General features: G+C 37.5%; 21 protein-coding genes, 2 non-coding genes and 1 pseudogene across 23 annotated transcripts; 10 read left to right on the forward strand and 14 right to left on the reverse strand.

Annotated features, from left to right (window-relative positions):
- The first annotated feature begins 1,219 nt into the window (after positions 1-1,219).
- On the forward strand, positions 1,220-3,982 carry LOC137739053 (protein LAZY 1-like). The gene is made up of 4 exons (XM_068478529.1): positions 1,220-1,286; positions 1,682-2,457; positions 2,731-3,013; positions 3,963-3,982. The coding sequence occupies exons 1-4, from the start codon at positions 1,220-1,222 to the stop codon at positions 3,980-3,982; spliced, it is 1,146 nt and encodes a 381-aa protein (XP_068334630.1).
- Positions 3,983-5,669: 1,687 nt separating this feature from the next.
- LOC137739201 (uncharacterized) lies at positions 5,670-6,047 on the reverse strand. Its single transcript, XM_068478747.1, has 2 exons — positions 5,953-6,047; positions 5,670-5,829 (listed from the first exon to the last, which is right to left on the reverse strand). Exons 1-2 carry the CDS (start codon positions 6,045-6,047, stop codon positions 5,670-5,672), a joined length of 255 nt encoding a protein of 84 aa, XP_068334848.1.
- An 8,382-nt stretch (positions 6,048-14,429) lies between these two features.
- Positions 14,430-18,283, forward strand: LOC137741136 (probable WRKY transcription factor 75). Its single transcript, XM_068480939.1, has 2 exons — positions 14,430-14,970; positions 17,930-18,283. The coding sequence occupies exons 1-2, from the start codon at positions 14,483-14,485 to the stop codon at positions 18,105-18,107; spliced, it is 666 nt and encodes a 221-aa protein (XP_068337040.1). The 5' UTR covers positions 14,430-14,482; the 3' UTR covers positions 18,108-18,283.
- A 10,301-nt stretch (positions 18,284-28,584) lies between these two features.
- On the forward strand, positions 28,585-31,088 carry LOC137741016 (squamosa promoter-binding-like protein 13A). The gene is made up of 3 exons (XM_068480824.1): positions 28,585-29,187; positions 29,683-29,819; positions 30,431-31,088. The coding sequence occupies exons 1-3, from the start codon at positions 28,868-28,870 to the stop codon at positions 30,913-30,915; spliced, it is 942 nt and encodes a 313-aa protein (XP_068336925.1). The 5' UTR covers positions 28,585-28,867; the 3' UTR covers positions 30,916-31,088.
- Positions 31,089-35,763: 4,675 nt separating this feature from the next.
- Positions 35,764-36,159, forward strand: LOC137739202 (uncharacterized). Its single transcript, XM_068478748.1, has one exon. It carries the CDS (start codon positions 35,764-35,766, stop codon positions 36,157-36,159), a length of 396 nt encoding a protein of 131 aa, XP_068334849.1.
- Positions 36,160-46,753: 10,594 nt separating this feature from the next.
- Positions 46,754-58,709, forward strand: LOC137740818 (protein VERNALIZATION 1-like). The gene is made up of 6 exons (XM_068480623.1): positions 46,754-47,330; positions 54,946-55,027; positions 56,857-56,921; positions 56,991-57,090; positions 58,106-58,147; positions 58,270-58,709. The coding sequence occupies exons 1-6, from the start codon at positions 47,146-47,148 to the stop codon at positions 58,429-58,431; spliced, it is 636 nt and encodes a 211-aa protein (XP_068336724.1). The 5' UTR covers positions 46,754-47,145; the 3' UTR covers positions 58,432-58,709.
- A 1,414-nt stretch (positions 58,710-60,123) lies between these two features.
- Positions 60,124-60,333, reverse strand: LOC137738819 (uncharacterized). Its single transcript, XM_068478292.1, has one exon. It carries the CDS (start codon positions 60,331-60,333, stop codon positions 60,124-60,126), a length of 210 nt encoding a protein of 69 aa, XP_068334393.1.
- Positions 60,334-61,291: 958 nt separating this feature from the next.
- LOC137739485 (uncharacterized) lies at positions 61,292-62,489 on the forward strand. The gene has a single exon (XM_068479069.1). It carries the CDS (start codon positions 61,977-61,979, stop codon positions 62,187-62,189), a length of 213 nt encoding a protein of 70 aa, XP_068335170.1. The 5' UTR covers positions 61,292-61,976; the 3' UTR covers positions 62,190-62,489.
- A 423-nt stretch (positions 62,490-62,912) lies between these two features.
- Positions 62,913-65,823, reverse strand: LOC137739486 (uncharacterized). The gene is made up of 2 exons (XM_068479070.1): positions 65,303-65,823; positions 62,913-63,378 (listed from the first exon to the last, which is right to left on the reverse strand). Exons 1-2 carry the CDS (start codon positions 65,501-65,503, stop codon positions 63,160-63,162), a joined length of 420 nt encoding a protein of 139 aa, XP_068335171.1. The 5' UTR covers positions 65,504-65,823; the 3' UTR covers positions 62,913-63,159.
- LOC137738772 (uncharacterized) lies at positions 64,188-64,635 on the forward strand. The gene has a single exon (XM_068478244.1). The coding sequence runs from the start codon at positions 64,255-64,257 to the stop codon at positions 64,459-64,461; it is 207 nt and encodes a 68-aa protein (XP_068334345.1). The 5' UTR covers positions 64,188-64,254; the 3' UTR covers positions 64,462-64,635.
- Positions 65,824-67,594: 1,771 nt separating the features above from the next.
- On the reverse strand, positions 67,595-67,676 carry TRNAS-UGA (transfer RNA serine (anticodon UGA)). Its single transcript has one exon. It is a non-coding gene; the product is annotated as a tRNA-Ser (tRNA).
- Positions 67,677-69,425: 1,749 nt separating this feature from the next.
- LOC137740071 (protein NUCLEAR FUSION DEFECTIVE 4-like) lies at positions 69,426-72,221 on the forward strand. Its single transcript, XM_068479868.1, has 3 exons — positions 69,426-69,908; positions 70,374-71,305; positions 71,405-72,221. Exons 1-3 carry the CDS (start codon positions 69,573-69,575, stop codon positions 71,922-71,924), a joined length of 1,788 nt encoding a protein of 595 aa, XP_068335969.1. The 5' UTR covers positions 69,426-69,572; the 3' UTR covers positions 71,925-72,221.
- Positions 72,222-75,066: 2,845 nt separating this feature from the next.
- Positions 75,067-76,223, reverse strand: LOC137741035 (peroxidase 55). Its single transcript, XM_068480843.1, has 3 exons — positions 76,011-76,223; positions 75,738-75,923; positions 75,067-75,651 (listed from the first exon to the last, which is right to left on the reverse strand). Exons 1-3 carry the CDS (start codon positions 76,221-76,223, stop codon positions 75,076-75,078), a joined length of 975 nt encoding a protein of 324 aa, XP_068336944.1. The 3' UTR covers positions 75,067-75,075.
- Positions 76,224-80,227: 4,004 nt separating this feature from the next.
- LOC137740286 (uncharacterized) lies at positions 80,228-82,341 on the forward strand. The gene is made up of 4 exons (XM_068480145.1): positions 80,228-80,476; positions 80,692-80,756; positions 80,860-81,058; positions 81,810-82,341. The coding sequence occupies exons 1-4, from the start codon at positions 80,348-80,350 to the stop codon at positions 82,158-82,160; spliced, it is 744 nt and encodes a 247-aa protein (XP_068336246.1). The 5' UTR covers positions 80,228-80,347; the 3' UTR covers positions 82,161-82,341.
- A 169-nt stretch (positions 82,342-82,510) lies between these two features.
- Positions 82,511-83,583, reverse strand: LOC137740288 (large ribosomal subunit protein bL27c-like; annotated as a pseudogene).
- A 591-nt stretch (positions 83,584-84,174) lies between these two features.
- Positions 84,175-88,357, reverse strand: LOC137739203 (desmethyl-deoxy-podophyllotoxin synthase-like). The gene is made up of 3 exons (XM_068478749.1): positions 88,271-88,357; positions 85,005-85,964; positions 84,175-84,807 (listed from the first exon to the last, which is right to left on the reverse strand). Exons 1-3 carry the CDS (start codon positions 88,355-88,357, stop codon positions 84,175-84,177), a joined length of 1,680 nt encoding a protein of 559 aa, XP_068334850.1.
- LOC137740384 (uncharacterized) lies at positions 88,264-90,978 on the reverse strand. The gene is made up of 7 exons (XM_068480260.1): positions 90,814-90,978; positions 90,682-90,722; positions 90,362-90,419; positions 89,683-89,776; positions 89,105-89,189; positions 88,959-89,024; positions 88,264-88,764 (listed from the first exon to the last, which is right to left on the reverse strand). Exons 1-7 carry the CDS (start codon positions 90,875-90,877, stop codon positions 88,651-88,653), a joined length of 522 nt encoding a protein of 173 aa, XP_068336361.1. The 5' UTR covers positions 90,878-90,978; the 3' UTR covers positions 88,264-88,650.
- Positions 88,273-88,344, forward strand: TRNAQ-CUG (transfer RNA glutamine (anticodon CUG)). Its single transcript has one exon. It is a non-coding gene; the product is annotated as a tRNA-Gln (tRNA).
- A 433-nt stretch (positions 90,979-91,411) lies between the features above and the next one.
- On the reverse strand, positions 91,412-92,701 carry LOC137739985 (ribonucleoside-diphosphate reductase small chain). Its single transcript, XM_068479759.1, has one exon. It carries the CDS (start codon positions 92,535-92,537, stop codon positions 91,548-91,550), a length of 990 nt encoding a protein of 329 aa, XP_068335860.1. The 5' UTR covers positions 92,538-92,701; the 3' UTR covers positions 91,412-91,547.
- Positions 92,702-96,252: 3,551 nt separating this feature from the next.
- On the reverse strand, positions 96,253-97,182 carry LOC137739204 (probable FBD-associated F-box protein At1g32375). Its single transcript, XM_068478751.1, has one exon. It carries the CDS (start codon positions 97,180-97,182, stop codon positions 96,253-96,255), a length of 930 nt encoding a protein of 309 aa, XP_068334852.1.
- An 11,685-nt stretch (positions 97,183-108,867) lies between these two features.
- LOC137739206 (F-box/FBD/LRR-repeat protein At5g22660-like) lies at positions 108,868-110,226 on the reverse strand. Its single transcript, XM_068478753.1, has one exon. It carries the CDS (start codon positions 110,224-110,226, stop codon positions 108,868-108,870), a length of 1,359 nt encoding a protein of 452 aa, XP_068334854.1.
- Positions 110,227-115,889: 5,663 nt separating this feature from the next.
- LOC137739208 (DNA replication licensing factor MCM2-like) lies at positions 115,890-117,414 on the reverse strand. Its single transcript, XM_068478755.1, has 5 exons — positions 117,036-117,414; positions 116,699-116,918; positions 116,479-116,557; positions 116,162-116,302; positions 115,890-116,009 (listed from the first exon to the last, which is right to left on the reverse strand). The coding sequence occupies exons 1-5, from the start codon at positions 117,412-117,414 to the stop codon at positions 115,890-115,892; spliced, it is 939 nt and encodes a 312-aa protein (XP_068334856.1).
- A 13,578-nt stretch (positions 117,415-130,992) lies between these two features.
- Positions 130,993-132,351, reverse strand: LOC137739212 (F-box/FBD/LRR-repeat protein At5g22660-like). Its single transcript, XM_068478760.1, has one exon. It carries the CDS (start codon positions 132,349-132,351, stop codon positions 130,993-130,995), a length of 1,359 nt encoding a protein of 452 aa, XP_068334861.1.
- A 5,663-nt stretch (positions 132,352-138,014) lies between these two features.
- On the reverse strand, positions 138,015-139,539 carry LOC137739216 (DNA replication licensing factor MCM2-like). The gene is made up of 5 exons (XM_068478764.1): positions 139,161-139,539; positions 138,824-139,043; positions 138,604-138,682; positions 138,287-138,427; positions 138,015-138,134 (listed from the first exon to the last, which is right to left on the reverse strand). Exons 1-5 carry the CDS (start codon positions 139,537-139,539, stop codon positions 138,015-138,017), a joined length of 939 nt encoding a protein of 312 aa, XP_068334865.1.
- Positions 139,540-141,514: the final 1,975 nt, after the last annotated feature.

The following is a 141,514-nucleotide window of genomic DNA, read 5'->3' on the forward strand; positions in this document are numbered from 1 at the left end:
ATGTGCAGAACGTTTGTTTTTTAACACAATATCGACGACATAACAATAGAATGTCCGGTATATAAACCCACCGGACTAGCACGATACATCTCTTGCATTTGCATAACAAATTCTGCAACTATCAATATACTTTCTGCAAAAGCAGTTATATTCAATGCTTTGAAGCGAATTCTTAGACTCGGTTTACATGCATAAACTATGAATGTACTTTCTGTAAAGGACTCTTCCTTTCTCTTCGATGAGAGATTTTTCCATGCATCCGGAACACAAGATGGTACACCTCATGTCATTGTACGAGAGATTTTTTTTTTCCAAGTGTTCAGGCACTTATATAATAGCATATGACGTATGTGTCCGTGTTTCAGACACAATAAAAAATCTCTCTTCTATGCTTTATCTGCCACGTGTAACTACCGAGCCCACTTGTAAGACAGTAAGAGGTCTAATCGAGGATGTAAGCACGAAGGGCTAATGGCTTTGTCTCTAAGCCTACAGCAGCATTACCCTTTCCATAAATACTTAACTTCCAGAGATGCGTGCGGGCCATGCTAATATTTCTGGGCCAGCAACCTTGACCTGCTGCCTCCCCCATCCATAAGATACTTGGACATGGTAAACAAGACAACCGGTCGAAACCAAACCTCGATCAATAGCTACTGACGTCAAAATTATAACTGCACGAAAGGTTTAGATTACTGGTATTAGTATTGTTATTAGTACCGTATACAGAAAGAAACAAGCAGAATTGCCTATACCCCTTTTCCCCTCGGGTGCATCGTTGTGATACTCCAAACCGCAATTGTTACGACGTTTATGGAGATTTATGTGAAACATTATTACACGTTGATTAAAGCTTACATACGACTTTACTAATATACTAATGCATACTCGAACCACCCTTCAATTTGTTTACATGATTTGGCCTTGACAAGAATAGCCAACTACAGTCTTGTATCTTTCTAAATGTTTCTCTCTACTCAACCATCGTCAGATTCTTCTAGCAATCAGTGACTTCCACCTCGCTTGGAATTCCTAACGAAAAGAAGTTGTTCTGCCCCTCTTCCTAACATCTCTGTTTAAAGCCAATCTTGCATGCAAACTAATATAACATCAAGACCTCAAAGAAACACGAAAATGAAGGTACGTGTACACTCGAACCAAATTTATAACGACAGTTGTTTTCAATATTTTTGACTTTATCTTAGCATTACTTGCATTGATGCAGTTATTACAATGGGTGCACGACAAATTTCGGCACGGTACCATTGAGCCTCGCAAGGATCTCAGTAAGTAATGCTAAGTAATGTACTAAGAATTCACATATAATCAGGTTACAAAATTAGCATAACAATCGACTTTGCTATATTATGCTGCAGTTAAGAACTAAGAGTTCATCGATTCTACATAATTAACGTGAATAACCGATATTTGAATTCTGCTTGTCCAAAAAAATCTCGGAATCTCAAGAAAAAGTTGGAAACCAAGTGGTCTCACGACCACGGACCAACTTATACTAACTAATGAAGTCATTCAGCCATCAGCTGACAGTTTATTTGGCGAGCAGTGCAGCCACTGAGATGACGTGTTTATATGCACAGATCAATCCTTTCTTCCATTGTTATTTTCGGACCTAATTCTTTGTGTAACTAACTTCAGGGTACCCTTTTGTTTGCCTTTTCAGCTCAGCCATCACTTGATGACCAAGATGCCTATATGAAGTCAAACTTTGGCTCCAGATACGGATCTACATCCTTGCAGCCACCTGCAAGAGACCAAGAAAAATCTTTTGCTGAATCTGAAGCCAAGAGAGAAGAAGAAACATCTGCTACCATCTCAGACCTGTTTCATGGTTTTCTCACCATTGGAACTCTTGGCTCAGAATCAAGTATCAATGAGCCTGAAACACCAACTTTTGCGACGACTTTAGAGAACTTAACTCAGCAAAAAGCAGAGGTAACAGAGAACGACTTGAAGCTCATCAGCTATGAGCTAGAGAAGTTTCTTGAGGCTGAGACAAAGGAAGAAGGGGTCTGTGCATCATCAGCAAGGGACAGTAATGCTAGCTCTATTACACTCAGTGGCATGCAAATGGAGGAATCTGAAGATGAAGAATACTGGACTGCAGCATATCCACTCAAAGGATATCTCTTTGGGTCCTCAACTGAATTACCAGAAACAACAATGGAGGCAAAGAAAGAAAAGACATCACTGCAAGAGCTGTTTGACAGGACCAAAATCACAACTGATTATAAGGAGAAAAGTGAGATTGAGGAGATAGAAGTCAAACATAAGCATAGATCTGCAATGGGGTTCATGAAGAAGATGATTAAAAAATTCCATTCTTCTTCAAAGAGATCTTCCCCTTCTACAGGTGGTGATGCAACTGATCCTGTTTCCATCAAGAAGAAACTTGGTGAGGCATCTGATTCTCTTTCAACCAAGAAGAAACCCCGTAAGGTTGGGTTCCTACAGCTAGATCTTCTTAGAACAGTGCATCTGATGGCTCTTCATCACACACACACACACAAATACACACACACGGAGGTACATAAGTACATACACACAGAGAACAGTTAAACAATATATAGTAGTGTTTCCATTAGATGTCTTCATCAGACAACAATCATTCTTTTAATAATTTGTCCCAAACTGCCTGGTGCAGCCTTCACTTATATTGGGAATAAAAAAAGATAAAACTTCACATTCAAATTTATTGTGTCTTACATGCAGGTCTTACGTATGTTCCATAGAAGGATCCATCCTGAAAGCTCTATAGCTGCTAGAGAATCGGTCAAGTCCGAGAAATATAAGAAGAAGAATAATTCCAGTGCAGGTAGTGGTTGTAATGAAAATATGATGCTCATGGGGGGAGACAACGGAAGGTTCCCTGACGGGGCAAGGGCAAAGGAGGGGACTGAAAATTGTAAAAAATTCATGAACTTTCCCCAATACAGGCAGAGTGGCAGCGGTTCTAGGAGAAAGGGAGAGCACTGGATCAAAACAGATGCAGAATGTAAGTATCACTTTTATTCATTGCTGACGTAATTTGATTTAGTCCCCACAGGTTCTGGCAAATCAAGTACAGAACACCAAAAATCCAGGAGAACAAAAAGTGCACAACATCTAAGAAAAAGTTCAAACACTACCATCAGCCTTTTCGAAAAAAGAAACTTTAAGAGAAACCACAATGAACTGAACCTATATCCTACTATTGTACAACAACAACCAAGCCTTATCCCACTAGGCCTAGTTTGGTACTGAGCTGATTCTGAAAAAAGTGGCTATCAAAAAAAGTTGGGAGCTTTTTTATGTTTGGTAAACATTCAACTTCAGCTTTTGTTCATAGTTTTGGGTGAAAAAAAGCCAAAAACACAAAGCTGCAAAACCCAGCTTTGAAAAACCAGTTTTTTTTTCACATTTGTTTTACATAAAAGTTTATCAAACACTATAATACTGTTTTTTTTTCTTTTCAAAAGCACTTTTACAAAAAAGTTTACCAAACACTCTACTGGTTTATTTCATAGCTGCTTATTCTCACAGCACAGTAGAAGCAGTTTTTTTTCAAAGCACAGCAATACCAAACCTAGCTGTATGAATTACTCCGTATTTTTTCTTACAATCTCTTTCAAAGTCTCTATAACCTACTGTTGTACTTCTAGAAAATGATTTTTGAGGAAAGGAGCACACATAAACTTGGAACAAACAAAAGGAAATGAAAAACCCAAGTAAAAATAAAAATTATCTGTAATATGACATTAACGTCCAGAATACATTAACCCAAAAAAACAATGTTTCTGAATACATTGTCATTTCATGAAAGAAAAACTCGCTCGGATCTATCTAAGTCATTTCGTGGCAAGTTTTTCCACATAAGCACCACATTATGTACTCAAGGTTTGGAAAAACTGAATCTACTATGAATACATTTAACAGTTTTGTACTATTTGCATTTGGCATTGCAGACTTGGTATTGGAGCTGTAGCAACCACAGTTGTAAGAAACGGACAGTGGTCGTCCTTTGTGTCGGGATGTCAATAGTGTGCTTTGTAATATTATCTTTCAGTGTGGACGTATTTGTGAGTGAGCGAGTGTTGATGAATCAAGCCAAAAGATAAGAAATATTAGATGGTAATCATCTTTCTTCAGTGTGCAGATGGACTTGTGAGTCTGTTGACAAAGTTTTATCTCAATTTCCCAATCAATCATTGTGCATTTGGATTTATATTTAATTGTCTCTATAATATACGCCTTTCTTCCTTCTTTTATAGTTTAAGTTTCATTCATTTGTAACAGAATATTATTCACACTTTTATCAGTTGCTGTCATTTCTGTCTCGAGGTTTCTCTTTCAAGATTTCTGTGTCTCAATTTCTTCAGATTATTCTTCATTTACGTCAAGACCACCTTTGTCTCACGCTCATGCTGCGAATTTGAAACCATCTTTTATCATGGCATTACTTTGAAATTCTGGTACTCATGATGATATCTGGTAAATTGTTGAAAAGCAAAAATGCTGTATACAATTCTGATGGATCATCCTATATCTATTAAAATGATTGCATACAATTGGAATATATATTTGTTCACATTATCAGATTTTTGCATACAACTAGAGATATATTCTGCTCTTCTTATATGTCTCATCACGTGATCATGTCATGTAATGTAAAGAGATAGGAACAATAGAATATATCCCCGCCGTGTTCCATCACGTGATCACATCATATCCTCGGGGACAGCCGATAATCTCCCCCTTGGCAACCATTATGTAAAAGTTGCTAAAGCTTCCTATTATTCTTCCGCTCACTCGTGTTTTTTTCCCCTTCCCCTTGAAGCCAATAAATATGACAGAAATTCATGCCAAACAAATTAGTTTACAGAATAATCACACTCAATATGCATAATGTAGCTTTCTTAATCCACAATTAAAAAAAAAAAGTTTATGCTACAAACGCTCACGTGCCAACTTCTCCTCAACCTCCATTTCCTTTTTGAACTTGGGTATGAACTCTTCATGCTCTCTCATCATTGCCATGCATCATCGGGGAAGCAAATCCTAATGACTCCCACATATCATCCGCCGCCATAGAGCAACCTCTCTCCGCCCCAACTTCAGCACCGGCAGCAGCAGCAAGCTTGCTTGCACTTCGCCACCTGAGGCTGAGCACTCTCCACCAGCTCAATCCCATTGTCCCAAAAAAAAAAAATTACTGCAACAAGCTTTACATATATGCACAAAACCAAAGAATGTCCGAATGTAAAATAATTTGTTAACACATGTTTTAACACGGGATCAACATATTTCCAAGAAAAAATTTGTTCACTTAATACAATTTTCTAATCCAAGTTTTCCCCCTGTTTTCTTTTATTCATTGTATATACATTTTGAGAATCACGATTAGCATTCTAAAATTATATTCTACACTCCTCCTCACATTTTATTTTTTAAATAGAAATTTTGAAGTGCAAAATGAGATTTTTGAAGTGCCAATTTCTTATTAAAACTTTACAGGAATCGAGTGCCAATTATTACTCCTCACCTCGTTTGGCACACATTATTGATTTGGATTGGATAACCTGCTAAATCGCTAGATTCAATTCAATGCACTTAAAAGTAAAACAATCTTTCAAATCATCTCCGAGCGAAGAAATTAGATTAAATTAGTCAACTTATAGACCTTCGTAACTATAGCAATGCACAAAGGCATCCAAATTACCCAGGATGTTGCATGCCTTCTCCACCGCCTCATCAAAAGCTCCCTCCCTCTCGTCCTCCATGTCCACGTCCACCATCTCCACCGGCGCCACCTCACCCTCCAGTGAGGCCGTTCTTTTCCCATCAACACCAACCTGCTTATTCAAAACCACAAACAAACAAACAAAAATCAAATCTTTAATAGGCAGAACAGAAGGAATCTCACCCATTTGATTCAACCCATTGAGGTTTAATCACCTGCAGCCGCGTTGGGCCAGAGAGAAGGCGATGCTCTGTGAAATCTCGTCGCCATTGGAGGTGATCAGGACTTTCTTCGCAGGAGGACTCCCCATTTGTTGGCTGATATAATCAAGCAAGGATCAAGCTGCTGTGCTGCCACTCCTATATACACAATTAATATTAATTGAAAAAGGATGGTGTCTATGTAATAAGAACACGTGAAAAGCGAGCGAGTTACATTGTTGGAGGCGGGCTCGGTCAGTCTCGTCTTCTCGCTGACATCGATGAAGACGATGGATTAAATATTTAATCTTTGTTTCTGCAATGGCTGTAATACGAGCGCTGCAGTGCTTATTATATGCGAACCAAATCGTAACGCTGGATACTTGAGTAAATGTCGGGTTAAAGTCCGACCCTGTGAGAGACCCGTACAGATGGTGATGGCACTGGCTGCAATTTTGTGCAACGCCAGTTGGTAAGAAACCGTTTACTGGAACAGGAGCTATCATTTTTTATTTTAGCTAGACTAAATTGGTAGATTAAATTTGCAAATTAAATGATGCATCATTAATAAAAAATAAATACGTTAATCAACACTTAAATAATAATCTAATCATTAACCATGTCATTTAGTTTACCAAATTTAATAGTCATCTAACATTACCCTTCCTTCATTATATAGGTGGAAAGAAAGTATAATTTTCAGTTTACATGATATATCAACTTGAGAACTTGTTCCGTGCGGCTGCTGATGTTTGGCTAGTTAACTTCTTGTGGAGTTAAAAGAAAAACCTTTAATGAAAAGCACCTAATAAACTTTTGTTAATAATAAGGACAAAAACAATGGTGCCATAGCATTATCAAGCATACAACGAATTTGGGGTGTGGTGATAGCATTCTAATTAAGTTAAAGTTTGGTGACACTGTCAACTATTTATTCACAAATTATTTAAAACTACTCCAAAAATATATTGTCCATGGTGTATGTTTGTTAAGGATAAATTGTTAAATAAACATTATCAATTGAAGGGATGAAAACCCTAATAGTACTGTACCAATAGATGTAAGGTACATACCTAGTATTCATGGATAAATGAGTCAATATTTAAGAAGTCTGAAGTTTACTTTGAAAATGACAAATCCGTAATCAATTTATTTATCAAATTCTTTCGTATAAATATATCATTGAATGAAGGGAACATTATCTAACCAATAGGTAACAACTTGAACCATTAACTTAATCATTGTTTATAATTTTGGTCGTATTACCTAATGTTTTGTTGGTCGCTACTTCTTTTTCGACATACACCATAAATACAAGTTTCTGATCAAAGATAGACGCGTGGCGAAGTGGGATTTTGTAGTGGTAAGTTCGCGGTGTAGATTGACGGGGGTGGCCGAACTGGGCATCAAGCAGTCGTAGTATGAATGGAAGTTGCACTCAAACTTTTTTCTGAAGGCTTGCTGAAGAGGGCCTTGATCTTTGGACCCAATTGACCAAGAATTAGAAGGGCTTCAGTCAAACAATAGCATTAGTACAAAGCAGCAACAATTCCTGCATAAATTTATCTTGATTGTGACTCAAGCACCATTTGATTTACTGACATCCATACTTATGAACGACAATTGTTATATACACATAATAGAATAAACTATTTTTACAAAAATACGTGAAATTCTTGGTGAAAAGGATAAAATTTTCAATGTTATCATTCACACTAAAAAAATAAGGCGTAGTATGCCTATAATGGTGGAGTATGATAAGGACAAGGATCTAGAGTATAGTATTAATAAATAATCCACGTATTATAACATGAGTGAATAAATAGTAACATATTAAGGTGTGGCGATCGTACTAAAAAAACATAATGCTTAACAACCTCATCGTTCACATCTCTGCTTATGAACGATACTTGGCTTCAAAATAATTGTGAATGAATTTCTCCGCAAAACACTTTGTGGCTAATTTTTGGAACTTCATGTTTATTGTGGAGACAAAAATTAACTACAGCCAGTAAGAGAAGACCATGTGGACAATATGTTTAGTATGACTAGCACAACGTCCTAGTTCCAAAACACTGCTTTGATGTGACCTATGATGGATTTTAGTCATCCAAGGTCATTTAGGCTTCCAAAATTCATTTTAAATTATGTAATAAAAATCTGTCTTTTCTTTTGTCGTCCGATTAATGTTTTGTTTTTAGTTTCCAAAGACTCTTAGCCTTTCCAAGGTTGTGTTTAATTCTATTTAAGTCATTTGTCTCTCCATGTAAGGCATCATTCAAGGTTTAATAAAAAAAACCTTTGAGATTTTATCACTATTCTAGTGGATTCCAGCTTTCCAATTTTTTTGGGTTTGCGTTTGTATTCCTTTTACTATACTTGTAATGCGTCAATTGGTATTAGAGCAGGAATTTGGCTGTTCTAATGACAATCAATCATGGGAGAAGTGAAATCCTCGGCAACATTCATGCGACAGTACTAAATATTGAAGGGGAATGTTATGGGATTCCCCGTGGCCAACCTCATCAATTTAACTTTGAAGATATTGAAGATATTCCTTACTTTGGAGGAAGTTTGTATGTTGAAATTTTCAAGATTGGGTAGATGAAATCGGGCATTACTTTGAGATCAAGAAAGTTCCAAAAAAGAAGATGGTAAAGATGGCTTCATCTAGACTATCATCTACAAGAACCCTGAGAAAGACAAGGCAAGTTGAAGATCAAAACATGGCGAAAGATGAAAAGAGTTCTTGTCGAATGGTATTTTCCTTCATATGGCTTTATGTTTGATGATGTTGATGATCGTACAATTTAACATGATAAATTGGCTTTTGACTCTACTGCTGGATTTTTGAATCAATTGGATTGTGAAAAATTGATAGAGCAAACAAGAAAATTTCAGAAGCTCTTAAGAAAATAATTGATACGCCATGTTGGGCAAATGAAAAAAAAAGGAAGTTGTTGAACCAGTTGACAACCCTATCAAAGTTGAAAAAGATATTCACAAAGGAGAAACTCCACAAGTGATTACGAACGAAAACAAAAAAAAGATGTACCTCAAAAGACCAATGTGGAGGTGTCTTTAATACAAGAGAAGTCGCGGTCAAGTTCTTCTCAAGTTGAGGAGATCATGAGAAAGGAGAACAAGATTGAGGAAGACGAGATCTTGCGAGTTGAAATCCCACAAGAATACATCCATGAAAATCAAGTATTGTTTAATCTGAAAATATTATGATTGACATGGTTGTCGGTGATAAAGTCGATGTGGAATTAAACTGCAAGATTGGGGAAACAAGTAAATTTGGAATGCATGAAGAGGCTAGATTATCAAGTTGGATATTCTAATTTTTGTATGGTATTAGATCTTTTGTGATTCCAACTGAACACCAAGAATATTGGGTTCGTCGGGTTGAAGTATATGTCTACTCATCAAGGTTCATGTCAACCCTAGTTCTTTGCAAGATGAACAGGCAACTTCTTTATGAGTGAAGGTGACTGATTTAGGACAAGATTGGAGTGGATTTTTACGAGGAAAAGTAAAACAAGGAAGCGCTTTATAATTGATAAGACAAACAGACGTATTGGATTTTTGCAGATTTGATGTCCAAGCTCCATTTTGGTGTATAGTACTTTTCTGAAAAGAGCATAATATCCCGATTCAAACTCACTGTTTTGCCATCAACTATGATGGATTTTAGTCATTTGAAGTTGTTTTGGCTTCCAAAACTGTATTTTAAATTCAATAATAAAAATCAGACTTTTAATTTGTGGTCCGATTAATGTCTTTTTTAATTTCCAAAGGCTCTTAGCCCTTCCGAGGCTGTGTTTAATTCTATTTAAGTCATTTGCTCCCTAGATAAGACACCAAGTCAGAAATAATCAAAACAACCATTTGTTTTATCCCAATCTCTGTTGGATTTCAGAAACCTTTGTTCTTCATAATTTACATTTGTAATCCTTATACGCTCGTGCTGCGTCACTGCTCATGCATTCATTCAAGTGAGGTAATTGGAATAAGCACCTTACAACCCACATTCCAGAAACAGTATTGTCAAATTTTGTTCCTTTACGAATCACAAAATTTAAATCGATCGCATTATAAAGAAATGGTGGGCGAAGCTTGCTGAGGCTCAAGATGTCAAATATGACTGCTTTCGCCCTGGTTTCATGATCTGTGATGGAAACGTGTAAACAACGATTTAAAGCTGTGAGCAGAGCTGCCGAGTTAAATGTTCGGATAAGATTCCGTCTCTGGTTATCTCGACGCTTGAAGACACGAAGCAATGAGGTTAAAGTGACCCATTTTCAAAATCGGATGGAAACTGGAAAGTAGATGCCTGCATTTTCCCTTTGTCTATGTTGGAAATGATTAGAGTGCCTACATTTTTGTCCATGGTTGTTGAATATTTTTCAACTGCCTTTCTGGTATATTGCGGTCCGTCATTCGTTAAACCGTTTTCCAATTCGAATAATCAAAGTTCAAATGGCTTCCGTGAAGAATTCATCCAATAATTTATAAATTTATATTTTCAAAAAAGTTCGTACAATACTTTTGTGTTTATGAGCCGAAGTTTTAACACAAGAAAATCGAAGTATATATTTTATTCGATATAAACTCTTTTTTCTTGAAGATCCACTATAATAATGAGAAAGATTTCTGCATATATGCATAAATCGGTCGATAATATAAAAGTCTGGCAAATCAAAGACATTGAATCATCTACTTCTGTTCGTTACGTTGTTAGAGTAGTTCTTGCCGAAAGTTTGAACTGTCAACAAAATATTATCAGATTCATTAGTATTAAATGTTCTCTATTCATTAGAATTACAAACAATAAATCATGTACACTAAATTCATTTAAATTATGGAAAGAAAGAGAGTTTGGATCCTGGATGCAACGAGTTGAAGTGAAAGTTTTTATCTACCAAGGCAATCCACCACTTCAACAAACATGATCTTTCAAACAATGCGGATCCACCTTGGGGCAAGGTGAGTTAGCTGACTCCCCCAAGCTTAGAAATTCTCCATGGAAGAGCTGCTAGCCTCATGCCTTTGTATGTGTTGCTATGAGCATCTTTCGATAAGCTCACTCGCCATATGTCGGCATGGTTTTCAAAAGTTATTCACATGAATTGACATGCTTGCTTGGAAGTTAGTGTCAGCCGATAGGCATGCAATATGACTTGGCAAATGACCTCAGACATATCACGGCTCAATAAAATGTCAATTTAGATGCTATCCGGCCAAAAAAAATTTTACATACTACGGGCACTATTCTTAATGACACCTCCTCTAAATTTTTTAGATCCGCCATTGCTTTCAAATGCCGGAAAATTAATATGTTCAGTAAATATTAAAACAAAAATACGGAAAAAGAGGAAAATATGTGTTCAAATCCGGAAAAAGAAAAATCAAGCACAGGGGCTCGTGTGCATGATTGCAAGTTTGCAACATAACGTGTGGAATTTGACTACTTGAGGGTTCAACATCTTTTGAAAACAATCCAAGTACTTTTAGTTTGCTTTTCAAATTTGTTATTATCGACCCAATCACGTGAACCTCTTTTTCCAAATTCAAACACATGTCTTTGTATCTCGGAATTTGTCTTTAGACCAAACTAATCAGATTTCGATTTCCTGGTGAATGCCTAAACGAGTTTAGTGTTTTTGTTTTGTATTTTTGGTCTATGTGTAAAAGTCTTAACTCTTCAACTTATTGCATCCGGATTCAAATCCTTTTCAATTTAAGATTAATTAATATACTATTATCCCCTGTAATTAAGAAATACAAATTAAAAAAAATTCTATTAAACATCTTAAAAAATGTCCGCATAATTGTCATTTGGTAATATACTTATGCCTCAAATGTTTAATCTTTATACGCACACAAATGCATATATCATCAATTTTTTAGGGACTCACCTTGTACATGTGCGGATATACGTAAGTACAAGTAATGAAAATATTTTTTCAAGAAAAAAAGGTAATGAAAATATCCTTCCAGAAGATCTGGATGCTGGCTACCATTAAAATACAGGTGTTTGTTCTTAAAATGCACATGATAAAAAAAAAAAAAAAAAATTTGAATGTTGCATGATATGAAAGGTTATAGTGAACAACTTTTTACATATTTATGCTAAGCTAGCATTTCGTGGAAACCACGGGTAGGGTGTCTGTTTGTGTTTGCACACAATTTGCAGACATATATATATATATATATATATAATGCACTACAAAACCAAGAATCTAGCCCTAAAATTAATTTCATGATTTGATCAAAGTTAATTAAGTAAAGATACTATTATTATTATTAAACAGAGTCCGTATTGGACGCGCGACATATGGTCCAACTACTGCAAAATTCAACACATGTGCGCTGTCTATTTACACACACACACACACACACTCTGTATATAGCTAGTCTCCAGTCCAAAGGCAACTGCTCTTAGTCTACGTTTTGACTTGTGCCAATTGAGAATTGTGTGAACATATACCTACATATTATTTATATTACCAAGCAAAGGGAACCGAACATGCATCACTACCAACTTTGTCAAACTCTCATTTACTTGTGTGTTTCTACTTTTTTATCAAAGTTCCTGAAATTAATGTGATAATTTATTTTTATGTACGTTACTATATTTTTTTAAATTAAAAATTAAAATTTATAGTTGTTTATATTAATGAGATTTTAAATAAAAAACCATAATTTGTGGGATTAAAAATATTAAAATATAAATATATTATTATGTGTGTGTGTATGTCACATTCCGGCCCGGGCGGGACCACTTCCAGGGCTCGACTCCACTGTAGCACGATATTGTCCGCTTTGGGCCCCCAGCACACCCTCACGGTTTTGTTTCTGGGAACTCACGAGCAACTTCCCAGTGGGTCACCCATCATGGGAATGCTCTAGCCCCATTCTCGCTTAACTTCGGAGTTCCTACGGAACCCGAAACCAGTGAACTCCCAAAAGGCCTCGTGCTAGGTAGAGATGAGAATATACATTTAAGGATCACTCCCCTGAGCGATGTGGGATGTCACAGTGTAAACATGGATACAATCATCAAAATTAACCAAAAAATTATTGTACCAAAACATGGGTATATTCTTCAAAATCACCAAATATGTATATATATATATATATATATATATATATATATATATTAGGCTTAATAATATTAGTAAATTTCTTCGATTAAACTTAACATGGATACATTCTCAAATCAACAAAAAAAAAAAATGTACCCATATAAGTTTAAAAATGGATTAGAAAAAAATTGAATAGATTTTATATAAAAAAAAGGGTACATTTTACCCATAACAAATTGGTATATTTAAGAATGAGTACATTTTAAGATTAAAAATTTGAAAAAAATTACATGAATGGTACATATAATTAGCATGAGTACATTTAGCAAAATTAAAAATGGGTACAAATAAATAAATAAATATGGGTACAAATACAAATAAAACTTTATAAAATATGGGTACAAAAAGAAATTATTATATGGGTACAGATTAAAACTAAAAAGAAAATTGGAACAAATTAAAAAATGGTTGCAAATTAAAAATGGGTACAAACTAAAAATAAAAATATACGATAAAAAATTTAGCCATGCATATAAATATACTAATTGTAACATTTTTAACATTAAATGAATATATTAGAAATAAAAAATATTTTATTATTGAAATAATTAATGATGTTATTAATATCAAAGACCTTGATCAAAAAATGAAAATGAATAAGGTTTTAATCAAAAGAGTGACAAAAGGAAGGATGAAAACCTAATTTCTCTTAAAAAAAATGTACATGTGATGTTATATGATTGGTATATAATTGATTATATACTCGTATCATGACAATTATTCTTTTGTAATCCGATATTATTTCACTCCAAACTCTGCCATTCATTTATCCAATGTACATAACTAATAAAAAGTAAAGAAGTAATGTCGTAGTCGTAAGGGCAATGATGAAGCCGCCACCATTATTCCAACAAGGTATCAACAGTTGCCTCACTCCTCCTTCTAACTACCATGATGACGTCTTTTTCTAATCAGACCCGCTGATGAAGCTCTAATTATCGTTTACTAAGTTGGACAATTTTCGTGCCCTTTACGACATGTCTCAGTTCTCACCCTATATATGCATATCATATCATATCTCTCATGGTTTTTGAATTATTTAGCATTAATTTATTATTTTACATTTGGTGTATATATATGATTTAGAAGAGGAGGAGTTTCGAACTCGGAACGCATGTATAGAAACCCAACACCCTATCCATTAGGATATTGAACCACATATATTCAAATCATATATTTACGACTTTGTGTATATGTGTTAAGGAGAAAGGAAGTTTCGAACCCAAAACGCAAGTATAGAAACCCAACACCTTATCCACTACGATATTAGACCACATACATTCAAATCATATATTTACAACTTACAAAGTTTTTGGCCATTGGCTAGCCGCCTCTAGCTAGCTTTATATACTGCTTCTATTTTGGCTAGCGCCATCAACCCTATATAGCCCATCATGGAGACGTATCAAATGTTCTTTCCTTGCTCCTCATCAGCTAATTATCCAAACCCTAATTCCACAAATACAGATCATCATCATATGGGAAGCTCTAACGTTTACACGAATAACTTTGATGGGCGTGTTGATCAAACTTCAGATGGGTTGTTGCGCTTGAGATCGAAGTCGAAAACGGAAAACCACGTTGGATCATCGTCAGGTGAAGTATTAGTTCATAAAGATGGTCATCCGCACCAACAATATTATCAGCAGTATTATCCGAGTGCAAATGCAAGCATGAATAATATTGTTGTTGGAGCTGATCAGAGCAGGGTCGATCCTCATCGGGCCAATAATAATTATTCAGAGAAAAAGAATCAGGGGGAGAAGAAGATGAAGAAGCCAAAATATGCTTTTCAAACAAGAAGTCAGGTCGATGTACTTGACGATGGCTATCGGTGGAGAAAATACGGTCAAAAAGCTGTGAAAGCCAACAAGTTTCCCAGGTACATACATATAGCTATATACCTTCATTATATTTTTGTTCCATCTTTCTATATGATTGTTGAAAAATCTATTATACTTTGGTGTATGACATGAATCGGGGCAATGAAAAGTTAAAATCCTTTATTTATTTTTTATTCAGTCAAATGGTCCAAAATAATAAGACATCTCGAAAACTCGGTGCATACCATGCTTTGGTGCTTGTGTTTCATTTGATTTTCGTACTGTGATTTTGATGCTTGTGTTTCAGATTTGTTTTGGTTTTTGCGAATACATTAGTGCAAGCTAGTAGATTCCACTAATAAAGCAAGATTAGGGATGACAATTCTAATAATTAAACTCGATAACCATTGATAACCATCCGATTAGATTAGATTTGGGTATGAAAATTTAGGTGTATTTTGAGTATGGGGAAAAATCGTGATTATTATTCGATTATGGTTTTGGATATGATTATAGGGGTCCCAAATCCGTATCCATCTCCAAACCCGAACTGAATAATATATATTATATAATATTAAATTATTAAAAATATATATATATTTATTATTCACTGAATCCATTACCTTGAGAATACAAAAATTGTATTGTGTGAGTTGCATTTTGTGGAAAAGTTAAAAAGTTTTAATATGAATCAAAATTTATGAGAATTCAATGGTACTTATGGGAGATATCAAAGATCAAACCAACATTATCAACATTTAGTTTTAAATTTTATGCTTCACAATATCCATTCATTAAATCATTTTATACATAACATATTTAATGACTAAATTAATTTTTACTAAATTATCATGCGTCAATTGAATGAATATATTTTTTTTATTGATGAAGATGAATATAACCGTTAACCTATGAGGAATCTGTTACTTGGTGGGTATGGTTATGGATAATACTTGATAGTTAATTTGTGGTTATGGATATGGTTAGTTTTCGTGGTTATGGAGATGAATATAGCATTTCCATCCCTAAACCGAACAATTGCCATCCCTAAGCAAGATCCTAACTTGATTTTCCACTAAGAAGTGTATCGGGCATATAGGCGAAGGAAAATTGGGGGATCTCTCCTTTATTTACTTCAGCTTTCACATTCTAATGAATATTGAAAAACTGAAAAACAGTTACTAAACAGTTTTTTGTTTTTTAAATTTCTTTACAATGAAAATTTTGAAATTAAAGTTTGAAATGGTTGGCACATAATTTTACATTGCTACCCAACAAATATGAAGTTTTAACGCAAAAACTGTCGGTATAAATAAGAATGATGTCACCCAATATAGGTATATATATAAAATTTAGGGACACTTAGTTTTCGGTCCCTTTTGATCATATATTATAGACTCACATCTTATTAGTTTAAAATCTTTAATTCAAGTCCTCCATTTATTACATTGTGATCAATTACATTCTACTAGCTCACCTTAACGATGAACATATGTGCACCTTAAATTACTAACCTTTCCACTGAGACCTCTAAATTATCCAATCTAATTAACCTCCAAATTATCCCAAATTTATATCACATATCAGTGATATCAGGCACACCAAATATTAGTTTAATTTGATTTTCAAATTTGAAATAATCTGCACTGCTTACTGGTGGGTACAACCTAGCCAACGAGAACCCACACACAATTTTCTTCTATAAAATCACCCAAGCAATCCAAAAGTTGCAGAGTACAAAATCATAACACTGTTAATTGTAGTATATTTGCGGTACAATTGTTTATGTTTCAATCTTTGTACCCATGAACCAAAATTTTCTTGTCTTTCTACCCACAAAGTGCAAATTAAACCTGCCTTTTGTGTTCATCTTTGTACCCATCTATAATATTATCTCAGATTTATATGTACCCACTGTAATTGTACCCCAACAAAGGAATTGTGAGAAAGAATGTACCAATTGTAATGTGGAACTCAAATATACACGTTATTTGAGACTCATAATTGTGAGAAAGAATGTACCAACAAAGGAATTGTGAGAAAGAATGTACCAATTGTAATGTGGAACTCAAATATACACGTTATAAAAATTGTATATAACAAGTCCAAAAAAACCATAACATGTTTATGGGTGCAAATATCCCAAATACATCAATGGGTACATTTAAATTCACATGTACCCGTTAACTTGAATTCAAACTAAGATATAAAAGAAATAAAAAGCTATGTACTAAAACATATTTTGTTTTGCCTAATATGTAGGAATTGATTAGTTCTCAATAATCTTATGAAATTTTGAAAAGAAATGAATTAATTACATTTATGGGTGGCATAAAGTTTTAAATGTAAATATGCTGATGTGTATAAAGTAGAAGGACTTTGATCAAAAATTTAAAATCAATCGGATTTCAATCAAAGGATATTGGTGGTTCGGGATTGCATCCTAATTTCTCCTAAAATTTATTAAGATTTTCGATGTGGGATAATTATTCAACAAATTGTTTAGTGTTTAATTTGTTTTTCCTTGTTTTGAGTTCTAGCTAGGGTTTTCTCTAGCTAATTAACTGGAAGCAAAAATTTTTGATCCCTGCAAAAGTTTTCCTAACAATTATATAAATGTTAGTTTACCTTTTGATGCGGAACAAACAACTTGTGTGTAAATTGTAATATATTTGAGACGTACATGCCGTGACCCATGACTACATGGTAGAACTACAAGTTACACAAAAGGTTTACATATTCAATCTATTAGTTGATAGATTTGCTCCAGTTCTATCGTCTGGGAACTGCACCAGGTAGCAGTGTAAGATCATCAATAATCAGAACCAGTGCAACGTGATCGATCATTTCAAATTTTCAATGCCCAAAGAATAATGCATGTTCCAACTGATATTTATCTTTTGAATCATATGATTACACATATGCCTGCATGCAGGTATGCTTACTTTTTATTAATTGTATGATATGTCCTGAATATATATGGAATAACAATACTGGATCTTGCTAATTAATCTGCAGAAGCTACTACCGATGCACGTATCAAGGGTGCAACGTTAAAAAACAAGTCCAACGCCTAAACAAGGACGAAGGCATTGTGGTGACCACTTACGAAGGAACGCACACCCATCCCATCGACAAGCCTTCTGATAATTTTGAACATATCTTGAGTCAGATGCAAATTTACACCCCCTACTGAAATTATAATTAAGTATTCATTCATTCAGTTTACATAATTTCCGTATATATATTTATAGAAATATCCAAGTAATGTGCTTGCTTGCTTTTGTAAAAGAAATTGTACTCATCAATATTATTATGGAGTTTTGTACTATATATCTTAATTGACTAGGAGGTGGCCAGTGGATTTATTGACTGGTTTTGCTATGCTAATTTATCAAGTGCATGCGGGTTTATATTGATTATATTATTCTTTTTAGAGCTGTTCTGTTAATTCAATTAGTTAGGGAAGATGACCAATGTCTTCTCTTTAATTAGTTCAGTTTTATCGTTTTTCTTTTCTTCCCAATCACAAATTCAAGAATATTTCAATTAGTTTGGCAAAATTCTGTTCAATCTGATCTCAGTAGGTTTCATTTTCAATTAGGGTCCATGCCTTGATGTTCCTAGAGCATCTGCCTCACTAACTAATTTGTGCTATTGGTTGTGTTAGATTCAAGGCAATTAATTCGGAATGATCTGTAGATGTTGTATGTTAACGGAGTCATATATTTACATCGTATCAAAGCATTTCTAGATTAATTATAAACTATATGATTCTTGGGTTTGTAGTTAAAATAAGGGCCAACTACATTTCACTCTCTCTACGTTTGGGTGATTTTCAAAATGGGCCACCAGATTCCAATTTTCTCATATTGCTTCCCAAGGTTGGGAAATTGTGGCAATTTACACCTTTTGTCTATGGAGTTATTTGAATTTTCGTTAAATTGATAACATGGTGAGCATGAAACTCATAATTGGTTGATATATAAGCCATTTACACCATATTGACAAAAAAATCATCAATTTAATGAATAATTAGACATTCAAATATACAAAAGTTATATAATGATATAATTTTAAAATCTTAGGGGACAAGGTGAGAAAATTAAAACTGCCCATTTTAAAAATCATCTCAAACCTTAAGGGTGTAAATTATGATTAGCCTCGATCTCCTCTTCTCACTCTATTATTGTATCGAAATAAGGAAAGAAAAAACCTACAAGATTCTCTTAAAAAAAAGATTGTTTTATTCACACCCCACATCTACTTTTCAATTAATCTTATAAACTTTTCCATACTACTCTCACACCCCAGATTTTCTACATACACCTCCGTACACCCCACATCAACTTCCTATTCCGTAATTATTTGATCATTATCCTACGTGTTTCAATTCTTAACTGCACATTTTTGTAGCAAATGTTGGCATCTTGTTCATGATCAACCAAACTTGAATACAGATTTCCTGTTGCTCACACATCAGGGCATCAGGTCTAACCATCTAGAAGCTAAATATTTTTGAACACTAAATATCCAAGAGTCAATAATTAATCATCTCTTCTATCAAGGCAATCGCAAATAAACCTTCCCACTCCATCACCTCAATATAAGCTTCCTCAGGATCTCCAGAATGAGAGGTTTCCTCCTAAGTGAGCTTGGTTTTCCAGTTTTCGTCTACTTTGTAGCCGCTGACCCTAGCTATGGTCAAGGTTGGTGGCAGTCATCTTTTCCTTCTCTTTTATGTTTCCTTTGCTTTGTTTTCTTTTCAGCTTGTTTTTTCCACTGTCTATAAGCCTGATCGTTCCTATCATCCACCATATCTTGCCCTTAATTTCACTGGTCTCAACCCTCCTCTCCGATCTCTCTTTCCACTCCCTCTCTCTAATGCCGCTGATTTCCCTTCATCACCACCCCTTTTTCCATTTACTTTTCCCTCCACCTCCTTAATTTCCAACATTACACATCTTACCCTTTCCAATTGGCTCACTCCTCCATGGATCTCGCACTTTGGATTGACTTCCACTAATCAACACCACAAATGCAAATCTTCGAGATTCCCTTTTAGGAGGAAGATGTGTTGTGAAATTTCATCCCCGGATTTCACTATTTAAGATTACGTATTTCGTATCCTTAGTTTTGACGTGTTTGTATTTACGGCGTATAAATTTTTTGATAAGTAAATGGACGAAATCACCCTTAATGAATTAAACGGAATTCTTCGTGGAAGTATTTGATCCTTATTGTAATTTTTCATATTTCTTTACATATTTGGATAGTACTCGTTGATACGAACGTGTGAGCGCAAACGGAATGTAATTTGGAATTATAATGAAAGAGTTATAAACAAACAATATTAGAGACAAAATAGTCATTTAATTATTAATCTAGAATGCTTCAGATTTGTTGGAGCTTTGATCAGGAGCCACGTGTGTGGGTGTGAATGAAGGGAAATGAGAGAAAATGAGGGTAACGGACCAATGAGAGGGGGAAGAAAGGAGAGAAAAGAGATAAGAGAGAATGAGGGGAACTCGGACCCCATTTTGACCCGCGACCCAACCCGGTGATTCCCATTGTTCCGACATCTTTCACGGTGGTTTTCAGGTGAGTTGAAGCTCGCCACCACCTGGAAAACATTTCCCCATAGCTCTGTCTTCCTTTTCCACCCAAATACCAACAGGAATTGACTTTAATTTGGTGAGATTGCACCGAAGGGTACACGGGTGCACAGTGACGGAATCCACCATTTCTGAAAGGTTTTCCATCGAGCACCACAACCAGAATACTCCTCTTGAGATTAGGAACAAAGCCCAAACAAGTTTTGGGGCGTCGGAGTTCATTTTGAGGTCGAATTGAGAGCACTTATTTCAAGGGTTTCCGGCGGATCGAAGCGGTTTTCAGGTGTTTCCCGGTTGAATTGGACTTCGACCCAGGTATGAAAGTTGTTCATCTCATTGAGATATACATTCCTGTAAAATTTGGTAATTTTTAGAGTTAGTCGAAAAATTGGGTTTCCGTTCGCAGGAAACCGCCACTCGCAGCGGCTCGTGGCCAGTGGGCTGACAATGTCTTTGAAAGTTCAATTAGATGTCCTGATTTCATATTTGATATCCATATGATGTGAATTGATTATTTGAACCTAGTTTCATCATGGTACATTACTTGATTATTATATACATCAACGATTCGACCGTTGGATTGTCACCAAAATTTAATGCAATATAGAACGTAATATTTGTGGATATTAGGAACTGACGGATATAGAATTTGACATACGGATCTTCCCGAATTGGATTTCTAAGTTTATAAAACTAATTGTTGACCGCCACTTGAATTGGTGATTGGCGAAGATCCGACCGTTGGATTACGATGAGATTTGAGTATGTTGTTCTATGAGCTTAATGAGACTCTTGGGAAGTTACAAATCTAAAATCTGATGTGCAGATCTTTAGGATCAAATTACATAGGGTTGTGGACCCTATCGTTGACCGATGGTTGATTTTGGTCAACATGTCTCGAAGCGTTCTAAATACTAAAATTAGTACCACGGGAGACTAGTTGAAGTCTAGTGGGCCTAAATTGGTTAGAGAGTGACTTGAATATAAGTGATATGGTTATTACCTTGATTTCTTACATTAATATCATTTGTGAATATGAATTGGTTTTTTAAATGTGATTTTTTTATATATTTAGTCATTGACCTATGTTTATTAAACGTGATTTGACTTGTGTGTTAATGATATTTGTGAAATGTGATTGACATGAATATTTGAAATGTGGTTTGATTTGCATGATTGGTATGATGTGATGAAATGTAAGGGCTAGTAGTGGACCGTTAACCTATTGCCATGGGGTTTGTTGCTTCGGAGCTTGTTTCATATCCCGTTTCCTTGTTTCATTTCTCGCTTCATTGACTCGTTCTCAATTTAGTACTTGTGCTTTTTTTCATTTCGTTGAGCCTTTGTAAATTGAGCATTTGGCTCATGTTTTGTTTCTTCGAGCTGTTGCTATGTTCCTTGGCATTCTGCTCAGTTTCGTTGAGTGAGCCGGAACTGGGTATCCGCTGGGGTTTTGTTGAGTGGTCTAGTTTCCTGCTCTATCTGGATTCCGTTGAGCGGTCTAGAATCCCTTGTGATCTGCAATTCCATTAAGTGGTCCGGAATCGTATCCACTTGGATTCTGTTGAAAAGTCTGGAATCCCTTCTACTCCGCGATTCTGTTGAGTGGTCTGGAATTGTATCCAGGTTTGGATTTCGTTAAGTGGTCCAGAATCCCCTTTGGTGTCTTGGTTCCGTTGAATGGTCTGGAACCCGATGTTGATGGATTTCATTGAGTGGTCTGAATCACATCATTTGACTTGCTGGTTCCTTGGATTTGATTTTAACTTCAGAGATGTAGGCTTCAGCCGAACTGTGTCGCTCTAGCCCTCCATTTCGGTGTTTTGTACATGTTATTGATTGATGTGATTATGGAATGGTGTTGGAAAGCATATGTGTGTAAATGACATACTTGTGTGCATGGAAAAATGAAAATTGTTGTTTGGCTTATGGTTGATGTGTAGTGTGGTACTCTATGTTTTCTGCTAGAAGTATTTTATGAAAAGTTTAAAGTTTGACAAATGATGAACTACAAATGGCTTGATCCCTATTGAGGGTACATAGGCAGTCTAACGAGGAGGTTAGATGCAACCATAAAGTATACGAAAATTATTACGCAATCCGAAATTGGAGTTGTGCTTCAAACGTATCTCGGTGGTGGGATATGTTAGATATATGGATACTTGGCGAGGTCATGTATCGATCATGGACGTATATCGGGATCGGGCCATGACATATGTAGAGTGTCGGGTTTTATCGATGGTTGGGGTTCTTTCCACCTTGCCTCTGCTTGGCCTTGTTGCCTTTATTGCTTGTGGGTTGTTTCCTGCGAGCTTCCTTCAATTCGTGGTGCCGATCTTTATTGTGCTCTTTGGAAATTGTTGAAGTCTTCTTTTCATCCACTTATGGGGCTATGATCGACTTGAATTCTAGTGGCAGTTGGAGGCTTGGTATGCAACTTTCTGGCGGCGGTGGTGGATACAGGCAATTTGGGTTTACTTTGGGTTTCTTCTTTGTTGCGCTCAAAATTTTGTTTTGGGTTTTTTTTTTTTTTTCGTTTTTTTTTTGGGTTCTTTTTGTTGTATTTAACTGGGCCTCATCTTGTGTAATTTTGTTGTGTTGTTAATGATGTTTCTTTGACCAAAAAAAAAAAACAAACTTCCTCAGGAGTTACCATGGCCATGATTTACTGCATTGTTTGTGTAAATTGATGGCTGCATAATAACACTGAAAACGGAATAGCATGAGAACTCATCAACCAAAACCAGGAGGCACATCAGGGTCCTCATCACTACCATCACGTGCCTTTTATATAATTAACCAATAATTCCTTACAAAGTTACAAAGAAATAATAAAGGGACAATAATAAAACTCCAATTCTTCTAATGATACAAGAAAATTTCTCGTCCCCTATCTAATTAATTTGACCTCATCTTGCCTACCCTCTTGGATTTCCTAGTTCATATACCTACTTCAAATGCACATATAAAATGATATGCATGAATGCAATGTTGAACACTTTCTATGTTTCCGTTAATCCGTATAATATGGTAGTGGTGATGTGGTATACTCAATTATACAACTAACTCCCTTCACAAAACATTCAAGGCCCATATTTTGTTAGTCTTTTTGCCTAATTGTTTGTCACCAATTCTGAATTACCCAATAAAGACTATGTGCACTTTAAACTGACTTAAGACTTGATACCTACAAAGAATTGAACTCAACTACACAAAAGATCCTAACACAACTCCCAAAATTTCTTTCCCAACAACTTAACTCATTCTCTCATCATGAGTAGTTCACAAAATCAAGCATAACTGGTTCATTCATCATCCAACTCAATTTATTTCTCCAAATAATTCATAAAATTACATATTAATACTACACATTTGCCTTTGGCCATTAGGGCCAGGTCTGGGGCATAGTCACTTTTATGAACTAAATATAGGCTTTTTAGCCAAAATAGTCTCTGAGATTTGCATAACTCCTCATTTTGGTTTATGAGATTTGTTGGTCCTTGAGTTTGTCCACAATCAATCATTTTGGTCATTTGTGAAAAATCTCCATAAAATAAGAATAAAATGACAAAAATACCCTCAATTTTGGTCAAATTATGGCCTATTATTTATTAAATTGAGTGTAATTTTGTCATTTTGGTCCTAACTTAACATAATTTTTCACCTAAGAACCAAAATGATTGATGGTGGACAATCTCAGGGACCACTTCTATTGATTTCAAGTATCAAGAACCAAAGTGAGGAGTTTTGTAAATCTCCTGATCCATTTTAGCGAAAAAGCCCTAAATATATACGTATATTTACTTGAACTATAGTTTTTAACAAGGGTAAGAAAATTTTATGCATACCAAAAAAAAAAAGTTACACCTAATTAGGGGGGGGGGACATAAACCTTGCCCTTCTTTAAAAAGAGAGGGGACATAAACTTTACCCTTCTTAAAAATGAAAATACAAGAAAAAAAAGGGGAGGGGGACATATGACCAAGAGGGGGACATATGACCAAACCCCTCTAAAATAAAACCTTAGAGGTAAGACCATGCAGGATAAGCTGCAAAAAAAAAAAAAAAAAAAAGGAAATTCCAAAAGGATTAGGTAAAAAGAAAATCATACATCAAGAAGGGGAGAGAAACATTTAGGCCGACATGTTGAAGAAATCTGAATTCGAAAAAGGAAGACCTTTGAAGGAGCGTCATGCCAAACAAGTAAAGGCAAGAAAAGCCCTAAATTAGCTAATTTGTTAGCAACTGCATTCCCTTCTCAAAATGTGTGAGAGCAATGGGAAACCATGTGCTACAACCGGGATATACAGTGTTTCCAATGGGTCTGGAGCTACCAAAGGAGGAGAAAAAGAACCAAAAGCAAAGAAATATATCACACTAAAAGAGTCACTTTCTAGCCATAAAATTTTCCAACCCGTGCATGAGCCAACTCCACAGCAAGGATTAAGCATGAAACTTTGCATAGAAAGAAGTATGATGCCCCAAACTTAGGGAGAAACCACTAAGAAAATAACCTGCTGAATCTCAAAAAACCCACAACAAATCGCAAGGCTTGGGTTAACTTTAGTAAGATCATCTGATTCACTTTGACATGACTAAGGAACTATAGAATGAGCTTCACATAACTCAGTTGAGATTCTAGGAGAGACTATAAGTTGCTTATCTATGTATTGGACCAGGAATGAAAACTCGAACCTACCTAATCCAGGCCAAAGTATAACGAAAAAGGCTTGAAAAGGAATGAGACTTATCATCAAACTTATTTTATTACGTATCTTTCAAATAGCCATTAATAAAAAATAAAAATAAAAAACCTAATGTTGGCCAATATATTGCAAGTTGTGGAGAAAACTACTTTGACACGTAAGCAAGAAAAAAATCCAAAAATCAACCTGTAAATGAAAAAGGGTAATGTTAGGAAGACTAAATTTGGAGATTAAATTTACAAACTAAATAATGTGTCACCAATAAAAATAAGTACGTTTATCAATGTTTAAGTAATAAATTAATTATAAACTTTCATGTCTTTTAGTTTTCAAAATTTAGTCTCTAAATTAAGTGTCCCTAGCATTACCCAATAAAAAAATAATGCTAAACCACGAACAAATGAATTGACCCACCACCAAACCACGAATATGAAATTAGGTATGAGTGAAAGAAGAATGAGTCCTACTCGTACGAATAATCTAACACTACTAGTGGTGCGCCCCATTCATTAAAATTGAATTAAACATATGGGCGTGGGCACAGTGGGCAGTGACTTTCAATTTTTTTTTTTTAAATTTCATTATTTTTATTATTAAGGAAAGAGGGAGCGTTCAAAACTATTATTATTGCTAACTCGACTAAATTTACCTATTCTTCTTTAATGTAAATAATATTGTTTGCTTATAAAAAAATTAAGGGAAAAAAAAAAGTTTCAAACCTGGACGCATGAATTGAAACCCACGACTATATCTACTAAGATATGGCAATGACTTTCATCACTATTAATTATTTTAATTAGTGTAGTGTTATCCATACATCTATTTTTATTTTTCATACATCTCTCTCAATTTTCGATAGTGTTATTCACATATTTATTTTTATTTTTCACATACTCCTTAATTTTTGACCGTCAGACCAAATAAATTGAAAAATATCAATAGCAAAAATTTAACAAGGTTTTTGAATAACACCAAACACTATCCTTTAATTTAGTGTTTAAGTAGTCGTTCTTATCTTGATGAATTGTATAATCTAATTCTTAAGCCGACATTAAGATTTCTTATATACCATTTTTGGGATTCATAGGGATCATAAGTGGAATGAAATGGAGCCTGGTCATACTCATGGTGGATGCTGAATTTTTTATGATTACACTCATGGTAGATGCTGAATTTTTTATGATGATATTAATGGGTTTGCTAGGCCACTACTTATCACCATCGATATCAACCTAGTTTTTCTTTACTAGTATTACATGTATAATATTCTAACACAAAAGATTTCGATTCTAATTTTTAGAGAATCACACATTTATATGTTCAAAAATGTCAATTAGACACAAAACTGGCAACACTATGATTGTCACATCCCAGCCCGGGGTGGATCACTTCTTAGACCCGCTCCACCATCGTAGCACGATATTGTTCGCTTTGGGCCCCGACTACGCCCTCACGGTTTTGTTTCTGGGAACTCAGATGAAAACTTCCCGATGGGTCACCCATCCTAGGAATGCTCTCGCGCGCTACTCGCTTAACTTCGGAGTTCCCATGGAACCCGAAGCCAGTGAGCTCGCAAAAGGCCTCGTGCTAGATAGGGATAAGAATATACATATAAGGATCACTCCATTGGGCGATGTGGGATATCACAATCTACCCTCCTTAGGGGCCTGACGTCCTCGTCGGCACACACGCGACGAGGGTTAGGCTTTGATACCAAATTGTCACAACCCGGCCCGGGGCGGATCACTTCTCGGGCCCCCTCCATCACCGTAGCACGATATTGTACGCTTTGGGCCCCGACTACGCCCTCATGGTTTTGTTTCTAGGAACTCAGACGAAAACTTCCCGATAGGTCACCCATCCTGGGAATGCTCTCGCGCGCTACTTGCTTAACTTCGGAGTTCTCATGGAACCCGAAGCCAGTGAGCTCCCAAAAGGCCTCGTGCTAGGTAGGGATGAGAATATACATATAAAGATCACTCCCCTGGGCGATGTGGGATGTCACAATCCACCCCCCTTAGGGGCCCGACGTCCTCGTCGGCATACACGCGACCAGGGTTAGGCTTTGATACCAAATTGTCATATCCCAGCCCGGGGCGGACCACTTCTCGGGCCCGCTCCACCACCGTAGCACGATATTGTCCGTTTTGGGTCCCGACTACGCCCTCACGGTTTTGTTTCTGGGAATTCAAACGAGAACTTCCCGATGGGTCACCCATCCTAGGAATGCTCTTACGCGCTACTCGCTTAATTTCGAAGTTCCCATGGAACCCGAAGCCAGTGAGCTCCCAAAAGGCCTCGTGCTAGGTAGGGATGAGAATATACATATAAGGATCACTTCCCTGGGCGATGTGGGATATCACAATGATACACTCTAATACAAGAGCATTTTGTATGTAATGTGAATAATTTTCTATGTAAGTAGTCTAGTTTTCGAGAAGAGGTTTTCTAATGTATTCAGGCACACCTTCATATATCAATCATTTCGCACACTCATATACTAATATGTGAAATAATATGTTATGTGACAAATATTTGTACACCAAATTTCTCGTTTCGAGAAGGGAATTTCCCATTAATAATGATAGGTAAATTAATTTTTTAGCCTAAATTTGTAAATTATGTGATATGTCACAAATAGAAAATAAGCATGTTAATCAACACTTAAATAATAATCTAATCATCAATAATCAAATCGTATAATTTACAAAATATAATTTAAATAGACAATCTTCCTAATATTACTATTCACATGATTAAAAGTTTTATAGCCTAAATTTGTAAATTATGTGATGTGTTACAAATAAAAAATAAGCATGTTAATCAACACTTAAATAATAATCTAATCATCAATAATCAAATCGTATAATTTACAAAATATAATTCAAATAGATAATCTTCCTAACATTACTATTCACATGATTAAAAGTTTTATATTCTCCATGTTGATCATTATAAAATGTGCAACTGGATTGAAAAGTAAAAAGATATATACCTGTCTCTTTCGTTACAAGTCCTTTCCCTGTAATTTTCTTCAATATCACACAACTTTTGTTCTTTAAAGTATTATTTATTTTGCAGTCCTAAATAAAGAAATGGAATTTTAACTAAACACTTATGATATTGTTCATTTTTAATGTTAAAGACATTTTTACTCATTTTTGATATTATTCACTTACGACATATTTTTATTATTTTATTAAAAATTCAAAATTTTCAAACCATTTTAATTAATTTTTCTGTAAACAAAAAAAATGCTTCAAACTGGGCCAATAAACTAGGGACAAACAGAATAATAGAAGTAAAAACAAGCCAAAACCTCTCGGCCTCAGGTGGTCCTCCCTTGATTTATCTGCTCTCCTTCTAGTGTTTAAACAAAAACAATTTACCAACTATGGGGAAATCTATGTATTTATATTCCCTGAGTCTCTTAGTGGAGGGGATTAAACTTATATATTTCCAACTTGGGTTTTTCACATTGCAATGAATCCTTTGACCTTCCTTGTTTTAGTGGGAACAGAATTATCATAGTTCATAGTGCTCATTATCCTCAAAACTCAACCCAGTTTCTAAGGAATTTAATTCCTCTGTTTTTCTTTTCCAGCAGATCCGAGTTATTCTTACACCGGGCAGCAATGGAGTACTGGGACTTCGAGGACAGCGACCTTGCTGCTCTGGTGGGGTCCAGTATCTCACAACCCCAGATGGAGAATCGACCAGCTGAATCACTGGGATTGGAGGAGGACCCAATGAAGCTCTCATCGTCCGGAAAGCTTAGTGGTAGTAACAATGGAGGTGATAAACTGAAATTTCTATGCCTGGTCGACGGTTGCAGGGCGGACCTCAGCCGTTGTCGGGAATATCATCGGCGGCACAGAGTCTGCGACCTCCACTCCAAGGCCCCTGTTGTCGTCGTCAGGGGCGAACAGAAGCGATTCTGCCAGCAGTGCAGCAGGTGCATAATACACACACACACACACACACACACATATATATATATATATGAACAGTTCACCATGCTTCATTAATAGTTTTTGGTAAGAATAGTCTAATTGTTTTATTTAAATCCGATAGTAAGAGTAGGTTTTATATTGCTTCTGTAAAGCCTAAAACTTCAAAGTATTAATGAACAATTAAAAACTTATCGTATAAATACTTCATAGAAAGGCACTGGAATTTTAATAATAAATTCTACATGTTTGTAACAAGAGCACTTTTAGCATAAGTGCTTTATACAAGAACAGTTTCAAACAAGTCCTAATGTACTTGGTTCAAGGCTTAAAACTACTACCTATCCGATGAATTATCTTTCTAAAATGAATAATCTCCGGTATTTTCGTTGTCTTATGTATCTTGCCCGGCGAATTTTATGGACAATTGATTAACAAAGAGCTTTTTTTTTTTTTTTTTTTTTATCAGTTTGAATCACAATATCTAGATATGATTGTAGATTCCATTCTCTGGTGGACTTTGACAAGGTGAAGAGAAGCTGCAGAAAACGTCTCAATGGACACAACCAGCGCCGGCGGAAACCTAAACCGGAATCCTTCTCCTTCAGTTCCCACTTCTTCTTCTCCACATACAAAGGTATGGAGTCTATGCACCAAATCACTTGAATTGTTTAATTAGGACTAGGTAACTATATTTTTGTTGCTGTCTTCAGTCTTGATAGATATTTTCCGAACTGGATTTATTTTGCTAAATTGTGATTAACTCTTGGTTTAGAACCAAAAATGGAATTGAGACGAGTACATTTGTCTTTAAGAGGACTGACACACCGTTCTTATAAGAGAACAGATTATTGGCATCAGTGAAGCCAACAAAACAAATAGGAATGAATCGATGGATTTATATCAATATCCCCTACGATATCTATTGACAGACGTCCTATATAGAGAATTTTTATATTTTTCATTCGTTTGGTAATCATCCATATTGATTATTGCCTTGCCTTATGTGTAAAATTATCAAAGAGGTGGGTCATCGGCCGACTTCAAACAACACTGATATTGTTCCTAACTTATTAATTACCATCTGCACAATCCAACAGGTGTGAGATTTTATCATAAAAGGTCTTGGTGTTAGATGAAGTGGGGTTAGGATATTTAAACTCTTCTTTTTTTTCTTTCTAAGGCCGATGTGAGATATTTCAATTTCATGAGATTGTTATTTATGCCTCTCTATTTCTTAACATTCAGGTCCCAGGATCGTGCAATTTGGTAGTCCACGAGTATGTGCAACAACTAATGTGAGATGTATCTGGCCTGTTAAGGACAAAAAAGGAGCAGAATCCATGCGTTCTAACTACCACCACCAGTGGTTGTACGCAGCTGACGAACGAAGTCCTCCCAATTCCTTCAACGGCGGAGGAGATAAACAATTTCTTTTCTTGCAAGCAAATGATCCTAAAGCCGCTGCAGGCAACCGAGCAGCCCCTCAAGCTTTCGTGTGCCAGCAGCAGAAGTTTCCAACAACCATTGCTGCTGCCTCACCAAAAAGCACTAAGGGTTGTGCCCTCTATCTTCTGTCATCTCATCCAACACAAAATCCAGTTAGTGGGCTAAACCACTTGGCTCAACCCACTGTCACCACAGCTCATCCACGCTCACATAATGTGGAGGACAGGCCTGTAAATCCAGAAATGATGTTTCCAATGTGCCCTGATGGCTTTTGGGACAACTGAGCGCAAATGCTTCCAATTTTATTGGAGTAGCTTGTGTTTTTGATACTTTACTAGTTTCTCACATGTTGATTGAATAACTAATCCGGGACTAGTCAACTGTAGAAAACTTCCCAACCATTTGAATGTTTTGAAGTAATTGTGTTTTATGGAAACGAACAATAATGTTTCTTCCATTTGATTTCCAAACTAGGAGATGAAAAGTTAGTTTGATTTATGCTTGATTATATCAATATATAATCCAATTAAAGTCTGAAGAGTGAGACTGATGATATCAGAAGTTTTAACACCCACCTGTTTTCTACATGACTACCGTGTTTATTTTTAACATTTGAATTGAATAATTTAGAAGAGAATCAAGTGACATAAATAAATTCGACCAAAAAAAAAGTCACAAAAATAAACAAGAGTGGCTAGAAGGATAATAGAGTAGTGCCGAAATTATTTTTCATGACATACATTCTATTAGAGTTTCCTTTCTTATAATAGAGAACAATATAATCCCATGGTTGAGGAAGGAATTCAAAGAGTTATCGACTCTAAGCCAAAGCATCATCTTGAAACTTGGATGAAGTTTGAAGGCAATTGCTCCCACACAATCCCAACTATAGTGAAATTAATCATTATTTGTTCGAATTGATTCTCAACAAAAAAACGTGATCAAATTAAGATGATAGTCGAATTCTAACATGTGTTATCACGTGACGAAAAAAATAGAGAAATAAGATATAACATTGGATACATTCAAGAATTCGTTGTGATATAGAGTTGAGCTCAAATTTTGATAGATTTTGGTAGCGCGGCGACTCTAATTGGCCAATTAGAGTGCTTAAAATGTACCTGATTAAATATTTTGCCTCAAAGTTTGACATTAATCAGAAAATCACCATTTTAGACTTTTAGAACTGATTTATGAATATTTTCTGCATGGGTTTCGCTCCTTTCTTCTACAAAAGAAGCCAACATTTCAAAGTTCCAAGCATTCTCTACCCAAAGCCATTATTTCAATATCTTCCTCTCTGTCATACATATAATGATTTGGTGGAATGATGATAATGATGCTGGCATGGCTCAATCAAACAAAAGTTCTTGATGGTTAATTGATCGGGTCATTTAATCTAATTGAGCCGTGCCAATATCACAAACATGTTACACATAATGTGTACACACTACAAATAGATGGTCCTCCCATCCTCTGTATCTGACTTCTTGTTGTGGCCTTTTCTTCTCTGTGGAATACATTGGGCTTCATCAATTTTCATTACGAAAGCACGTAAACTCAGACAGAAAACCCAGGATGGGAAAAGGGAGAAAGCCCAAAACTCAGACAAAATGGACTCTCCTTTAGTCAGCTAGTGCTGTCTAATTTGAGTAACTCGCACACTGGTAAGATCATTGTGGGTCCAGTGAAAACGGAATTATATGAGTTTCATGCTATTGTGAAAGGTGTATTTTGAATAACATCGTCTCGGTCGACGCCCCAAATCAAGTTTTCTCACTTCCATGCTAATATAGAAGAATTGGAGTAAATTAAGATGAGATCCTATCTTGGGGGCATGTCGCGTTGTCACAGCCTTTGGATTGGGATCAGTTGAATTCCTTAACGATTGAGACCCCCAAAAAGTGAAATAGAAATCTCTCTTGTCATGTTAAGGTAATCAATCTTATGGTTCTTCATTATCTGTATTGGCAAGAACTTATTGAACCCATCATTTGCGCTCATAATAAATTAAAAGTCGATCCTGCTACTCAGCGAGACTAACTACTATATAAGTAACGTAAGTGGTGGATTATCCTGATGAATAGAGTATTTCTCTTTAACCCGTTACATCTCAAATTCAAAGTCTCTCCTCACCCAAAAGCGCATGAACACAAAAGTTGTGGATGGATGCAAAGCAACTACGCCAGTTTGGTTCATGAAAATATTCGATCACTTGCCGCATAAAAAATTCAAAATTCAAACCGAGAACATAGTAAGAGTCAAAGGCTGGGAGGGAGAATGGACTTACATTAGAAAAGAAGATAGAAAAACAAAGCAAACATGGAAAATAAACAAGAATTCCAACACGCACTAATAAACCAAGTTGTATATAGAGAGGGAATTAGGAATACGGGACTTTTCAATCAGGTAGAAATAGAATATCTTATCCGCGAAATTTAAAAGCTAGAGAAATGTGGAAGCTTTTATCAATTTTTTCTACCGTCTAGATAGCACATGCTTGAGTAAAGCAAAGCATCCCCAATTTGCAAGTATCCTTAGCCATAGCTTGATCCATCATCCTAAAGTATATATCATCAGATCATATTCTCTTTTCTCTCTCTTTCATTAACCTCCAAAATACAACTACATGGATATGGTATATCTCTTTGTATGTATATGATAAATACATGATCCTTACTATATATACTACAACGCTAATATCTTTATCCTGGTTTTGCTACAGTAGAACGAGATTCTTGTTAAGAAATAGCTTGTGTGTGTGTGTGTGTGTGTGTGTGTGTGTAATTCGTAATTACTTCATGCTGATCAGTATATATATACATATATCATGTGTCTGAGTTTTCACTCTCTAGATTTGCTACATGAAAAGCCAAGCAATCTGAATCTCCTCATATATGATGAAAGTGGATCGACCGAGAGTGCTGGTGTACTTTGAAAAAGACACCGTTCTTATCCCACCAAATATATGCCCCCTGCAAGTTTGCCAGTTTAGGGTTTTTTTTTTTTTTTTCCTTTTTCTTGTTTTCAAGAAATTATGCTTGCTGTCTAAGTGTCTAGCACCATATGCCTCGTCTAACGACCCAAGCACACAAACAAGAAGCATGAGGTATTGTCTAGTGCCTGTTAGCTACCAGTGTACCACCATATACATATATTCTTGTTGGAGAACAATTCAGAAATAAATAAAAAATAACCAAACTTGAAATATTTTATTGACGAAAAATACTTGCTATACAGAATGAAATAACAGGAATAAATACAGGAATTAAATTGGTACCAACTTGATTAACCACAGGTAGAAGCTAGCGCAAAAACTATGTCATTCGAACAGTATTTCCATCTCACTCTTGTGTCTGTGGTTCTACAACGTCTGCTCGACCATGATACAACTACCTAATTCTATAACCCGCACTAGATTATAGAATTCTAGCGAATTGTTTTGTGTGTAACCCGCACTAGATTATAGAATTCTGGAGAATTGTTTTGTGTGTTTACTCTCTGGAAATTTTGTACGGAAGAGAAAGAGGAAGAAAAGATGATTGTATTTGGAAACTATGATTGCAAATATATAGGTTGTTTCACACCCTTTCAACTACCTGTTGAGCGTATTTGAAAACACACACACAACTATATTATAGCAACCTAATCCACACAACTAAAATTAATGAACTTGGATTAATTTTAACTTCCAAGGCATTAGGCTATATTATAGCAACCTAATCCACACAACTATAAGAATCAAGCCTTCAATCAATTTCCATATGGTTCAAGTTCTAATTACTAGAATAAAGGATTAGACCTATATAAATAGCAATGGAAACTAAAAGTTCCTCGATATGGGACACTAAGAATCTCAAAAGTCCAACAATTCTCTCCGTAAATTTGTAAAAGATGATGATCACGATGACGATGACGATCAGTTGCATGATATTTTTCCATGGTCAGTTACTTGAAAATTGATCTGCAACACATGCACGACCGATCGTTATTCTTTCGAGCACCTTATCTCTTTTTGGAGACGGATGTATAATCTATTCGGTTGTCCTCATGGATCAAGCAACAAAAAGTTGATTAAAAATCACTTTTTAAAATTTGGGGAATCATGATCAGGATATGTAAATTAATCATTTAATACATCATGAAAACATGTCCTTAATTGTAACATAGGCTAATAGTAATCGTTTAGCTAGTGGGAGAAGCATAAAATTCTTGCTTAATTCTCTAAAATGACACATTTAACTGTAGTAGGATATCTGGCCTTTCTCTATAAGTTCTTAATTAATTAGTTTCCAAGTGATTCTGTTCTTTTTATATATTCTAACGCTTACTTATTTTATTTGTCACTGGCAACTAATTATTAGTTTATTAGTGTGCCTAACCTCCCCAAACAATGTGAAGGACATAATTAATCAAACAATAATTATTGGTTTTAGAAGAATAATTGTTGAAACTTCCACATGGAAAAATTGACAATACAAATTGCAATAGATAATATATGGTGTTATTTTTAAGGGTGTGCTATCCACACATCTCATTTTACTTCTCACACACCCCTTGATAATTTCTGTCCGTTGTTATTCTTTAATTCATCCAATCTGACGGTCGAAAATTAAAAAGATGTGTGAGAAGTAAAATGGGATGTGTGGATATCACACCCCTATTTTTATTGCACCGGAAACTCTTATGATAAAACTCAGCTCCAACTGAGCTAGTAGCTGGGTAAGTTGTGAATGATATTGTGTTGTAAAATTAGTTCGTTTCTCTGAAATTTGGCAATAGTTAAAAAACAAATTCTCATATCTTATAAAGTATTTGTTAACTAATTAGCTGATAGTGATGATCCATACATCGGGATAAATGGAACACGTACATAATTAAAGATGATTCTTCCAGATATTTAGTAGAAGGACCACGATATATACTGTTCGACCATGTCCATCTGCTGCACCCATTTCAACTTGATCAGCAACTTTTTCGAAGGAAAAAGAAAATGCGTACCGCAACAAAAAATGTTATACATACATACATATATATATATATATAGACTCCTCAGTTGTTGCACAACAACATATTTGCTCTAACACATTTGATATAGAGCTACATAGAAAAAAGGGACTCAGATTACGAAAATGGAGTCGAATCGCAAACGCGGAGGTTTCATGAAGGGGAAGTTGATGCCGTTCTGCCGAGCTGCAAAACCTAATTCGAAAACAAGTACGCAATATAGTAGCATCGCCATAGCAACAAGCAAGGTGAAGCCGAGCCAGGCTACTACTTCACCAGCTTACTCAGTTGGGTATACAGTCCACGGCCAGGATTACGTGATTGCAGCAGCTCAGCCAAAGCAGAAGGTTTCGTTTATAGTTCCGGCAGGCGCTGCAGATCATCATACCAAAAACAGCCTCATCAAGCAGCAGTACTTTGATCATTATGGCGGTGCTGGTGACGAGGGTGTCGATACGAAGGCTGCCAGCTACATTTCCTCGGTTCAAGAACGTTTCAAGCTCGAACGGATCAACTCTTGATCACAAGGAGGGATAATCAAATAGTGACCAATACACGTACGATCCATCACACAATATGTATAATTACTATGTTCGATCTCATAATAAAAATCCCTAAACATGATTTAATATTTGTGCAGAGAGATCGAATTTCATTTGTTTAATTATGTGTATCACTAAATTTAAAAGTTACAAGTATGGCATCATTTGAGTCAGTATTGCATGCATGCATGATTAATACGATGTTCGAATCAACGATCAATTGTTAATAATTCATTACATCTGTGCACCTGATCATAATTAGTTATCACAGTCTTCATCACATGGCACGAAATCAATGGATATGCACAGCCCAAATTTAGATGAATACTGCTGTGTATAATTTCGAATTTGGTGATTAATCGATGTGTACTGCTATTGATTTCCTGGAGAGTTAATCAACTGCAGAACAAAAGAAAATTAGTGTAAGCATTTTTATATTGGAGGATTTCAAACCCTAAATCAGTGTACGTTTTCCTATAACACATGCATGTCAAAAAAAACCTGAAAATTTATGTTTACTTTAAATAAATATGATATACGTCAACCAGGAACTAGAATTGAAAAACTTATTAGGAATGTATAATTAACAACCAGAACACATTAATTTTCATGATTGATTTCATTTTAATATTTTAATCTCACCACTAAATCACTCATATTGGAGGTTTAGAGTATAGACTAGTTTTTTTTCCGTTGCTTGTTGGTTTATTTGGTGTTGGAGAAATACATTTGTTTTAGCTAGATTTTGAATGACTACTAAATCACTCATATTGGAGGTTTAGAGTATAGACTAGTTTTTTTTCCGTTGCTTGTTGGTTTATTTGGTGTTGGAGAAATACATTTGTTTTAGCTAGATTTTGAATGACTGACAAACCTACAATTTCTATTTGTACTTACCTTCGTAAATGGTTGAATGCTAAGACTCACAAGATTAACAAAACCTATAGTATTGAATCTTTGCTCTGTTGGGAAGCTCCTTCTTCGGATTGGTTTAAGCTTAATGTTGATGGTTGCAATAAGGAAAATAATATTCTACTGGATTAGGTAGTGTTTTAAGAGATTCTTATGGTTAATGGATATTTGAATTTTGCGCCAATTTGGACACAAGTAAGATTCTCACTGTTGAGTTATCAGGACATTATTTGGATTACCATTGGCATGAAGATTACATATTGATAAATTACTAGTGGAATCAGACTCTAACCTTAAAGTTCATCAGGTGTTGCAAGTTGTGTCAATAATTATTCTTTGGTCCCTTGTTTTGTCCTATCGGGTTTGCTTCAAGATCTTGGCGCTTATCTACTTGAAAAAAATTTGTGACGGATAGTTTAGCGACTTATAGTCTTGATTTAAATTTAGGCAACTTTTACTTTGATAATTCTTCTTCTTGTTCAGTTAATTTTGTTCGTGAAGATTAACTTGGGATTTTCATATCTAGATTTATTATTAACAAACTTTGTTTTTATTCTTTTATTCTTTTTTTTTTTTTGGGTAGAAGTTTCACTTTATTACCAACCAGTTTCACTTTATTACCAACCAACTGAAACATTTACAAGCTAACTAAAGGCAGCCCAAAGTAAACATATAAACAGCAAAAGATGGGCCAGAAACAAAATAAAACACAACAGGAGCCAATCAAAAGATAGGCCCAAACCAAAGCTACACAACAGAATCTGGAAACTTCTACAGTATTCACGACCTCCCTTGTTCCACAAGACCCATCCAATTCCTCTCCCACCACCAAGCATTGCCTTATTGGATGCACCTTCCAACTCCGATCCGCTCCTCGAGCACTTCCATAAAAATAGGATAGCCGACCACTAAACAAGAGAAGTCAACTATCAGGATGAAGTCTATGGAAATCCACGAACGACACTGCCGGTAAAAGTAGACAACATAGAGAAAATGGTAGTGTTGGAAACACCTGAGCTGGTGTAAACACCGAAACTCTATGCACGATCTCAACAGTATGCATGACAAAAGTTCGGAATAGGAAATATTTAGAGCAACTCCAGCGTTGGAGCTCTCCCCCCTGGCAATACACTATTCAATCCACCTAATGAACAGTAACTGCCCTTAATGAACAGTAAGTAGCCCTGGCAATAGAATTTGCATATCCACCGTTACACTTCAATAGCCCTGGCAATAAGCAATAAAATATTAGTATTTTTTTTATTTATAAAATAATACAAAATAATTTTAATTGTAATATCAGATAAGATTTTTAATCGTTCTCGTTGCGCCACGTGTCATTATCCGAAGTATTATTAAATAATACAAAATAATACAATTATTGGTGATGGATTTCTGATAAGATTATTAACCAATCACGTCGCGCCACGTGTCATAATCGGTTCACAATCTTTGAGGATAGATTTCCATCAGATTTTTAACGAATGACGGCATGCCACGTGTCATAATCTATTCACAATCTTTGAGGATAGATTTCCATCAGATTTGTAACGAATGACGGCATCCCACGTGGCATTATGCAGAACCTAATCCTTTCTGAATCCTCTATATAATCCACCATCCATCCTCACAAATCTCACACCAAAATTCTCAAGATCTCTATCATTATTCATAGTTTCTGTTTCCTTATTCACAAAAATCTGTATCATTATTCATAGTTTCTATTTCTTTCTTTCAATGTCTTCTTCTTCTTCCTCAAGGATGATGTGGGAATACAATTAGGAAGAGGAAGAATTGTTTAACGAATCTGAAGCAATCTTTAATCACCAGGGGGTAAGATCTATTTCTGAAGCAATCTTCAATCACCAGGGAAGAATTGTTTAACGAATACAATCAGGAAGAGGAAGAATAGTTTCTATTTCTTTCTTTTCAGATTTTTAAAACTATTTTTTCATTTATTTTTTAATTTATAAAGCATTTTAATATTCACCGTTGATCTCAGATCGAACGGTGGATATTAAAGCTGACTTAATTATTATTTTTTACCGTTGAGATCGAACGGTCCACATTTAGTGACCGTTAGGATCTAACGCACCGTGGGAAGCCACGTGGCTTCCCAACGGTAACTGACACAACCCTTTTTTTTTTTTTTTTTGTGTCGGGACGTGCCCCCACGCGCGGGTGGGGTGCATGCGCCTGACACAAAAAAAATAAAATATTGCGCTGACGCCACCCTGGCGTCAGCCTGATGTCACGCCCACCTCAGGCTCAAGGGCTGGCAATCCCTCACGGGCCCAGTGCTCGGGCCTCCCCCTTCCCTCTGGCCAGCCCACGCTGGAGCGACGCCACCGGCCCTCGGGCCCTTGTTTTGGAGCCCGTCCCCCGAGCAAAACCCAACGGTGGGAATGCTCTTAGGAGAAAGGGATACCCACAAGGGTAGAGGAATTGAAGACATTAGTAAAGCAATAAGAGGGACAACACTGTAGAAACCAAGAAGAAAGAAGAGGAAGAAAGAAAGGGGGGAAAGGCGACCGAACCCGGCCGAAGCTAGGATCGGCACCACTGTAAATTTCTGAAGATTAAAACCCTCACACTAAAGTGAGAAAAACTCTCACCACTGACAGAAAGGGATTATGTTAACCATTAAATAGCTTTGTTTGGGCTATTATCATTTAGCCCCCTTTTTCAAACCCAAAAAATAAAAAAAATAATAATAATAATAATAATAATAATAATAATGAAAAGGGTTTGAAAACTTTGAGTTTTAACAAGAAGGACAAAATAAAGCGTAAAGTGAATAATACCAAAATTCACTTTTTAGTGTAAAAATAAGATTTTTCATTTGAGTGAACAATACTAGGTGTTTTTTATTATAGTTAAAAAAAAAAAAAAAAAAAAAAGCTTATTCGGAATTTAGGACAACTTTGAATTCAATTTCGTGATAACTTAATATGCGAAAATGAAAAATATGGAGCTCGACAAAAGAATTTCTATTAAAGTTTTTAAATTCTTAGTTGAAAAGTTAATGGGTGAAAATGAAACATCGTAATGATTTATTTTCTTTACTTTTGCTTTTTCTTTCTAAAGTGGAATTAAGAATCGTACATTATCCTCTCCTTTTACTCTTTAGGCTGTGGATCTTACGGTCCTACCTTACAATTTTAGGTAAAAAAATATTTTCGGTACTACTTGGTTTTCAGTTCGTTCTTCAGGTTAATTATTTTTTATTAATTTGATCATTGTGTCTCTTCTATTGGTAATAATGATTGTTTTTCCCTAAGTTGACCTTATTTATTTTAATGTGTGCTTATTTATGTGCGGCACATGAGCACACTAATATTACCGAATTTGGACAAACGATCAAAACAGGAATATGTACACTAAAACACAAGGATTAAATTGACGGTTTTTCAAGTTAAAAATTCGAACAAACCACAAAGATCACGGTGGCCGAATATGCTGCTAGAACATGCAACTTATTACGATTCAAGCTATTGTAATTTGCAGCTACGTTGATACTCCAAGTTGATGTTAAATTATTGCCTTATTGGTTCACTTTCTAAATACTAGGGGCTACCTCTCTTACCACTTCTGTGAAAGCATATATTCGTGTCAAACATACCATATTAGCCCAAGGATGGATTAATTAAAAGGATATAAAGCCACAACCATCAAAACTAATTAGCAACGGAAAGTAACCCAATATTCTTGTAAAGTTACACTATGTTTGGAATTTCCGCGTGAAAAAAAACTTGGAATTTGGAACCTCCAATTCTCAAGTTTAAATTCTATGTAAATATATGTCATTTCTCAATTTTTATGAATGAAAGTTTAAAAAATAACAGATTTCGTATTCAATTATATTGTTCTTTTAAGTTTACCAAACAAGAAAATTCGCAAATTCCGCATTCATTTCAATTTTCACAAAATACACTGTAAGATTTTAAAATTGTCCGATTTATACATTTTATCTCTTTAAACGTTTAATCATCATCAAATTGATGAGTTTTTCTATCAATACAATGCAACACGTAACTAACATAATATCCCATACAAGAGTCTCAAAGTTCACAATACCATCCGAATCATCACACAGTCAATTAGACAGCGTGCACAAAATGATATGCAATGTCAATTAAACCTAACATTTTTTCTTGTATGACCTATTGGGCTGTGAATCCGGCCACTGAGATGGACGGCAATAGGCCCAAATTGACCATGGGGTCCAAAAAACAATCATGCCTTGGTGTATGCCAGCGCCAAATGTTGGGCTAACCCTAACATACACAGACCGCACTAGCAACTGTTGACATCACCGGTGTCAGTCCAATTCAACAAAAACCGCCGTCATGGAATTTTGTCCAACCGCCTTCTCTCTTGACATAACTTCAGGAATACGTTTCCCCTTTCTCTTTCTTATCGATTCATTCCAAGATCACATGCCATATACCCCAAGTCGAACGCCAAGTGTACATACTACAAACCGGATTATATTCTATCTATCGGTATATATTTTGGCTATCTGAAACACCATAGAAAACCTCCTGTACAGGGTATTTTTATCTGTATTTTATGCACATAAGTAACGCAGTAGTACGATTGTCCGTCCAAAATAATATTTTTACATATAACTTATGAACTATGACAACCATAACATATTTGGATTTTAGGCCTTGAAACTCTTACACATCTGTAGTAGACAATAAATTTTACATAATTAAATTTTATAATCTCAATTTAGTCAATCAAACACCATATTATATCCGTTACAAATAGTTAAAGTAAGAATATATCTCGTTTGACCACCAAAATAGAAAAATATCTAAGCTCAGGAATTCAAGGCCAATTTTAAGTGGGGTTTCCACCCTGATAGGGATGGACTAGGAAAGCAGCAAAAGATATTTGGCGTGCACCGTGCAGATCCAGTTGGGAGAGTAAGGAGAGAGGATGTCGTGGAAAGAAGCACACCAGGGTGGGCAGAGGATCTTTGGGCACAGCAGATCTGGACTCCCTACTCACCACCACGAAAACCTACGGCCAATCCCAAAACAGGATAAAATTTGGTATACGTAAATTTGGAAAAGGACGAGGACGTGGTTGATGCGACAAAAGCTTGTTTAAAATACCAAATAATTAAAAATATCGATATGTAAATTTATGAATAGATTGATATCAGCTATGTTCGATTAAAATTGTAAAAATTTGCAATAGGTAGTATATAAACTTATCAGATTTAGTATAAGATTTTAGAATGAATGTCGAGAATAATGAATTCGCAACTAATTTATTTTCTCACCTGTTTAGCATGATCATCTTATTCTATAAAAATACTAATTTTAACCAATATCAGACATAGAGTTAAAAAATGCTAAAATTACACCTTTCTTTATGTCATGTGAGTAAGCCAATTAAAATGAGTCTTAAATTAACCAGCTGAACCCATGCCAAACTAATCCATGCCAATCTATATAATTAGTCCAAGTCAAGTCAATCTTATGTATCAAATATATTCAAAAAGATTTGTAGCTTTGCTCGTTTAGAATATTCACATTTGAACCGGTATTTTGAGTTTAATTCCCCTTTCCTGTTAATTGACACACCCCGACCGAGGTCGGAGCGTGCTGGCCGTCACACGAAGGTGACGTAGCCATGTGCATGTGCGGAAGCTAATAAAGTAATAATATAAAAGTACGAATAATTTAAAAACTAGCATACAAAGTACTAAACAAGTGCTAGCGTAAGTGAAAGACAATTTTCAGAGCAGGTCTACAGCAGCCCAAAAGAAAGTTGCGACAAAAGTACACCCGAAGGTGACCCTACAATGGTGAGTGTCTGTCAGAAAAGCTGGAAAAAACCTCTGGGAGACCACCGAAACCGGTAAGCAACTAGAACCTGGAGGGGCGCAAAACAAAAGCGTGAGTGGGCAAAAACAAAGCTCTTTGAAAACCATTTATCAAAAATACATTCTAACCCCTCGCCGTAAAACCTGTATACTTCCCAGAAAATAATCATATATACGTATGTATAAATATGCCAATCATGCTCAAGGGTATGCCAATCATGCTCAACAATGTGCCATGTCAAAGCCTCATAATGATAAGCAAGTGCTCAGGTATAAATCACATCAATAGCATAACATCTGGCAGCCGGAGTCACCTAACGTGACCTGTACGGCTGCATATAGAACTCAAATCTCAAACTCAATAACTGAACCTGCCCACGAGTCGGAACCACCTAAAGTGGTCTGTACGACAGGCCTGGGTGTAATATATATATATATATATATATACGCTCTAGTGCTACGATCACGTGAAGGCTGTGCGAATAATCGCGGGTCACCTACGAGTCGGAACCACCTAAAGTGGTCTGTACGACAAGACTGTGCACCTAACTTGGATCCAAGCTAAGCGTGTGGTGCGGAAGGTGAACATCACGTGAAGGACTGTGCCCTACACTGGGCGGGAGCACTAACACCGGGGGTGCAGGTTATGAGCTCTCTAAGCATCTCAAACTACTGCTGTATGTAAATATGAATACCACTTACCTGGCACTTACCTGTGCGTCCACAGCACCCAATATGCATATGTATATGCAAGCCACTACTAATGCATGTGATGATGCATAAACGATAACAATAAAGTGCATGGCATAAAATAAATAACCCTTTTTAATCAATTTCTGGGAATATAAATGTATATAGGTATATACGGAAAACAAAAGCCCACTCACTGGTAAGTGGAAGGGTCGTAGCCCCCCTGCCTCGAGTGCGAACGCTCGTCCTCGGGGTACGTGTCACCTATATGCGAAATAACTATAAAAACGTTAACTTTAAAGCACATAACCAACTTCTCGTAATAACTTCTCATACATTGCTCAAAATGGACAAATGAATATACCAACGTGCTCTACACAACCTCAGGATCACAACCATATTTTTAGAAAAAATTTCCTCCGCCGCACGCGCCCCCACGCGCTGGCCAAGGCACGGCCACATGCGCTGGCCACGCGCAGGCACGTGTGGCGCACACGGACGGCGTCAACTGACGCCGTTAGGAATATTCCGTCAAAACTGACAGATTCCGTTAACGGCGTCAGGAATATTCCGTCAGAATTGACGGAATATTCCGTCACCTTCTTCGTTCAATCTCCGGCGACGTCGCCGGCGCCGGAAACTGGGAAAACCTGCAACTTGGGTTTTCTCGCTCATTTTTCCACCATTTTTCACGTTTCTTGCACCAAATTAAACCTTAGAACTAGAAGAACACGTCCAAACAAGTTTTAAGGTCTAAAACTACAAGATTATACCTGTCCAAAAACTCCATAACCGGCCAAGCTCGAACCAGGCTATTCTGACGTCCACTTCCGTCCAACGATACACTCCGAGGTTCCTTGGGACCTCACAAACACAACTACAAGCTTCAAAAGTCCAAAAACATGCTAGAATAAGTTTGCATGAATAGTAAATAAAACGGACCTCGTCGAATCGACGTGAAAACGGCTACAACCTTACCTGAAAATGGTACCACTGGACTCCTCTCAGCCCCACGAGCACGAGGGTGGTCTTGGTTCCCTCGATCTGTAAGTGGTTGAGTGTGTTCGTGTGTGTCCGTACAATTCCAATAGGAAGAGGAAGGAAATGGGAACACGGGAGAGAGAGAGTGACAGGGAGAAGACAGAGGGAGAGAGATAGGGACAGTGTGTGTGTGTGTGTGTGTGGCCCAACCCATGCCACACCACACAAAACAACCCATAACGTGACAAAAACGAACTAGGGGCAAAGTCGTAATTTCACACGTGCGTTTCGATATTTCCGGGACGGGATGTCACCTGTTAATTATCGCTTGAAAGAATAAAAAGCAGTAATAAACGAAAAGTAAACAAGGCACAACATAAAAGGTTTATTAGACGGCTAGATATGCACAAATGATGTTTGTGAATTCTAATCTAACTATTCAAACATATATACATTTAATACTTCGGTGTAATCCTAGTAGTATATTTATAAATTTTTAAAACAGATTGAACATGTAATTGATCAACACTCACATAAGATTGAAAATTTTTTGGTGAACTGGAAATTGCATTACCAAGGCAAAGATGCTAAAAATTTACAAACGAGGCCTACATAGAGGCAAGCAACTACTAGCTAAAAAATAAAGCCGGGCAATGCAAGGGGATGCAGATTGAAAGGACGTTGCAACCTATGCTAACGCGTCACCCCTTGCATTACCAATACAAAAGTTTAAGGAGGGCAGGGAAGCCTATCATTGTTAAGTATATGAACAAGGGAAGATGGGGGGCGATCGACCCAGGTGTAATCGCACATCTCCCGACATTGTCGCGACGCAAGATGGTCCGTTGCCATATTGGCTGATCTTGGGATCCAAGACCAACAACAGTCTTGAAAGGACTCTCCAAGCTTCTTGCTCTTGATCAAAGCAGGAAAGGCCTCCCAACTGCCATTTGTTAGAACATTCCTTAGGCAAGAGATAGATTCTAGTGAGTCGGACTCAATAATCACCGAATTTAAGCCCAAGGGAATGCCCAGTTTACACCCTTTTAGAATAGCCACCGCCTCTGCAATTGCCACAGAAGAAGCATGGAGACTATACGTTTGTGCTGTCACAAACATACCATCAGAATCCCTTACAACCGCTCCAACAAACCTTGAGGCGGAAGAAGGCGCCCAGCTCGCATCCACATTGTATATTATCAAATACTACTTAATTCAAAAAAAAAAAAAAAAAACTACTTGACCAATCACATGATCAGACCACCTTTATTTTTATTGCACAATGCTGAAACCAAATAGAAAGTTTACCTTTTAATAAAATAACGGATTTGGATCCCATCCGGATCCAAATTGTGGGGATCCTAGGGATCCTCATATATGAGTCATTCATCGTACATCGAGCAGTAAAAAATAATTTGAATTTTATTATTTAAAATTAAACACAAACAGTACCTAACAAAAATTGGTCGTACGATGTACATTGAACGTTTGGACAAAGTCTGGTGAATGTATGACTAAAAGAACAAAGTCTGGACAAAACTAAAGCTTTCTATTTTCTTGCTTGTCAGAGAGTAAAGTGAGATGTCTTTTGATTGATTGGTTGAGTGCTATTGTCTTTGGGGTCCCTTGCTACTTTTATTGACATTTTAGCCCGACTGTCCAAGCTTTGCCTTTTGGTGATATCCTCCGAAACGTGGTGAGTCACCACTTTATTTACCCATCCATACCCTTGAAAAATACTTTTTGTTGGGATAAGCTACCATTTGTCACCCATCACTTCTAACATAAGCTTGTTGCTTATTTCTTGGTAAAAATGATTTTTAATTCTTCTTGGACCGTTACCTTATCCGAGCCCAATACTCCCTTTGCTTTTTGTATTCTTGGGCCTTCACTCCCACCAAGACACATTAAATATCCACTCAAACACCAAAAACATAGCTTTCCTATTTTGCCATGGTACATTTCCAATTTTGTCCTAGAAACCAAAATAGTAATATTTTACATTAATTCAGCTTTAGTTGGTGTTTCAAATAAAGACACGTTATATAGTACGACTGCCAATATCTCCGAGAGTATCTATCCTCTGCTTGTCCCACTATATATATAATATCTCTCTCTCTCTCATTCTTTCTTTTGAGTAGAATCCTCCATTCAAAATATCTTAACTGAGTCGAACCGAGTCGACACAGCCGAGTTGAATAAGCTACAGAAAGGAGAAGAGAGACGGGGTCGGTCAGTTTTGATGTTAAAACGGTAAATTCCTTGAATGGAAATGGTATCCAACAACACAAGTACAACAAGAAGCAAGAAGCAACGGCTGGGAGGAGTTACCGACTGACTGACTGACTGAGCTATCAGAGATAGAGCAAGCCAGTGGGGATTCTAATTTCTGTGTAATTAGTAGAAACCCCTCTTTCCTTTTCTTTTCTTTCGAATCCGCTGCTGCTTCTAGGGTTAGGGTTTTACATTTCGCTCCCGGAAACTAGAGAGAAACAAGAGAGAGAGACAGAAATTGAGATCAAGCAAAGAGCAAGTAATTAATGGGGCGAGGGAAGGTGCAGCTGAAGCCAATCGCCGACAAGATCAGGCGGCAAGTGACGTTTTCCAAGCGGAGGAGCGGGCTTATCAAGAAGGCTCGTGAGCTGTCCGTGCTCTGCAGCGTGGAGGTCGGCCTCGTCATCTTCTCCGCCAAGGGGAGGCTCTACGAGTTCTGTAGCGCCGAGAGGTACGCACCCTTTAATTTCTTCTTCCTTCCAAGTTTCCACCGCCATAATTCTTTAGCAAATAGGAACGTGCCAGCTGGCTCTCGAATTATCTTTTCTTCCTTCTTCTGTATGTATCCATATGTAGTGCTAGGCTGCTATGTAATTAAAAATTTTACCAATCAATGGATCCATTTATTTTATTTTATTTATTTTATTATTTTATTATTTTCTGTTGTTGTTTGTGTCATCTGTTCACAAGCTTCTGTATAATTTTAGTTTGTGTATATCCTCGTCCTTTTGGGGATATGGATGGAAATTTGAAAGAACAAATATCGTTCCCGTATATCTTTAGCTTTCGATATTCTTTGTCTTTGCTTACATGTATACTTTGTCCTTTGGTTACAAGTGAGGGTTTCGGATTCTGAATTTCCAGCCTTCTCCTATCCTACGCATCCAATGGTCGCCATTGGACCAAATATCCCACTGACTTAGCTTTCAGTATTATCATCATCATCATCATCTGTTACCCTCATCCCATGCATGCATGTACAACACTATGGTGTGTGTAGTATACAACAGAATAACTGGAGCATCCATCGTCAACCGTTGATAACGTGAACATCTTTACCTAATATATATATTGAGATTGAAGCGATCGAAAGATGGTCATCATTAAAGTAATTAAAGTAAGTATTAAAATATGGGTTAGCAGAGCCGCCACTACTCTATAATATGTTTGCATGTCACTATACTACCGACAGTAGTGTCCTTAGAGTAGGACATAGCAGCACTCTCTTCAAGGGGCCTGTGGAGGACCCGAATTGCTGTTATATGAGTACTGTAGATATAGTTAATAAGATAGTGAAGACGCGTACTATGTATGTCTATCTAATATTATCCTTTTCTTTGTATCGAGTTCTTACCTAAATAAGTGTGATTCAAATTTACAGTTTGATTATTGACTCCAGTAGGACAATAGAACATTGCACTCTGTCGCATACCTCATCTTATCATCCACTACTTATCACGTATCTCAACCTTTCATAGATTGTCTAATCACATCTAATTTGTGAACACGATGTGATATGGAATCCAAAATGTGGAAAAGGAAGTAATACTAGCTCTCATAGGTATCTAAAATAGCGAATATTCAATATAATCAACATTTGATCCGATAGGACGTTGTTGTGTGTGATAATTGTTATTGTATGTCGAGATTATGGTGCACACTCATGTATTAATTGTTGTATGTACTGTAAGTCGAATTAGTTTGCGAGTGAATTTATAACACCACGTCAACATGTCAAGTAGTATTTTCAGTGCATGAAAGAATTCATTCGATAATTCACAGAAATAGTATAGGACGATATGTTGAGATGATAAGGAAAAGTTTCCATGCATGGACGTCGTGAGCATGTCTGAGTTGAAGTTTGTTTCGCGGCATGACGTGAGTTGGCGAAGCACGTAGTAGAATGGACCATCAGAGCAGTCAATGTCTACTTTTAAGCATATCTGATATCGTATTATAGGGTTAATAGGAGGTGAAGGTCTACGTCTATTCGTTCGATTTGCACGATTATTGGTGATTTTTGTGTCTAAGAAGTAATTAATTAGCTTTCTCGGCTTTGTTAACCATCTTGAACTTAAAAATTAAAAAAAAATAAAAATATTAAAGTTGCCCTGTAGTAAAGATATTTGTATAATGATGTTAACTACGAGAATTTAAACATCAACTCTTTCTGCAGAAAGAAGAAAGATGTAGTCAATTCTATGAAGGGCGAAGGTACATAAGTTCATAAAGTTCAATAAAATCTTACGTAGTGTTATAAATATATACCTAGGAAAGAAAGGACCAAGATCAAAATCTACTTCTATATATCGTAATAATATACCCAAGACAAAGGATGAAGATCAAAGTCTACTTGTATATTCTTATAATATATGTTAATGCGCAAAATCGAGTTGACTTTGGAACAGCGTAAAGTATCAGGGTATGATATTTGCAAGGTTGCTTCAGTCACCAAGTGTGTAAAGAGATAGATAGGGAAGCAAACACAAGATACACGTGGTGCATCCTAAGTTAGGCTACGTCCACGAGGGTAGAGCAGTTTTCACTAATATTATAGAATTTACATGATACAAGGGTTCAAGCACAATCATCATTCATGAGTTCTAACAATGAATTAAGTACGATAATAGCATTATAATTAATTGTAAGATAATGAGCTCCTTTTATAGTTGAGGAGAGTCGCATGCTTCCGTCCGCAGTCAGTGTGAACTTTAGGAGTTTTATTCTAATGTTAACACGTTTCGCGTTGTGATTAGTCTCCTGGTTGGAGAAAAACTCTTGTACTTCAGCGACACCCCCTCAACATGAATCCTTCAGTGGGTCTCTGAATGTATAAAGTTGACCGGTGCTTGGTAGTTTCGAGATTGGTGAAGTATGGTACAAACAGTACTCTCGAAATCACCAGCACCGATCAACTTTATACCTTCAGAGACCCACTGAAGGATTCGTGTTGAGGGGGTGTCGCCGAAGCACAAGAGTTTCTCTCCAACCAAAAGGCTAACCACAACGCAACATGTGTCAACATCAGAATAAAAATCCTAGTCTCACATCAACAGCGGACATGTGACTCTCCTCAGCTATGAAAGGAGACTATTGTCCTATAAATTAATCCCTAATGCTATTATTTTACTTAATTCATTATTAGAACTCACTAATGGTGATTGTGCTTGAATATTAATGACAACTCCTCTACCCTTGTGGACGTAGCCCAACTTAAGATAAACTACATATATCTTGTGTTTCCTTTCCTATCTCTATTTACATAATACTTATACTTGGTGACAGAAGTAACCTTTCGAAGATCATATACCTTCACACTTTACGTTGTTCCAAAATCAATTCGATTTTTTGCATTAACAACATACCTAAAAGAAAGGATCAAAATCAATGGCATCATTGTTTTTGAGAAGAGATCCTCTCCGAAACTCTTCCATCAAGGCCACCGGATCAAGTGATCCGAACCTTTCAAATTTCATCCAACGGTCAAAAATTATAATAGCTTTTAAGGGGTCAAAACAAGTAGGTAGGATGTAATTTGAAAGGTTCGGATTACTTGATCCTGTGACCTTGGTGGAAGAGATCCGGAGAGGATCTCTTCTCATTGTTATTTATGTTGGATATGGCATCACCATTAAAAATAAATAAAATCTACTATAAAGATGACAATCTAATTAATTTTCTCTAAAAAAAATTATGCTTTTATAAATCCTTTTAAATTTTCTTTTTTTTGAAAACCAATCCTTTGAAAAAAAAAAATCGTCTATTACATATGATCTGACTATAAATGTGAAATTAACTAGTATTTATAGGAAAGAACTTTAAGCTTATACTTCATAAAATACAATATATATGTAGATAAGTTATGCATGCATCTAAATAATGTGTATGATGATAATCCACTGACATAGTTAGCGTCCTAGCTTGACCTCATACCTCATAGTTTGCCATCTGGCGTCGAGTAAAACCAAAACAAATAGTAATTGAGGAATAATTCAACTCCTCACACACTTACTGATGTGTTCGCTAATTTTCAAGCTTAAAACATAGACAATGTAATTAATGACATGAAGCATAGAGGATTGTGAGGCTTCACACATGATCAACTTGCTTTAATACTATGAAAGAAGTTGACGTTCCACCTTAAAACAACTAATTAGAGGGATCAACTTAGCTCCTTATATAAACCTTTGCATGACAAGAAGGTTTTTACATAACCTTATGTGGTATAATTGTTCACAACGTCACACATACAGTAACATGTGACTACACTCAAACCAAATGCGTGGCAACACATATTAAATGAGTGAGCACATGTGACTGTTGACAACACATATTAGGTAGTATATAGTATGTGTGACTGTTGTTTTCACACGTGAGCCAAAGTATTACAATACAATTAAGAAAATTTGAAGAATAGTCCAACTCCTTCTAAAGCTCTTACAAGGTTTATTAACTTTATGATGTGAGACAATATTCTCCAAACCAAGTACTCGATTGCATACCACGTCGTGAATGTCCTTTGGTCTACTATTTAAATTATTGTTGCCCCAAACTTAGAGCCCGTTTAAAAATATTCCTTCAGAAAGTACTTTTGCTCATAAACACTTTTATTAGAAGCAAATAAAAAGTTCTATCAAATTCAAGTGCTTCTTAAAAATGCAATTGGAACTCTTGAAGAAGCACTTGCTAGTTGTTTTTTTCATAAAAGCACTTATAAGTGGTTTTAAAATGTAAAAGCATTAGCTTTTCATGTCACACATTATTAAAACTTCACTCATCATCTGAAAGCGATTTTAGATATTCCTAAAACACTAAAAATATGCATTTAACTGCAATGTGAAGTTTAGATCTGATGTTCATCTCCAGTGGTGCAGTATAGGGATTAGGCCCAACTATTTGATCCATCAGTTCTCCCTTGAATCAAGTTTTCATCCTTGGCCCGTCTATCTTGAAGTGTTGCCGTAATGGTCATGGCATTCACATTACATTGAGAGTAAAATCGCATATGTCATTTATTATAACCTTCTTGGGGGATTTACCATATGCATGGAATGGTGAAGTACTAACAATAAAGTATTATTCTACTAAGTGGGGATAGTTGTATGAATGCTAAAACGTCAGTGCGCTCGGTTTTACGCCAAGTCGTCAGTTAGCTTCAAATACTTCAAGTCGTTTCTTAAAGTCTCCTTGCAAGTTTTTCTAGATCTTTCTCTATTCCTTTTACCTTGAGCATCTGTCTCATAATGCATGCAATGGTGAATACCTAAAATTCGTATTCTTCTAATAGTTACATGTATAGGCTTTGTACGCACTGTCTTTCTTGGACACTCCTAGGGAAATGTCTAATATATAGGTCTCATAATCAAGAGAGAGAGAGCAGCTGTCATGAGTTTTTAATATCTTTTATCTTTTAATAAACGATATTATCTATACTATAGAGAAGGAGTGTGCTTAACTTCACAATGGGTTAGCAATAATATTAAAACACTTACAAGTGAAGACGAATATTTTAGACCTGTAATACTAAATGGCTACACGAGGTTTTATGAAAACACTAGTCGCATAAATTAGTCGGGCAACTTTAAACCTACAACAAGGATACAAGAAAGAGCTCCCATAAAAAATAAAGAAAATGGATGAAAAGACTAGTTAATAAAGGATTGAGAAAGTAATGAAAAAGACACAAACACATATTGTCATGAAACTCATTTCCTCTTTTCCCAAAGAGCTAAAATCGATCTTTAGAGATTCTTCCAACTCATACGGGTTAACATCCACCAAATGTCATTCTTTGTAGAAAAAAATTCTATTTCTATCCCTATTGGTTCAATTTTATTCTGTTTTGGTCCCTATTGTTTCCTATCATGTTTCAATTCAAGGATATCTATCAATTTTAGCTCTGATACCAAGTTAGATTATAAACGCTCAATGCACAATCAATTGGAAATACGTGGAAACGTCAAGTTCTTTTAAGTACTTAATGCAAAAGATACTCCCAGCATGCCACAACTCTCACTTGCCTAGGAGCAAGTGTTTTTGTTCGACCTAACATGTGCTTAACCTACTATATATATTATAGTGTAAGCATCTAAAATACAATTGGCAATCGCGATGAGGTCCAAAGGACCTTTTAATACCTAATGCCAAACTTTCATCTTTAAGGTGAGATACTCTAAAGAAGGACACACACAAATGTCAAGGTTCATAGGTTAGAATTTCATATCTATTTGGAACATGGCTAAATTAGAAGGGAATATGGACATGTGTTGGAGAGTGGACCCACCATGAAAAAAGAAGCTTTATCTTCATTGCTTATTTATCTTGTACCTTTTTGCTCTTGACAATTGATTTAGGTTAGATACTCACAATCTAATATAGTATCAAAGTTGCTATTCTTAAGTCCAATCATCCCTTAATACATTTTTTACGTGTTGGACTCTTAATCTCCACATGAGAGGGTCTGTGTTTTGAATTTTCTACAATAGAAAAGGAAGCTTTGACCTACCTCTTATTTCCATTCGGTTTTCCACAAGTTTGTGAATATTCGTGGTCGAACTCATTCACTAGCTTTCTCGCAACAAATGGAATCGTAGCAATGACAACGCTTGAGGTCCGGACTCACTTGAGGGCAATTGGATTTTGGAGTTTAATGCTTTTGGGCCACGAAGGAGCTAGCATTTAAATTGCGAATGACATTTTGAATTGGGATAGCTAGCTCCAAGCTCGCCATGTGAACATTGTGACTTAGGCTATGCTTGGATTAGGAATTTGCAAGTGTCAAGCAATTTAGGTTACATTAGCTAGAAATGCTCTACAACATATTAGACGAAGGATTTTGAAGGAGTTAGATACAATGCATTAAGGTTATGTTTGTGTGATGAACTTGCAAGTAATTCTAATTGATCGAGGCCGAATTGTAAGAGAAAGACTACGAAATGGGAGAGGTAGAGGTTTAGAAATATACTTCGTCGGTATTATAAATGTATGTGAGAAGGATTTTCAAATCACTTGGAATGGTCATTAGCATACGAGACATGCCTTTGAATGACTACAAAAGATGTACAAATGGTTACTTCATATGAGTCATTTCTTAGTACTTTGTTTGTGGTTATAACGATCATATACTGTATTTCAAATTCCTCATACTAATATTACGTAGTGCATTTTTATCTTTTTTTTTGTTCTAAATCCCCTGTTATCTCACATGCATGAACTCCATTATTAGGAACGGTAAGCCGATTTCGTTTTTTTTTTTTTTCTTTTCTTTTTTAAAGATCATTGAAATGCTTGACATGAGTAAGGAGTGGAACCTTTTAGGGCTTCATAATATCATAAAGGTTATCTGATTAGAATTTTAAATTTTCAGAACTTTAAACTTCTGGTTTTAACGACGAAGTTTGTTTGGATATACAGAGCATATATATTACATAGCCAGCCCTAGGCCTCCTTTTCTATACGAGTGTGTGTTGAGAGTAATAATTTTATATCAAAAAAATGAGATATTGTGCATGTGCTTATAAGTAATTGGCCTACTCCTATATTCCCAATTGGTTTGTGGTGTAACCTCAACTTCTTCATAGTATCATAGTAGATTGTCTCATGTGTAAAGCTCAACGGCCACACGCTCTTAATGTCACCCTATTTGAAAAATCCACAACACCTGAGGGGGCATGTTGAGAGTAACAATCCCACATCGAAAAAAGTAGGAACTTTGCATGTGCTTATAAGTAATTGGTCTACTTATCATATCGCCAATTGGATTTATGGTGAAACCTCAACTTACTCAAGATAGGGTTTTGGAGTTGGGGCGTGTGTGTTTGTGCATGCTTCTTGACAATTAGACTTAACTACGAACTTCCACATTTCTTAATTTACTGTTAATCACTAGCCCTAGATGTTTTATTTCAATTTAATCCTACTTGTTAGATGAATTATATTCGTACAAATGGCATCTTTTGTCGTGTAAGTATATCATGGATTATTTGTTTCTGTCATATTAATCAGTGCATAAAATAATCTGGCTTCTGATATATATATTTTTTCCTTGTGACCCTTATCTACTTCAGTTTTGAAAAGCTTCTGGAGCGTTACCAGACACATAATGATGAGGAGATTGCTGCTTCCAAGACTGCTGATGGTACTGACAAGGTTAGTCAAACGTTTTACCCTGCGTAAAATTAACAGGATTATATCCTAGTAGTTAATTCTTGTTATTTTCACTTGTAAGATGTAATCTTCTTTGAAACCTTAGTGTATGAGACACCTGCCAGGAATCAAACACGCAATCACCATCTGAGCAAGATTGGATTAATAAGCATACTTATCAACAGTGTGTTGAATTTGAAATCATAAATTGGATTCACCTATATGTTAATCTACCAAGTTATCGAGCTCAGTTAAAAACTAAGTTTGATATATATTGTTGGTCAATTTTTTATCCATTTAAGCTTTTGTGGTCACTGTCTACATGGTAACACAGCCCACTATGCAAGTGTCCTGTATTAGCTCCCCTCCCCAACTTCACTGTTTGTTTGTAAGGTGCAGGTGAAAAAGTAAGCTTGTCCATTGCTTCCCAATTATGTGTAGTTTCACTCCATAACTGTGAGAATCGAAAGATTTGACCCACAGAGCTTATTAGAAGTTGGGGCCTCTGCCCTTATTTCCAATTGATTTCAGGATTAAACTTCCACTTCCTTCATGGTATCGGAGTTTGTTAGTCTATATGCGAAGCCCAAAGATCATACCTGTTCTAGGTCACCCGGTTAACTTGTCCATGCATTGTGCTTAAAGTTTCATCAATGTTAGAAGGTGTGTGAGGATGAGATGAGTTCCTTCTAGTCACAACCTATTTAGGAATAGACAGAGTCTTTGTCGTTGTAGCTTTATTTCGGGAGTCCAACTTGGCTCACATGTAAAACTCTATAATTACATGTGCTCCAAGTCACTTCATATGTGTTGTCCACATGATTAGCTTGACTGCCTCCAGACATTGGAGGCATGTGAGGATATGCGAAAGCTATTTCTTAGAAAGTTAAGGGTGAAGCTCAACTTCTTCCATGATATAAGTGCAACTTGGCCCACTTTTGACCTTACCTAGCCACACGTGCTCAAGCGAGTCCTTCAATTTCAATATGTGATGCTCCTGTGTTTTACTTGATCGTCGTCACACGTGAAGCACATGTGAAGATATAAAAAGGTGTCTCATATTGAAAAGTTTAGAAATCCTAAACATCCTTATAATGAGTTAGACTGTTTCTCCCGTAATCTCAACTTCCATCATAGTATAGAATAAGTTATCCAACATTTGAAGCCATATGGCCACATGTGCTCCAAATTAGATATTGTTCTTATGTATTGTGCGAACCTTGCTACAGGTGAGGAGCATGTGAAGATGTGACAGTTTGTAGAGTAAAGAAACCTTGCATAAGCTTATAAGAGGTTGGCCTACTTACCCCCTGCCGTTAGGTTTCCTGATAGAATCTCAAGGCCCGTCATTGCGGTCGCTTCTTAGTCTCCAGATGGTCTCAAGCCCTTGCCCTTGTGTTAGATGGGGAGTACCAATTGCTTCCCAATCATGCCTAATTTCACTCCACCAATGTGGTAAACTCTGCCAAGCCAATGTGGTAAACTCTGTCAAGTCTCAACCAACTCTACTAGTCTTCTTAACCTACATCATGCATGATTTTTCCCTTGATCTAATTTCTAGTATGTCTTGTCACTCTAAATTCGATACTTTGCACCTCAATAAATATGAAAAATATCATTTTCCAGTCTTTTTAACAGAAGTCACTCTTAACATTTGTATCAGATCCAGACAACCAATTTACTGTATTTGTTAGGACTTAAAGTTTTGTATCACTGTCAAAATAATTACAAAAGCCAGTAGTAATACTTTCAGCCTATGTTCTCTGGATAAGAATAGAGGTTTATCATTTACCACATCGTCTCTTCTCACATCCTGCTAATCTCGGCTGCAGAACCATAATTCAGAAAGCAGTGGTCTCCGCACAGGCGCTAACCGAGTTCTGAAAATATTTAAAAGGTAAGTATCATGTACAGAAGCTTCATTACATTTCACACACGTGACTTATATCTGATTATGTTCTTGCAGCGATATGGAAACACAAGACATTGATAATCTAGATGTTCCAGAGCTCACCCAGCTTGAGAAGGAATTGGATGCAGTTCTAAGACAAACAAGATCACTAAAGGTTTGTCAACTAGTACATATTCTGGTTTATTGAGACAGAACATGGAAAAAGAACCCAAAAATAGCATTATGGTTTCACTCAGACTGGTTTCAATGGCTCAAGTACCTATTTCCGAATACAAATCTGCATATATAGTTTCTTTTTCTAGCTGGGATTTCGTCGATGATCAATAATGTTTGAAATGTCTGTTCTCTTTTGTTATGCTATTGTCCTTGAGTTTTGGAAGTTGGTAAATCCTGTGAAGAGTATTAATTTCTGGACAATTGTGATGCTGGTAAGTTCTGTTGTTTCCATGATATCCAGGTAGTTCTTCAGGTTTTGAGTAAAGTTTGAACTACAAAATATATGATTCATCCATATTAGGGAGATTTTCTCACTCTCCAAAATCTCTTCGTAATCTTCTAGTTTAGGTTCACTGAATCTTCTACAATAGGTTCATTGTATGATGTATCTTTGTGAATGAATGAAACATAAAAGACCTTTTTCTACATAGTATCAGCTTAGATTTAGGCTCTCTCTCATCAGACACCCTAGTCGATCCTCCCTGTTCAATCTTATGGCTAACCTACAATTCTTCCTCATCTTTCTCCCCTGCCCCAGTTCACTTTTCCGGCCCCAACACAGCCAGTTTTATTCATGACACTCTACTTTTATGTGTAACGTGGAAGGGGTTATAATCTATTCTATTGCCAATTGCAATCTGTTTGAGGGCATATCCTGTTACACATTTCTCCGTGAGCGGTCCATGTGTACCATGGATATGCCTCCCTCGCACTCACAGTTCGTGCAGGGACTTGCATTTTTGTTGCTTCATTTTTTTGTGGTGTGTACATTAAGATCGACTATGTTGGTTCACTTAATATTTTTCTTATATTCTCAGTTGTTTGATCACTGAATTTCTGCTGGTGCCATATATATATATATATATATCCATATTTTCTATGTCACTGAATTTTAATTTGGTGCAATTTATATGTTGGTGTAAATATTTATGCCTGTCTCTAAATCTGAACAGGAAAAACAGATGAAAGAAGAGAAGGTTCGCTTGGAAAATGAGGTACATAAATATAATTATATATTTTTGGAGTTATTGAAGAAATTAAGGTAGAAATTGTGACAGAAAAGCAAGTTAAATATATATACCTAGTACTCAGTCACTTGATGGCTTTAATTTTTCAGATTGCAGCGCTGAAGCTGAAGGAGCAGCAGAGCAAGGACCGAGCTGCCGATGAGGAAGCGGATCGGCAGAGCACTTCCGCCGCTAATAACACCACCACCACCACGAACAACAGCCGCAGCAGCGACGACTATGTTCCGGCCACCATACTACAATTGTTTTGACTACTTTTCCAAGGGTGTAGGCAACTTATGTACTATATTGTACATGTGGCAATAACTCAGGTTGCCCCGTCCACCAACTGTGGTGACATCTGTCGAGACTGAGACGTCCCGCCGAGTGGACCCCGCCGCTCTGTGTTTTAGATTATGTGTGTGATATCGTGTGTGACTTGTATGAGATCCCGACTTGACTTTGTAATGTAAGGCCACTATGTTTTATTATTAATATTTTATTTTAATATTTATGGATTTGGGTACGTATGTATATATAGTGTTTAAAATATTAATACTCGTGAAGATATCTGTAAATTTGTGAAAATATTGACGGATATATTGATACCGGTTGCTTTTGATGTAAATGATAGGAATTTAAAATGAAAATTTAGAGAATGTCAAACACTGGTTTAGACGAAATATAAGAGTTTTTTCTATATTTAACTGACATATCAAAAATATGGACAAAATATGTCGATCTTAGCAAGTATGTCCTATTCAAGTATGATCTATGAATTAAAACTTACAAAATAAACAGTTCAGATTGTTGAAGTTCGTTGTAGAGTGGGTTCCATAACTATTTCCCTTTTTTGAATAAAATGGGAATCTTTTTCTTTAAAGAGTGTATTTTGTAACTACATTAGGTGACGGTTGGTAGATAGATCTTATTTACAAATTTTAAAGAAAAAATTTAATCATTAACCATCACATCGTATGGTCTAAAAATGAACCAATAAGAAGGACTGAAAATGAACCACTAAGAAATCGATCACATCATGTTGGTGGAGTTGCTTTGCCACTCAAAAAACAAACGTGACCACATATCAGTCCCTGTACATTTGTTCAAAACATATGAAGTCAACCCAATAAGATGACTGAATGTGTGGGAATATGAAACCTCTTCGGAGTCGGTCCAACAAAAAAAGGGGAACAAAATACACCTCTCTCGTGTTGGGCTATTGGGTTACTAACAATTAAAGGCAAAATTGATGAGACTTGTATGGCCCAACATAATTTAGACGTGAAATCTTCTATATGTGGGCCCAGATCAGGATCTAGCCTAGCCCTCCCCAGATTGAATTGATTTTTTTATGACGAGGAATAACGATATTTTATTAATCAACAAGACACGAATACAACATTGATATATTGTTTTTAGTGACCAATATACTGATATAGGGATAATTTGTATAAACAGATGTAATGAGTAAGCTCGTACACGGTTACCAAAGCCAAATGTGCTTCAAAAATGAAAAACATAACGCCTTGTACAGAGATACGTACAATGTTATCGCGATTATAACAAAACCATCGCTGATTGGGGATACCATATCACTCTAATCGAGACAACAATTGCAGAGAATATTACGAGCAGCAAAAGCTTATATCGTGTTGAATTTTTCTTTTGGTGCACAAAATATGTGTTAACGTTTTATTCATCTTGCTTTGGCTTATGTTAATTCATTTTTGAAGAACCAGTTCCGCGAGTGAACCAAACACGCACTTAATTAGTGAGACTGATCCAAGCAGCTTGCTTTCAAGTTTTCAAACATGTAACATTCATAGACAGCAGGTGCTGATAAATTTCATCGAATACACTCAACTCTTACTAAAATCACAAAACAATTCATTCATGCATCCCCCTGCATGCGCGCCGATCGGAAAAATGTAAATGTTGCAGATGGATAGCGTGCATATAAGCTAGCCAGTGGAGATGTGAACGCCGATAGCGATGAGGAAAATGGTGACGAGGCCAAAGTAAATGATGGTGTGAACCAAGATGGAAACCCCGCTGGTCTGCATGTTGTTGAACTCCGCCACCCGGCTGTTCCCGGGCAGCTGAAACAGCAGCCCCGGCGTCAACAACACAAACAGCACCACGGCTATCACCACTGGCCCCCAATCCGCCATCCTTTCAACTAACTAGTTTCGCAGTAAGGTCGAGGCTCCGAGCAACGTTGATGGATAGAATAATAAAGTAGACGATGACTGGTACGGTGGAAGTGGAAATGAAAGGGCAACGAGAAGGAAGGAGCATAAAAAGGGTGAGTACGGGGTGGAAAGTGACAAAATGGGAATTCAACGAGACAAAAAGAGGTAGAATACTCCGGCCACCACGACGAAGCAAAGAGTTAGAAAACAGCCGACGGTATCTTTCCTTCGGACAAAGACGGCTTCCTCGTTTTACTCATCGAATGGCATTACGTGGCACTTTTATTTGGACTTTTTGAAAATATGGGCTACGGTGATTTGATTTTGGGCTCTTGTTTCTTGCCCAAATCCAATTATTCTTGGGCCTAAACATAGGCCCACTAAGTTATCATTTGTGGATCCAATTTGTTGCCTACATAACCGAAGTACTCGAACATCATCGTCTTAATTTGTAGCCAAAAAACTTTGGCTAAATTACAGATAAAGTAATGTTATTCATACTATGTTTTTATACCACATTTCTATATCACCTTAGGTGTCATATGATGTGGACAACCATATCATTTGAAAAATTTGCAAATCCCAAGGAAATGAAGGAGAAAAACTCCTCGTATAACACAATCATCATTTAATTAAATAATTTTTTTTTAATTATTAATTTATTAAATAATGAACTAAATTTAAAAATCTGATTAATTCAAATAATATGGCTATCCACATCAAATGCCACCTAAGGTGATATGAAAATATGATACAAAAATATAGTATGAACAAGAGTACTCTTACAGATGTGAAAAAATATTCGTGTAAGGATGCTTCAATCGTGTCATTTGTGGCCCTCTTACAAAACATGACGACTCACAATCCTTAATCCGTGTGAGAGTTGCCCTATTCAGACAACCCTAATGAATACTTGCTCATAGAAGTGAGCCCCATGTGGTAAAAAAAAACCGTTAATCAAAGCCATACAGTGGAGCCGGTTACCAATCTCGGTCAAAATTAAGAAATGAAATTCTTTACCATTGTGAAACCCATGTGTACTTTTGGATGAAAATATCGATTTTGATTGAGGTTGATCCCCCACGTGAATATAACACTATTTTTACCACATACGGGTCAACATGAGACAACACGGCGACGATTTATGCAATTCCGTCTGTTTTCTTTATCGACTGCAGTCAACTCAAGTAGCGGACATGATAATTCCTTGATGTATGCATTCTAGCTTTTTCCTGTAGAAAGTTAGACCAAACAAGAAAAGCATTTCAAACATATGCATATACCAACTCAACTTTACACTTCATTCTCCCACATATTACTTTACAATAATTTCTGGAAACGAACAATTATTGGAAGCTTATGAAAGCAAACATCTTTGTTTTGCTGTCCATAAAGCAATCCGCCACCTTCTCCTAATACCTTTCTCCTCTTTTAATCCCACTCTCTTCTTTCTCACTAAGTTTAGCATCCGTCTCTCCTTCTTCGCTAAGACATTAGGCTCCGTCCTTCTACATATTCGGAAACAGCACAACGCTCCGTTTATCTATTTCGAGAGAAAGAAGCCTCAAAGTTTTCATACCTCTTCATTCCAACTTACCTAGAGAGAGAGGAGTGATAGAAAGATGAGTGCTGATTGGGGGCCGGTCGTTGTTGCAGTTGTTTTGTTCATCCTCCTGTCGCCCGGGCTGCTATTCCAACTACCGGCAAGACATAGGGTGATGGAGTTCGGAAACATGGCCACAAGCGGGATTGCTATTCTTGTTCATGCCGTCATATACTTCTGCATAATCACCATCTTGATCATTGCAATTGGTATTCACATACATTTCAACTAATCCATATTGTTTTCAGCCACCACCCACAATTGGAGTAGTTTGTTCTTTTCTTTTTATATTGCGATATATTTTCATCTTTTTGTAAACGAACTCCTTATTCGGATTTTCTTCTTCCCTTATGGCTTATACTGTGTTCCTAGTTTAACGGTGTAGTGCTACATGATTGGTTTGGTTCACATTCACACTTGACACAGACATTGTAAAGGAGCATCTCAATGAATTTGCTCGTAGTGATGCTAAGTTTTCGGTCCATTATGCTTAAGTTTTATAGCATCATGAACATTGTAATAAACCTAATTTTATGGAATTGACTTACAATTTTATTGAGTATTATTGTCATCCAAGCACGTGCAAACGTCCTAAGGGGGAAAGTTCTAGATAAAAACCTACCGTTTCTATCTGCGCAATGTGAAGCTTAACAAAATGAATCCCCTAAGCGTCAACAGATCCGACTCTGGAATTTTGCATATCAACGACTAGCAAACGGATTTTTGACACCAATAAGCCTCGACATTCATAGCCTTCTAAACGAGTAGCTATTCAAAATTCCGAACACCACTCTAGATGTCTCATTCAAAGCTCGAGCGATATTCTAATCTAATCTAATTAACCTAATCCACTGGCAGAAAGATTCTAATCCAACTTGGCTACAATCAAGTAAACAAGTTCAGACCACTATTCTACAACATTTAACAAATAAAACAGCAGTAATTAAATTGCACCTTAATTAGTTGGTAAACAGAATTTAATTAAAAAAAAAGGGGTTTCTTATAACTCAGACCAGAGCAGAATTCATAAGCAAGCAACTGCATCTTCTTCTTCTTCAAGTCAGAAAAAAGATTTGTGCTTTACATTTATATGGAGCTCAAAAGAAAATTGTACAAATACTAAGTTACAACAAGCCAGCCCAGAAGAGAGACAGACCAACGTACATATGAGATCCAAAGCGGCGGAGGGTAGCGGTACCGGATCAACCGGTGTAGATGTGGACGTGGACGGCCAGGATGAGAATGGCGTACAGAGCGAAGAAGATGAGAGTGTGGACAGCTATGGCCTTGCCGTTGGTCTTCATGTGCCCAAACTCCACCTGCTTGCTGTTTCCCGGTAAAGCGAAGAGCAGCCCCGGTTGCAGCAGGATGAACAGAACCACCCCTATCAGTATTGGGCCCCAGTCCGCCATTGTTGCGTCCTAAAAAAATCAGTTTTCAGATCAAATGCTGGATTTTCGGATTTGGGTTTTTGAGCTGGGGGTTAAAGTTGCGAGCTTTCGGTTGCTGTGACGAAATGGAGGAATTGGGGATGAATTGCTTTGCGTATTTTATTAGGGTTTTTGAGTGAGTGAGAGTGACACTTGGGATTCGGAATTTGGGAAGCGATTTTGTAATTTTGTGATTGTAATTTTTAAGCAACCACGGCGAGCGGTGGAGATAAGGAAGCTAGTAGCCCACTGGCTACTGATGAAGGTTCGATTCTCTGCTTTGGGTTACAGAGTAGATTTGTGCAATCTGGACCCACCATCCACTAGTTTAAAGCTTTTATTTTTTTTAATTATTCTTTACATCTTTGACTAATCCTTAGCGGACATTGAAATGTGGTTGTAAAACTTTGAGCTTTTTGGACGATAAAATTTTTAGTGCGTCAAGAACACAGTTTAAATAAAGTAATTGTCCATTTAAATTTAAAAGGTGTGATCGAGAGGATGGTGGATGAGATTGGAATGCAGGGAGATGGTTTCGAAGAAATATTTTTGTACTAGCAATAGTCATAAAGATGAGATGATCTGCCGTATTCTAAAATTTCCTCTAATCAAACATCTCATTTCTACTTAAACAATTTAACAACTGCAACATCAAAGCATTTAAAATTCAAATAAAAAGGCTAATTAAAGTGGAATAAATATGTTCTTTCTAGCTTTAAGGGATTCTTATTCCCCTCTTTCAAGGGCATAAATCCAAATTATAAAGCATCTAAAGCTCCTTCTTTTATATGTACTTTTGCTACATTCTTCCCCTCCTCCTCCTCCTCCTCCTCCCTTATTCTTCTGCTGTGACATCTTGTTTTGACAATGAAAAATTGGGCAGCTCCGCTGATAGCATCCGCGCTATTTGCGTTTCTGTCGCCAGGATTGGTGTTTCAGATGCCCGGCAGGGAACGTCCCTTCGAACTCATGAACATGAAAACGAGCATCGCATCGATATTGTTGCACGCCGTGATCTATGGTTTGCTCATCGTTCTGTTTCTCGTTATTCTTGACATTCACATCTATGCTTAGGATCCAAGAAATGTTGTGGTTTTGGCACACCAGCTGAAGGGTGGAGTTAATTCTGTAGTTTTACTTGCTTTTATTTACTATTTTCTATTTACCTTTTTACCTTCCTGAATTCTGCTATGTGAAATGAAGAACTCATAGCAATCTTTCTATTTTTCAAGGGTCTTTATGCTTTCATTTACCTTCCATAATCTGCATAAATGTAATTATTTCATGACGAAATATCGCTAACAAGGATCTCAGCAATAAACATGATCTTAGACATGTAACGGAGAGATCAGCATATTATTTCACATTTTTTCCGTTTAATTAATTTTGTTTAGTTGGTTAATCAATTTAGAAGTTCCCCAGTTAAAGCCTTAGCTAGGAACTCACCTAGAAGGAACATGGAGGCTAATTAATTAAGCTCGTTGCTTTAATTCTTAGCAACTTCGGTTAATTCTACGCTAAATATTCGCATAATTCTCGGCTCAGCTACTGATTAATCTTGCGTGTTTTGATTACCTATCCACAGATTCTGAATCACATGTCGTTAAATGGTTATAAAACAGAAAATTATACGAATTATTTGACCATCTGTACTGATGTTTCTTGTTAAAATCCAGCACCCAGCAAACCTAAAAATCAACGGCACAAACAATGTAGACGGAGAGAAATCTTTACCTTCACTACTTGACAATCATTTAACAATGAACACGATCCTAACGAGCAATTTAAATCTCCGAAACGAAGGAAGGAAAATCCAAACATTAGTACAAGATCAAATCCAGATGCAGAGACAAACAAGCAAATTAAGGGATAATACACTGGTGGTAGTTTAACCAAGTGATAATTAAGAGCCAACATACATGTGGACACCAATAGCTAATAAGAAGATGCAAATGAGAGCAAAGTAGATTATGGAATGAACCAGTATGGACACTCCACTCGTCTGAAAATTTCCGAACTCCACGAACCGGCTCTTTCCCGGCATCTGAATCAGCAGTCCTGGTGTCAGCAGTACAAACAAAAGCACTGCTATGAAAACCGGCCCCCAATCCGACATCTTCTTCCTTCGATATGTCACGCGCTTGATCGCTTGACCTCTCCCAAAACTTAAGAAATGTGTTCAGCTGTGATCTGATTGTGATTTGCTGGTATAATGAGTGGGATAAGGATTGTTTGGTAATGGTATGAGGGAAAGAAAGATGAAAGGTATGCATGATTATAAAGTTGAGCATTTGGGAGGAAGAGACAAGGGATTGAGGACTAGGGAAAAAAGGTTAAGTGTAAGGTTAGAGTATCAAGCTATTCCAATTTCCACATTCACAACAACCATAGCGTGGCTCAGTGGTTGGAAATGAATTCCTGATCCGAATTTTACGCGACGCGTTCTGGGTTTAATTTTCCGATCCCAAAATTAAAAAATTAAAAAAAAAAATCCACATTCACATTTTCTAGTACTTTGGTAGTTTACACCTCACATCACGTGCATCCTAATTAAAGGAAGCTTCCCGCATGACAACAAAACCCTACAAGAATGCTACTCAACTGTACTTTTGCCGTATATGCTGATACCCACAATTTACAGAAAATACATATCTTACTATTATGTATTTATATCTCTTGTGTCATGTGATCATAGCGATGAATTCTTAATTATACAGTCAGTAGCATTTAAGAATCTCTCATTAGTTTAACCCGACTTCTGATGTCAGTGTTTTTTAGGAACCATTAGAAATTGAGATAATAAGATTGATGGTAGGGAGCTTTCTTGTCACTGAGGCATTATGTATAAAAATAGTTGTTTTCCTATTCCTTTTCTGAAATCCTATTAAGTATTAGCCCCCTTTCTTTCAACCAAATTTGATTCTGGTGGAGCATTTGGATCTCAAAGACACTTTTCAATTGCTTAAGAGATCAATTTGGTATTTAACAAAAAGACCTTTGTTGCCTTGTGGCCGGGTTTTACTGGCCAGTCACATACGGATATACAATCGGAATACCGGCAAAGATCAATCTGCTTCAACCGAAGTATCCCGAGTTCAAATTTTTGGTGACTTAGATCAACTGGAGGAGTTAAAATGACCAACTCTAGTTAATCGAGTGAGCCTAAGTTCAAATTTCCCTCCCCCCGAGGTTTTGAGTTTGATTTTTCCTGACTATATCGCTTGCATCCAAATATTACCCAACAAAGACCAAAATCTTTATAGGTAAATAGTAAATACCATATGAGATGTCAAAATTGCCATATAAGCATACAATACTAAAAAATGGCAACAAACTCTCTCCAAACGAGCCTTCAATTTCTTAGGTGGCGCTGAGTCATTTGAAGGCAAAGCCCTTTGCTGTCAAATTTGACAGCAGATGTCAAATTTATGAAATGAGATTTTAAGAAATTAATATAACATATAATAAATGTTGTTATATTTTTTAAATATTTGATTAGTTGCTTTAATCATTGGACTCCACAAAAGATAAAAAAATTTATTAAATGACATTATTATTTGACATATCGGATGGAGCAAAATGTTGTACAAAATGTCAAATTACCACATAAGCTATCAACTATCATTTTGATGTTTAAAATTTAACTTCTCCTTTAGACCATCTCCAATGGTTGGGCTAAAAGCCAAATTTTTTTAGTCCGGAAAATTTAGCTTTTAGCCTAGAAACAACTTTTCTGCTCCAACCATTCTAGCCTAAAATTTTAGCCCGGGATTATTAAAGAATGAATTTAGGCTATTTTTTTTGTTAAATTAAATTTAAAAAAAAATTAAATATGTAGATTATCGTAAATTAATTTTATGAACATTTTAATCTAAAAAAATTTAAATTCCGATAAATATTGGATGAAGTCCACTCCGATTTCTGAGCTAAATTTTGGGGAGAATTTGGCATTGGTTTAGCATTTAGCATTTAGCCCAAAATTTCCCCTTGGGTTGGAGTGGGTTTGGGGAGAAATTTTGGAGGATAATTTGGCTTTTAGCCCACCATTGGAGTTGGTCTTAGAGGTGTTCTTAATTTTGTATTAATAAACGAAAAAAATAGACTATTAGCTCAAATGAGCCCAAAGATGCAAAGCCAACAAACCCAACTGAACAAATGGATGTGGGCCGAGCCCAAATAATAAAATATGTATAATGAAAAAGAAAATCGTCGACAGCAGGGTTCGAACCTGCGCGGGCGAAGCCCAACAGATTTCAAGTCTGTCTCCTTAACCACTCGGACATATCGACCTTCTTGTTATGAATTGCCTGGATGTATTTGTTAACTCATCTATCTTTTATTAAACATCTTTTTTGGTTTTTTGATAGTTTTATTTGTTTATAAAAATTACAAAGTAAAAAAATCCATGAGCACGCACAAGCCACAATTAAATTTGAAATTAATTTAGATTATGTTTTACTTTTATAATAACCACTATAAAGTTAGTTTCACAAAAAAGTATGATGAAAAACATAAATTTTCAAAATAAAAATTCACACGTTGAATATCATTGATTAAGAGAATCTCATACCCACGGTGGGTCTCTCTACCCCACCCACGATGGTCTCCCCCGACTCACTTGTGGGTGGCACTGAATAATCAAGACAAGCTGAGTGGTGTGGAGGTGGTGCTGATATTGGAGCTGTATGCAGTGAGGTATGGCTTGCAGATGGCTCAGCAGCAAGGTTCCCAACAGGTCGTGGTAGAGAGTGACTGCATGAAGGCCATTGCAACTCTCAATCAGACTCATTCAGACTCATTAGCGATTAGTATGATAGCGGACAATGTACTGCAGCTAGCATCCACTTTCCCTATGGTGAGGTTTATTCATGTCTCTCGCTTATGTAATGGTGTTGCACACCGGCTTGCGAAGTTTGCTTTGTCTAGTAGCAATAATTTAGTTTGGTTTGAGGAGCCTCCTATTCTTATTCAGGAGCTTCTATTCCAAGACATATGTAACTCTTCATGAGTTTGATTAATGAATACATCGCTTCCAATTCAATAAAAAATAAAAAATAAAAAAGAGAGAACCTCATACCCAAAATTAATATTATCAATGAAGATTTTAGAATCTTGTTCACTCTCTTACTTCTAAAGTTATTTACTAATATGAAATACCGTCATAAAAGATAACTACCTTTCAGCCACTATAACATTGTATCTAAGTGATTCCTTACACCCATATACATCGGAACTCCGCATAAACTTTAAAGCAAACCATCAAGCTAAGCTTGAACAAAAGAGTTCATGAGGGTTGAATGTAATGAGATGTTTCTTCTGACATGTAGTCATGTGATCATTATTCGAAGATGCGACTCTGCTCGTTCATTTTGGATTGATACCAAGGAGAAAGACAACTCCTTGATAAGAAGATATCGAAAAATATTACTTTCTAATTATTTCAGGATTAGTATATTAGTATATTACTAGTCATGATCAAGCAAAATATTAACTGGGGTCTTTACATAAGTACATGAGTTCTCTTCGGATCCATGTATCATAATTCATTAAATTCATGTATTCGGACCATTGAAATTTAATCAAACGGCTATAAACAGGGGCTCATTTTAAAAGTTATAATAACTTTAACCGTTGGATCAAATTTCAATGATTTAAATATATGAATTTGATGGATTAAGATACATGGATCCTCCATGTCCCTTACATAATTATTGAGGAAACGACATAATTCATCAAGTGGAAGAATAAAGAGCAGACCACATGGTCCATGTCGTTTTCCTTTTCCATTTTTATATAAGCTAGTCCACCGACCGCATGTTACGCAGCACTTCCTTATGCAACAAATGCTAAAACGACAACCTACTTCATCGCAAAAGGCTGCACTTTGTTTGGTTATCGTTATTCTTAATTTTCTCAAAATTCGCTGGTACGGGTATCCACGAACCAATGAAAGATCGACAAATTTTCAGTCACATGGACAAATTTAAATTAATATAAAAACCTGTCACTGAGTGTCCCAGACCAGCACAGCACCATCAGCCGCCCCCAGCCTACTACCGTCACCGGAATACATATCTTTTTCTTCTTCCTCCTCCTAATCTTCTCATAAATTGTGAGTAAATAAAAACCCAACAAAAAAAATCATCTCTTTAACTGAAAATCATCGAAAATATCACTTTTCTGTGATGGGTCGGGTGCAGGAGAAGCTGCGGTCCTTCTTCAGCAACCGATGGCTGGTTTTCGTGGCGGCAATGTGGGTGCAGTCCTGTGCGGGAATCGGCTACTTGTTCGGGAGCATATCGCCGGTGATCAAGAGCTCCATGGACTACAATCAGCGGCAGATTTCGCGGCTGGGGGTGGCTAAAGATCTCGGGGACAGCGTTGGGTTTTTGGCGGGGAGTTTGTGCGAGGTGCTGCCTCTGTGGGCGGCGCTGCTCGTTGGCGCTCTGATGAATTTTGTTGGGTACGGTTGGGTGTGGCTTGTTGTTACTGGTCGAGCTCCTTCGTTGAACTTGTGGGCTGTGAGTATCATATCTAACCAAAGTTCTTTGCTTTTCTTGTATTTCTTTTACTTTAGTTACTTTTTTTTTTATTGCTTGATCGTGTGTTTTGCCATTGTGGATGGTTTTTGGTGATTTTTGCACTCCCATTTTCTTGTTCTGCACTCTTTACCTTATTTATGTCTCTTTATTTCCTTTGGTAATCCAATCCAAGGCCTAAAAGAGAGGGAGGAGGGTAGGCGGAGAAAAAGGAGAGTGCGAAAATCACTTCTTTTCGTTCATTTTGCGGATATATACTGATTGAAACTCTGGAAATGGATAGAGTGTTTCTTGGTATATATGGTTTGAGAAGTTGAGTTGATAAGACGGAGTTTAATGTCAATTTTCCATTAAAAAAGGAGTAATCTTTTGCCTTAAACCTGTTACTTTCTATCATCTTTCTTGCCTTGGTTTAATCTTTAACAAATACAATTTTCAATTTTGCAGATGTGCATTCTTATATTTGTGGGAACAAACGGCGAGACCTTCTTCAACACAGTTGCTCTGGTCTCTTGTGTGCAAAACTTCCCAAAAAGTCGGGGTCCCGTGGTTGGAATACTCAAGGGCTTTGCTGGGTTGAGCGGCGCAATTCTGACTCAGATATATGTGATGATCCATTCCCCAGACCATGCATCTTTGATTTTCATGGTTGCGGTTGGTCCAGCAATGGTGGTTATTGCATTAATGTTTATAGTCAGACCGGTTGGAGGTCACAGACAAGTCCGGCCAACTGATGCCATGAGTTTCACGTTTATTTATAGCCTGTGCCTCCTATTAGCTGCTTATTTGATGGGGGTCATGCTAGTTGAAGATCTAATTGATTTGAGCCACACCGTGATGGTTATATTTACAGCGGTTTTGTTTGTGCTCCTGTTGATTCCCATTGTGATTCCCATTTCGTTGAGCATTTCCTCCGAGGCAAGATCTCTAGAAGAAGAGGCACTCCTACCCGAGCCACAGACACAAGACCGCGGGAAATCTGGGCACGATGCAAATGAGGTAATATTTAGTGAGGTGGAAGACGAGAAGCCTAAGGAAATGGACTTACTTCCAGCATCCGAAAGGCAAAAACGAATTGCTCAATTGCAATCGAAACTATTCCAAGCAGCTGCCGATGGAGCAGTTAGGGTTAAGAGGAGGAGAGGTCCACATAGAGGGGAGGACTTCACATTGACACAAGCTTTGATCAAAGCTGACTTTTGGCTTATTTTTTTCTCACTTCTCTTGGGTTCTGGATCTGGTTTAACGGTGATTGATAACCTCGGTCAGATGAGCCAGTCTCTCGGGTATGACAATACGCATATATTTGTATCCCTGATCAGCATCTGGAACTTTCTTGGTCGGGTTGGTGGCGGTTACTTCTCTGAGATTATTGTGAGGTATGAACTGATTACATTCTCATCTAGAGTTTCTGTAGAAATTATTTAAACTTGGCTTTGTGACTTCTCAATTCTCATACATCGCTATGCATTCGATAGGGACTTTGCTTATCCAAGACCGGTAGCAATGGCTGTGGCACAACTCCTTATGGCAGTTGGGCATATCTTCATTGCTTTCGGATGGCCTGGGGCAATGCACATTGCCACCATCTTGGTTGGACTAGGCTACGGGGCTCATTGGGCGATTGTGCCAGCTGCTGCTTCTGAATTGTTTGGCTTGAAAAAGTTTGGGGCTTTATACAATTTCCTCACGATTGCAAACCCTGCTGGTTCGTTGCTCTTTTCTGGTGTGATTGCTAGCAGTATATACGACTTTGAAGCTGAGAAGCAAGCTCATCAGCACCATCACACGCATATGAGTCCAGGAACATCAGTTTTCCAAGGCATGCTTCGAATGGACGCACCAATGTGTGAGGGTTCTATATGCTTCTTCTTAACTTCGTTAATCATGTCCGGATTATGCATTGTTGCCTTTGTTTTAAGCATGATTCTGGTACATCGGACTAAGATTGTATATGCCCACCTGTATGGAAAATCACGTCCAGCTGGGCTTTCATGAGCTGAGGTTTCCATCCAATACATCCTGTATTTTTTTCTGAGTTGCCCTTTTCGAACGACATTGTATTTCTTCCAAATTGTTTGATGTTTCTATACTTTGTCTGCGGTTGTGTAGATTCTTTGTGTGTTTCTGTAACCACATTTCAAGGATGATGGAGGCAAATATACGCCTCTTCAGAACTCTCGAGGATCATTGTCCCAATTCAGTGCTATGTTTGGTCATGTAAGATTGTCTTTTTGGAGTATCAGAACGTTGTATTGAATTTTGCCTGTCAATTGACATTGAAATTTTTTGTTTCATGATCAGTTGTGTCCATAAGTTTCCCATTAATTGATAGTAAGATTGTCTCTTATTTTGTTGTTGCCGGTGTTTTGTTTCGTTAGCTTCAAATACTTATTTGTTTTGCAAGGATCATATTTATTTCGCAGATTTTCGTCGAAATAAGGAACAATTACAATTAACAATGAAAAACTTAAATTCCTGAGAAATAAATTCTTCTTTGGAGATTATCGGGTGCTTATTAATCCTACTGATTAGAACCAGTAGGTCATACCATGATGAATATTTCTTGGCTTTCGATGATCATGAATTGAAGGTGGTGCAGTCTCTCCTGATCTCCCCTTGATTACCAGTCTTAACACCGACTCTTCCAAGTTTCCTCATGGCAGCGACGAAGGCTCCATTGAAGTTACTTGGGTTCTTAGCAAAATCAAGGACAGTGGGCTGTGATGCAGAGTCGAAGAAAAGAACCTGATCTGAGCTCAACAACCCTTTCCCGCCAACCAAGTTTTTGCAATAAACATTGTCAAATGTGAATGGGGTACCAGGGTCCAAGTCGCTGATTGTGTCGGGGTCTGCCTCTTTGGAGCAGGTTACCATCAACCGCTTGGCATAATCAGGATTCAGAGAAGGGTCGACAGGAGAGGACGACACCAGGGCATTGTGCTTCCACTGCTTGCTTTGCCTTGATCACGGTGTCAAACCCGTCTCCTGGTAACGACAGATTTCGGTGAAGTTCTTCTCTGCATCCCCGTTTGGTGACACGATCATGATCGATGCATCGTATCCCTGCCATTGAATATTGCAAAGTTCAAATGAAGTTGGGGACTTTGACTCTAACAATTTAAACATGACGCTTGGCTTGCAAGTTTGCAACGTTACCTCAACAAAGCAGTCATGGAAAAATAATCACAGAGTGCCCGCGATTGTGGGAGGCGCTTGGCGTCTCTTTATATCGACTGTCTGCTTCACGATGGATTCAACATTTGGACAACTAGAGCTGTAGAAGTTCTCTGCTATTCTGAATCCCTGCCCTGCAGAATCATCAAAGCAAGGACCAAAAACAACCCTCTCCATACGGAACCGGATCCACACATCATGAGTCTGCTGAGCAAGCGATCCGGCCTGTTGAAATTTGATCCAACGGCAACAAGTATTATAACTTTTAGAGGGCTCCTTGTTTGTTGCTGTTGGATCAAATTTCAATGGACCAAATTGCCTGCTCAGCAGGCTCATGATGTGTGGATCCGGAGAGGATCCGGTTCCCTCTCCATACCTCTATTTTCTCTCTCTAGCTCTGTTTTTCTCTGTCTCTGTTTCTCTGTGCCTAATCTCCATTCACTTACGAACCTTTTTATAGTGATAGAATATTTAAGGGAGATGACAAGGAAAGACAATGACATTTATCTATCCCTATCACAACGCATCTTGGAAAAATGGGTAGAGGAAGATGAAAGAAGACTTGATAATATAATTATTAGAAGATGCGAATAACCTACTGATGCTCCGTTAGAAGATGTAACTATGAGACGGATGCTCAAGGAAAAATGAGTAGAGGAAGACTTGGACAAAGACTTTAAAATAAAAAAATATGTAGCAAAACCGAGTGCGTCCTACGATTCAAGCTGACTCCACTTAATAAAATAAGACTTAATTAATATTATTGTTAATTCAACACACTCTTAATATGACTATCACGCTAAGAAGTTGAAACTTTTTGTTTCACGCTAAGAAGTTGGAACTTTTTGTTTCACACTTGAAGTCATATGTTCATACATTTATTTGATCATTTGATTGAATTAGGTGATATTCATTTTTAGTTCATAAATCATTTATAGTTCATGTTTTGAAATTTTAAGCGTGGTGTGGAAGGGACACTCTGCCGTTTTAAAAAAGTATTTTATTTTATTTTAAAAAAGTATTTTATTTTATTTAGTAAATGTGTTAATTTAAATATTAGCAATAGCATGTTATTGTCGTGCCCTGCTTGGCATTGTGTATAAGCATACTCTGTAAAAGACCATAATTTTTCTACCAACTCTTAATTATTTACCCTAATTTTAATTTTTAATCATTTCAAAAGTGATACTCTTCTTTCTTTCTTTCTTTGTTTTTTTTTTTTGGTTTTTTTTGTTTTTTTAAGATAGTGTGGACCGTGGAGGGTGAATCGAAGCTAGGATTACAAACGCATGCATGGGTAAATTCTATTTAGCCACTTGAACTAAAGGTTCCTTACAAAAGATTACATAAAAGGACCGGAGTTGGCTAGGCCAGCACCTAGCCAAAAAACCAACCTGGCACCCGGGCTATCCACTCCAGCCTAGCATTTCGACCGGCATCCAACCCAAGCCAGGCAAGAGACCGGCCTAAAATCTTTAGGGGTGGAATTACTCTTAATAGGGGCTGGGTTTTGGGTTTGGACCGAGTCTTGAGCCGGTTCAGAGCGTACATTGCAGTTATGCAAGAACCAAATCTTGTCAAAACGGGTCCAATAAAGCCTGACTCTGAATTCGGAACATCCCACAGCCTGAAGAAATAAGGTGAACTCGTGGCGGCCCTTGGAGGATAGATCGTTTTTACATGCATAAGCGTGACATTTTATTTTTCGTTATGGGGCGTACAATTAGACATGTAACATAATTAAATTTTGATCGACTTGGTCTCGTCTCATATCTAATTTATTATTAATTGGATTATTGGGTTGCCATCGTTTTCGGATTATCAAATTCAACTTCTCAATCCATAAACATTAACAATTAGATTTAGATTGAATAGATGTAACTTGTTATTAATCGGATTATTGGGTTCGTATTGGATTGAACCAAAATCTGATCTATTGACAACTCTACGTACAACATGGAATCCTGATATCTCATGAATTGAAGGTGGTGCAGTCTCTCCTGATCTCCCCTTGATTACCAGTCTTGACGCCGACCCTTCCGAGCTTCCTCATGGCGGTGACAAACGCTCCGTTGAAGTTATCTGCGTTGTTAGCGAAATTGAGGACAGTAGACCGAGATGCGGAGTCAGAGAATAGAACCTGGTCTGAACTCAACAACCCTTTCCCGGCAACCAAGTTTCTGTAATAAGCGTTGTCAAATGTGAAGGAAGTGTCAGGATCCAAGGTCATGACAATGTTGGGGTCTACCACTTTGGGGCAGGTTGCCATCAACTGCTTGGCGTAGTCAGGATTCAGAGAAGGGTCGACAGGAGAGGACGACGAGAAGTTGTAGAGGCGGTCTGAGAAGCGATTGCAGTGTGAAAAGCCAAGAGTATGTGCTCCAGACAACGCAATGACATCCGTTAGGGAAAGATTGTGTATGGCAAACATGGTGGTGAGTTGGTTGAGATTAAAGGTCGGTTCTGGCAAGTTCCCAGCCACACGGGAAGTTTTCGAGATGAGTCCATCGCGGCGTCCCAATTCCACAGGGAATGAAGGGCCTCCTGCCTGCAGAGAATTTGAATGCAGAACATGAGATAAGTAGTACAGTGTGTTGTGGAACATTAGTCATTGAGTCTAATGACAAGACTTACAAGGACTACACAGTCGCGGGCAGCAACAGCCAGAATGTCAGCGCAAGACACGACGCCAGGGCATTGTGCTTCCACTGCTTGCTTTGCCTTGATCACGGTGTCAAACCCGTCTCCTGCTAATGAAAGATTATCGGCAAAATCCTTCTCTGCGTCCCCGTTAGCAATAATGATCGACGCATCGCATCCCTAAATTGATCAAACGATGTTGGGAACTTAGATCACTATTTGGAACATTTTAAACACAATGCTTGGGATGCAAGTTTGCAACATTACCTCAACAAAGCAGTCATGGAAAAATAATCGCAGAGTCGCCGCGAGTGTGATAATCGTTTGATCTCTTTTCCGAGAGACTGCCTGGTTCACTATGGATTCAACATTTGGACAACTAGCGCTGTAGAAGTTTTCTACTAACTGTCCCTCTGATTCCTTTCCCTGCATAAACATCATAACCAACACAAAAAACAACCCTCTCCTCCATAACTTCATTCTCTCTCTCTCTCTCTCTCTCTCTCTCTCTCTGTGCTTGTAATCTCCATTGATTTATGATTCTTATTTTATAGTTACAAAAGATAGAGGGGAGTTGAGGGAGACAATGACAGCCCTTCAAACCCAATTTTGTTAGAAAATTCTAAAGCTTCCAAATTCCACCACTTTGATTAATGTTTCTAGTTCTAGTTAATGGCCATAGTGTTTGGTAATTGGTCGTTGTCTTGTAGAGCCATCTATGCATCCAAGTAACATTGGATGTCAAACTTTTTAGTTGTGAATATTTCAATTACTATGACTCTTGCATGCTTACTCGAATTTGGACACGTGCTCTCATGTATATGGATAAAAAGTTGTTAACTATTTAGGTTGCATGTCCACAAAACTGAAATCATGTTGTCTATCTCTGTATCATAACATGTGAATTAGTAACACTATGTGACTATATGATTCTCAGTACTAAATCATTTCTCCCCTTTTGTTGAACCATGCAAGTCATAAACAAATAAATATATATATATATCATAAATATTATATATATATATATATATATATATATTTTAACGTTATGTGCTTATCTTTTGATCATTTGGTTAGAAATGGATTCTCTCCTGAGCATCTACTCAAGATCCTACTGACCCACACATAAGGACCGTTGGATGAAAATCCAACAACCCTTGCGTGTGGGTCAGTCGGATCCTAAGCAGATGCTCAGGAGAATCCATTTCCGTTTCCCATTTGGTTGAATTGGGTATCGTTGGCATTTAGTTTTTTTGGAAGGCAACAACTCCTCTTAGTCACTACTTGCTCCCTTGGTCATTACTTGCTAGCTTGAAATGAAAATGACAAGATGAAGGTGACTTTCATATTAATTAAGTTCATATTTTCAAATTTTAAAAGTCGTGTACAAATCAAATTCAACCATATTAGACAAGTGTATTTCTTAGCATACGTGTTAAATAAGTCTTATGCAATACTCAATCAGCTATGTGAAATTTTTGTAAAAGACATTATCTCTCCACCAACTCCTATTACCCTAATTTTAATCATTTCCACAAGTGATTGATTACTTAAAATCAAAGAAATGATAGGAACCCTAATGCTTTTGTGGATTCCTTGCACCCATCAAATTGAAATGTAAGCATAGGTTGAGAATGTTTTGGTTGGAGCCAAATTATGTCGCAGCACGGCCGCTTGATCAGCTGGTTAGTTCGATCATTTAAAATCGATAAATATACTAGCACACTATCAACAAACATGTTATTTATATTAATCATATTTCAATTACATAAATGATACTATATTTGTTAGTGGAATTTTATGCGGCAGTAACCAATGACGTGACATTATTTACTAGGTGGCCAATCTAGTCAGCTAGTCAAGCAATATGACCCAAATTTCTCGTGTGATAGCACTCACAAGCTGTCAACTTGCATTTTGTATGGATCCTCAATTATGAACCGCAAACACGGCCTGTTACATCAAGTGTGATAATACAATTGGTTGAAATTATCTCTTTCATGTTTTCATAAGTGCCTTTATTTGAAGTATACTGAAATCCAAGCATTCGTAAAAGAGTTGTCAAAGCGCTTCCTTGACTCATGCTTCTTTTGAAAGTACTTATGTGATGCAGAAACGCTTGTAAGTTCTTTTACTCATGCCTGCTAAACAAAAAGCAAAGCGAATCATCTGCAAAGGTTGCTCACAATTTTGAGTAAATTAGCATCAAGGACAACCTCATTCTCTAAAGATCAGCAAGAATCAACAAACTGGATTGGCATCTGCAGCATCGGCAGACGCGAGTAGTAGCTCGGGTTTGTTTTGGAGGATGTAGCCTTCCTTTTTTGCTTTCTTACGTTCACGCTGTAGCCCGAAGTTCTCCCTCATTTTAACCCCTGTTAGGGTTATCTGGCTGCACTTCTTGAGGGTAAACACTAACAATTCGTGTTAGCCTACAACACACAGCCTATCAAACCACCAACCATGACGAGTTGTGGAACTCCAGATCATACCTTCTTCTTGTCGGGTCCGAACTTCTTGAACTTAATTAACCAGGCGGTCAACTAAAGAGAATATGGTGTGGTCCTTGCCAAGCCCCACATTCTTCCCTGCATGGAACTGATAGTCTGATGCTAAGAATCTTTGGATTATTCAATGAGTAGGAGTAGCCATAGTATGGTGAATTATTTCATGTAATTTAGACGTGAAGTGTGGCGTCATCCTAAATTAATCACAAGAAGTCATGTAAAAAAATTAAAAATATTTTGAAATGCGAGACGTGCTTAATATACTGTCTCCATCAGTCCATATATAGCATCTTAATTGCATGAAGAAAAAAAATTATGAGTTAAGAGTGTAATTTATATGATACCGGTATCCTTTCGGCCTCAATGCCACATCTTTCTCCATAACCCCAAATTTGTTAATTAGTAGTCCCAACACTTATTGGTTGCTTATGTAATTCAACTTAATAAGCAAAAGGTGTAATATATTGCAAGGTTGAAATGAACTTATTACTTATGTAGTCTTTCTTTTTCTTCTATGAATTCTAAATTGTTAGTATGATACGATTCATTAACCATTTTCATATTTTAATTGTTAGTATGTAAGATTGATTGATCATTTTCTAATTTTAAATTGTTAGTAGATAAGATTGATTGATCATCTTCCACCTAGGCCAACTCAACCCATTTCTCCTTAGTTTCCTTCCCCTTCCTAGTACAAATTAATTAGTGTATAATTCATGTGATTGTCGTTTGCTAGAATTATGGCTCCGTCACTATTTCCACATGCATGCAATTCATCATAAAATAAGTATGAATGGAGCCTATAACAAGGCGATGCCTATCCCTGTCTAACAAACTCGGAATATTTTGGAGGAGATTCATTCAAGATGTATAGGCATATCTCTTTCTCATGACTCAAATAAGCTAGATAATCGCAAGTGTTTTGTAGCTCAGTTATTAAAAACAATATTCGTCCATACACTTGAAGTTCATGTCCAAATTCTCTTCCCCATAGTTTAATGTAAATTATCCGTAAGATGCAACTTTAATCACTTTGTATATGCGTTGGATATGAAATGGATCACATTCACACCAGGAGAAAAATCAGATTCAACAATAATTTTATCAAAATTCAAACTGTTATTTTCAATGATGGAATCTTTACAAAACAAACCCAATAATAATAATAATAATAAATTAAAACATTGTAAATGTGGAGAGTGGGATTTGCAGCCGACCTTTAATATAAAAACTAATCGAAGAGCTATAATTCAAACGAAGATTGTTAGTGCATGGATTAAATTATAGTCGATTATTGCTAATCATTCTTAAATATTTAGCAACAAAGTCGGCCTGTTTCTGTTTGCTTGCGTATTGTATCAACTAACATTAAGTATTTTGGATCTTTGACTTAGTTAACGAGTGGAAATTGGTGACAGATAGTCTATCATGATTCTTACTTTTAAGAGAGTTTTCTTAGCATTTTTCATTCAACGAATAGGTATGATCGAAAAATTGAATTACATCCTGACCAACTAGTAATTATAATACAATTGTTTTTATGGAGAATAATTACATGTAACTGAGGCGTGAAGTGTGACTTTATCCCAAATCAATTATACAATGTCATATGAAAAATATAAAATATTTTGAAACACGGTACTAACTTCGTAGCATCTCATATCATAAAAAATAAAAATTAAAAAATTAAAAAAAATCATAACACATCATGTAATTTACAAATTTGATCTCTCAAGCATTATCTAAATATATATATATCCATAAAATTTAATGGACTTTCATGAAGTCCATGTGAATTTTGAGTGAAATTATTAAAAATAGGCCTGATTTAGAGGGCCGAAAATCAAAGACGACGTAAGCAAATAGGCCCATAAATAGATGGGCTATCTTTTGGTTCATATAGTCAATCATCGAGCCCAAATATCTCATGACGTGGACTGACGAGGACGAAGCCCGAAAGGAGTAGGCGGCTAGAAGCCGCTCAACGTTCCGTTCGGTTGAAGCATTGGAATCTGGCGATACGCGATCAAAATTCAAACCAGTCTCTTCGCTCAGGGCTCACAGTAGAAGACCAACAGTCAGTCTAGCACAACGGCCATGGCGTCGATGGATGTAGAAGAAGCACAATTAGGGTTTCCGCACTGGAAACCCCTCCGTCGGAAGTTCGCTCCCGAATCTCCTTTCTTCGCATCTGGAAACATCGAGAGGGAACTGCTCGCCAAACAGGTTTGCATTTCTGTGTAATTTGGTTAAATTTTATGAATTTTGATGTTATCTCAGCTGATTTACGTCGCTCGGTCCGAATTTGAACTGGGGTTTTTAATCATCAAACGCAATTAGGAATTAGCATTTCAAAATTTTGCTTGCACATTCGGCTGAAATGAATTTGAATTTCAAATTTGGTTGCTTTTTGCTTAATGATTTACTGTAATATTGCGTAGATTGCGTTGGATTTAACGGAAGACGAAAAGCATCAGCTTCGAGAAATGGTAGATGGGGAAGGCAGGTAGTCATATGTCCTGGTTATAAAAAATTTGTGTACTACAGTAAGACACTTGTTTTGTGTTGCTTTTTTTCCCGAAAGTGAAGTGTGTGGTTTGATTTTGCAGGGGGTGTTTCTGTCCGATTGTTGGTTGCGGTGCTCGCTTGAGTTCCTTGGAGGACTTTGAAGATCACTACAATGCACGGCACACTGCGTCGTGTTCTGTGTGCTCTAGAGCCTACCCAACGTCACGGTTGCTCAGCATACATGTATCTGAAGCACACGATTCTTTCTTTCAGGCAAAAGTTGCACGCGGCTATCTCATGGTATTTGCTCTTTATTTTCCTCCTTGATCTGTGTTGGCATTGTCTGATTGAGTATGATCATATGTCATATGTCCTTCTGTTGAATTTGAGGAAGTAATGGCATAGTGACAGTTCCTCTTTCATTTTTACCAAACGTCGTTGATTTTTAACTACCGAGAACTAAAAACAGAAGACAAACATGACGGTAGAAGTCATTTCATGGTTATATGTTTTTACTGATAATGAATTGGCTAATAGCTTGAATCCTTACCCTAAACTGCATATCATTATCCTTCAAAGTTTCAAAGAACTCTTTAAGTACAGATTTGGATTGTACTTAAGGATGAAGAATTGATCTGCTATCTGTCAAAGCTCATGGATTTTCTAGATAATATATTTGTTAACATACAATCTTGTCTATAGAGACGCTTCCAGGTTTATTACTGAAGGAATGCTTTAATTTTACGTTTCTATAAATGTTTTTCATTTTTAAAAATATTCGAGTTTTGTGTGAAGCAAACACAAAATACAAACATTGCCATAGAATACGATTCATACGTTTCTTCTTCCCTTGAATTCCTCATATTACACCTTGACTTATGCTCATGGTTTTTGCTAGATGATATGGTTGTCTACACCTAATTACCTATGCTTTGTTATTTGCGTCCTGAAGCGATCATCTTAGTTCAAAGATGAAAGATTTCTCTATCTTGTGTTTGAGCAGACACCGGTTTAGTTGTTTTAATTTTGTTTGGATGTCTGTGTTTAACAGTATGAATGCCTTGTGGAAGGCTGTGGTTTGAAGTTCAAGAACTACAAAAGTCGGCAGCAACATCTGGTGGACAAGCATAAATTCCCCACTTCATTTGAGTTTTTCAAGAAGGCTCTTCCTTCAAAAAAACAGAGGCAGAAGAACCAACGCAGACAAGCTAGTTCGAAGAAGGCAGAGTCATCTAGTATGCAAGTAGATAACGAAACCATGGATGGCCTTGTTTCTGGCGTCTCCAAATTAAGCACATCAGACTCGACCCCTTCAGCCATCAGCTTTGGTCGTAGACCCACTCGTGGCATGACATTCGTCCCAAGAGCTGTTCAACGTGAGAAAAAACCGGACTCCACATAAGTTGGAATTCAGGGAAGGATGTTTGGAAGATTTTGAATGTTGTAGGTGATGATTATTAATTGTTCTCTAGAAATTTTCCGTGTATCCATCCAAAGTTGACCAGTTAGGAGTCAACAGCTTACGTAGAAACATTCTTCTTTTGAAAGTGTTGTTGAAACTCAGCAACTATCGCTAAAATTTTCTTTTCTTTTCTTTTTCATCGTTTGAGATTGCTTACGTAGAAACATTTGTGTTCATAAGTGCTTTTTATTTGAAGTACACTGAAATCGAAGCACTTCGAAGAAAAGTCGTCAAAGCGCTTCTTTGACACATGCTTCTTTTGAAAGTGCTTATATGATGCAGAAACGCTTCTAAGTTCTTTTACTAAAAGATGAGCAAGAGTCAACAGACTGGATCAGCATCTGCAGCATCGGCAGACGCAAGTATTAGCTGGGGTTTGTTCTGGAGGATGTAGCCTTCCTTCCTTGCTTTCTTACGTTCACGCTGTAGCTGTTGGGGTTCTCCGGCTGCACTTCTCGCGGGTAAACACTAATCTGCAGATGGTACAAATCAACGATTCGTGTTAGTATGCAACACGCAGCCAATCAAACCACCAGCTACGACGGGTTTCGGAACTCCAGATCATACCTTCTTGTCGGGTCCAAACTTCTCGAACTTCACCATGCCATCGATCAAAGAGAAGATGGTGTGGTCCTTGCCAAGCCCCACATTCTTCCCTGCATGGAACTGATAATTTGATGCCAAAGAAAACACACACGTCACAACAACATTCTCTATTTCTAAGTGAAACACTTATCAAGAAATATGATTTCCGCACGTCCATTTCTCTTTCTATACAATCGCATTTATTTTTGTTTATTGATTCTCTTTTGATTTATTAAATCCGAATGCCGAAATAAACATGCGTCTAAACGAAATGAACACGACACGTACATAAATTAGTAAATCCGAACACGACCCATTGCCTCAAGTACCCAAATTCGAGTTCGACACAGTTCATTTCCTTGTCAAGTTGTTTTGAAGTTACCATGGTGCCGCGCTGGCGGACAATGATGAAGCCAGCCTTGGCGACCTGGTCGCCGTAAATCTTGACGCCGAGCCTCTGCCCTTTGGAATCGCGGCCGTTCTTGGTACTCCCGCCTCCTTTCTTGTGCGCGTTTTGAATCGTCAATGGCAGTCGCTGAGGGCCCCGACGACACTAACGACAGCTTGGGACCCACTTGCAGAGAACCCAAGTCGCCTCTGAGGAAGGACGAGGAGGACGAGCTGGAGGTGGAGGTGGAGGTTGGGCGGAGAGACAGCCCTCTGAAAGCCCCGACGACGTTGAAAGCCATGGACGCAACCGCCATTTCTGAGAAATTATTAAGCTTTCATAAACAGAAGAATGTGAATTTGTTGACACTTGACAGCCTTATCGTGGAGGCTGCTGATTGGGTACCCCCGCCCAATGTGTTATAATTTTTATTTGGGCCGCTTATACTAGTCCACTGGGCTTGAGCTACAAGCCTTCATCCGCGAGAAGGTTTTTGGTGTGCTATAGTTGGGCTTTGAATAATTTGATTTGAAGACCTTTATTCTTCTCTCTTTTATAATTGTTCAAGCGATCATAATTAGCCATTCTGATAAAGGAGATAAACTTGAGTAGAGATGTCTTGCCAACTCATAAGGGTTAGGTCCGTGTGAGTCGGATAATACTCAAATATAATAAGTCTGTTCATTTGTATGAGTGTCGTATCATACAACTGATTAGGCTGCCCTACTCAAGTTTTTCTCTGTATCAAGTTAAGATTTAAGAACTTAAGGGTACAAAGTTTCTTATTTCATAACATCTCCTAAGTTATTGACGAATATTATTCATATATAAAGTTGATAATTGTTTTGGCACAAACATGCAAACAGTAGCAAACCAAACACTTGTGACCAAACGGAAAAAAAAACCAAAGCAAAAGCCATAGGCTGGTGGACGTCAGGAGCGGTTGACTCCGCCATGGCGAACAACCAGCACACCGAGCCACTACGACTTACTGAGTGAAGCAAAACGCGGGGTTGCAATCAGGTACAAGTCCTTCCTTTTCCTACATGTCACTCCAAAAGTCTCAGTCATGTCAAGTTCATCGGGCTTGATCCCGTTGGCCAGTTCCCAATCAAAGTCGCAGAGCAACTGACAAAGAGCAAGTTCAATCATCGAAGTAGCAAATGATATTCCCGGACAGATTCTCCTGCCGGCCCCAAACGGAATGAACTCAAAGTCAAACCCTCGAAAGTCAACGGAAGAACCCTCAAACCTCTCAGGCCTAAAGGACTCAGCATCCACTCCCCAACTCTCTTGATCTCTTCCTAATGCCCATTCATTAACAATAACCTTTGATTTGGTTGGCAAATCGTATCCGCCGATTCGACACATGTCCCTTGCTTCTCTTGGGAGCAATGGGGTTGGAGGGTGCAGCCTTAGGGTTTCTTTCACCACTGATTTCAAATACTCCACTTTCTGAACATCTGTTTCTTCAAATCTTCCGGTTGTTTTTCCTTGAAGTACTTGTCTCACCTCAGCTTGGACCTTCTTCATGATTCTAGGGTTTCTCATCAGCTCTGACATTGCCCACCCTAAGGTAGTCGCTGAAGTCACGCTCCCGGCAGAAAAAACGTCCTGCATGTCAATAATATCGATACATTAGTGATGGCAAATCGCAATCTATTATTTAATTGAACATTCGTTTCTACGGCTCATAGTAACATCTTTAATCGTTGATACAAAGCAGAATGACATTAAATGAAGAACAAACGTCCATATAGCCGGACTAGATAATCCATGAACAGTCATAATTAATAGTAGGGTTTACATACCATAACAACATCTTTGATCTGATTGACTGTGAAGTTGAATTCCAACTTATTAGACTCCTGAAGGTTTAGAAGCACATCAACAAAATCTTCTTCCTCCTTTGCTTTGTCATTGCCTGCTGTACTGCTGAAAACTTCTGATCTTTTGATCTTGTGATCGTCGACGATACTTTCGAGGATTTTCCCGATCTTGTCACGCAACTTTATCATCGCGGGGATTGTCCCAGTAAGATAACCAACAAATCTGAGTGAAGGAAACAAATCAGGTATGTCAAACCCTCCTGCCAGTTTAATTGCTTCCTCCAACAACGACGTGAACTCCTTTTGGTCTTTGCACTTCTTCCCAAATGCTGCTCTGGACACAACGCCATCTGTAAATCCGAAGCACTTCTCGCTGAAATTAAAGCCTAGTCGTCCTTGACGTGATACCGAAGCAATCGACTCGACAAGAATCCGCACCTCTTCCTCTCTTATCGACCTGAAAGACTGCACGCGCTTTGGGTTTAAGAGCTCGGAAACACAAATCTTCCTCAGCTCTCTCCAGACATCTCCATAAGGAGCAAAGGCAATGCTAGCTTGTCCATATGACATGACTTCCACAGCCAAAACCTGAGGCCTCTGAGCAAATGTGAGCTCATGTGTTTTCAACACCTCTTGTGCTGCTTTGGAGGATGAAATTATCACTGCCTCTAATTGTCCCAGCTTTAGGTGCATGATGGGCCCATGTTTCTTGGCTAAGTCTGCCAATATGTGATGTGGCAATGCACCCACCATATGATGCAGGTTTCCTATAACAGGTAGCTTCCATGGCCCTGGGGGAGACTTTAAGGTTCGAGCTTGAGATCTCTTACGAAAAATAACAAGGATGCAGAGAAGGACAGAAGTGAAAAGAGAAAAATAGCCTAAATCGGGTGTTTGGATTACAAGAGACATAACTGAATGTGGATATGATGAAATGTGGTTCTGGGCTCAACTTAAATACTTGTTTTTGAACAATAAAAATAAACCTATGTTTTTAAATTCAGTATATAATATATGTGAAGATTTGGAGTGAGGATCATGCGTATATATGAAATTAATTGATGAGCAATAATTCAAACGAAGATGGTTAGTGCATGGATATTTATAGTTGATTATCGCTAATCATTTTTCTTAATATATATGAGTAATGAATCAGCGAACATGGAGTATTTTAAATACCTCGTGATCGAGAAATTTTTAGTTATGACGGGAATATAAGTGGTACACTACATGTTTTAATAGAAGTGGTGGAAATTTTTATTTTTTAAGTTATTAACTTTTTAGCTCACATATCTCACCATTTGTATAGTGACACGTGGTGTACCATCTCGTATACTGGTCACACTAAAAAATCTCTTCTCATGATCAACGAGTAGTCATTATGAAATAATTCAATTACAATATATGTCTTTACATGAGGAGGAGGACCAATTAGTTGGGGAGCACAACTGCAAACTATGAAGAATAATTACACATAATTGAGCCGTAAAGTGTGGTATTATCTTAAATTAGTCACACAATGTCATGTGAAAGAATTAAAAATATTTTGAAACATGAGACCGTTAGCCTTTCGGTTTCAATGTCACAACTTTCTCCATAACCACAAATTTGTTAATTAGTAATCCCAACACTTATTGGTTGCTTATGTAATTCAACTTTACAAGCAAAAAGTGTAAAATGTACGAAATGTTGAAATGAACTTTATTAAAATTCAACAATAATTTTATCAAAATTCGAACTGTTATTTGGGATGATGGAATCTTTACGTAACAACCCCAAAAATTGTAAATAAACCTTTCGGTCCAACTTGGCCATCTGTTTTTGAAATTTGGTGTGCTATAATTTAAACGAACATGTTATATATAATATGTATTAGGCACACAAAGTCAGACTAATTTTGTTTGCTAGCGTATTGAACATTGTATCTTTTGCATACCTTGTATCTTTGAGTTATTCAACAAGTAGCACAATACAATTATATCATGAACTAGTAATCACAATACAATTATATCATGAAGCATCTTAATTGCATGAAATTTCTCTATGAGTTAAGAGTGTAAATTAGGAATATTTTTGCTCACCACCCTCGAGTGATAGCGATGCTCACTACCTTATTTATGATCGTTGAATGAGTTTAAATTTTAACACGTGTAGTGGATACACCTTGTAAATTTATATGTACCGTTCGACTTTTGGCCTCAATGCCACGTCTTTCTCCATAACCACAAGTTCGGTAATTAGTAGTCTCAACGCTTATTGGTTGCTTGTGTAATCCAACATAACAAGCAAAAAGTGTAATATATGTATGTATGTATATTGGTTGCTTGTCCAAGGTTTCGTTTGAATATTTGAATCTCGTTTTGTTTTGGGTTGGTGAACTAATAATTTAAAAACAAAGTCAAAGTAAAAAACTTCTTTCATTCCGAAGCGTTTGTTCCTATAACATCTATGCATTTTTTTTTTTAAATCTTCTTTTTGTTCCTCTATCCTTTTTCATATGCAATAATGAAAAAATAAAAAAATAAAAAAAAATAAATCCCCCACACGGAGGAAGGGGAGGGAGAGAGAGGGAATTGAGGGGAGAGACGGGTAGGGGAAGAAGAAAGAAGGGTTTCATACGTTAGAGTAATCCAAGAGTTCAAATTAAAACAAATTTCATATGTCCTCAAAATAAGGACTTTAGGTGAGCAACGCTTATATATAAAGTTGAAATGAATTTATTACTTAGTCCTCTTATTTTCTTCTAATAATTCTAGATTGTCAGTCGGACAAGATTGATTGATCATTTTCCAAATCTAAATCCGTCACTGCTTCCATGCACGCATTTCATCATAAATGAGTATGAAAGGAGCTTATAACAAGGTCATGTCTATTCCTGTCTAAAATCTCAAAATGTTTTAACGGAGATTCATTCAAGATGCAAAAGCACATCGCTTTTGCATGACTCAAATAAGCAAGATAATTACAAGTGATTTATAACTCAGTTAGTTAAGAGCATTCACTCAAGCAACTAAAGTTCTGTGTTCGAATCCCTCTCCCCGAATGTAATGCATATTATCCAATCATTTATAAAATAAAAAATTAATCGGCGACATGCAACCCTAGTCACTTTGTAGACGTGTTTGATGATGAAATGGATAGATAAACACCAGGAGAAAAATCAGATTCAACAATAACTTTACCAAAAGTTAAACTGTTACTTTACCACTCTTTTGTTTATATAAATAAGAGGTCCAGTTTTTACAAACTTGGTCCCATGGTCTAGTGGTCAGGACGTTGAACTCTGAATCCAGTAACCCGAGTTCAAATCTCGGTGGGACCTTTTTCGGGTTCATTTTCCCTTCCTTTTTCTTCCTATTATTTTTCACTCGGGAAGGTCTTTGGCATTTGTATTCAAACGTAGTTGTCCAGAAACACCTCTGGTAACTTTTTTTTCAGGCATTTCAGAAATCCAACGCACCACATCCTCAATTTCGATCCCAAAGGAATTAGATACTTTCTCTAACGCTGCAGCTCATAACTCGAATTTGGTTTCCAAGTTACTCAATAACTAAAATGCATTGATACTTAAACTGGAGTCTGAAATACAAAGTACAAACTACATTGCATCACCGATGCATATCGCAATCTATCTCGGGTTAAATAAAGGAGACACCCTCCTTCGAACAATCTCCTGAATCTGCTCCGGTGACAAAACAGATGCAGCACCATCAAAGTTGGCGTTTTCCATCTGCTGATGCAACTGTGATAACAAAACAACATACATTGGCTTTGTTCTTTGTAAATCACATGCCAAATAGCCATTAGAATTTCGACAAGACGTTTGCATTCGCCTTCTTAATCTCTAATTTAGTCAGATGAAACCAATCTTTCGGTCATTTAGGTTCCAAATTTTTGATCCAGCGGAAGCTAAGAGATTATATACAGCCAACATACCTTCTTGAGGATTGCAGATTGATCATCCATGGGAAATTTACGCATGTGCTTTAGCATCTCCAGTTGCTGAAAAAGAAAATTTACTTGTGGTGCTTTAGAAACATAAACATTTAACATTTCAATTGTCATATTTGGACATACATTACCTGTTCCTGTAATTGTTCTTGACTATGCATCCTTTCAGCAAATTCATCTGCTCCAAGCTCAGCTTCATCGCAGGCCATCTCCTCCCTGCCATTTTGCAGATGAGTACTTACAGCAACATACTACATAAATATCAGAACCTTTGTTTTTGTCCTTCCCCACATTTTAAAGGTAAGATTTGCGCTTTCAACCCAATATCTAAGGTAACGCATACTACCACAAGGTTTACTAAGTTACAACTCACTAGACTCTAGAATCCTTCACCAGCTAAATTCAGACAACTTTCAAATCGATAACGGAAGTTACAGAGTAAAAAAAACAGCACCTTAACATATCCTAAAAGTGGTGCAGAGATTTACTTACTTAAGAACAAAATGTAGTCACGATGAACAAAATGCAAGAAACAAAAACACAAGCACAAGGTTTAGGTGGCCATAAAAACTTTGGCCTTGTACAACTTCATCACTTGGTTGAATCCTCATATAAACTAAAAAAAGGAAACAACTACTTATCCGAGCAGGCTATTTGAATGCTATTTCCAATTACAAGTTTAAATTCATAAATGGGCAGAAGAGGTTACCTTGCAATGAATTTATAGAACTGAATCATCACATCCTGATCATTCTCGTATTCAACATTCACCTTTCCCAGGCACGATAGGCCAAATCTTGGATCTGCGGTAAAGAAAACATTTACTTTGAAGTTCAATAAGATTGTAGGTTGTACCTTGATTGTTGTATGAAGCTTATAAGTGGCATAAATTCATTTGATTGTTAAAAACACCATTGCTGGATCGATGTTTTCCAGTAAGTAGCAGGCACATGTACATACAAGATCTGGATCTCAACTCGACATAAAGAAGAAATTGAACCAATAGATGTATAACTGCAGCATGATAATTTACTCTTGTCGAGATTTCCAATCAAATATACATGAACACAATCGACTAGTGAACCAAAGTGAGTATTGAGTAATCGCTTAAAGAATCACTATGTATAAGGCTTTTACTATTCAACATAGCAACGATGAACTGAGGAAGAGAGAACCAAGTGAAGGATCCACTTGGTTTAGAGATATCCTAAAACTTAACCAGTATCAGTATCAAGAGAGACGGGTAAGTAAATTCAGCATAGGGCTTAGCGATACCAATAACGCAGCAATTTTAGATCACAAACTACTACCAAAGTTAATGAAAAACGAGTACTTGCAGTTCATCATTTGGATGAAATATATGCTTGGCATTTGAAGATAAAACTTACCAATCCCCATCTCCAAAAATATCTCCTCCTGGATCGCAGTAGTTACAGCTACAGCTTCCTGCACAATACTTAATAATCACATTCAACAACTAAAACAAAAACACCATTGCCAAAATTTCAGCCGGAACAATATACTAGCCGGGTTTCTGCGGCGAGGGGAAGAAACCCGGCATTCCCCTCGATTTGATCTCCAGAACTGGTTACTCGGACCAAAAACAATTGCACCACAAAGAATTTCAAACAACCACAAATGTATAAAAACTATACCAAAATTACAGAACCCGGTTCACTAATTCATAACATAGTGGTGACTCACTCACCTGCTTGTCCTCAACACCATCTGCGATTCTTTTCTTCACCTCTGCAAATCCAAATAAAGAAATGGAAGAAAAATTCACCAAAAAAAAAAAAAAGGGAAAGTACGCGCGAGAACAATAGGGGGGAAAATGTACCAGGCTGAGATGTGAGGAAAGAGAATCGATCGAAAAGATGAAGCAGCTGTTCCCTCGACAGCATTTCGGAGGAGCTCTGCAACTTCGAACTCAGTTTTCAAGCTTCGACTATGGCCGCTAAGGATGAGGTCGATAAAAAGACACCTTGGCTTTTCCTAAGCCATTTCATTTTTGTTCTTAATTATTTTCTCACTCAAAAAGTAACAAATAAAAAAATAAAAAGTAAAAATTCTGTTCACACAATTCAAAAATTAAATTAGGACAAAAAAAATATAAGAAGTTTTAACAAAAGGTTAAAAAATTTGCAGTATTGTTCAATTTTTATTATATTTTTACATTCAAAAATTAAGTCTAATATTATTCACTTATTTTTTATTTTATTTTTATCATTAAAATTTAAATTTTTTAAACCATTTTCATTAATTTTTTAAAAATAAAATAACCTTTAAAAAAACATTCTCATTACTATTTATTTTAACAAAAAATCTTATTTTTATATTAAAAAATTAATTATAATACTATTCATTTTACTTTTTATTTTATCTTTTTTATTAAAATTCAAGATTTTTTTATTAATTTTCCTAAAAATAAACTGAGATTATGGGAATATCGCATCTTTCATTTATAATTTCGAACATGACACCGAAAAATCAACAAAAAAACAAACCTAATTTTAAAATTATATAAAAAAACAAAGATATTACAAAAGCGATATCCATCACTCAATCAGACGATCAGAAATCCTCGTCCATCTTGAACTCATGCGACCCACCGTTGCCGTTGATGCTGTTCATCACCGACGCCTTCTGATACTCGCCAACGCGTTTCTCGAAGAAGTTGGTCTTCCCCTGGAGGCTGATCAGCTCCATCCAATCGAACGGGTTCTGGACGTTGTACATCTTCCCGTATCCCAACGCGCCAAGCAAACGATCCGCCACGAACTCGATGTAGGTGCTCATCAGATCGCCGTTCATCCCCACCAGGGCACAAGGCAGAGCGTCGCACACGAACTCCTTCTCGATCTCCACCGCGTTCCGAACTATCGACTTTACCCGATCCTCGCTCAGCTTCTTCCTCAGCAGCGAGTACAGCAAACACGCGAAGTCGCAGTGCAAGCCCTCGTCTCGTGAGATCAGCTCGTTCGAGAAAGTCAGTCCCGGCATTAAACCGCGCTTTTTTAGCCAAAATATCGCGCAAAAACTCCCAGAGAAGAAAATCCCTTCCACGCAGGCAAAGGCCACGATTCGCTCCGCGAAAGACTCAGAGCCGTCGATCCATCTCAGGGCCCACTGGGCCTTCTTCGTGACGCAGGGGATGGTGTCGATCGCGTGGAAGAGGCGGTGCTTCTCGTCGGAGTCCTTGATGTAAGTCTCGAGAAGGAGGCTGTACATCTCGGAGTGGATGTTCTCAATGGCGATCTGGAACCCATAGAAGGCGCGGGCCTCGGCGACCTGGACCTCCTTCATGAACCTTCCGGCGAGATTCTCCAGGACAATTCCATCGGAAGCGGCGAAGAAGGCGAGGATGTGCGAGACGAAGTGCCTCTCGCCGTCGGATAGAGCTTCCCAGTGGCGGACGTCCTGGCAAAGGTCGACCTCCTCGGCGGTCCAGAAGGAGGCTTCCGCCTTCTTGTACATTTCCCAGATTTCAGGGTACTGGATTGGGAACATGCAGAAGCGGTCCGGGTTCGGGGCTAGCAGCGGCTCTTCTGGGAAGGCAGGCATTTTTGTGATGAAACTCGATTTGGGATTTTTCAGAAACGAAATCAAATTTTGTAAATATTTGTGGTTTAGGGTTGATTATTTAGGGTGGGATTGGACTGAATATATATAGAGAGGGCGGAGGGTTTTTGAATTTTTTGAATTGGGGTTTTGGGAGCGGGTGATTTCAAATTTACGAGAAGCTTGCGGGAGAATGAACCGAACACGAGGGTACTTTGGGAAATTCAGGAGGGTGAATAGGCGCGCAGTCCGATTTCGGTGGTTTGCGTTTGCGGCTACCGGATGAGGATGGTGTGAACTGTGAACTGTGAAGAGGGGTGTAACGGTCATTTGAAATCTCTGTTGGTAAAATACCCTTTTGGTGAGTGTTAGACCAGTGGTGGTTCGAAGATTGGGTTTGGTGAAGGGCTTTATGGTAAATGAAGAAGGACGTTTATGGAAATAAGGTTTTAAGGGAAAGAAGCTTGCGAGGGAAGCCTTGGCTGGACATTTTTCAAAGTTTTAATATTGTAGCGGGAATCTTTTTTGGCGCCAGTTTTGGAATTTGGAAGTGAAAGGCTTCAATAAACATTTGGCTCCTAAATCTATATATTGCTTCCAAATTTTTATACCATGTGTAGTCCTTATCAAGTAATATGGTCCCCACGAATAAAACAAAATGTAAATTCATTACTTTTTTTTTTTTAAGACTAAAGCTTAGATGAGTAGCTTCGCCACAACAATCATTTCAAGAAGTCAGGAAGATCCATAAAAGCAATTTGCCTTCTTCTGATTACCATCGTGTGATGCGTCAAAAACGAACCCAAAATATGCTAGGCCTAAAATTTATCTCTAACCACTAGACCATCTCGTGGTGAATATAATTAATTACCAATTAACTTTTCTTAACTTTGTATTTATATTTTATATTAACTTACAATTTTCGGATGGTAATTGAGTAAATTAAAGTGAGAGTGAGAAACACGTGACCACACACGCTTGAAGACTGGCACATATAATCCGCACACACGCTCCAATGTGGCCTTGCATGCAATTGTGTGTGGAGAGCACACAATGCAACACAATTTTGTTTTTGGTCAAACACTATGCAGCACTAATACGTATTCTATGATTATAGTAGATGTGAACGTCTATCGTACGCAATCTTATTTATACTTTGCATAAAGGTTGTTTTCACGACTTGAACTTCGTGACTTTTTTGTCACAAAAAAATAACTTTTCCGTTGCATCAACGCTCGTCTTCATATAAGACTAGAACCTTCTTCACATATTAGATTAGCATAACTTCTTAATATATTATATTTGTATACCTTCTTCATATATTAGATTAGGATTAGTATAGAGTATAATATTGTGGGTCGAATCGTATTTGACATTGCTGCATCATGGAGCACGTGATTGCTAGGAAGTTTACAAACTGGGGATGAGGTGGCAGTTAAGCTGGTATGCATTTGACGAGCTAGTTTATTTTCCAAATTCCAGAACCTGTGAAGACTTAGGCTGAAAGGACACTCCAAAATCTCGAAATATCGGAGGGTTTGACATGTCTCAGATCCATCCTGAATACGGCTTGGACATGGTCAACGTTTTGAATATGGTCAAGACGATTTGGACACTACCCAAATACAGTATAAACATATACCACCCAATGACCAGATCATTCTTTCATTTACTTTTCTAAACAATTGCTAAAACTGGAGTTGCCGACCAAGCAAGGAAGAGGGCGTTTACAAACTTTCATTAAATGATGGAGATCGAGTGATTGGACATAATCTTGCTGCTACTGGAACGCTGGGTTTCAGATGTTATAAGTGTTATCTGAAACGCAGCATTTCCACGTGGACAACCCTAATTGGTTTCTTTCTACATAGACAACTCTGAATCTCTCTCTTTCTCTCTCTATCCATCCCTCATTTTGTCATCGTGATTTTCTCGCTCTCAATCGTTTTCTTGATTATTTGTGATAGTGATTTTCTGAGTCTCCGTGTTCTTGATTTCTCGATCTCTATCGAGTTTGAACAGCTATGATGAACCCAGTGACTCAAGAGGAGGTGCAAGGTATCTTTGATTTTCTTTTTTAGTACATTGTGCAATTCCACTACTTAATTTTTACTGTATTTAATTAGAGGGTTGGGGTTTGAGATTTACGTTCTTGTCTGTTGAGAATTGAGAGAGATGGAGAAATCAAGAACATGTAAATCTCAAACCCCAACCCTCTAATTAAATACAGTAAAAATTAAGTAGTGGAATTGCACAATGTACTAAAAAATTAAGTATATTTTTTGAAAACTATACTTGTTTTATGGCGAGGGGTTATTATGTTTTCGAAAAGGTTTTTACAAAGCTTTATTTTTAGGCACACTCACCCTTGTTTTTCGCCCTCCAAGTTTTAGTAGCAGAGCTTTCGTGTTGATGAGGATTCTTGGCAAATCTTGGTGTAGGAGATTCCCTTCGTTCGTATAATTTTCATTCTACTTACTTTACTTATGCTTTGACATCACTTGTGAAATGGGTTCATTCCCGCTCACAGGCGCACTCTTGCATTTAGGCACTTTTAGGTTTAAATTTACTCACATTTTCCACCTCGCTACACTTTATGACTTCGGCCGACATAGCTCGATTCGGAATCCAAGTGAACACTCTGGGTCGGGGTGTGTCAATTAACATTCCTTAGTTAGAAACGTTTCAAGAATGAATCTATTCCAGGAAAAAATTGTAATTTTCAGAATGTCTACTCTTTTTTTTTTTATTAAAAACATTCCACTATTAATTATTAAATGGAGTTTTGATGAAGTCGTTCACGAACCGTCCCGAAATGTCAACGAAAGAAAATGGAAAACAAATGCCGAAGAGGATTTGGGGTTAGAATCAAAGTCTATGTTTGGACCTAATCCAAACTTATTTCTGTCAAGTTATGATTTTGGGCTTTTGCCCCGTGTGCCGAAGATGTTATTGGGCTTAATTCGGATTGAGTGCAAACTCAAAGACGGTGCGTTTAGTCATTCCATTCTATCACTGACAAATGAAGCCTCGAGGAGGAGTCAATCCTTTTCTCTCGCTTGGTCAAAAGCACGTACACACAGGATGTGGATCTCCACTCAACATTTTACCAAAAATTCAGCATGGACCAAGCGATATCCATATCGCAATAGTTTTACATCCTTTTCTCTCGATTGAGAGATTGGAGGCTATCGGGAATCCCATCAACACAAGTCCAATCCTCTAGTCAACTAGGGTTTAGAGTTTTACTCCAGGTACAATACAAAGCTAGGGTTTAGTCCTTTGTCCAACATGGCTTCTTATGTTGTAATTAGCCTAAAATTAAGGAATCATGTTCTCCTTGTTATTGTAAATAGATTAGGAAACAAGAAAAACAAAAAGTGGTAAAAAGATGATGATTACGAGGCCGGCCGTTATATTGTTTTCCAAATTTGCCTCAACAATTTTTAGAATTTAGATTTTACTAAATAGGACGTCATATAATATTTGTCATGACAACATGTCCACGTAAAAATGTGAATCTAATATATATATATACAACTCTCGAAAAATGTGTGTTGCACGAATCTCTAGTTCACATTTATTTATAAAAATTAAACGCTTTTGGAGCGTAATTGCATTCACAATAAGAAAATATCACGATGTCTAAATTACAACTTTGAGAGTATACGAACCCGGCCCTTCTCTTATCAGAGAAGCTAAAACTGCTTGCATTCTTCTAGATAACTTCAACTTGGCATGTCTCTGAACCCTTTTGAAACAACAAAATTTCCTTGCACAAGTCCTCTTTTGTAAGACATGCGGGATTACCTACGAAATTCCTTGTAGAAATAGTAATCTTATTCAAAACCTCACCGTAGTTTAACAAGTACTTGAGCACTTGAACCTCCTCCTGTTCTCCGTGGAATCCACGCATAGAGACAGTCTTAAGGTGTGACGAGAGACACCCCGGCACAAGCGTTGGTGGATTGACTGGCTTGTAATCGTGATTCCATGCCGTACGATGAAGGTTTAAGATCAAGTGTTTCATACTAGGACATTTCTTGAGCAACTCTATTACAAGGTCCCAGCAAAAGCAACGAAGATCTAACTCCAGTTGGTTCAGATTCTCATAATCCGGCAGATAGCGTGCTTCCAGATACTGAGGAGCTAAAAATGTTAAATATTTAACACTTGAAGTACCTGCAAGTAACTTAGATATATTGGGAACATAAGATGGATATCGATGCTTATGTTTTGGTGCTATATATTTGACGTGAACTTTGGCCTTGACCAAAGATTTAGAATTGTCCAAAACATAATTCGACGTCAAAGAAGGCCAATCGATGTTGACATTGAGGTTTTCAAGTCTCGGGGCATCAACGAAAAACTTGCAGTCGAGATTATCAGTTGTTAACGTCTTCAGCTGAGGTGCGGAGATGTTAAGTTCCAAAACATCTCCACCCACGTTTTCAACTATAGTCAAATCTTCAAGAGCAGGGCAGTTCAGAAAGATCTTTACCCTTCTCTCATTAATATAGTCCCGAAACGTAACATGAAGGTACTTGAGGCTTGGGAAACAACCTGATGTAGATGGACTATAGGTAAGACAATTTGTGTCCAACTTCAGACTCACCAATGATCTGCACTGGAAAACGCTAGGAGGCATTTCAAATTTCTCGAAGGAATCATAATTATTATTACTAAACAAATAAAGATCAAGGTCAATGACATTGTTTTTTATGGCAGTGGATATCCATCTATGAATGCGAGAGAAATCTTCATCTTTGAAAGCGAAAGAGTGACAGTGAAGACATAGTCTTCTAATGTTTCATGATGAGCCGCATAATTTAATCACGCAGTCAACAAATCTCATAAACCTCGTTTGTTGTTGAGGTCCAGAAGAAAAATCTCTGCTATCAAACTGTAGGCTAATGGGAGCACTGGTACACCATACGTTGTTCCATCTTGTAGACAAAATCGTGGTCCGCACGGCATGTAAAGTTGGAAGGAACGAAAGTAAGTGACAAAGAATTGCATCCGGTAATTCACTGATCCTATCTCCAGGAGGAGTTTGGCGTTTTGCTTTCGAATCCATTGCTCCTTAAAGACGATCTTGTTGGTTTTGGAGTTCTGATCATACGAACATATGAATGGTATATATAGGCTAAAGACTAAGTTAGAGTTATCGGTTTTCTTGTAGTCATATCAGGCAATTGGATGTACAAAATGCCTTCTTGCATGGATTTCTGAAGGAGGAAGTCTATATGCGACAACCTGCAGGTTTCATTGATGAGCAGCATCCAACACATGTCTGCAAATTGCAAAGGAGTATATACGGGTTGAAACAAGCTCCGCGAGCCTGGTTTCAACGTTTTTCAGAGTTTTTGCTTCAATTAGGGTTTTAGGCATCCACGTGTGATTACAGTTTATTTGTTTTCAATAACTCTGGTGTCTACTTGATTTTATTGATCTACGTAGATGATATATTGTTGACAGGGAACAGTACTCGCCACATGTCTAGCTTGATATGTAAACTGGGCACTTTGTTTTCAATGAAGGACTTGGGGCCTCTTCATTATTTTCTGGGTGTCGAAGTAACCTATTGTGGTGATCAAATGCATTTGAATCAGGCCAAGTATGCTGTGGACTTGCTTCAGCGTACAAAGTTTTTGGATGCTAAACCAATTTCCACTCCTGTTTCCTGCGGACAGAAACTCAGTGCTTACACTGGTGAGCCACATGACAATTCCGAGATGTATCGAAGTGTTGTTGGAGCACTTCAGTATTTAACTATCACGCGACCAGATCTCTCCTATGCTGTAAACCAGGTTTGTCAGTTCATGCACTCTCCAAAGACTACTCACTGGATGGCAGTTAAGCGGATCCTTCGATATGTTAAAGCCACACACAATCATGGTCTTGTGTATAAACCTGGTACTGCACAACTTACAGCATATTCTGATGCTGATTACGCTGGGAATCCTGATACACGGCATTCCACAGGTGGTTTTTGCATTTACTTAGGGTCCAATCTCGTGTCTTGGAGTTCGAAAAAGCAGAAAACTGTCAGTAGGTCAAGTTCCGAAGCTGAATATCGGCAGCTTGCTTATACTGCTGCAGAAGTATCATGGTTCCGCTCTCTATTTCGTGACTTACACTTGCATCTTGATAGACCAACAATCTGGTGTGACAATGTTTCCTCCATTGCCCTTGCTTCAAATCCAGTTTTTCACTCCCGTACCAAACACTTGGAGGTGGATTATCATTATGTTCGTGAGAAAGTGGTTCGTCAAGAGTTATTTGTGAATTTCATATGTTCTCAAGACCAGATTGCTGATCTGTTTACAAAAGGATTGTCCTCTTCACGGTTCAAGCATCTTGTTTCCAAGCTTCCAGTTGTTTCTCCTCCTGTCAGCTTGCGGGGGGCTGTTAAACCAAGTCCGAGTCTTGCTAAGTGGCTGCCATCATTACAACTACAGTCATCATTGTCATAAAGGAAAGAGAGCAAGAGGACATGTGAATGCTGACTCATGGACAGCAGGGAAGACATTTTTATTATTGCTGTGCTATTGCTCCGAGTGCTATGGTGTGCTGTTAATGAGCTGCTGCATGTGTGGAGTGCAGTCCTTGTCTTTTAAATTGTAAAGTTGTATATTGTAGTGTATATAACAAAGCCTTCCCGTAAGGCTTAGAATATAATGAATTATTAAGATCAGAAATTCTTACAGGTTAGAGATTAAGTCCAACACATCTAAGGGCTTACTTGTGAAACAAGGGATTAAAATTAGCGAGAGAACTAACTCCTTGCGGTATTGGTATATTTAAATTTGATACCGATCCTATATAGATATATATCCGGATTACGTACTGTGTGAGAAAGTAAAGGAATTTGGAGCTAAAATTATTTATTCAAAATCAATGAAATCTTTGTAAGTTAGTCATATATCAGTGATCGATTATTGTTTTGAACCTCAATAAAATATTTTGATTAATTAGGCACAAATTAACGAGCAATGCTATAGTGAGAAAGTGACTCTTCTACCCTTCTCTCTTTCACTTTGCTACTCTCCCCGTGCAAGAACTTCCACCCAACAAATTAAATTTACCAAAATAATTGAATTAACACCCCACACTACAAAAAAATGGGCCTTTTCGGACGGACAAAAAGCGTTGCGAAAGCGGCTAAAAGCGTCGCAATAGTCCTTTTACGACAGGCCTGCGACGGGTAGCAACGCATCGCAACAAAGTGGCGTCGTAAATGTTTGGTCGATTATATACAACGCTTTAAGCGCGTCGCAAATAGTATTAACTACGGACTTGCGACGTCAACTTATTTGATATTATATATTTGGTTTTCTGACTCTTTTCTTAGTAATTTATTAATTTTTACAATATATGTTTGTTGGAATGATTGCGGTCTGGCCTCTCCTCCGATTTGGCCTCTTTCCTTTTAATGGATTTATTTTTTATTGCAGTTTGATAATGGATTTATGGCTCTATTTTGCAGCCAAATGTGAGACTGCATTTTAAGACGTCTGCAAAACCCGATTGGCGACTGCAAATTGCAAAACTCCTCGTCTACGAATTTCAGATTGGCATGGTTTGCTAGCTTGGGTTGATAATATTAGGTACTTTTTATAATGTATATTAGTAATTTTCTATTATATAGTTGGAATGATATGTGCAATGATAATTGTCACATCCCGCCCCGGGCCCCATCACATCTCTGGCTCGACTCCATCGTAACACGATATTGTCCGGTTTGGGCCCCAAACACACTCTCACGATTTTGTTTCTGGGAACTCACGAGCAACTTCCCAAGAGGTCACCCATCCTGGGATTGCTCTAGCCCAAACTCGCTTTCACTTTGCTACTCTCTTTCACTTTGCTACTCTCCCCGTGCAAGTCCACCCAACAAATTAATTTTACCAAAATAATTGAATTAACACCCCAAGACCCGATCTCTCCCTCCCAACCATTGACAGTGCCAGGTCTCATTTGGTATTAATGTTATATTGAATTTTGGTGTATGCCTATTTAACTGAAAAATTATAGGGTGGGAGAGAGAGATGCAACACGAAGGAGAGAGAATTTGATGAATTGTAATGTGGATGTTATGTCACCTTATTATTCGTTTATTTATTTATAATAGTAGGAATGTAAATTGCTTACCTTTTAGTTATTACAACTATCTAAAAGATACCACAGAATCCTAATATGATTTATGCAATCACTTTTCTAACCAAATTAAGACTGCAACATATTTTTATTATTTATTATTTTATTTACAAATCATAGTTTTGTGCGTGGATCAAATATCAATTCCCCCCCACCACCCAAAAAAGAAAAGAAAAAGAGAATATATTATGTAGAGTGATTGGGTATGATTTGGTTTGGTCGGTCGGTTTTATTTGTAATTTTCTTTTTTGAAAAAAAATATTGTTCCTCCTGGAATGTGGAAGAATGTGAAAGTTAATTTTTGGGGTATTTTAGTTCCCTCCCCCTCCCCCCCCCCCCCAAAAAAAAAGAAAAGAAAAAGAGAATATATTATGTAGAGTGATTGGGTATGATTTGGTTTGGTCGGTCGGTTTTATTTGTAATTTTCTTTTTTGAAAAAAAATATTGTTCCTCCTGGAATGTGGAAGAATGTGAAAGTTAATTTTTGGGGTATTTTAGTTGGATGAAGAAAGAGTTCAGGGTTTGGGATGTTGGGCGGAAGAGAGATCGGATTTTGGCTTGTTTTAGTTGAGGGTAATGCTACGTAAACTAAATTTGTAGATAAAATTTTGCAAACTAAATGACATGAAAGACGATGGTTGAGTTATTACATAAGCATTGATAAACGTGGTATTTCCTAATGATGACACATCATTTAGTTTACAAATTAACTAAATGACATGGAAGGTGATGATTAGGTTGTTACTTAAGCATTGATAAACGTACTAATTCCTATTGGTGACACATCATTTAGTTTACAAATTTAGGAGAGATTTTTCAATGTGACCGTCACACGGGGTGGTACACCACGTGTTGCTATATAAATGGTGGGATGTGTGTTAAAAAATTAATAACTTAAAAAATAAAAATTTTCACTACTTACATAAAAACATGTGGTGTACCACCTGTATTCCCGTCACAACTAAAAATTTGTTCAAATTTAGCTTCCCTAGCATCACCCTTTAGTTGAAGACCACTACTCATCTAGTAATTATGTAAAACATTTACCCGCGAATGTGGAAATTGATTTGTGCAAAATAAGCATAGATGTGGGCATAGACATGTGTTTATGCAATAATACAAGGCAGAAAAATAATATTTCAACTAGGAACATTATAGAAGATCCTTAGCTCCGCACAGTATAGAGATTAGCATACTTCGCCCAAGTTCGATTCCCACACCACCCCCCCCCCCCCCCCCCCCCCCCCAAATCTAACTAATGACCCTTTTTTTTTTTTTTTTAAAACCTCTTTCTATCACCAATTCAAGACGAACAGTCGAAGTAGAAGGATCATCAATGCGGAAACAATCTGAATTGAATTGGTCTCAAAATCAATATTTTGTAAACCTTTTTGATAACCAATTCGAGACCAACCCTCAACTAGAGTCGCAGATTACCACCCCTACACCAAAGCCAGGCAAAAGTTCCATATTTGCCGTGTTCGTGTCGTTTTCGTATAATACATGTTATCTTAAAGGTTCATGTCATGTTACATCCATTATCTTAACGTACGGATTCTTAACAAGTCGGGTCATTTTACCCCGTTATGACCCGTTAAGAATTCTTTTTCTTCCTAAATTTGCTCATATCACATTACCACATAAATATTACTTAAAAACAAAAAACCACAAATTTCACCAACCCTAGAAACGAAAAACCCTAAATTGAAGAAACGAAACCAATCTTAACTTGAAAACTAATTCGAAGCAAAACCCTATATTTTCAAAGTAATTCGAAAGAATCAAATAGGAAGTAAAAGGTAAACTCATACTAAAAAGTCGAATACGAATGCGAAGTAAAAGTTATAAATGGTAATCATAAGAAGAAGTAAAAGTATATAATTGTTTTTCAGATAAAGGTAACATCTGAAACGTACGCAGCCATCACTCGATATCGATCTCGATCATGTCACGCACACCTCGCGATGGCAGCACCCTTGAAAAAGAAAAAGAAAACTACAGTCAGTTAAAAACCCACATGATACAAATTATTAAAACTTAAAAGGGAATTAAGCAAATGAAATCAAGCAAGCAAGATGTTCAGAGACGTACCTTTTAACCTGAAACATGTGGATTGCAAACAAATGCTCCCTCATCTTAGCTATCTCACCCCTGCGCCTCGCGGGCTCCCCAACCTTGAAGGCAGTTCCAGGCATCCTCCCTGTAGACCCCGAGGCATAGCGTTTCTTCAGCGACCAGGAGGAATACTTCACTTCAAATCTAAGTCTGCACCTTCGCACATAGCCGTCATCCAACCTGACCAAAATGTTGTGTACATCATTCCAGCTTGTCAGCTGCTGGCGGGTTGCTTCGCCAAGCCTGAAAATCCTCTTGCCCAGGTGCATGAACACGGGCACATTGGCAGAATGCGTGTCTTCTTGCCGAATGTTCCTGACATAGTTTTTGGTCAGGAGCCCAGAACCAAGAATCAGGGCAAGCACACAAAATAATGCTTCGATTGGGAAACAGATGGAGTTGTAGCCAGCCAAATTAAAATTTAAAGGGTTTAAAATCACATAAATATATCAAGTCATTTCTCAAATTCCAAGAAGCTGAATTTATACACATATGATAGTAAATAAGCAAGTGAGTCAGTCCTACCAGACACGGGGCCTCGCCATTTCTTCAACATTAGGAAGCATTTCTTCAACATTAGGAATCATTTCTTCGGATCGCGCGACACCGCCTTCCAAAACAATTTGAAAGAAAAATAAATAAACATTTTGAGAGAGAGAGAGAAAGAGAGAGAGAGAGAGAGAGAGAGAGAGAGAGATTTCTTCGGATCGAGCGTCACCGCCTTCCAAAACAATGGAAAGAAATATAAAGAAAACGAACGAGAGAAAAAGAGAGAAAGAGAGAAAGAGAGAGAGAGAGAGAGAGATGGAGACCTGCCATTTCTTCAACATTAGGAAGCATTTCGCTGCATTGATCGTCACCGCCTCCCATAGCAAGAAAAATCAAGAAAGCAGAGAGAAGAGAGAGAGAGAGAGAGAGAGAGAGAGAGAGAATCAGAGCTTCAGCAGAGAGAGGAGCTGAGTATGGAGAAGTCACTATCGCCTTTGTACCCAGCTCGAAGGAAAGACCGTTATCCACGTGGCCGAACCGGCTGTATCAAATGGAGAAGTCACTAACCGTCTCTGTACCCAGCTCGAAGGAGAGACCGTTATCCACGTGGCCGAACCGGCTGCAACGGATTTGATATTTTGCAATTGGTGTACCGTTTTGGTTTCCTAAATGTAAGTGACGTATCTTTAATTGTTTGAAAATTTTAAATTCGTTTATAATACATTTGTGTATGATTTGTCAAAATTGTTTCTTTTAAAACTGCAAAACTAATATAGAAGTACATGCATGTTTTTCACGTTATTTTCATATGTACTGAGTTTTGTCGATTCTTCAAATCTTTATTCATAGTTTGGTGTGGAAGCATATTTTTCAATCTTGATGTGTATTTCAGACTGCTCTAATCCAGGTGGTCAAAGTTTCAAATTCGTATGTAAGTGCAGCAAGCACGCTACCTCGAAAAATTACTGGCCTAATCAACGTATGCCAGCTTATTATGTAAATTTCCACACTTCATCCATCCCCAACCACTCAAGGAGAGTTTCTTTTTACCAAAAACGTTTGCTTCTATCTCGTTGTGGTACATATTTGAACATATGTCAATGTAGCATGATAAATAAATTACACATCAACTCGTACAAGTTCTAGATCTCGACTCGACATAAAGAAGTAATTTAACCAACAAATATATCGATGTAGCATGATAAATAAATTACATTTGTCGATATTTACCAAAAATTTATCCGGTATAAGTATCAAGAGAGACGTGCAAGTAAATTCAGCATAGGTTGGGCAATATCAAATATCCTAGTAGTTTCCAGGACGATGTCGTCCGAAGCGGCAAAGGAGGCGAGGATGTGCGAGACGAAGGGCCTCTCGCCGTCGAATAAGGCTTCCCATAGGCGGATGTCGTGCCAGAGGTCGACCTCTGTCGTAAATAGAGGGTCGCAAAAGAGTCTTTTTCTTGTAGTGCCAAGACCTGATCTCTCCCTCTCAACCATTGTCTGAGCCAAATCTCATTTGGTATTAATATTATATTGAATTTTGTTGTAGGTCTATTTAACTTAAAAATTATAGGGTGGGAGAGAGAGGTGCTGTGCGAAGGAGAGAGAATTTGATAAATTGTGATGAAGATGTTATGTCACCTCATTATGCGTTTATTTATTTATAATAATAGGAATGTAAATTTCTTACCTTTTGGTTATTGCAACCATCTAAAAGATACTACAGAATCCCAATATGATTTACGCAACCACATTTCTAACCAAATTAAGACTGCAACATATTTTTATTATTTATTATTTTATTTACAAGTCATAGTTTTGTGCGAGGATCAAATATCAATGAAAAACAAATACGTTGATCATTTGATATGTCATCAATGAAAAACAAATACGTTAATCAATATTTAAATAACAATCTAAATTATCAATAACCACGTCATGTGGTTTGCAAAATTTGGTATAAATAGTTTGCCTCCCTTCCATTAACAATTAACTTTTCTTAACTTTGTCTTTATATTAATTTTCTTACCAATTAATTCATTATCAACCAATGTAAACTCATTACCAATTAATGCAACATCCCGTCCCTAATTTTACGATTTTATTAATTTTAAAAAGATGAAATTGATGAAAATGCCCCTGGAGACGAGATTGTTGATTTTTGTTGACCGTCATTTTGTGATACGTATGAGTTATTATTTTACCGTATTCTTGAAGTACTCGACGGTACGAACGCGTAGGTGCATGTGGAACCAAAATAGGACTTACGGTTAAAATTTCACGGATTTACTAATCCGAAATATTTTTTTTTAAGAAATTATTACTTTTATTATTTTATTAATATTTGGGGATATTTTTAATATTTTATTATTTTTCTGGCAGTGGGACCCATACTCACACCGAACTCACCTTTCCTTCTCTTCCGCATGGCATTCTCACCCAACTTTCTCAAGCACTCTCTCTCTTCTCCCTCACTTCCCTCCCGAGTCTCTCTTTTGCAACACCGACGGCAACACCTGCCACCACACACCATCTTTTCTGAAGAACACCTCATTCACGAACTCTTTCTCAACAAATGATGACGGAGTCACATAACCCAAAGCCTTGGACGTGGCCACTCTCTCTTCATTTTCCTTATCGATGCACAGTGGCACCGCCACAGTTCAAGAATTTCTCCGACGAGGGTAAACTTCGAAAACTCCTTAAACTTTTTCAAATCACATTTTTTAGTACGATTAAAATATTTTTAAAAGTTTGAAGTGATGGTTGAATGCAGAACAAACTCGGGGAAATCTCTCCAGTTTTCTAGCAAAGGACCCGCGGGTTGCAGGCTATTTTCCGACCACTACTTGACCCAATATCGGCATGACTCAAATCCCTACTTTCCTAGCTACACTATGGTATTTAAATGGCGAGTTTTGGTTGAGTTTTTGGAGCTAAACAGAGCCGTGGTAGTTTCCTGGCCAAAATACCCAGCTCTCAACGGTTGCAGCGGCAATCGAGGAAATAAAAAGGCCCAAGTCGAATCTATGAACCGGCCCAAACCTTCAGCCAGTTGACTCGATTCGGCCTATTTCCAAAAATGCATCTGGAACCTGGAATTTTCTTGGGATATTCTTTAGAATATTCCTTGTGTTGACTTTTACGAAATTTTCTCTAAAATCTTCCTAGGCTAATTTCGATGCCTCGAGTCCATTTTGGACATCCATTTAGTGAAATTCCGAAGTTTTAACGTAATTGACCGCCGCGGCTCGGTTGACTTTTTAAGGTTGATCGTTGACTTTTTACGAAAATTGCCTGGAACCATTCCTAGTGTATTTCGCCGCCATGATTCCAAATCCGCACTCCGTTTTCCGATGTTTAATCGTTCTAGTTGAGTTTTATTAATGGGTCCCAATATGATGCTTAGGTGCGATTCCTATCGGAGACTCTGGCCTTCATAGTCCGAACGGCTGCGGCCTTGTATATGTGAGTGGGTCTTTTCTTTTATATGGTATTTGTATTTATTGAGTTTCGATGTATCTATATTTAGTATTGAATTTTCTACGTGATGCCATAATTAAACTAACGTGTATGAGAAATGTCTTACGATTGGGAAATTATAAAATAATCCTGCGGGATGCTCATGTAAGAGGACTATAGTGGATGCTTTAATTAAATGTACGGCTATGGATAGTATTATGTTGACTAAAGTTATTGAATTATTGTGGCATGACCATATTTACGTTATCTACTCATCGTGTGCTACACTAGCATTTGTACTCGCCTGGACCAGGGCCAGGCTTCACGTCACGCTCACTTTGGATCCACTGTAGGTGCCAGTCCTGTCCTAGATTGCTATAGGCAATTAGGACTCGTATGTGATGCGCATATCGCTTATCTTCACATGATTGTAGTACTAGAGCATAAATCATTATTGCACCCAGTCATGTTCATGTCAGAATACCTCTGCATGAACTCGTGTGTCAGCATATGTGAATGAGCACTCGATACGATATGTTTGTTTATGCGAGATTATGTGATTACCGGAACTTAGTTGTTTATTTTCAAAATATTGTGAAGTATTGAAATCTGGAGATATTGAGGTTATGGTAAGTATTTTCATAATATACATAGTATGTTATTTTTTGAAAACTATACTTGTTTTATGGCGAGGGGTTATTATGTTTTCGAAAAGGTTTTTACAAAGCTTTATTTTTAGGCACACTCACCCTTGTTTTTCGCCCTCCAGGTTTTAGTAGCAGAGCTTTCGTGTTGATGAGGATTCTTGGCAAATCTTGGTGTAGGAGATTCCCTTCGTTTGTATAATTTTCATTCTACTTACTTTACTTATGCTTTGACATCACTTGTGAAATGGGTTCATTCCCGCTCACAAGCACACTCTCGCATTTAGGCATTTTTAGGTTTAAATTTACTCACATTTTCCACCTCGCTACACTTTATGACTTCGGCCGACATAGCTCGATTCGGAATTCAAGTTAACACTCTGGGTCGGGGTGTGTCAATTAACATTCCTTAGTTAGAAACGTTTCAAGAATGAATCTATTCCAGGAAAAAATTGTAATTTTCAGAATGTTACTTTTTTTTTTTTATTAAAAACATTCCACTATTAATTATTAAATGGAGTTTTGATGAAGTCGTTCACGAACCGTCCCGAAATGTCAACGAAAGAAAATGGAAAACAAATGCCGCAAGGATTTGGGGTTAGAATCAAAGTCTATGTTTGGACCTAATCCAAACTTATTTCTGTCAAGTTATGATTTTGGGCTTTTGCCCCGTGTGCCGAAGATGTTATTGGGCTTAATTCGGATTGAGTGCAAACTCAAAGACGGTGCGTTTAGTCATTCCATTCTATCACTGACAAATGAAGCCTCGAGGAGGAGTCAATCCTTTTCTCTCGCTTGGTCAAAAGCACGTACACACAGGATGTGGATCTCCACTCGACATTTTACCAAAAATTCAGCATGGACCAAGCGATATCCATATCGCAATAGTTTTACATCCTTTTCTCTCGATTGAGAGATTGGAGGCTATCGGGAATCCCATCAACACAAGTCCAATCCTCTAGTCAACTAGGGTTTAGAGTTTTACTCCAGGTACAATACAAAGCTAGGGTTTAGTCCTTTGTCCAACATGGCTTCTTATGTTGTAATTAGCCTAGAATTAAGGAATCATGTTCTCCTTGTTATTGTAAATAGATTAGGAAACAAGAAAAACAAAAAGTGGTAAAAAGATGATGATTACGAGGCCGGCTGTTATATTGTTTTCCAAATTTGCCTCAACAATTTTCAGAATTTAGATTTTACTAAATAGGACGTCATATAATATTTGTCATGACAACATGTCCACGTAAAAATGTGAATCTAATATATATATATATATATACAACTCTCGAAAAATGTGTGTTGCACGAATCTCTAGTTCACATTTATTTATAAAAATTAAAACGCTTTTGGAGCGTAATTGCATTCACAATAAGAAAATATCATGATGTCTAAATTACAACTTTGAGAGTATACGAACCCGGCCCTTCTCTTACCAGAGAGGCTAAAACTGCTTGCATTCTTCTAGATAACTTCAACTTGGCATGTCTCTGAACCCTTTTGAAACAACAAAATTTCCTTGCACAAGTCCTCTTTTGTAAGACATGCGGGATTACCTACGAAATTCCTTGTAGAAATAGTAATCTTATTCAAAACCTCACCGTAGTTTAACAAGTACTTGAGCACTTGAACCTCCTCCTGTTCTCCGTGGAATCCACGCATAGAGACAGTCTTAAGGTGTGACGAGAGACACCCCGGCACAAGCGTTGGTGGATTGACTGGCTTGTAATCGTGATTCCATGCCGTACGATGAAGGTTTAAGATCAAGTGTTTCATACTAGGACATTTCTTGAGCAACTCTATTACAAGGTCCCAGCAAAAGCAACGAAGATCTAACTCCAGTTGGTTCAGATTCTCATAATCCGGCAGATAGCGTGCTTCCAGATACTGAGGAGCTAAAAATGTTAAATATTTAACACTTGAAGTACCTGCAAGTAACTTAGATATATTGGGAACATAAGATGGATATCGATGCTTATGTTTTGGTGCTATATATTTGACGTGAACTTTGGCCTTGACCAAAGATTTAGAATTGTCCAAAACATAATTCGACGTCAAAGAAGGCCAATCGATGTTGACATTGAGGTTTTCAAGTCTCGGGGCATCAACGAAAAACTTGCAGTCGAGATTATCAGTTGTTAACGTCTTCAGCTGAGGTGCGGAGATGTTAAGTTCCAAAACATCTCCACCCACGTTTTCAACTATAGTCAAATCTTCAAGAGCAGGGCAGTTCAGAAAGATCTTTACCCTTCTCTCATTAATATAGTCCCGAAACGTAACATGAAGGTACTTGAGGCTTGGGAAACAACCTGATGTAGATGGACTATAGGTAAGACAATTTGTGTCCAACTTCAGACTCACCAATGATCTGCACTGGAAAACGCTAGGAGGCATTTCAAATTTCTCGAAGGAATCATAATTATTATTACTAAACAAATAAAGATCAAGGTCAATGACATTGTTTTTTATGGCAGTGGATATCCATCTATGAATGCGAGAGAAATCTTCATCTTTGAAAGCGAAAGAGTGACAGTGAAGACATAGTCTTCTAATGTTGCATGATGAGCCGCATAATTTAATCACGCAGTCAACAAATCTCATAAACCTCGTTTGTTGTTGAGGTCCAGAAGAAAAATCTCTGCTATCAAACTGTAGGCTAATGGGAGCACTGGTACACCATACGTTGTTCCATCTTGTAGACAAAATCGTGGTCCGCACGGCATGTAAAGTTGGAAGGAACGAAAGTAAGTGACAAAGAATTGCATCCGGTAATTCACTGATCCTATCTCCAGGAGGAGTTTGGCGTTTTGCTTTCGAATCCATTGCTCCTTAAAGACGATCTTGTTGGTTTTGGAGTTCTGATCATACGAACATATGAATGGTATATATAGGCTAAAGACTAAGTTAGAGTTATCGGTTTTCTTGTAGTCCGGTTAGAGATTAAGTCCAACACATCTAAGGGCTTACTTGTGAAACAAGGGATTAAAATTAGCGAGAGAACTAACTCCTTGCGGTATTGGTATATTTAAATTTGATACCGATCCTATATAGATATATATCCGGATTACGTACTGTGTGAGAAAGTAAAGGAATTTGGAGCTAAAATTATTTATTCAAAATCAATGAAATCTTTGTAAGTTAGTCATATATCAGTGATCGATTATTGTTTTGAACCTCAATAAAATATTTTGATTAATTAGGCACAAATTAACGAGCAATGCTATAGTGAGAAAGTGACTCTTCTACCCTTCTCTCTTTCACTTTGCTACTCTCCCCGTGCAAGAACTTCCACCCAACAAATTAAATTTACCAAAATAATTGAATTAACACCCCACACTACAAAAAAATGGGCCTTTTTGGACGGACAAAAAGCGTTGCGAAAGCGGCTAAAAGCGTCGCAATAGTCCTTTTACGACAGGCCTGCGACGGGTAGCAACGCGTCGCAACAAAGTGGCGTCGTAAATGTTTGGTCGATTATATACAACGCTTTAAGCGCGTCGCAAATAGTATTAACTACGGATTTGCGACGTCAACTTACGCGTCGCAAATAAGTGGCCTCAGGTTTATAAAAATAAAAAAAATAAATGGATCGTCAAATGAGATGCCACAATGATATTATTTTTAACAGCTTCACCAAATTGTTTCATTTGAAATTCTACTGCAGGTTCAAACTTAAATAAAATCCAAAAGCATTGATATAATTCATAATTCACAAAACAAAAAAACACTTATTTGGTTTCTTTGATATTAAAGAAAATATTTCACTTCCAGTATTTAAACATTTATACCGTCTACAATCCTACAGGAAATATGTCACTCCTTGCTAGGAAGTTAGTTCGACAACTAACTTCCTCCCCTCGAACCTGCGAGAAATTATGTCACCCCTTGCAGCAGCTCTACTCTCAGTCCTTTGAATAGAGGCTCAAATTAAAACAGAGGTATGTCCACCTCGGCAACAGTGCAAGAATTAGAGTTATTACAAACACAAAGTCTGCAAATAATTTGGGAAACAAAAAGAAAAGAAATGCATCTCTGCTCACCAATCGGAGGTACGAGTGTTCTTGAAATACAATCGAATGTGAAAGTTACCGAGTTGAACACCAATAAACTAGGCAAGCGCTCCAAAAGGCCCATCACCACGAACAAAGAATCTGCAGTCAGAAGCACAGGATGGGCATTAAAACCATGAAAGAACACTTTCGTATAAGACAAGCTATGAACAAAAAAGAGTTCCCCTTTGCAGTAACAAGTGTGCACTCCCATCTGTGCAAACCATGCGAGAACATTTTCATATACATAGGCAACCAATTTGTGTAAACCATGATACAATCAAGACCAATCTTAGAACTTCACGAGCAATCCCCCTTCTTCCGTGTACTTTTTATTTTGGTAAAATGCTGATTGTAAAAGAAAAAACATGACAAGATCCTATATGTTGGGATGCAAAGAAGAAAATATACGTATTCGATGCAGTGACATTCTTACAGGTAGATAATCTGGTTCCCTCTTCGTCAACTTACAAGCATCTGTATCATGTGTTGCGTACATCATCCGAATAATCCCTGAACATATATAAAAAACGCAAATGAAAAAACAACAATCTTATTTCATTGTAGCAATACAAATCAAGATAAGTAAGGGAAGGGGTAGCTATCTAAAACAAAGAACAATCTTATTTCATTCTAGCAATACAAATCAAGATTACTTCACTGTAGTACTATGGATCGACAACAGAACAAAAAACAAGAATGAAGTGGAACCCTGATTCGAATGACAAAAGCAAGACCCTAACTAGAATAATAACTATCTAAAAACAAAGAAGCAAAGCAGCTTAAGATAGCAAAAAATACTCACCGAGATGATCTTCAATTCTTTTCAATTTACTACACCAGTAATGACTCTGTTGCCCAAAAAATCAGTGAACGAATATAGTACTAGTTCACCCATGAGGATAGCAGTTTATACAATCCAAAACCTAGACCTTGGAAGCACCATTCCGCCCTCCACGACAGCACAAATACAACTTATAGAACTCGCTATTTTTTCTTTTGCCTTGTAAAGTTGGGCTATTTCAAGAAACCCCAGCAGCAAGTTACTTACTTGTACTCCACATACGACATTTTCGAGAGCCTGAGCAAGTTAAAGCCATAGGAAAAGGGTTGTATAAATATACACATATCTACCCAGCATAATTAAGATTAAGGAACATACCATCTCGGGCATAACCTCAACCACAACGCGTTCTACAACTCGAGCTCACCGATACTTTGGCCAGAATCCGCGATCGCTAACTCACTTTTCATTGCCACTACTTAGACGTATTACATATAAACCCCATGAATTAATACAACTACAATGTCCGAACTTTCAGGACTCGTAAAATCAGTCATATAAACAACATTATGTGAGGTTTACTTTAACAGACAATGCAAGTAAACAGAGCCAGCGGAGAAAACTAACCTTTGAATTTATTAACCAACCATTTCGCTCCTCCTTCGACACTGGCTTGCAATGACTAATCATCACACAAACAATGTTAGCGAAAGGAATGTCATAAAACCAAAAACCCCAAATTCTCCAAAGTATTAATCTTGACAATTAACATATAGTATCAATCACTATTCAGATTTAACAAAACAACAATTAAATGAAAAATTAATCTAAATACGATTACGAAAGTGGGTTCCACACAAAAAATTCAGATTGTGTAAAGAAATCAACTTTGTGAACCAAAATCCTGAATCAGATTAAAATACTCAATTGAATACCATAATTAAATTAAATTGAGATCCACAGATTCCTTTCCTTCTTCGAATCATTCGCTGTTCTGGTCTTTTTTTTCTTGTTAGGTGTTGTGGTGATAGAACATGAATAAAATCTCAATCGCATGTGGTTTTTTTCGTACGGATTTTGATTTTAAAGTTAAATTGATCAAATGGGTGTTGCTTAATTTTCGATTTTAGTAGAACCCATGTCTCGAAATCGATAAATTCATGCATAAATGCAGGGATTTGGGTAAGGGTAATGCTTTGGTGCTTGTTTGTCTTGAAGTTTCCGGAATTAGATAGAGGTATCGAAATGTGCGAATAGATCAAGTTATTTGATCATTCATTAGGGTTTGAGCTGCTTTTCGTGTGGAAAAAAGTATGCATTGTTGGGAATTATTTGCATGAGATCGCCAGAGCACGACAAACGAAGAATGTTCTTGATCGGAAATTCTCTCCTACAGACCCTAATGGTGCGCATAAGAGACTAGATCGTCCTTGACGTAGGTTGCAAAGTAGTACACGTAGCTAAAACAGTTGGGAGAGTTCATCTAAACACAATACTACAAAAGTAATGTCTTACAAGAGGTAGTTTGACCAAGTGTTCATCCTCTGTAATTATCTACACGAGTAGAAAACTACTATTTCTAAAACAAGAAGGGGCTAACAAGTGCATTATAAATAAAGAAACAAGTGCAAAAACATTAAATGTTGTATGCTCAACATTTTATCTCCCTCGTTCTTTCTTGGCGGGAAAAACTCAATTTTGGTATTATAACCTAAAATTACATTGCAAGTTTATTTTAAACTTACTTACATAGAAGACCCAAACTCAAGTCTCATAAGAACCCCAATTTTGCTTCCAAATACCTAACAATGCATACTTTTTTCACACCAATAGCAACTTAAAGGCTAATGAATGATCAAATAATTTGCTTTATGGATGCGTTTTGATTCCTCTATCTAATTCCGGAAACTTAGAGACAATTGTCCATCAAAGAAACTACCCTTATTCAAATGGGCAAAAACATTAAATGTTGTATGATCAACATTTTAGCTTCTAGTTCTTTCTAACTTTACCAAAAATTGAAAGCGGTGAAATACGTTTCATCGAAAGATAGGGCGTGCTATGAAAAACCAGACGCCAAATTAAAAATTTTGGGGAGGGTGTCGTATCAAATGTCATCTTTTGCGACATTACCTAAAGTAGAGTCGCAAAAGTTTTTTTCCAAAAAACCTTACGATCTATATTACTAAGAATTTGCGATGGTTGTGTTGTGACATCCCACATCGCCCAGGGGAGTGATCCTTATATGTATATTCCCATCTCCACCTAGCACGAGGCCTTTCGGGAGCTCACTGGTTTCGGGTTTCGTAGGAACTCCGAAGTTAAGCGAGTAGAGCACGAGAGCATTCCTAGGATGGGTGACCCATCGGAAAGTTATCGTGTGAGTTCCCAAAAACAAAAACGTGAGGGCATGGTCGGGGCACAAAGCGAACAATATCGTGCTACGGTGGAGTCGAGCCCGGGATGTGGTGGGGGCCCGGACCGGGATGTGACGTGTGTGCTCTGTCGCAAATAGAGGGTCGCAAAAGAGTCTTTTTCTTGTAGTGCCAAGACCCGATCTCTCCCTCTCAACCATTGTCTGAGCCAAATCTCATTTGGTATTAATATTATATTGAATTTTGTTGTAGGTCTATTTAACTGAAAAATTATAGGGTGGGAGAGAAAGCGGTGCGGTGTAAGGATCAAATACCAATTCCCCCCACCCCTCCCCCCACCAAAAAAAAGAGAGGATGTATTATGTAGAGTGATTGGATATGATTTGGTTTGGTAGGTCGGTTTCATTTGTAATTTTCTTTTTCTTTTTTTCAATTTAAATATTGTTCCTCTTGGAATGCGGAAGAATGTGAAAGTTATTTTTTGGGGGATTTTAGTTGGATGAAGACAGAGTTCAGGGTTTGGGATGTTGGGCGGAAGAGAGATTGGATTTTGGCTTGTTTTAGTTTAGGGTAATGCTAGGTAAACTTAATTTGTACATAAAATTTTGCAAACTCAATGGCATGGAAGACAATGGTTGATTATTACATAAGCACTGATAAACGTGGTATCTCCTATTGATGACACATCATTTAGTTTACAAACTAAATAAATGACATGGAAGGTGATGATTGAGTTGTTACTGAAACATTGATAAACGTGCTCGTTCCTATTGATGACACATCATTTAGTTTACAAATTTAGTCTCCCTAGCATCGCCCTTTAGTTGAAGCCCACTACTAATCTAGTAATTATGTAAACCATTTACCCGCGAATGTGGAAATTGATTTGTGCAATATAAGCATAGATCTGGGTATAGACACGAGTTTATGCAATAATACTAGGCAGAAAAATAATATTTCAACTAGGAACATTATAGAAGATGCTTAGCTTCGCACAATATAGAGATTAGCCCATTTTCGGGAAGAACATGGAATGGTAAAGGATCCAGCATGCGGAACAGTGAATTTCAAACGGAAATCGAGAGATGGGTTCAAAGTGTTATCTAATTGCTCACAAATAATGAATGCATTGACGATTTGCATTAATATGAATAACATAATAGACGAATTTCCAAGTTCGAAATACCCATTTCATGTTAACTTTTAAGAATCAAAACGACTTCTTTTCTTGCATTGTAAGGCGACCGCGACGGAGATGGATATGGAGATGCCTAATCATCAATCCCGGCTCTTGGTCTTGGCGATATAATTTGCTTCAACCACAGTGGCAAACTCCGGAGTTCCATTGTTTGCATTCAACGATAAGTCGAATTTATCTGTATAAATGCCGGTGACCTCCTATAATTAGAAATATAAATCAAAATTAATTAAGGAGGTATATAGAAACATAATAAGGTGAGTAAATATTCATTCACTGAAACAAATAACAAGCTAAATGGGCATTAAAGCAAACAAATCAATCAAGGTGGGGAGGAATAAGTATATCTCACTATCTCGTCCCCAGAAAGGGCAGAATCAATCAGATCATTCGATACTATCACTTCCACGCATCTCGGAAGTCGACATGCAGGCACACTTCCGGAGCTCTCTTGGAGTGTGAGTATCTGATAATTCCTGGACGACGATGTTGCCTAATGCAAGAAACAAACGGAATTGAATAATTTAAACACTTTCAACCTCTTTCTGCCAAATGATTTCAGAAGCATTTTTTGTTGTTAGAAAGTTTTTTTTTTTTAGCTAAAAACAAGGCAAGGTTTTGTATTTTTACTCGTTCTAAAACACTACCAAACAAGGCCTAATTAATTACCTGTTGCAACTTAGGAAATATGTTAGAGCATCGGGTCACAAGCCCTCGAATGCAAATCAAGGCATCCAAATGGGTTTCGCTGCGTTCAACAACATCATGTTAGAGATTCGGGAACAAAATTGAAATCAATATCATCAAAAAAGACGGACAATAGCCACTAAAGTAAAATTGGTTGCCCAAAGGCAAGGTGAAAAAATGAGAGTGGTTGTTCCATAAATACCTAATGTTGCGAATGGAAACGCACTTGCGGAGGTTGGTTATGCGAACGTAGATGCTTGGATGGACATTTTTGTAGTTTGGGTGTAAATTAAGCACAACATTTTTGGCAGCATCTTCAAAGGTTTCCAGAATAAGTCGGGGGGATTTGATCATCCAACGGGCAATTTGGATTTGAACGGGGAGAAGCTGCTCGTAATTGATCACCAGACTACACTTGTTGGCTGCAACAAAACAAATGGAGCATAAATCTTTTATCTTTGTGATCCAGATTTTTAAGAGGGACAATATACATATACTTATATATATATATATATATATATATATATATTGATGTTTACCTGACACCATCTGATTGATGAGGCGCACGTACTCAACTTCAGTTTCATCATGCTGCTGCTGAACATTTTTACTGTGATGATTGACAAAGGTGAGTAGAAATTTTTTGAATTTCTCAGCTATAAATCTTCGCACTTCATCTTTAGCAACCCACTCTTTGATCGTCCCCTCAGGAAATAACATCTTCTCAAACTTGAGATCTTGGCCGAACTCGAAGCAGTAGTACTGGTCGCAGTGGTATTCGTCTCCAAAGTAGTCGTCCTCTTCCTCGATGCCGCTAAAGTATCCGTCGTCGTCGTCAACATTGTCGTCGTCGCTAATGTATTCGTCCTCATCGAAATCCATGATTAGCTGGTCATGCCCATTCATTCCTACTGCCATGCGTTGCATGCATAATCATTAGCTTTCAGTATTCTTAGAGAAAGCTGAATAATCACGACTTAGCGAAAACTTGAAAAGCAAACAAACAATATGTTTAACCCTAAACCCTATATATACTCTCCCTCGGAACTAGTGGAAGCCCATATGCTCAAACCGTTCAATATCCCTTAAGATCCTCCAGCGGTTAAAATTCAAGAAATCTAAAATATTTGTTAGTATATCTAAAAATCTCGGAAGAGGTAGTGTTGAAGATTTCACAATCAATTCATATCAAAACATCGGGTACGTACTACAATCAGAATTACAAAATAATAACAATAACAATTAAAAACAAGGAGAGAGAGAGAGAGAGAGAGAGAGAGAGAGAGAGGGAGTAATTATTTAAGTGTTACGCACTGTTAGCATGTGAAGATGGTGTGGTGCGGTGCTGCAGCTGATCGATCGGTTTTGATCAACCCTTTGCTCCTTCTGAAAACTGTGACTGAGAAGCTAGCGGAATCCAGATGATGTGATCAATTTCTTTAGCCTTAAGTTAGGGTTTTCAAGTCCAAGGAGGGAGAGATTAATTAAAGTCCTTTAAGAGTCAGGAGTTTTGATTGATGTTGGGACCCCTCCAATAAGCTTTATACGCCCGAGGTCCTCATTCCATTTAGTTTACTCTCCTAATCCAACTCAACCTTTTTTTTTAATTTTTTTTTTCTTTTTCCGTCTCTTTTTCGAGGATGGGGACATATTTGCAGTGGCACTAGAGCCAAGAAAACTCTCACCTCACCGAAGTTCGATTCCCCCCATCCTCAAATCTAACTAATGACCTTTTTTTTTTCTTTTTTTTTTTTTTTTTTTTAAATCCCTTTCTATCACCAATTCGAGACGAACAGTCGAAGTAGAAGGATCATCAATGCGGAAACAATCTGAATTAAATTGCTCTCAAAATCAATATTTAGTAAACCTTTTTGATAACCAATTCGAGACCAAAGCCAGGCAAAAGGGCCACGTTTTGTACCCAGCTCGAAGGATCAGAGCTTCAGCAGAGAGAGGAGCTGAGTATGGAGAAGTCACTAACCGCCTTTGTACCCAGCTCGAAGGAGAGACGGTTATCCACGTGGAACCGGCTGCAACGGATTTGATATTTTGCAATTGGTGTACCGTTTTGGTTTCCTAAATGTAAGTGACCTATCTTAAATTGTTTTAAAATTTTAAATTCGTTTATAATACATTTTTTTTATGATTTGTTAAAATTGTTTCTCTTAAAACTCTGCAAAACCAATATAGACGTACATGCATGTTTTTCACGTTATTTTCATATGTACTGAGTTTTGTCGATTCTTCAAATCTTTATTCATAGTTTGGTGTGGAAGCATATTTTTCAATCTTGATATGTATTTCAGACTGCTCTAATGCAGGTGGTCAAAGTTTCAAATTCGTATGTAAGTGCAGCAAGCACACTACCTCGAAAAATTACTGACCTAATCAACGTATGTGAGCTTATTATGTAAATTTCCACACTTCATCCATCCCTAACCACGCAAGGAGAGTTTCTTTTTACCAAAAACGTTTGCTTCTATCTCTTTGTGGTACATGTTTGAACATATGTTTTCGTAACTAGACCTCCAAAACGGTAATTATTAGGCACATGCACGTACAAGGTCTAGATCTCGACTCGACATAAAGAAGGAATTTAACTAACAAATATATCAATGTAGCATGATAAATAAATTACATTTGTCGATATTTACCAAAAATTTATCCGGTATAAGTATCAAGAGAGACTTGCAAGTAAATTCAACATAGGTTGGGCAATATCAAATATCCTAGTAGTTTCAAGGACGATGTCGTCCGAAGCGGCAAAGAAGGCGAGGATGTGCGAGACGAAGGGCCTCTCGCCGTCGAATAAGGCTTCCCATAGGCGGATGTCGTGGCAGAGGTCGACCTCTTCGGCGGTCCAGAATGAGGCTTCCGCCTTCTTGCACATTACCTAGATTTCGGGTATTGGCAAGCTGTCACAACCCGTCCCAGAATTTTAATTCCGAGGACGTGAAGTTATGAAAATGCCCTTAAACGGGACTAAGGGGCGTAAAATATGTTGTAACTTGATGATTTGGGGATTGGGTAGGATCCCACCTCCCTCAAATCTCTCCCTCATTCCCGTGCCTTGTCTCTCTCTCTCTCCTCCCTCACAAATCTCTCATTCTCTGAGAGTTCTCTCTCTCTCCTTCGAACTCACACAGACCACCCACAAACCACCCCAAAACTATACCAACGAAGGATCTAAGACCACCATCATTCTCCTGAGGACCACACGAACACGATGGTACCAATTTTAGGTGAGTTTCACTTCGGAAAACATGGATTTCAATTTCACTGTGCGTGTGCACTGTTCATGCACACGTAAAACTTGATGTTTTCTGGGATTTTGAAGCTTGTAGGAAGCTTGGTGAGGTCCTAAGGAAGCTCGGAGTGCTTCGTTTGAAGGATTTGGACGTCGGGATCACGAACTGTAAGTCCGGCCGAATTTTCGTATTTTTGGAAAAGTTTGATTCCGTTGTTTTTAGGCCCTAAAACTAGTCCAACGTGGTAGATTATGATTAGGGCTTCATTTTGGTATAAATTACGTGAAAAATGGACATAGGAACACGGAGAATGACAAGTTCAAAGTTTGGCCGGAGCTGTCGGGGCTTTTTCCGGCGAAACCACGGCGAGTTAGGGGTCGAGACAGGTATGGATGTGTTCGTCTCGTTAATACCTTCATTTTGATATATAGTACGTCGAAAATGGTTAAGAAATGAAGAAGTTATGACACTTTGAAATTTACCCAGAAATTCCGGCAAAACACTATCTCCGGCGAAACCAGTCCGGCGACGCGAGGAAGAAGACGCGCGCGTGGGCAGCGCGTGAACAGTGCGCGTGGGGGGCGCGTGAGAGCTCCAAATTGAGTTCTGAAAATTGTCACGCGTTCGTGACGTCGTGTAGATCACCGTGGTATATTCATACACCCAAATTGAGCAACGTATGAGAAAGTTATGGACGAATGTTTGGTGTATGTGCGTTAAATAACGTCAATTTGGTTACTTTTTGTATAGGTGAAAATTATACAGAAGAAGAATGTAACCAATCTAGGGGAGGCTCAGGGACCTATGAGACGTCGATGTGATCAGTGAGTGGGCAGTTATTTTTCAGTATATATATATATATATACGTATGCTTGACGTATTTCCCAGAAACGTATTTTAAAAGAAATACGAATTAATTATCCTGTCATATATGCATCATATTTTAATATGTGCATTACCATAATTATGCATACTGTTGCATGGTGCTGAGGAGGCCCAGGTAAGCTACGATTGAAATACTATCATCACATGCATTAGTAGTGGCATACATTTATATATGTGTATTGGTGCTGTGGACGCACAGGTAAGTGCCAGGTAAGTGGTATTCATGTTGTTATGCAGTAGTAGGTTGAGAGGATTAGAGAGCTCATAATCTGCACCCCCGGTGTTAGTGCTCCCGTCCAAGGCCAGGGCACAGCCTTCACGTGTATGTTCACCAGCACCGCATGCTCGTCTTGGATCCAAGTTAGGTGCAAGCCTGTCGTGGAGACCACATTAGGTGGTTCCGACTTGTAGGTGACCCGCGATTTATCGCACAGCTTCACGTGATCGTAGCACTAGAGCATACATATATATTACACCCAGCTTGTCGTGCAGACCACGTTAGGTGGTTCCGACTCGTGTGCAGATTCAGTGATTGAGTTGAGCGTGGAGCTCTAAGTGCAGCGGTACATGTCACGTTAGGTGACTCCCGGCTGCCAGATTATATATTGTGATGTGATTACGCTTGAGCATTTACATTTATTATGAGATTCTATTGTGGCATATTCTTAAGCATGAATGGCATATTGTGAGCATGAATGGCATATCATGGAACATGATTGACATATCTATACATACGTATATATGTTTATTTTCTGGGAAATTATACTTGTTTTACGGCGAGGGGTTACAAAGTTTTGAGAAGTGTTTAGAATTGGAAAAGAATTGTTTTACTGACCCACTCAACTTTGTTTTGCGCCCCTCCAGGTTCAAGAATTGCAAAGGTGTGGTGACTACGAGGAAATTCAACGGAGTTCTGACAGAATGGACCAAATAAGGACTCACCTTCGGGTGTTGCATTTTAGAAGTAGTATATTTTAAAGCTTCCGAACTGTGCAAATGGTTACGTCACTCTCACGTGACGGCCAGCATACCCTCCTTCGGGACGGGGTGTGTCACAAGCTCCGTCATGGCCCAGTGCAGACAGTGCAACTGTCCAGGGCCCAGAATGTTATGGGGCACCAAAATTTGCTATACTAACAAATGTGGGGATATATAAGACAAAATAAATAAAAATTTGCAAACCCAGAAGTCGCGTCTTCTGAGTCTGACTCTTATCTTCGTATTCCTTCTTCGCAACTTGGAAGTCGCGTCGTGACACCTCACAGATCATAAAGTCATTATTAGGTATTATTCGCTATATATATATATATATATATTTTGGACGAGAGGTATTATTTGATATTATATATTTGGTTTTCTGACTCTTTTCTTAGTAATTTATTAATTTTTACAATATATGTTTGTTGGAATGATTGCGGTCTGGCCTCTCCTCCGATTTGGCCTCTTTCTTTTTAATGGATTTATTTTTTATTGCAGTTTGATAATGGATTTATGGCTCTATTTTGCAGCCAAATGTGAGACTGCATTTTGAGACGTCTGCAAAACCCGATTGGCGACTGCAAATTGCAAAACTCCTCGTCTACGAATTTCAGATTGGCATGGTTTGCTAGCTTGGGTTGATAATATTAGGTACTTTTTATAATGTATATTAGTAATTTTCTATTATATAGTTGGAATGATATGTGCAATGATAATTGTCACATCCCGCCCCGGGCCCCCATCACATCTCTGGCTCGACTCCATCGTAACACGATATTGTCCGGTTTGGGCCCCAAACACACTCTCACGATTTTGTTTCTGGGAACTCACGAGCAACTTCCCAAGAGGTCACCCATCCTGGGATTGCTCTAGCCCAAACTCGCTTTCACTTTGCTACTCTCTTTCACTTTGCTACTCTCCCCGTGCAAGTCCACCCAACAAATTAATTTTACCAAAATAATTGAATTAACACCCCAAGACCCGATCTCTCCCTCCCAACCATTGACAGTGCCAGGTCTCATTTGGTATTAATGTTATATTGAATTTTGGTGTATGCCTATTTAACTGAAAAATTATAGGGTGGGAGAGAGAGATGCAACACGAAGGAGAGAGAATTTGATGAATTGTAATGTGGATGTTATGTCACCTTATTATTCGTTTATTTATTTATAATAGTAGGAATGTAAATTGCTTACCTTTTAGTTATTACAACTATCTAAAAGATACCACAGAATCCTAATATGATTTATGCAATCACTTTTCTAACCAAATTAAGACTGCAACATATTTTTATTATTTATTATTTTATTTACAAATCATAGTTTTGTGCGTGGATCAAATATCAATTCCCCCCCACCACCCAAAAAAGAAAAGAAAAAGAGAATATATTATGTAGAGTGATTGGGTATGATTTGGTTTGGTCGGTCGGTTTGTAATTTTCTTTTTTGAAAAAAAATATTGTTCCTCCTGGAATGTGGAAGAATGTGAAAGTTAATTTTTGGGGTATTTTAGTTCCCTCCCCCTCCCCCCCCCCCCCCCCCCCAAAAAAAGAAAAGAAAAAGAGAATATATTATGTAGAGTGATTGGGTATGATTTGGTTTGGTCGGTCGGTTTTATTTGTAATTTTCTTTTTTGAAAAAAAATATTGTTCCTCCTGGAATGTGGAAGAATGTGAAAGTTAATTTTTGGGGTATTTTAGTTGGATGAAGAAAGAGTTCAGGGTTTGGGATGTTGGGCGGAAGAGAGATCGGATTTTGGCTTGTTTTAGTTGAGGGTAATGCTACGTAAACTAAATTTGTAGATAAAATTTTGCAAACTAAATGACATGAAAGACGATGGTTGAGTTATTACATAAGCATTGATAAACGTGGTATTTCCTAATGATGACACATCATTTAGTTTACAAATTAACTAAATGACATGGAAGGTGATGATTAGGTTGTTACTTAAGCATTGATAAACGTACTAATTCCTATTGGTGACACATCATTTAGTTTACAAATTTAGGAGAGATTTTTCAATGTGACCGTCACACGGGGTGGTACACCACGTGTTGCTATATAAATGGTGGGATGTGTGTTAAAAAATTAATAACTTAAAAAATAAAAATTTTCACTACTTACATAAAAACATGTGGTGTACCACCTGTATTCCCGTCACAACTAAAAATTTGTTCAAATTTAGCTTCCCTAGCATCACCCTTTAGTTGAAGACCACTACTCATCTAGTAATTATGTAAAACATTTACCCGCGAATGTGGAAATTGATTTGTGCAAAATAAGCATAGATGTGGGCATAGACATGTGTTTATGCAATAATACAAGGCAGAAAAATAATATTTCAACTAGGAACATTATAGAAGATCCTTAGCTCCGCACAGTATAGAGATTAGCATACTTCGCCCAAGTTCGATTCCCACACCACCCCCCCCCCCCCCCCCCCCCCCCCCTCAAATCTAACTAATGACCCTTTTTTTTTTTTTTTTAAAACCTCTTTCTATCACCAATTCGAGACGAACAGTCGAAGTAGAAGGATCATCAATGCGGAAACAATCTGAATTGAATTGGTCTCAAAATCAATATTTTGTAAACCTTTTTGATAACCAATTCGAGACCAACCCTCAACTAGAGTCGCAGATTACCACCCCTACACCAAAGCCAGGCAAAAGTTCCATATTTGCCGTGTTCGTGTCGTTTTCGTATAATACATGTTATCTTAAAGGTTCATGTCATGTTACATCCATTATCTTAACGTACGGATTCTTAACAAGTCGGGTCATTTTACCCCGTTATGACCCGTTAAGAATTCTTTTTCTTCCTAAATTTGCTCATATCACATTACCACATAAATATTACTTAAAAACAAAAAACCACAAATTTCACCAACCCTAGAAACGAAAAACCCTAAATTGAAGAAACGAAACCAATCTTAACTTGAAAACTAATTCGAAGCAAAACCCTATATTTTCAAAGTAATTCGAAAGAATCAAATAGGAAGTAAAAGGTAAACTCATACTAAAAAGTCGAATACGAATGCGAAGTAAAAGTTATAAATGGTAATCATAAGAAGAAGTAAAAGTATATAATTGTTTTTCAGATAAAGGTAACATCTGAAACGTACGCAGCCATCACTCGATATCGATCTCGATCATGTCACGCACACCTCGCGATGGCAGCACCCTTGAAAAAGAAAAAGAAAACTACAGTCAGTTAAAAACCCACATGATACAAATTATTAAAACTTAAAAGGGAATTAAGCAAATGAAATCAAGCAAGCAAGATGTTCAGAGACGTACCTTTTAACCTGAAACATGTGGATTGCAAACAAATGCTCCCTCATCTTAGCTATCTCACCCCTGCGCCTCGCGGGCTCCCCAACCTTGAAGGCAGTTCCAGGCATCCTCCCTGTAGACCCCGAGGCATAGCGTTTCTTCAGCGACCAGGAGGAATACTTCACTTCAAATCTAAGTCTGCACCTTCGCACATAGCCGTCATCCAACCTGACCAAAATGTTGTGTACATCATTCCAGCTTGTCAGCTGCTGGCGGGTTGCTTCGCCAAGCCTGAAAATCCTCTTGCCCAGGTGCATGAACACGGGCACATTGGCAGAATGCGTGTCTTCTTGCCGAATGTTCCTGACATAGTTTTTGGTCAGGAGCCCAGAACCAAGAATCAGGGCAAGCACACAAAATAATGCTTCGATTGGGAAACAGATGGAGTTGTAGCCAGCCAAATTAAAATTTAAAGGGTTTAAAATCACATAAATATATCAAGTCATTTCTCAAATTCCAAGAAGCTGAATTTATACACATATGATAGTAAATAAGCAAGTGAGTCAGTCCTACCAGACACGGGGCCTCGCCATTTCTTCAACATTAGGAAGCATTTCTTCAACATTAGGAATCATTTCTTCGGATCGCGCGACACCGCCTTCCAAAACAATTTGAAAGAAAAATAAATAAACATTTTGAGAGAGAGAGAGAAAGAGAGAGAGAGAGAGAGAGAGAGAGAGAGAGAGATTTCTTCGGATCGAGCGTCACCGCCTTCCAAAACAATGGAAAGAAATATAAAGAAAACGAACGAGAGAAAAAGAGAGAAAGAGAGAAAGAGAGAGAGAGAGAGAGAGAGATGGAGACCTGCCATTTCTTCAACATTAGGAAGCATTTCGCTGCATTGATCGTCACCGCCTCCCATAGCAAGAAAAATCAAGAAAGCAGAGAGAAGAGAGAGAGAGAGAGAGAGAGAGAGAGAGAGAGAATCAGAGCTTCAGCAGAGAGAGGAGCTGAGTATGGAGAAGTCACTATCGCCTTTGTACCCAGCTCGAAGGAAAGACCGTTATCCACGTGGCCGAACCGGCTGTATCAAATGGAGAAGTCACTAACCGTCTCTGTACCCAGCTCGAAGGAGAGACCGTTATCCACGTGGCCGAACCGGCTGCAACGGATTTGATATTTTGCAATTGGTGTACCGTTTTGGTTTCCTAAATGTAAGTGACGTATCTTTAATTGTTTGAAAATTTTAAATTCGTTTATAATACATTTGTGTATGATTTGTCAAAATTGTTTCTTTTAAAACTGCAAAACTAATATAGAAGTACATGCATGTTTTTCACGTTATTTTCATATGTACTGAGTTTTGTCGATTCTTCAAATCTTTATTCATAGTTTGGTGTGGAAGCATATTTTTCAATCTTGATGTGTATTTCAGACTGCTCTAATCCAGGTGGTCAAAGTTTCAAATTCGTATGTAAGTGCAGCAAGCACGCTACCTCGAAAAATTACTGGCCTAATCAACGTATGCCAGCTTATTATGTAAATTTCCACACTTCATCCATCCCCAACCACTCAAGGAGAGTTTCTTTTTACCAAAAACGTTTGCTTCTATCTCGTTGTGGTACATATTTGAACATATGTCAATGTAGCATGATAAATAAATTACACATCAACTCGTACAAGTTCTAGATCTCGACTCGACATAAAGAAGTAATTTAACCAACAAATATATCGATGTAGCATGATAAATAAATTACATTTGTCGATATTTACCAAAAATTTATCCGGTATAAGTATCAAGAGAGACGTGCAAGTAAATTCAGCATAGGTTGGGCAATATCAAATATCCTAGTAGTTTCCAGGACGATGTCGTCCGAAGCGGCAAAGGAGGCGAGGATGTGCGAGACGAAGGGCCTCTCGCCGTCGAATAAGGCTTCCCATAGGCGGATGTCGTGCCAGAGGTCGACCTCTGTCGTAAATAGAGGGTCGCAAAAGAGTCTTTTTCTTGTAGTGCCAAGACCTGATCTCTCCCTCTCAACCATTGTCTGAGCCAAATCTCATTTGGTATTAATATTATATTGAATTTTGTTGTAGGTCTATTTAACTTAAAAATTATAGGGTGGGAGAGAGAGGTGCTGTGCGAAGGAGAGAGAATTTGATAAATTGTGATGAAGATGTTATGTCACCTCATTATGCGTTTATTTATTTATAATAATAGGAATGTAAATTTCTTACCTTTTGGTTATTGCAACCATCTAAAAGATACTACAGAATCCCAATATGATTTACGCAACCACATTTCTAACCAAATTAAGACTGCAACATATTTTTATTATTTATTATTTTATTTACAAGTCATAGTTTTGTGCGAGGATCAAATATCAATGAAAAACAAATACGTTGATCATTTGATATGTCATCAATGAAAAACAAATACGTTAATCAATATTTAAATAACAATCTAAATTATCAATAACCACGTCATGTGGTTTGCAAAATTTGGTATAAATAGTTTGCCTCCCTTCCATTAACAATTAACTTTTCTTAACTTTGTCTTTATATTAATTTTCTTACCAATTAATTCATTATCAACCAATGTAAACTCATTACCAATTAATGCAACATCCCGTCCCTAATTTTACGATTTTATTAATTTTAAAAAGATGAAATTGATGAAAATGCCCCTGGAGACGAGATTGTTGATTTTTGTTGACCGTCATTTTGTGATACGTATGAGTTATTATTTTACCGTATTCTTGAAGTACTCGACGGTACGAACGCGTAGGTGCATGTGGAACCAAAATAGGACTTACGGTTAAAATTTCACGGATTTACTAATCCGAAATATTTTTTTTTAAGAAATTATTACTTTTATTATTTTATTAATATTTGGGGATATTTTTAATATTTTATTATTTTTCTGGCAGTGGGACCCATACTCACACCGAACTCACCTTTCCTTCTCTTCCGCATGGCATTCTCACCCAACTTTCTCAAGCACTCTCTCTCTTCTCCCTCACTTCCCTCCCGAGTCTCTCTTTTGCAACACCGACGGCAACACCTGCCACCACACACCATCTTTTCTGAAGAACACCTCATTCACGAACTCTTTCTCAACAAATGATGACGGAGTCACATAACCCAAAGCCCTGGACGTGGCCACTCTCTCTTCATTTTCCTTATCGATGCACAGTGGCACCGCCACAGTTCAAGAATTTCTCCGACGAGGGTAAACTTCGAAAACTCCTTAAACTTTTTCAAATCACATTTTTTAGTACGATTAAAATATTTTTAAAAGTTTGAAGTGATGGTTGAATGCAGAACAAACTCGGGGAAATCTCTCCAGTTTTCTAGCAAAGGACCCGCGGGTTGCAGGCTATTTTCCGACCACTACTTGACCCAATATCGGCATGACTCAAATCCCTACTTTCCTAGCTACACTATGGTATTTAAATGGCGAGTTTTGGTTGAGTTTTTGGAGCTAAACAGAGCCGTGGTAGTTTCCTGGCCAAAATACCCAGCTCTCAACGGTTGCAGCGGCAATCGAGGAAATAAAAAGGCCCAAGTCGAATCTATGAACCGGCCCAAACCTTCAGCCAGTTGACTCGATTCGGCCTATTTCCAAAAATGCATCTGGAACCTGGAATTTTCTTGGGATATTCTTTAGAATATTCCTTCTGTTGACTTTTACGAAATTTTCTCTAAAATCTTCCTAGGCTAATTTCGATGCCTCGAGTCCATTTTGGACATCCATTTAGTGAAATTCCGAAGTTTTAACGTAATTGACCGCCGCGGCTCGGTTGACTTTTTAAGGTTGATCGTTGACTTTTTACGAAAATTGCCTGGAACCATTCCTAGTGTATTTCGCCGCCATGATTCCAAATCCGCACTCCGTTTTCCGATGTTTAATCGTTCTAGTTGAGTTTTATTAATGGGTCCCAATATGATGCTTAGGTGCGATTCCTATCGGAGACTCTGGCCTTCATAGTCCGAACGGCTGCGGCCTTGTATATGTGAGTGGGTCTTTTCTTTTATATGGTATTTGTATTTATTGAGTTTCGATGTATCTATATTTAGTATTGAATTTTCTACGTGATGCCATAATTAAACTAACGTGTATGAGAAATGTCTTACGATTGGGAAATTATAAAATAATCCTGCGGGATGCTCATGTAAGAGGACTATAGTGGATGCTTTAATTAAATGTACGGCTATGGATAGTATTATGTTGACTAAAGTTATTGAATTATTGTGGCATGACCATATTTACGTTATCTACTCATCGTGTGCTACACTAGCATTTGTACTCGCCTGGACCAGGGCCAGGCTTCACGTCACGCTCACTTTGGATCCACTGTAGGTGCCAGTCCTGTCCTAGATTGCTATAGGCAATTAGGACTCGTATGTGATGCGCATATCGCTTATCTTCACATGATTGTAGTACTAGAGCATAAATCATTATTGCACCCAGTCATGTTCATGTCAGAATACCTCTGCATGAACTCGTGTGTCAGCATATGTGAATGAGCACTCGATACGATATGTTTGTTTATGCGAGATTATGTGATTACCGGAACTTAGTTGTTTATTTTCAAAATATTGTGAAGTATTGAAATCTGGAGATATTGAGGTTATGGTAAGTATTTTCATAATATACATAGTATGTTATTTTTTGAAAACTATACTTGTTTTATGGCGAGGGGTTATTATGTTTTCGAAAAGGTTTTTACAAAGCTTTATTTTTAGGCACACTCACCCTTGTTTTTCGCCCTCCAGGTTTTAGTAGCAGAGCTTTCGTGTTGATGAGGATTCTTGGCAAATCTTGGTGTAGGAGATTCCCTTCGTTTGTATAATTTTCATTCTACTTACTTTACTTATGCTTTGACATCACTTGTGAAATGGGTTCATTCCCGCTCACAAGCACACTCTCGCATTTAGGCATTTTTAGGTTTAAATTTACTCACATTTTCCACCTCGCTACACTTTATGACTTCGGCCGACATAGCTCGATTCGGAATTCAAGTTAACACTCTGGGTCGGGGTGTGTCAATTAACATTCCTTAGTTAGAAACGTTTCAAGAATGAATCTATTCCAGGAAAAAATTGTAATTTTCAGAATGTTTACTTTTTTTTTTTTTATTAAAAACATTCCACTATTAATTATTAAATGGAGTTTTGATGAAGTCGTTCACGAACCGTCCCGAAATGTCAACGAAAGAAAATGGAAAACAAATGCCGCAAGGATTTGGGGTTAGAATCAAAGTCTATGTTTGGACCTAATCCAAACTTATTTCTGTCAAGTTATGATTTTGGGCTTTTGCCCCGTGTGCCGAAGATGTTATTGGGCTTAATTCGGATTGAGTGCAAACTCAAAGACGGTGCGTTTAGTCATTCCATTCTATCACTGACAAATGAAGCCTCGAGGAGGAGTCAATCCTTTTCTCTCGCTTGGTCAAAAGCACGTACACACAGGATGTGGATCTCCACTCGACATTTTACCAAAAATTCAGCATGGACCAAGCGATATCCATATCGCAATAGTTTTACATCCTTTTCTCTCGATTGAGAGATTGGAGGCTATCGGGAATCCCATCAACACAAGTCCAATCCTCTAGTCAACTAGGGTTTAGAGTTTTACTCCAGGTACAATACAAAGCTAGGGTTTAGTCCTTTGTCCAACATGGCTTCTTATGTTGTAATTAGCCTAGAATTAAGGAATCATGTTCTCCTTGTTATTGTAAATAGATTAGGAAACAAGAAAAACAAAAGGTGGTAAAAAGATGATGATTACGAGGCCGGCTGTTATATTGTTTTCCAAATTTGCCTCAACAATTTTCAGAATTTAGATTTTACTAAATAGGACGTCATATAATATTTGTCATGACAACATGTCCACGTAAAAATGTGAATCTAATATATATATATATATATACAACTCTCGAAAAATGTGTGTTGCACGAATCTCTAGTTCACATTTATTTATAAAAATTAAAACGCTTTTGGAGCGTAATTGCATTCACAATAAGAAAATATCATGATGTCTAAATTACAACTTTGAGAGTATACGAACCCGGCCCTTCTCTTACCAGAGAGGCTAAAACTGCTTGCATTCTTCTAGATAACTTCAACTTGGCATGTCTCTGAACCCTTTTGAAACAACAAAATTTCCTTGCACAAGTCCTCTTTTGTAAGACATGCGGGATTACCTACGAAATTCCTTGTAGAAATAGTAATCTTATTCAAAACCTCACCGTAGTTTAACAAGTACTTGAGCACTTGAACCTCCTCCTGTTCTCCGTGGAATCCACGCATAGAGACAGTCTTAAGGTGTGACGAGAGACACCCCGGCACAAGCGTTGGTGGATTGACTGGCTTGTAATCGTGATTCCATGCCGTACGATGAAGGTTTAAGATCAAGTGTTTCATACTAGGACATTTCTTGAGCAACTCTATTACAAGGTCCCAGCAAAAGCAACGAAGATCTAACTCCAGTTGGTTCAGATTCTCATAATCCGGCAGATAGCGTGCTTCCAGATACTGAGGAGCTAAAAATGTTAAATATTTAACACTTGAAGTACCTGCAAGTAACTTAGATATATTGGGAACATAAGATGGATATCGATGCTTATGTTTTGGTGCTATATATTTGACGTGAACTTTGGCCTTGACCAAAGATTTAGAATTGTCCAAAACATAATTCGACGTCAAAGAAGGCCAATCGATGTTGACATTGAGGTTTTCAAGTCTCGGGGCATCAACGAAAAACTTGCAGTCGAGATTATCAGTTGTTAACGTCTTCAGCTGAGGTGCGGAGATGTTAAGTTCCAAAACATCTCCACCCACGTTTTCAACTATAGTCAAATCTTCAAGAGCAGGGCAGTTCAGAAAGATCTTTACCCTTCTCTCATTAATATAGTCCCGAAACGTAACATGAAGGTACTTGAGGCTTGGGAAACAACCTGATGTAGATGGACTATAGGTAAGACAATTTGTGTCCAACTTCAGACTCACCAATGATCTGCACTGGAAAACGCTAGGAGGCATTTCAAATTTCTCGAAGGAATCATAATTATTATTACTAAACAAATAAAGATCAAGGTCAATGACATTGTTTTTTATGGCAGTGGATATCCATCTATGAATGCGAGAGAAATCTTCATCTTTGAAAGCGAAAGAGTGACAGTGAAGACATAGTCTTCTAATGTTGCATGATGAGCCGCATAATTTAATCACGCAGTCAACAAATCTCATAAACCTCGTTTGTTGTTGAGGTCCAGAAGAAAAATCTCTGCTATCAAACTGTAGGCTAATGGGAGCACTGGTACACCATACGTTGTTCCATCTTGTAGACAAAATCGTGGTCCGCACGGCATGTAAAGTTGGAAGGAACGAAAGTAAGTGACAAAGAATTGCATCCGGTAATTCACTGATCCTATCTCCAGGAGGAGTTTGGCGTTTTGCTTTCGAATCCATTGCTCCTTAAAGACGATCTTGTTGGTTTTGGAGTTCTGATCATACGAACATATGAATGGTATATATAGGCTAAAGACTAAGTTAGAGTTATCGGTTTTCTTGTAGTCCGGTTAGAGATTAAGTCCAACACATCTAAGGGCTTACTTGTGAAACAAGGGATTAAAATTAGCGAGAGAACTAACTCCTTGCGGTATTGGTATATTTAAATTTGATACCGATCCTATATAGATATATATCCGGATTACGTACTGTGTGAGAAAGTAAAGGAATTTGGAGCTAAAATTATTTATTCAAAATCAATGAAATCTTTGTAAGTTAGTCATATATCAGTGATCGATTATTGTTTTGAACCTCAATAAAATATTTTGATTAATTAGGCACAAATTAACGAGCAATGCTATAGTGAGAAAGTGACTCTTCTACCCTTCTCTCTTTCACTTTGCTACTCTCCCCGTGCAAGAACTTCCACCCAACAAATTAAATTTACCAAAATAATTGAATTAACACCCCACACTACAAAAAAATGGGCCTTTTCGGACGGACAAAAAGCGTTGCGAAAGCGGCTAAAAGCGTCGCAATAGTCCTTTTACGACAGGCCTGCGACGGGTAGCAACGCGTCGCAACAAAGTGGCGTTGTAAATGTTTGGTCGATTATATACAACGCTTTAAGCGCGTCGCAAATAGTATTAACTACGGACTTGCGACGTCAACTTACGCGTCGCAAATAAGTGGCCTCAGGTTTATAAAAATAAAAAAAATAAATGGATCGTCAAATGAGATGCCACAATGACATTATTTTTAACAGCTTCACCAAATTATTTCATTTGAAATTCTACTGCAGGTTCAAACTTAAATAAAATCCAAAAGCATTGATATAATTCATAATTCACAAAACAAAAAAACACTTATTTGGTTTCTTTGATATTAAAGAAAATATTTCACTTCCAGTATTTAAACATTTATACCGTCTACAATCCTACAGGAAATATGTCACTCCTTGCTAGGAAGTTAGTTCGACAACTAACTTCCTCCCCTCGAACCTGCGAGAAATTATGTCACCCCTTGCAGCAGCTCTACTCTCAGTCCTTCGAATAGAGGCTCAAATTAAAACTGAGGTATGTCCACCTCGGCAACAGTGCAAGAATTAGAGTTATTACAAACACAAAGTCTGCAAATAATTTGGGAAACAAAAAGAAAAGAAATGCATCTCTGCTCACCAATCGGAGGTACGAGTGTTCTTGAAATACAATCGAATGTGAAAGTTACCGAGTTGAACACCAATAAACTAGGCAAGCGCTCCAAAAGGCCCATCACCACGAACAAAGAATCTGCAGTCAGAAGCACAGGATGGGCATTAAAACCATGAAAGAACACTTTCGTATAAGACAAGCTATGAACAAAAAAGAGTTCCCCTTTGCAGTAACAAGTGTGCACTCCCATCTGTGCAAACCATGCGAGAACATTTTCATATACATAGGCAACCAATTTGTGTAAACCATGATACAATCAAGACCAATCTTAGACCTTCACGAGCAATCCCCCTTCTTCCGTGTACTTTTTATTTTGGTAAAATGCTGATTGTAAAAGAAAAAACATGACAAGATCCTATATGTTGGGATGCAAAGAAGAAAATATACGTATTCGATGCAGTGACATTCTTACAGGTAGATAATCTGGTTCCCTCTTCGTCAACTTACAAGCATCTGTATCATGTGTTGCGTACATCATCCGAATAATCCCTGAACATATATAAAAAACGCAAATGAAAAAACAACAATCTTATTTCATTGTAGCAATACAAATCAAGATAAGTAAGGGAAGGGGTAGCTATCTAAAACAAAGAACAATCTTATTTCATTCTAGCAATACAAATCAAGATTACTTCACTGTAGTACTATTGATCGACAACAGAACAAAAAACAAGAATGAAGTGGAACCCTGATTCGAATGACAAAAGCAAGACCCTAACTAGAATAATAACTATCTAAAAACAAAGAAGCAAAGCAGCTTAAGATAGCAAAAAATACTCACCGAGATGATCTTCAATTCTTTTCAATTTACTACACCAGTAATGACTCTGTTGCCCAAAAAATCAGTGAACGAATATAGTACTAGTTCACCCATGAGGATAGCAGTTTATACAATCCAAAACCTAGACCTTGGAAGCACCATTCCGCCCTCCACGACAGCACAAATACAACTTATAGAACTCGCTATTTTTTCTTTTGCCTTGTAAAGTTGGGCTATTTCAAGAAACCCCAGCAGCAAGTTACTTACTTGTACTCCACATACGACATTTTCGAGAGCCTGAGCAAGTTAAAGCCATAGGAAAAGGGTTGTATAAATATACACATATCTACCCAGCATAATTAAGATTAAGGAACATACCATCTCGGGCATAACCTCAACCACAACGCGTTCTACAACTCGAGCTCACCGATACTTTGGCCAGAATCCGCGATCGCTAACTCACTTTTCATTGCCACTACTTAGACGTATTACATATAAACCCCATGAATTAATACAACTACAATGTCCGAACTTTCAGGACTCGTAAAATCAGTCATATAAACAACATTATGTGAGGTTTACTTTAACAGACAATGCAAGTAAACAGAGCCAGCGGAGAAAACTAACCTTTGAATTTATTAACCAACCATTTCGCTCCTCCTTCGACACTGGCTTGCAATGACTAATCATCACACAAACAATGTTAGCGAAAGGAATGTCATAAAACCAAAAACCCCAAATTCTCCAAAGAATTAATCTTGACAATTAACATATAGTATCAATCACTATTCAGATTTAACAAAACAACAATTAAATGAAAAATTAATCTAAATACGATTACGAAAGTGGGTTCCACACAAAAAATTCAGATTGTGTAAAGAAATCAACTTTGTGAACCAAAATCCTGAATCAGATTAAAATACTCAATTGAATACCATAATTAAATTAAATTGAGATCCACAGATTCCTTTCCTTCTTCGAATCATTCGCTGTTCTGGTCTTTTTTTTCTTGTTAGGTGTTGTGGTGATAGAACATGAATAAAATCTCAATCGCATGTGGTTTTTTTCGTACGGATTTTGATTTTAAAGTTAAATTGATCAAATGGGTGTTGCTTAATTTTCGATTTTAGTAGAACCCATGTCTCGAAATCGATAAATTCATGCATAAATGCAGGGATTTGGGTAAGGGTAATGCTTTGGTGCTTGTTTGTCTTGAAGTTTCCGGAATTAGATAGAGGTATCGAAATGTGCGAATAGATCAAGTTATTTGATCATTCATTAGGGTTTGAGCTGCTTTTCGTGTGGAAAAAAGTATGCATTGTTGGGAATTATTTGCATGAGATCGCCAGAGCACGACAAACGAAGAATGTTCTTGATCGGAAATTCTCTCCTACAGACCCTAATGGTGCGCATAAGAGACTAGATCGTCCTTGACGTAGGTTGCAAAGTAGTACACGTAGCTAAAACAGTTGGGAGAGTTCATCTAAACACAATACTACAAAAGTAATGTCTTACAAGAGGTAGTTTGACCAAGTGTTCATCCTCTGTAATTATCTACACGAGTAGAAAACTACTATTTCTAAAACAAGAAGGGGCTAACAAGTGCATTATAAATAAAGAAACAAGTGCAAAAACATTAAATGTTGTATGCTCAACATTTTATCTCCCTCGTTCTTTCTTGGCGGGAAAAACTCAATTTTGGTATTATAACCTAAAATTACATTGCAAGTTTATTTTAAACTTACTTACATAGAAGACCCAAACTCAAGTCTCATAAGAACCCCAATTTTGCTTCCAAATACCTAACAATGCATACTTTTTTCACACCAATAGCAACTTAAAGGCTAATGAATGATCAAATAATTTGCTTTATGGATGCGTTTTGATTCCTCTATCTAATTCCGGAAACTTAGAGACAATTGTCCATCAAAGAAACTACCCTTATTCAAATGGGCAAAAACATTAAATGTTGTATGATCAACATTTTAGCTTCTAGTTCTTTCTAACTTTACCAAAAATTGAAAGCGGTGAAATACGTTTCATCGAAAGATAGGGCGTGCTATGAAAAACCAGACGCCAAATTAAAAATTTTGGGGAGGGTGTCGTATCAAATGTCATCTTTTGCGACATTACCTAAAGTAGAGTCGCAAAAGTTTTTTTCCAAAAAACCTTACGATCTATATTACTAAGAATTTGCGATGGTTGTGTTGTGACATCCCACATCGCCCAGGGGAGTGATCCTTATATGTATATTCCCATCTCCACCTAGCACGAGGCCTTTCGGGAGCTCACTGGTTTCGGGTTTCGTAGGAACTCCGAAGTTAAGCGAGTAGAGCACGAGAGCATTCCTAGGATGGGTGACCCATCGGAAAGTTATCGTGTGAGTTCCCAAAAACAAAAACGTGAGGGCATGGTCGGGGCACAAAGCGAACAATATCGTGCTACGGTGGAGTCGAGCCCGGGATGTGGTGGGGGCCCGGACCGGGATGTGACGTGTGTGCTCTGTCGCAAATAGAGGGTCGCAAAAGAGTCTTTTTCTTGTAGTGCCAAGACCCGATCTCTCCCTCTCAACCATTGTCTGAGCCAAATCTCATTTGGTATTAATATTATATTGAATTTTGTTGTAGGTCTATTTAACTGAAAAATTATAGGGTGGGAGAGAGAGCGGTGCGGTGTAAGGATCAAATACCAATTCCCCCCACCCCTCCCCCCACCAAAAAAAAGAGAGGATGTATTATGTAGAGTGATTGGATATGATTTGGTTTGGTAGGTCGGTTTCATTTGTAATTTTCTTTTTCTTTTTTTCAATTTAAATATTGTTCCTCTTGGAATGCGGAAGAATGTGAAAGTTATTTTTTGGGGGATTTTAGTTGGATGAAGACAGAGTTCAGGGTTTGGGATGTTGGGCGGAAGAGAGATTGGATTTTGGCTTGTTTTAGTTTAGGGTAATGCTAGGTAAACTTAATTTGTACATAAAATTTTGCAAACTCAATGGCATGGAAGACAATGGTTGATTATTACATAAGCACTGATAAACGTGGTATCTCCTATTGATGACACATCATTTAGTTTACAAACTAAATAAATGACATGGAAGGTGATGATTGAGTTGTTACTGAAACATTGATAAACGTGCTCGTTCCTATTGATGACACATCATTTAGTTTACAAATTTAGTCTCCCTAGCATCGCCCTTTAGTTGAAGCCCACTACTAATCTAGTAATTATGTAAACCATTTACCCGCGAATGTGGAAATTGATTTGTGCAATATAAGCATAGATCTGGGTATAGACACGAGTTTATGCAATAATACTAGGCAGAAAAATAATATTTCAACTAGGAACATTATAGAAGATGCTTAGCTTCGCACAATATAGAGATTAGCCCATTTTCGGGAAGAACATGGAATGGTAAAGGATCCAGCATGCGGAACAGTGAATTTCAAACGGAAATCGAGAGATGGGTTCAAAGTGTTATCTAATTGCTCACAAATAATGAATGCATTGACGATTTGCATTAATATGAATAACATAATAGACGAATTTCCAAGTTCGAAATACCCATTTCATGTTAACTTTTAAGAATCAAAACGACTTCTTTTCTTGCATTGTAAGGCGACCGCGACGGAGATGGATATGGAGATGCCTAATCATCAATCCCGGCTCTTGGTCTTGGCGATATAATTTGCTTCAACCACAGTGGCAAACTCCGGAGTTCCATTGTTTGCATTCAACGATAAGTCGAATTTATCTGTATAAATGCCGGTGACCTCCTATAATTAGAAATATAAATCAAAATTAATTAAGGAGGTATATAGAAACATAATAAGGTGAGTAAATATTCATTCACTGAAACAAATAACAAGCTAAATGGGCATTAAAGCAAACAAATCAATCAAGGTGGGGAGGAATAAGTATATCTCACTATCTCGTCCCCAGAAAGGGCAGAATCAATCAGATCATTCGATACTATCACTTCCACGCATCTCGGAAGTCGACATGCAGGCACACTTCCGGAGCTCTCTTGGAGTGTGAGTATCTGATAATTCCTGGACGACGATGTTGCCTAATGCAAGAAACAAACGGAATTGAATAATTTAAACACTTTCAACCTCTTTCTGCCAAATGATTTCAGAAGCATTTTTTGTTGTTAGAAAGTTTTTTTTTTTTAGCTAAAAACAAGGCAAGGTTTTGTATTTTTACTCGTTCTAAAACACTACCAAACAAGGCCTAATTAATTACCTGTTGCAACTTAGGAAATATGTTAGAGCATCGGGTCACAAGCCCTCGAATGCAAATCAAGGCATCCAAATGGGTTTCGCTGCGTTCAACAACATCATGTTAGAGATTCGGGAACAAAATTGAAATCAATATCATCAAAAAAGACGGACAATAGCCACTAAAGTAAAATTGGTTGCCCAAAGGCAAGGTGAAAAAATGAGAGTGGTTGTTCCATAAATACCTAATGTTGCGAATGGAAACGCACTTGCGGAGGTTGGTTATGCGAACGTAGATGCTTGGATGGACATTTTTGTAGTTTGGGTGTAAATTAAGCACAACATTTTTGGCAGCATCTTCAAAGGTTTCCAGAATAAGTCGGGGGGATTTGATCATCCAACGGGCAATTTGGATTTGAACGGGGAGAAGCTGCTCGTAATTGATCACCAGACTACACTTGTTGGCTGCAACAAAACAAATGGAGCATAAATCTTTTATCTTTGTGATCCAGATTTTTAAGAGGGACAATATACATATACTTATATATATATATATATATATATATATATATTGATGTTTACCTGACACCATCTGATTGATGAGGCGCACGTACTCAACTTCAGTTTCATCATGCTGCTGCTGAACATTTTTACTGTGATGATTGACAAAGGTGAGTAGAAATTTTTTGAATTTCTCAGCTATAAATCTTCGCACTTCATCTTTAGCAACCCACTCTTTGATCGTCCCCTCAGGAAATAACATCTTCTCAAACTTGAGATCTTGGCCGAACTCGAAGCAGTAGTACTGGTCGCAGTGGTATTCGTCTCCAAAGTAGTCGTCCTCTTCCTCGATGCCGCTAAAGTATCCGTCGTCGTCGTCAACATTGTCGTCGTCGCTAATGTATTCGTCCTCATCGAAATCCATGATTAGCTGGTCATGCCCATTCATTCCTACTGCCATGCGTTGCATGCATAATCATTAGCTTTCAGTATTCTTAGAGAAAGCTGAATAATCACGACTTAGCGAAAACTTGAAAAGCAAACAAACAATATGTTTAACCCTAAACCCTATATATACTCTCCCTCGGAACTAGTGGAAGCCCATATGCTCAAACCGTTCAATATCCCTTAAGATCCTCCAGCGGTTAAAATTCAAGAAATCTAAAATATTTGTTAGTATATCTAAAAATCTCGGAAGAGGTAGTGTTGAAGATTTCACAATCAATTCATATCAAAACATCGGGTACGTACTACAATCAGAATTACAAAATAATAACAATAACAATTAAAAACAAGGAGAGAGAGAGAGAGAGAGAGAGAGAGAGAGAGAGAGGGAGTAATTATTTAAGTGTTACGCACTGTTAGCATGTGAAGATGGTGTGGTGCGGTGCTGCAGCTGATCGATCGGTTTTGATCAACCCTTTGCTCCTTCTGAAAACTGTGACTGAGAAGCTAGCGGAATCCAGATGATGTGATCAATTTCTTTAGCCTTAAGTTAGGGTTTTCAAGTCCAAGGAGGGAGAGATTAATTAAAGTCCTTTAAGAGTCAGGAGTTTTGATTGATGTTGGGACCCCTCCAATAAGCTTTATACGCCCGAGGTCCTCATTCCATTTAGTTTACTCTCCTAATCCAACTCAACCTTTTTTTTTAATTTTTTTTTTCTTTTTCCGTCTCTTTTTCGAGGATGGGGACATATTTGCAGTGGCACTAGAGCCAAGAAAACTCTCACCTCACCGAAGTTCGATTCCCCCCATCCTCAAATCTAACTAATGACCTTTTTTTTTTCTTTTTTTTTTTTTTTTTTTTTTAAATCCCTTTCTATCACCAATTCGAGACGAACAGTCGAAGTAGAAGGATCATCAATGCGGAAACAATCTGAATTAAATTGCTCTCAAAATCAATATTTAGTAAACCTTTTTGATAACCAATTCGAGACCAAAGCCAGGCAAAAGGGCCACGTTTTGTACCCAGCTCGAAGGATCAGAGCTTCAGCAGAGAGAGGAGCTGAGTATGGAGAAGTCACTAACCGCCTTTGTACCCAGCTCGAAGGAGAGACGGTTATCCACGTGGAACCGGCTGCAACGGATTTGATATTTTGCAATTGGTGTACCGTTTTGGTTTCCTAAATGTAAGTGACCTATCTTAAATTGTTTTAAAATTTTAAATTCGTTTATAATACATTTTTTTTATGATTTGTTAAAATTGTTTCTCTTAAAACTCTGCAAAACCAATATAGACGTACATGCATGTTTTTCACGTTATTTTCATATGTACTGAGTTTTGTCGATTCTTCAAATCTTTATTCATAGTTTGGTGTGGAAGCATATTTTTCAATCTTGATATGTATTTCAGACTGCTCTAATGCAGGTGGTCAAAGTTTCAAATTCGTATGTAAGTGCAGCAAGCACACTACCTCGAAAAATTACTGACCTAATCAACGTATGTGAGCTTATTATGTAAATTTCCACACTTCATCCATCCCTAACCACGCAAGGAGAGTTTCTTTTTACCAAAAACGTTTGCTTCTATCTCTTTGTGGTACATGTTTGAACATATGTTTTCGTAACTAGACCTCCAAAACGGTAATTATTAGGCACATGCACGTACAAGGTCTAGATCTCGACTCGACATAAAGAAGGAATTTAACTAACAAATATATCAATGTAGCATGATAAATAAATTACATTTGTCGATATTTACCAAAAATTTATCCGGTATAAGTATCAAGAGAGACTTGCAAGTAAATTCAACATAGGTTGGGCAATATCAAATATCCTAGTAGTTTCAAGGACGATGTCGTCCGAAGCGGCAAAGAAGGCGAGGATGTGCGAGACGAAGGGCCTCTCGCCGTCGAATAAGGCTTCCCATAGGCGGATGTCGTGGCAGAGGTCGACCTCTTCGGCGGTCCAGAATGAGGCTTCCGCCTTCTTGCACA

Source organism: Pyrus communis, chromosome 7, assembly GCF_963583255.1.
Source record: "Pyrus communis chromosome 7, drPyrComm1.1, whole genome shotgun sequence".
NCBI classification, from domain to species: Eukaryota; Viridiplantae; Streptophyta; class Magnoliopsida; order Rosales; family Rosaceae; genus Pyrus; species Pyrus communis.

Coding starts and splice junctions, on each gene's coding strand:
- LOC137740071 (XM_068479868.1), top strand. CDS start 69,573: ATGGGTCGGGTGCAGGAGAAGCTGCGGTCCTTCTTCAGCAACCGATGG. Junction 69,909..70,373: donor CTTCGTTGAACTTGTGGGCT/GTGAGTATCATA, acceptor TCAATTTTGCAG/ATGTGCATTCTTATATTTGT. Junction 71,306..71,404: donor TTCTCTGAGATTATTGTGAG/GTATGAACTGAT, acceptor TGCATTCGATAG/GGACTTTGCTTATCCAAGAC.
- LOC137739985 (XM_068479759.1), bottom strand. CDS start 92,537: ATGCCTGCCTTCCCAGAAGAGCCGCTGCTAGCCCCGAACCCGGACCGC.
- LOC137741035 (XM_068480843.1), bottom strand. CDS start 76,223: ATGAAGTTATGGAGGAGAGGGTTGTTTTTTGTGTTGGTTATGATGTTT. Junction 75,924..76,010: donor TCCATGACTGCTTTGTTGAG/GTAATGTTGCAA, acceptor TGATCAATTTAG/GGATGCGATGCGTCGATCAT. Junction 75,652..75,737: donor CCCGCGACTGTGTAGTCCTT/GTAAGTCTTGTC, acceptor AATTCTCTGCAG/GCAGGAGGCCCTTCATTCCC.
- LOC137740384 (XM_068480260.1), bottom strand. CDS start 90,877: ATGCTGTCGAGGGAACAGCTGCTTCATCTTTTCGATCGATTCTCTTTC. Junction 89,190..89,682: donor TTCTATAAATTCATTGCAAG/GTAACCTCTTCT, acceptor GCAAAATGGCAG/GGAGGAGATGGCCTGCGATG. Junction 88,765..88,958: donor AATCTGCAATCCTCAAGAAG/GTATGTTGGCTG, acceptor TTGTTATCACAG/TTGCATCAGCAGATGGAAAA.
- LOC137739486 (XM_068479070.1), bottom strand. CDS start 65,503: ATGTCGGATTGGGGGCCGGTTTTCATAGCAGTGCTTTTGTTTGTACTG. Junction 63,379..65,302: donor CTATTGGTGTCCACATGTAT/GTTGGCTCTTAA, acceptor TGATTTTTTTAG/GACGCAACAATGGCGGACTG.
- LOC137740818 (XM_068480623.1), top strand. CDS start 47,146: ATGGGGCGAGGGAAGGTGCAGCTGAAGCCAATCGCCGACAAGATCAGG. Junction 47,331..54,945: donor GAGTTCTGTAGCGCCGAGAG/GTACGCACCCTT, acceptor TATCTACTTCAG/TTTTGAAAAGCTTCTGGAGC. Junction 55,028..56,856: donor CTGCTGATGGTACTGACAAG/GTTAGTCAAACG, acceptor TCTCGGCTGCAG/AACCATAATTCAGAAAGCAG.
- LOC137739212 (XM_068478760.1), bottom strand. CDS start 132,351: ATGGATTCGAAAGCAAAACGCCAAACTCCTCCTGGAGATAGGATCAGT.
- LOC137738772 (XM_068478244.1), top strand. CDS start 64,255: ATGAAAAATTGGGCAGCTCCGCTGATAGCATCCGCGCTATTTGCGTTT.
- LOC137739208 (XM_068478755.1), bottom strand. CDS start 117,414: ATGGCAGTAGGAATGAATGGGCATGACCAGCTAATCATGGATTTCGAT. Junction 116,303..116,478: donor TATTTCCTAAGTTGCAACAG/GTAATTAATTAG, acceptor TTCTTGCATTAG/GCAACATCGTCGTCCAGGAA. Junction 116,010..116,161: donor CCCTTTCTGGGGACGAGATA/GTGAGATATACT, acceptor TTCTAATTATAG/GAGGTCACCGGCATTTATAC.
- LOC137739204 (XM_068478751.1), bottom strand. CDS start 97,182: ATGCCTCCTAGCGTTTTCCAGTGCAGATCATTGGTGAGTCTGAAGTTG.
- LOC137739203 (XM_068478749.1), bottom strand. CDS start 88,357: ATGAACCCGAAAAAGGTCCCACCGAGATTTGAACTCGGGTTACTGGAT. Junction 85,965..88,270: donor CCACTAGACCATGGGACCAA/GTTTGTAAAAAC, acceptor AGTTGAGCCCAG/AACCACATTTCATCATATCC. Junction 84,808..85,004: donor AGATCAAAGATGTTGTTATG/GTATGTAAACCC, acceptor ATTGACATGCAG/GACGTTTTTTCTGCCGGGAG.
- LOC137739485 (XM_068479069.1), top strand. CDS start 61,977: ATGAGTGCTGATTGGGGGCCGGTCGTTGTTGCAGTTGTTTTGTTCATC.
- LOC137739206 (XM_068478753.1), bottom strand. CDS start 110,226: ATGGATTCGAAAGCAAAACGCCAAACTCCTCCTGGAGATAGGATCAGT.
- LOC137740286 (XM_068480145.1), top strand. CDS start 80,348: ATGGCGTCGATGGATGTAGAAGAAGCACAATTAGGGTTTCCGCACTGG. Junction 80,477..80,691: donor GGGAACTGCTCGCCAAACAG/GTTTGCATTTCT, acceptor AATATTGCGTAG/ATTGCGTTGGATTTAACGGA. Junction 81,059..81,809: donor TTGCACGCGGCTATCTCATG/GTATTTGCTCTT, acceptor TGTGTTTAACAG/TATGAATGCCTTGTGGAAGG.
- LOC137741016 (XM_068480824.1), top strand. CDS start 28,868: ATGGAGTACTGGGACTTCGAGGACAGCGACCTTGCTGCTCTGGTGGGG. Junction 29,188..29,682: donor TTCTGCCAGCAGTGCAGCAG/GTGCATAATACA, acceptor ATATGATTGTAG/ATTCCATTCTCTGGTGGACT. Junction 29,820..30,430: donor CTTCTTCTCCACATACAAAG/GTATGGAGTCTA, acceptor CTTAACATTCAG/GTCCCAGGATCGTGCAATTT.
- LOC137738819 (XM_068478292.1), bottom strand. CDS start 60,333: ATGGCGGATTGGGGGCCAGTGGTGATAGCCGTGGTGCTGTTTGTGTTG.
- LOC137739053 (XM_068478529.1), top strand. CDS start 1,220: ATGCAGTTATTACAATGGGTGCACGACAAATTTCGGCACGGTACCATT. Junction 1,287..1,681: donor TGAGCCTCGCAAGGATCTCA/GTAAGTAATGCT, acceptor TTGCCTTTTCAG/CTCAGCCATCACTTGATGAC. Junction 3,014..3,962: donor GATCAAAACAGATGCAGAAT/GTAAGTATCACT, acceptor TTGGCATTGCAG/ACTTGGTATTGGAGCTGTAG.
- LOC137739201 (XM_068478747.1), bottom strand. CDS start 6,047: ATGGGGAGTCCTCCTGCGAAGAAAGTCCTGATCACCTCCAATGGCGAC. Junction 5,830..5,952: donor CTGGCCCAACGCGGCTGCAG/GTGATTAAACCT, acceptor TGATGGGAAAAG/AACGGCCTCACTGGAGGGTG.
- LOC137739216 (XM_068478764.1), bottom strand. CDS start 139,539: ATGGCAGTAGGAATGAATGGGCATGACCAGCTAATCATGGATTTCGAT. Junction 139,044..139,160: donor CATCAATCAGATGGTGTCAG/GTAAACATCAAT, acceptor GTTTTGTTGCAG/CCAACAAGTGTAGTCTGGTG. Junction 138,135..138,286: donor CCCTTTCTGGGGACGAGATA/GTGAGATATACT, acceptor TTCTAATTATAG/GAGGTCACCGGCATTTATAC.
- LOC137741136 (XM_068480939.1), top strand. CDS start 14,483: ATGGAGACGTATCAAATGTTCTTTCCTTGCTCCTCATCAGCTAATTAT. Junction 14,971..17,929: donor AAAGCCAACAAGTTTCCCAG/GTACATACATAT, acceptor ATTAATCTGCAG/AAGCTACTACCGATGCACGT.
- LOC137739202 (XM_068478748.1), top strand. CDS start 35,764: ATGGAGTCGAATCGCAAACGCGGAGGTTTCATGAAGGGGAAGTTGATG.